Source organism: Phoenix dactylifera, chromosome 8 (assembly GCF_009389715.1).
Source record: "Phoenix dactylifera cultivar Barhee BC4 chromosome 8, palm_55x_up_171113_PBpolish2nd_filt_p, whole genome shotgun sequence".
Lineage (NCBI taxonomy): Eukaryota > Viridiplantae > Streptophyta > Magnoliopsida > Arecales > Arecaceae > Phoenix > Phoenix dactylifera.
The window spans coordinates 15,358,440-15,481,730 of record NC_052399.1 but is presented as its reverse complement, the minus strand read 5'-3'; the positions used below and the strand labels follow the sequence as shown (position 1 = coordinate 15,481,730).

Sequence of the window (123,291 nt, the reverse complement as noted above, 5' to 3'; positions counted from 1 at the left end):
TGATCGGCTAGTTTCCGTACCCTTCTCATAATTAAAAATTTTATAAAACAGATAAAAAGCTCGTCGTGCAAACATTCTAAAATAAGTATAATTTGGAAAGAAAAAAATTAAAATTAAGATTATATCGGCTCGAATATTTTATCGGGTATTCATACCGGTCTCGGCATTTAAATAGATCGGATAAAATTCATTCCATTCCAATCCAATATCCGGTGGACCAGCAAACCCTACCCCTCGGTCCCGGCTGATTTCTAGAAGGGAAACACTTTGGGAGTTGGGAAGTTTGCAAGGGATAAAGCACTTAATATCTTTGCGTGGGGAAGTCGGTGTTAGAAGCCAATGAGATTCGTAGAAGCACTTAAAGCACTAAATGCCTTTCTGATTTGGAGATAAATTAGGCCGGAAAAGAAAAAATTTTCCAAGGACATGTGATTATGATAAGCTGATCTGACCTTATGTAGTAGTCATTTTGTTGATGATTGAATGATAAGATGGCAAAAATATTATGCATTACATTGCAGGGCCGGCCCGAGCCTTAGGCGACCGAGGTCGCCTAAGGCCCCCGGGAGGTGGAGAGAGAGAGAGGGAGAGAGGGAGGGAGGGAGGGAAGTTTTTTGGGTCTGACCGTGACCAAAAGGAAGCAAAAGCCCCATATAAAATGGGAATAGGAGCTGGCTACGAGTCTTCCCCCTTGATGGAAGGGAGGTGGAGAGTTTCCTAGCCTGCAGAGGGGAAATTTAGGAAGTTGGGGACGGTAGTTTTGTTTTGGATGGAGAGAGAGAGAGAGAGAGAGAGGGGGGGGGGGGGTCATCCCTTCTCTTATTTGGTTTTGGTCTTGGTTTTCCTTCCCTCACATTACTCCTGATCCAGCTGGGCCATCAGGAAGAAAGAGGGATTGGAAATGGACTTCTTGAAGGGTGGAGATTCTTTTAATTTTCTCCTCTCGGTTTCTTCTCCCCTCTTGGGTGGTAGAGAGAGGAGGGAGGGGGTTGAATGGCTGCTGTGCTGTGACGTTGCAGTTGCTGCTTGGGTACTCACTTGAAGGGAAGATGGTGGGATGGGACTTTTATTAATTAGATGGAGTTAATTTCTTATAATACCCCTACTTTCTCTTATAGAGACGCTCCTTCTAGACAAATTCTTTCCTATACCTCGACCATGAAGTGACGTAATAAACAATATTGCCAAGCATTATCTCAGTTATTTAATCAGTTTTATGGTCCTTCTTTTAGAATAATTACTTTTCTGCACTTCCATTCAAAAATAATATTAAATTAAAAAAAATTTTGCCTACCTTTATTAGATTCATGTATCTTTATTGAAATAGTGTACTTGATAGCTATCCATTTTCATATCATTTTTTAAATATTTTATATTTATTAAAAATTATTATTAAAAAAAGCCTCATTTATTGGATTTGTTTTAGGCCCCCAAATGTATTGAGCCGCCACTGTTACATTGCGAGGAAAAAAACATAGGATAATTTATGTTCTTCAGTCGAGCCAATTGGATTGCACGCAACAAATAGGGTGAAATATACATAATATGTATCACACCGAAGATCGTGGTTACATCTTTTGCAGGATATTTATTTATTTATTTATTTTGCACGTATCCATTGTTGGATCATCCACCGTATAAAGCTCAAAGTACTTTAAACTTTAGTATTTATGTGCCTACATAGATCTCAAAGCGACCGGATGATGATCCGATGGTAAAGACATACGAAAAAAGGAAAATCTTTCTATACAGACAACATTGTGCCGACAATAACAATTGATTCCATGCTTTTCTTATATACTGCACCATCATCTCAACCGTCCATAAATTGCACTAATTATATAGCTTCATTTGCTCCACATGCCATGCATCCTGCACACATCCTCGTTGTACCAGAAGTTCAAGAACCCAAAAGACCAATACCATGCATCTTTCAAAATTAATTCCCTATGTAATGTTATATTTTTTTGTTATTGCACTGTTTAGTTCCATGGACCTTTGATGTTGCATTTAAGCATCAGAGAAGCATCTACCACGCTCTAAAACATCTCTAGAAGATATGGATCTCATGATAATTTATAAGGTAATGTTTGGCTATTCCTACATGATCGATTGAAAATTCTATAAGATTCATGAATGTAGCCTTCAATTTAAACATTGTTTTGAATCAACTATATATATATATATATATATCTGCATCTCAAAAACTAGAATTTAGATCGAGTTTGGACAGGTTGTTAGAAAATATAAGTTCAATAGACCAATAGGCCCAATTTCTATAGAATTTTCAGTTCAATTCTATAGAAATATTCAAACAAGCCCTACATAGGAGGGATACGGATCACTTGAGCTTAGTCCCAAACAATGTAAGATCATTCTAGCCAACAGTACATAAATGTATAACAAGCATTCGGAGAGAATCAGAGGGAAGCGAGGCACCAATTGAAATGTACAGAGCGTTATGGCCACCCAAGAAGTATGGAAAAGAGTTAGAGGGAACCGTCACCTTCAAAAGGTCCAAGAATCGAGCCTTGTTGCCTTTTCTCCATGTCTGCTCATATTTGCTTTGTCATTCATGACCATCACAGACTATTTAGCGACGTCTATGTGCTACTAATCATGTCAAAAAACTCATGTTGGCTTGACTCCTCCCACTATATATATGCTGAGGGGTGGAGTCTTTAAGGATCCCCAATGGAGTGGAAAGCAAGACAAAACGATGCATCTCTAAAATTCAAATTGTAATAGTTAAAAATATAACACTTGATTGTTATGAACTTTGTTGGAAGTGTATCCTTAAAAGTAATGCTATATATATATATATATATATATATATATATATATACATACACCCTAAGGTGTCCAGGTACAAACCGAGTTAGGTGTCCCTGTACATGGCTGGTTGGCGGTTTAAAAGGGGCTTCCTGTTGGTTCACCAAAACCCGCTCGGGCTACACAGTGGGGGTAACCACTATTCTACCTTAATACCAACACCTAGCAAAATTGACGTGGCCAGGAAGACCTATTATTCTGCCTTGCAATCATCTCAACGTCTAGTTCGTTGCATGCTGAACTCATCAATTCACCATTACAACTTTCCCCCAGGAGTTATCATACCTTTACAACTCTCACCCTTCGTTCTTCATTGCACATGAATGTACCATCTCTTTTTTTTCTTTTTTTTTTTTGACAAGAGGGGAGGTAGAACGACCCATAACTTTGTTGATAAAGCGGCTGTGTACAGATTACGATAAGGCATTGTTTACGTAGTGCATGTGTTGGGTCGGAGAAAGAGGATAGACAAAGCTGAAGGAAACCTATGAGGCTATGACACTACATGAGACTAGTGAGCTCATGAAGGGAACAAAAGATATGGTTTTTAGTCCTAAACTAACAAGAAGAAGAGAGAGAAACTTGCAAAATAAATAGATGCATGGTGATCATACAGATATTTGCTGGGAATTCTAGCCACGCTAGTTATTGTCCAATAGCAGGACTAGAGGGTAATTGAATTAAAGCGTCTTGTTGGTTCATCATCACAAGCAATATATTATACGAAACAAACAAGCGAAGTAAAGCGTGGGTTGGCCGCTACGTACCCATCAAAAAAAAAAAAGAAAGCCTGGGTTGGCCCCTTCACCCTTGTTGTCTTCGATTTTATATGTTGGCATGCTCTATCTTGCCGTTCTCTTTTATTTGGGGAGATGAAAAATATAATTTTATGAGAGCATTTGGTGGTTTAAAGAAGAAAATGTGACCATAAGAGCTGTCCATATCTACGCAAATACATGCATGCATGCGTGCATGTATATATATAAAGTATAAAAGATTACTTTAAGACTACTTATGATGTATCGTAAGCTAACCTGCCAGGCCTTCTTTTGCCTTCCATCGAGAGGCCTCTATACAAGCGGATTCAGAATTCTTTTGAGAGAATGTTTTATTGAGAAGAAATATTACAAGAGAGAAGTAGAAGAGTCCTGCACTAGTCAGCTATGTTATGGTAAGAGAAGGATGTTAAGAACAAATAATTGTACTAAGAAAAGATGGAGGAGGAGGTAGTGGTGGTGGTCTTGGAATATTCTCTGATCTTCGCCCACTTCAGCTGGTTGGTTTTAGGGATAGAAGAGGCTAATTAGTTTGTTATTACGAACTTAAATCGGCTCAATCAAGTACCTTGGTCATTAGAATATAAACGTCTAAAATCATGAGACGGTTGGATGAGTCATTTAACCCAAAATTCATGCATCCTAGCTAGGACCCAAATAAGATCTCCTTGCTTTAAGCCGTGTCAAGTCAATGGACCCAACAATTCCGATAGCTGTAGAGCTCTATAATTTGTGATCATATGGACCCGTGGAGGAAGAAAAGACAGACTAAGGGTGCCATAATATATATTTTTGGTAAATCAGTCCATATTATCTTTCATTTACATAAAAAAATTTTGTAAAATTTTCTATTTGTACAAATTAATCATTTAGCTAGTTTTCATTAATTAAATCCTGGTTAAGGTTGACTAGGATTACATAAAGATGAAAATGTTTATCTTGAGAGTAAATAAGGCTCAAAATTCGGTCACATCTCGCTCACTTCGCCCTTTTCTAGCTCAAGACTTGGCTGCTAGGGATGAAAAGCATGGGTTAAAAGATTGTTTTTGTCTTAGGCTGAAAGCAAAAATACCTAGAATATATGAAATTACCACTATGGATGTAAAAATAATAAGGATTTTTTGCATGAATACCCTTCTAAATATCGGATTTTGCGTGAATACCCTTTCAAAATTGATATTTTCATGTATACCCTCATAAAATATTTGTTTTGCTATTATACTCTTTTTTATTCTTATTTTTGCATAGGTACCCATGCCATCTAATACCGTTAAAAAATTAACGGTTTTAAATTAAAATGACTAAAATATCCTTAATGGATAGGCGTGCAAATAGAAATTTTTATAAGGATATACAAGTAAATGAAAACTTTACCATGCTTTTGGATAAGAATTTGGGCAAATCTAATTAATCCTATCATAATTATGGGTTGCTGGGCGACCCATGACTCGAAAGATTTGCAATTTCCCTTCAGTGTTCCCTCTCTCCCTTCAAAAGTTAAAAGAAACAAAAACCAAAAAATAAAAGGAAAAAAAAAAAAAAAGAGCCAGCTACCGAGACACCAAAGGTATCAACAGTGTAATAGATCGAGGGAGAATACTGACGGGCGGAGGTTCCTTTGGATTCTGTGAACCTATGGTTGTTGCTATCCTTCCACACTTGAACCCCACTCCCCTTAGGGCTTTTCCTCCTCATTGACTGGCATTTCCCATCCCTTTAGAGAATAATAAGGCCATGGGAGCAAGCTAACAAGCTCCTAAGAAACCCATATCTCCTTCCTGTCTGCCTTGAAAACCCGCCATAAATTCACTTAAAAACGACCAATAATACCACCACCCACACACAAGAAAAAGAAGAGACTCTCTTGCTTGTTATCACAAAGCAAACTCATTTCTCTGAGCTTTTGCTGGATTTTCGGTGGCGTTGTGCAGCCTTTATCCTGATATTGTTTCTCTTTTTCTGTCTCCATTACCACCAACTCAGCGCTGTTAAAGCAACCTACTTAGCATCACTTCTGGTCCTTAGACAAGCCACCTTCTTTCCAACTCAAACCAGCAGTCCTCTCTCTCTCTCTCTCTCTCTCTCTCTCTCTCTCTCTCTCTCTCTCTCTCTTCTGGGCCCAAGAGATTCTGAAGCAGAGCACAGCTGTGTGGAGCTCCTGGCTTCTTTTCTTCTTCCGGCACAAAAACAACTGTGTGGAACGCCCGCGATCGGGGTCCCGATACGCGGGGGGCGAGGGGGAAGCCGGGCACCGGGGGGGGGGGGGGGGGGGGGTGTGCTGAAACCGGGATGGGGAGGGGAGGGGAGGGAAGAGGAAGGCACGGGGGTTGGGTGTGTGGGGTGGGGTTGTGGGGAGGGAAGAAAGAGGAGAGAAAAGTGTAAGGATAATAACGTTATTTCAAATTTTTATTTTATTTTTAATTAATATAAATATAATTTTTTAATACGGTTAGAATAATCATTATATTAGAAATATTTGTACAATAATAGAATTTTACGAGGGTATACATGTAAATATCAGTTTTAAAAGGATATTCACGTAAAATTCGATATTTAGAAGGGTATCCATGCAAAAAATTTAAATAATAAACTACGAAATTTCAGAAATTAAAATATCAATATAGGAAGAGAGACCGACAAATAAATTAAAAAAAAAATCATGGACTTTTTTTTTGACCATAGAAAGGAGTACCCTGTATTAGAATTACTTGAGCAAAATCAAACCCATAGCACAGTTTTGGATGCCATAATGTCCACTGTTGCTTTCTTACATATCTAACTTGCATAAGGGGATTCATATGCGACCCCAAGAGAGAGTTGGGCTTGGTGCCAAACCAGCATGGGCCCATATCATCTGAGAGAGTTGGGCTTGGTGCCAAACCAGCATGGGCCCATATCATCTTCGTTTTTTTATTTTTTTTATTTGATAAGTCGGAGGGATCATACATGTCTAGTATAAATACATCCCATAAGATCAGAAAGCAAAAGAGAATTTAGAGAAGGTATAGTTTCATAATCGCGTCAAAGAATGCCATCCGAATGCCGAGCAATAAAAGAGGCAATTCAGTCTGCTGCTCTATTCGCCTCCCTATAGACATGAAAAGCTTGAAATGTACTACAATCCCTAGTCAGCCTGACGACGTCCTGTAGCAGAGGGTGCCCACACAGCATCCTACAATAACCCCGGATCCATTGAATCACCATAGTAGAGTCACTTTTAATATGATGTGATACGCTCTCAGGGAGCGCCTGACATAGGTAAGACCCTCCCAGGCTGCCCTCAACTCCACACCAGGAATAGTGACATCAAAAATATGGCTACCCCCAGCAACAAGTAATCTAAAGTCCGGACATCTGATCATAAATCCAGCTCCAACTCTGCTACCGTCCTCAGATATGCTGCCATCTAAATTTACCTTGAGAAAGCTCGGGGGTGGGAGCTCCCATCGGATGAATACCGTTTGGGTTGCTGCAAGATCTGAATAGGAGTCCTAGATGTCCCTCGCAATCATGGCATCTCCAACAGAAGACAACTGAGAGAAGTCGGCCACCTGAAGTAAGGCTCTATCGACCACTAGCCTTGGGTGTTACCTTCTATTCTCAAAGATCCGAGCATTCCTGTCCAGCTAGATGTGGTAGGCAAGGTAAGCAATCCTCACCCCCTACAGTCCTAAAACAAAAGTTCTCATAGTTCCTTCTAAGTAATTTAGAAAGATAGTGCCAACAACAGTGGATTGCTAGAACCTCCAATCAGCACCAGCCAGCATCATATCATCTTCTTTTTTAAGAAAACCCAAACCAAGCCTAATAAAAACTAGGATCCGTTACCAGCATGGACGGTCGGGTGGAACTAAGGCTGCAAATGGGTCGAGTTGACCCGTGATCCGACCCGTTTAGACCCGACCCTACCCGTTTTAGAGGACTTGTTAGGCCGGGTTAGGTCCTAAAATTAAACCTGTTCCATTTTTCAGGCCGAGTTTGGATTTACTGAATTCAGACCCGACTCGATCCGACCCGACTCATTTGAAATTTGAATAATTTTGGATTTTCAATTCTACGACCCGCCCTAACCTGATTCGATCCAAATCTATAAAATTATTTGGGCCGCTGGTCGCAGATTTCAATGTTGCTAGATCCATCTAGTGAATATGCTGTGGGAGGCTACAGTATTCCGCAAGGAACAATGTTGCTAGTGAAGGCGTACTATATCGATAGAGACGCCAAGACGTGGGAGGAGCCCACGAAATTCAAGCTAAAAAGATTTGAGAATGGGAAAGGGGAAGGGAAGTGGATGATCCCATTTGGAATGGAGAGGAGGAGGTGCCCAAGAGAAGGGCTTGCAATAAGAGAAGTTGGGCTAGCACTTGGGATATTGATCCACTGCTTTGAGTGGAAGAGAGTTGGCAAAGAAAAGATGGACATTGGTGAAGGCTCCAGATTGCTCGTGCCCAAGGCCGTCCCGTTGGAGGTCATGTACTCTCCACGCCAAGCTATGATCAACGTTCTTACATGACTTTGAACCACTTGGTTATCATTTATCTATTTTGATTTCTGAATCTCTAAGAAATAAAGCTAGATTTTTGTAAATTGTAGATCAAGCTACATGTACTTTGCTTATAGCATGAAAAATTAGATATTCGGTGTATATAAAAGGAAGATCCGATTCGAACCGGATCTGAATTTTTTGGATTGAGTTCAAGTTATACATGGACCAAACTTGATCCAAATAATCCATTGAGTCAAAAATTATAATAGTAAATCCGATCTGATCCAATTCAATCTTATATTGAATTGAGTTTGGATCTAAAATTAAAATTTAAATAAATAGCTGAATTGGATCGAGATTATTTATGATCTAATCCAACCTAACGCATTCCAACCCCTAGTCCTGTCCCGCATTTCATTTTTTCGAAGCCTCTGCGGGCTGCGTGCATCCACCCGACCTGTCCGGAAATCCGTTTTCCAAAATTTCTCGCGTACCGCATACAATTACAAGTTTTTATGATTCCAATTGCAAACGCTTTTAGTTTACGAGGGGAAAGCGAAGCACCGCCCTTCGCTTCTCTTCCTGTTCTCTCCTTTGAAGTCGGCTAGTAGCCCTCTTGGTCTCGGTACTAATCGTACCCCTCACTCGCCGCCGATCTGGCTTCATAGTTTTCAGCTATTTCCTTCTTTATTTATTTCTTTCTTTCTTTATTTCTCTCCGGTGATGGTCTCTTTGTTGGTGCTCTGTTGATAGCCTTCTTATGTTCTTGGGCCGCAAGAGAAGGGAGAAGAGGGATTGCCTACTTTCTTGTGGTGGTTGTGGTGGTTGTGGTGGTGGTTTTACCGCTGAATGATACAAGGTAGTGCTTTCTTTTTCTCTTTTTTCATGTCAGTTCTATTTTGATGCGATAAAATTCAAGTTTTTTTTTTCTTGTTGAATTTTTGATTAATGTTGTCATTAAAAAAGAATCACTTAGTGTGCTTCTAATAGACCAACTAGATGAGGAAAATCGATGCAGTTGTTCATAAGAAGAAAACCCATAAGATTAAATTGCAGAAGGAATAACGGAAAAGATATAGAACAAAAAAATAGTGCAACATTGCTCTTGTTGAAAAGATGACGAATTAGAAGGGGAAAAAATATGGAACAAAACTTTTGACAGGCTTTTGGTTCATGAATCGTGAAGGAGGAATTCGACTAATACTATTTATCATGTCCCATTAATTAGTTCTGTGTAGAAGAAAAGTTAATAAAAAAAAATTTGAAGTCCATGTAAATGAAACAAGCAACAATTATTTTTTTAAAAAAAAGAAGAAATAAAGGAAGATTTTTGTGTGTGTGTGTGTGTTTAAGAAACATGTACCTTACTAGCTACCATTCTCATAAAATGCATGATAAGGGTTGATGTTATTGACTTCACTATCCATCCTGCTATTGAAAAGTTCCCTAAGACAGCCTCGTGCAAGAGTAGATTTTCACTTGGAACAAATTGTGTCCATGGAAGTCACTTTAATGGAATGCAATATCGCTGGTCTGTCTCAAGGGATTATGTAAGTGAGGTTGCTCCAGCAAACTTCTATGAGCCTCACATGTCTTCATCTTTAAATGGACCAGTAGAAGTCAGATCTAGTGCCATCAGATTTCAGCCTGTGCCTCCTTTTTCATACCATTATAACTATTTCCTTCAAAGAAATCAAATGGATCAGTCCCTTCAACCTTCAAGAAATGCTTTCATGGAGCTGTTTGGAAATTATGTTGGTGATGGGGGATATTGTAATCAGAATTACACTGATGCAACAACTTATATGCACGGTAAACAACAGATATTTGAGGAAAGATTGTTATATTCTAGATTTCCTGAAAGCTTTTTTCTGCTCAACTTACTTAAAGCAGCTAATGTTGACCTACCATATAGGAAGTAACTTTTTAAAAGAAAATTCCATGATCCATTTTGTAGCAATGATTATTTTGTAACATTGAGCTTTTGCTCCCTCATATAGATTCTCAAGTTACAGCCGCAACTTATTAGAGCCCATACAAAGAAAGAAAAGAAAAAAGAAAGGAAATCCTCACGATTTGCTAGTCTCCTATTTATAATTTCAGCTATGCTTTTATTATTGTGAAAGATGGACTGCTGATTGAAAGGTCTTTGGCTTCTATCAGGGACATGCCTAAATTCAGGGCCTCAAGAAGTTGCAGATATGGGCATACAAGGATGTCAGGGCAACTCATCCAACAGATGTACTGCATTTAATATGCATCATCCATCCTTTTCTAATACTTATCAAAATTATTCACCTGTGCAAAACTTGCGAGTCGGTGTTTACAGCCATGACACTCAAATACCTGCACCACCTTACTGGCATCCACTCGACAATTTGCATACAAACTATTTATATCCTCTGAGTGATGATCAAAGATCAGTTTTCAGATTTGTAGGGCTCATGCCATCCACATCCGGACTGATGTACATTCCTCCGATCTTTGAGGCAGTTCCAGGAATTAGCTATGATCCTAGAAATCCCCCATTCGATGTAAATTATTTTTTAATCTCTCTCTCTCTCTCTCTCATGCTAAAAATAGCACACATGAAACTATTGACCTACATATTTTGGGTTCTTTCCTTAGTTTATAGGCACCAAACTTAGAAAAGTGAGTCATTGAAATGGTCCTCTAGTTATTCCTATATGGTGGAATGCTGTTCTATAAATAAATTAGTATTTCCATGTCTGCTCAAAATTATAAAAATTTTGAATTTTAATATTATCACAATTGAATGGTCCTTTTTCTAGGGGATTTTTTCCCTGAATTCTTTGCAATGTTAAAAATATATTGGAGTTTTATCAAGTTGTGCTGAAAATCTGGATCTTCCTGACTTATGTGACACCATTTTTTACTTATATAACTCTGTTTACTTAAAATTTGTGGTTTTCTCATTATTCTATGTCTTCTCCTATTGACTGTTGTGTAACTTCCCTTTTCTGCCTCGGTAACTTCCTTGATCTGTTCCTGTTGGAATAGGATGGGAAGGAGTACTTTGCTAAATGTCTAGCTGAAAGTCACATCTAGTTGATTGGGATCACAGGAATTATTAGAAGATAATATGCATTAATGAATAAACCTGTTTGGAGAAGAATGGAAATATTTATTTCTTATTAAAATTAGATCTTTTTGAGTGCCTAATTAGAAATTGGATTGACATATAAAAATGTGAAGAGTCACACTGTCGTGGAGGAGGCTAACCAAGTAGTAAACTAGATAATTGTCAGCATCAAAGTATGGGCTAGGGGGAGTTAGTAATTTTTGAATCAAGCCCACTTTAATTTGCAAAGGACGGTATCAAGATGGTGAACCTTATTATTTTATGCATTCCATATTGATATTTTTATGACGTGAAAGAGAACAAGATATTTGTCTCTAGTAGCAGAAGGGGGTTGTGGTGCTTTTTTTGTTTGTTTGTGCATGAGAAGAGAAGGGGGGGGGGCGGAGGTGAGGATGGTGCAGGTGTTAAAGCTAGACATTTAAACCCAGCAAGAAGCATAATTCAAAGTGTTACATGGTTGTATTTTTCTAAATTTGAGTCACAAGGATTTAGGTGCAGGGTGGAAGTGACTCTAACATCAAAATTCTAGAATAAGGTACAATATCTTGGTACCAAAGCTCATATTGGTGCCACCTTGTTACTATATCGGTATGCCTGGTACGGGGGCTGGTTCGGCATACTAAGTATCAGTACGTCCCCTGTACCGTATACCGATATTGAATCGGTACAGTACGGTTTATCATGTACTGCTTGGTTCGGTATGCTCCGTATTGTGCAGTTTGGTATAGCACGGCATGCCTTGCTCTAGAAACTCTAGATTAGGCCTGATTCTGACGTTCGTGAGCGTGACCCAGACCTTCGTGATCCATATACGCCATAAGCAAATCCATATACTTGAACTGCAGAAGAACAAATGGTAACCAGAACTTAATGAGTAGATGCAGTGGATGTATTTTTGTTATATAATATGTGTGGCGACTGTATGTTTGCGACCTATTATCTTTTGCTCTTCTGCACATGCATATACATATCAATTAGCTGACAATGCTATAAGCTTTGAACAATCAATTTCATTATTGTGAATTAAGAAATTATCTTTTAGCATCTGCTTTTTCTTTTCATGCATGGTAACGTATTTTATTATTTTCCCAACAATATATCTAGCCTTTTTGATTTGTATAATGGTAGTTGATAACTTCTCTGCATGCAGGACGCTGCTGAGCTCATGGAGACTGCACAGTTCAATGGTTTTGAGGATGATCTTGACCAGTACAGTGACATGAGAAGGGATATAGATGACATGTCATATGAGGTAATGATATATTCATACGATATTACGGCTCATTTCTTTATTCATTTATTTTTTTGGATAAAACCATTGAAGAAATGCTGGGGTTTTTTGTTGTCTTTATTGCTCTTTTCATGTTATAGCCATTTACTTTCACAGTGCATGCTCTTGTTCTGTTAAGATTTTCAGCAGATTTCTTACAGTCATCCACATAATTGACAATTCCCAGAGGGGAACATTAATATTAACCCTTTTGGCCTCTGAATTTTGAGATTCTAGCAATTTAGGACATCAGAAAATTTTAGCTTTTGGTGGTTTTGAGAATCTGTAATCAAAGTTATCTACTTTGACCACCACAGGAACTTATGGACCTAGAAGAAAATATTGGAGATGTCAAAAGTGGTTTGTCAGAAGAATTATAGGACAAGTATGCATGTCCAGCAATCAACATCCTCATCATTGGGTTCACCGTCCCAATCAGAGAATGGAATTTGCATTGTCTGCCAGGTATTGTTTCTTAAAGATTTGTAGTGGGACTGCTTTGATCAGCTTAAGTTCCTCTTGTTTGGTGATATAAATGCCAATTTTTCTCTAACCTATCTTAAAGGAGGCTGATGGAAGAGGTTTGCTTCTCACCTCTTTGACCGGTATTAAGCCTTTTTGTATGCATGGGGACCAGCAGCCCAGGTCTGACAATACGGCTAATTTCTGGTGAGCACCCAGATGCTGGTCTGCAAGCGGGCCTCTGTGAACTCAACAATGGCCAATATCACCATAATGTCCTGTTCTGGTTTTCGACAAGGGTTCTGGTGGTCAAGCATTCATTCAAGTCTTCTATTCCCTCTCTTCCTCTCATTAACTCTCACCCAGATTTCTAATCTATGGAAGTTCTAAGCAGCATGATTTCAGCACCTCAACATATCCCTGATGTTGATTGTTCTTTTTATTTATTAAGGCCAAATGATACTCATTGATGCCTTCAATGCTTAATTTGAATGAGAATATTTTCTGAGATGCTTAATGTCTGTCATTGTTTTATGATTGCAGTTTATGTAATTCTTTTCATGGTTTCCCTTTGGTGTTTGATCTTATGATGATTCATGTGTTTTGAGGCTGATTTGTAGGTAGGATTCCTATTTCTGTTTCTTCTTCCCTCCTTCCATCATGGATTTATCTGAATGCTGCACTGAATTTTTCTCTGTCTGAACTTATGGTCAGACCATGAATCAATCTGACCTAGAACCAGAGAATTTGTACTGAGGTGGATTCGTTTGTTCTTGTTTGATTCTGTTTGCTTGTGAAATTTATGGCTTTAAACTTCTGTGGCTCCACTACGGATGCAGGACCCAGAAACAGATATCGATGAAATGAGAAATGGTGACAAAAAAAAATCTCAAATGAGACAACAGATCTTCGGGGAATAATATGTGGATTTCTCAGTTAAATCAACGTCATTTCCCATCTCTGTTCTTCTTAGCCAGCGACGGATTTCCTCAAAGCAAGTATTTTTAATGTCTCTCTTAAGAATGTAGGGCTTGAGCCGAAGTCCAGTGTGCCATCAAAAATATTCAATGACAAGTGCATTGTTGCAAACAAAAATCCCCACTGCAAAAATCAGCCGTATCGGCGAATCGAGACCAGGGCTGTCAAGCTGGAGGCCGTCATCATGGACTTAAAGGGTAGGGTTCTTTTGATGCCCCCAGAATAGAGCAGCCAAAATCTGAGACTGCAATCTATCTGCGTAATTTTTATGATAAATGATACCATGAACTACACGTATTTCTTCATAATTTGGGAAATTAATCCGGAACGATCAATTAACAACACTCAGATCATCCCAGAGATGAAGATTGGAAAGTAAATAAAAAGAACTAGCCTATCACAACCAAAAAAAAGGAGATGTTTCTATTGGATGCACTGTAATTCCATAAAAAAGAGAGAGAATATAACAGAATGCTGTGGCTATGAATTAAAACAACACATCAAAGCTCAAAAAAGAAAAAAAAAATAAAAAGAAAGGTTTGCATCAATTGGAAGATGATGACAACCACCCCGAATTTAAACTTGTAATCTGAATATCTATAAAACCTAAGAGATGTTCACACTCATGTCATAAAAAATGCGAACCTTCTTAAGAGGAAATGCACTTTGAAAAGCATCTTGCCAAAAGCTTCTTCATACGTACATGCAAGGCAGCTTGTTATACTTTCAAGGCAGCTAAGGATCCTAAAGATGAGGTGCCTTACTTCAGGGAGCTAAGTCGAGCAACAACCGGCTTTCTTGACAGCTGATACATCATCCTTGGTGCCTACATTGATAGTCTGACCCTTGGGCAAAGTTGTGGGATCATTGCCAATATCAAGAGCCTTCCTGCTGACCACATGATAGATCTGAGTGAGAACTTCAGTGAAGGCGATTTCTACATTCGTTGATTCCAGAGCGGATGTCTCCATGAAGAAGGTGTTCTCCCTCTCCGCAAAGGCCTTGGCATCCTCTGTGGAGACAGCCCTTAGGTGGCGCAAGTCAGCCTTGTTTCCTATGAGCATGATCACAATGTTGGCATCTGTGTGATCTCTGAGCTCCTTCAGCCACCTCTCCACATTCTCAAATGTGACATGGCGACTGACATCATAAACAAGAAGTGCACCAACGGCTCCTCTGTAGTATGCACTTGTGATTGCGCGATATCTTTTTAAAGAAACAGGAGAAGCAGAACATGTCAGTTTGCATGAATGTCAAAAGCTAATTCTACATGGCATTTCAAATGATAGAGTAAGGCAGAGAGAGCCCAACTAGCATCCATCTATGTTAAAGAGGGACAACGACCAAAACAAAGTAATGTGTCAACTTTATTATAATCCAAACAAACTGAACCAGCTGCAGCATATTTTGGAAAAGGCTCATTAAAAGATCAAACTGTACAGAGAATCCATGTGAGGGGAAAAAACATTAAGTGGTGTAACTAACCGAGGTCTGACAAAGCTGCTGATACTTTGAGGATGATATCTAGTGACCTAGGTGCAAAATGGTGCAGGAAGACATCTACATTTGGTCAGGGAAAAGAGACAAGCAGGCGCCTCTTGGCAGCAAATAAGCTTGCATCACCTCCCACATGACATGGCTTGGTCATCCAGGATTGCAATGTGGTAGTTACATTCAGAATCAGAGCATCAGCGAAATGTTGTGGCAGTTATTAGCTTATAAAACTATTCTAAATCTAATCAATTAATGTCCATTACTAATCCATGACAGATGGACTGGGGCTTCTTCTTAGTAATCAATATAGAGGACCTAAAGCAGCTCTAGTCCTAGAAAAAACATCAGACATCTAACTTTTTTCCTCATTGTGGCCATACACTGGTTGCTTTCCCAAAGCATTACGAAGAAAGATGCAAACGTTAACTTGACGATATGCAGATCAAACATTCACAAGAAATTAACAGTAGACATGTAATAGGGACCACTTTGGGTGCTCCTCTGACATACATGACAGTAGAGAGCTTCAGCCCAATGTTTCTGTCATGTCACTAAATTGTGAACTTTTTTATACTGGCATCACAATTTAGCATCAGTAGGCAGATGCATCACATAATACACACACACACACACATATGATCTTTGTATGCAGATCTAACTGTTGATTCTAAACTTATCTCCTGTAGATGAATTCTACTTGCTTTGATTGTTAAACAAATTTATATTTGTGATTCTACTACATGAATCCACTGTCAATTTCAGGTGCAAAGTTCAGAAACTGTCGAGTATTGGCACAATGATTTTGTCGAATATTGGCACAACGAATTTCAATAATCTCAAACATGACAAAAGTTTGTTGCCATCCTCACTGCTTGGAACATAATGTAAGGTCAAGCACTTCCAGATTAAATAGTTGTCCTGTTATCTGATATCACAATTACTTTTATATTAAGATTTTTGCTTCCAATCCAATGTATCAATCCCTGGACCCAATTTGAAAGTGATATTTCCAAAATGGTCCTGATTCTGGTATAGATTTTTTCTTATCTATCTATCTATTTATTTATTTAGGTTTCCATCAGCTAACCTTTTTGCTAGCTTCCGCTGAGTATTTTTTTACACCAAACTTTCATATACTTCATTCTACTCAGAAAATGAATTGGTCTTCAAGTTTCTCCTATATATAAAATGTACAATCATAAAAATAAGCCTTATCTTTTATCAATCTATATCCAATTTTCTTTTCTAATTCACCATAATCAGGCAATGGTCACAGCCACGAGGCTAACACAGCAGAGATGGGTATATCCAAATACTTAAGATCATATAATATTAAGTGCACACTTTAAACCTGAGAGAGACCGCAGAAGAGTGATGCTAAAAGCTTCTTGAGTGCATTCATCTTACAATGAAAATCAAGGGGATTATTTAACGAAATATGCAGTTGTACATGCTCCCATACAACAGAAATGAGCTGAATGTTCTAACAATTACCAACATCAATGTATCTAAAGCTATCAACTATAATGATTTTCTACTTGTTTGAATCTTATATATCTCCTCTTGCCAAATTAATGAAACCCACATGCATTCGAATTGGATTCTCGCCTCTGTGTCATGCAAAGTTGATTCTACACTAGAAAGAATGAAGCATCTGTTCTACCTTGATTTGACATTCTGCTTCGTTCTTAAACGATGCAAAACAACCTAGAGGATGAAGCTCCAAAATCCATTAGAAGCAAATGGGTAGGAAACATGGATCCGAATAAATGTCTTATGAGACATAAGTAACATGAAAATAAAGTATGATCAACAACATCCTATTACTTGTACCAGAAAGGTACTCAAGTTGAAGCATCGTAGTTAAAATCTTTGGATAAAATTGATGCGGGAGGTCAGTTTTCTAACAAGGGATTGTAGCAGAATTTACCATCGATTCAAATGGGTTTTTTGGAGTTGTTTATATATATATATATATATATATATATATATATATATATATGATTTATTTCAAGGCTTCATTTGGAATAAATTGATCTTATACGGAGAGAAGAATGAAAACTATGGGATTGGTTATAATGTGGCTTTGGCTATTGCCAGTAAGAGATAGCTATCTAAGTTACTTACGGACACTTCCGTCACCAAGGCATTGCATGAAAATTGGATCTAGAACCATGAAATAGCAAATAATTACACCAAGATATCTTTGTCTCATTCAAAGAGAATTACATCCATCATGCTTGTCAATAAATGCCACCAATGTTCTAAAACTAAAGTCTCAATTATATATATATAAAACAATGGCAGTTAAGATAGAGGCACAGAAAATTGCCGACCAGATCTCGGCAACGAACGGAAATACTCGGTCAGGGAGGGAACAACAAAAAAGGAACAAAATTTTAGGCATTCGATCAATAAAGCAAGGCCCAGCCGATCCGGATCAAAAATATAAACGAAACATTATGAGATAAAGATCAAGAGAGAAGAGAGATAGGGAACGAAGAGGGACCTTTCTTGGCCGGCGGTGTCCCAAATCTGGGCCTTGACGACCTTGTCGTCGACGTGGATGCTGCGGGTGGCGAACTCGACGCCGATGGTGGACTTGGACTCGAGGCTGAACTCGTTGCGCGTGAACCGCGACAGCAAATTCGACTTGCCCACCCCCGAGTCCCCGATCAGCACCACCTTGAACAGATAATCATAGTCGTCGTCCGCCCTGTACGACATCTCTCTCCCTCTTATCCCTCTCTATCTCCTCCCTTCCTGCTTTCCTTCTGGTCACCAGATCCAACCTCCTCCCTGCTCTCTCTCTCTCTCTCTCTCTCTCTCTCTCTCTCTCTCTCTCTCTCTCTTTCTCTCTCTTCGAGCAGTGTATTGGTTTCTGCCGCGTCTCAGCAGATACGAGGATTGGCTATTCGGGTAGCTTTCCACTTTGAGAGATGATGATGATAAGAGGAGAGCGAGAATGGTGGAGTCTCTCTCTGCGTTTGTTCTAATTTTAAGATTTTAAGAGTGGGGTGGACGATTCCAATCCAAGCTTGAGGAAGCGGAGGGGAATTCCAAGACGGCAATCCTCGGTAGAAGGGGTCCTACCGATCTCTGGTCATGCACGCGAGGGGTCCGAAAAGAAGCGTTGGCTTGCGCTGTTCCGACGGAGCTTTTGGTCCTTTTTAGGCCAATGGATGGTCCATGTAGGCGACTGGAAAATTTCCGGTCAGAGTGTTCCGTGCGACAGTTTAAAAAGTCTCGTAGAATAATAGCATATTATTTTAGATTTCGGAGGACAACGTTGGAACAACAAAAAAAATTCTTTATTTATTTATTTATTTTTTTTTCAACAATCTGATGAATATAAATGCAGCCAATAAAATTAGAAAATAAAAAGCTACAAAAGAGCTCGATACAGAGTCTATCTAAATAAAATCTCTAGAGTGATAAATAGTAAAAAGACAATCCAATCAGTAGCATAGTTTATCCTTCTATAAATTATAGGAGTCATATTTTTCCAGTAACGAGTGAATATCATGAAGCATCGGCTTTTCCTCAGCAGCGCTCTCCTCACTCAGACCCACTCAATCACAGAAGGAGAAGGTTTTTACTCGCACCTTCACGGCCACCATTGTGCGGGTGATGTGGTGGTCGTGGTTTTTTTTTTTAAATCAAGTTGCCACGTAAGCAGTCCATTACCTTCGCCATGGAATTGGTCGATATGACTTTTTTTTTTCTCGGCTTTGAATTATCTGAGCTTTTCCGAGCCGCGTGACAGCTTACGTGAAGAGATTGGCATGCGTCGCGATGACCGCGTCACTTTTAATTTTGTATATATTTAATGCGGTCGATCCTGTGATTCTAATGAACGACCATGAAGAGAGGTGCGCTTCCTTGAAGCCGGCAATTGCATTGCAGGTGTTTGAGGGAGAGAGTCAAAAGGAAAGGGAAAAAAAGTAGTTGAATGGCAGTTATTCCATTCAGTTGAAAATGTAAATTAATTCATGCACTCGCGAATTATGGTTGGAGGGAGGAGTGTGGTTAAAAAGATGAGAATAGATTAAGAGAACTCACAATGTAAATCAAACTCTTTTTGTTTTGCTGAGGTAGGTTGATCTGGTCTAGTGCAGCTCAACTAGAACCCAGTCGTTCATCCTACGAGTTTAGTAGGGCTATCTTTCTTTTTTAGTCTAGTTCAGTTAGCTCAAAGTTCAATGGTAAATCAACCAAAACCCAATCATTCATCTTATAGTTGAGTAGAGCCATGTTTCTTTTCTGTTCTAGTTTAATTACCTCAAAGTTTAATGGGTATATAACCAGAACCTAGTCATTCGTCCAATGAGTTGAGTAGAAGCATCTTTTTTTTTTCTTTTTTATGTTCTAGTTCAGTTAGGTCAAAGTTCAATAGGTGAATCAACAAAAATATGAGCTGAAATCACTAGTGTAATGAAATCATGCAACTGGACTGGGATAGAGGCCAACTTTACCTAACCATGAATTTTGTAGACAAAAATATATGAATTCAGATAAAACGAGTACCCTTGAAAAACAGGCTTTATCCTCCCTTTGGATCAATAATCATTTTATAACAATAGCGTAACATATTGTTATTGTATATAGTATCTAGCAAAAAACAAAAAACAAAAGGATTGTAGATAACAAGTATATGTACACATGAATTATTTGCTTGTTCATAAATCACTGTCGGTGAACCATTCCCATGAAAGATTTCATAGGGAGAACAATTACGTCACAAAAGAAAATGGGACTCAAATTACATTATAAGAAGCAGCTTAGAGATCTCGACGCGCAGTGCATTCACTAAAAGTAATCATAAATGAAAACAAGAAGGCTAATACTTTGATATATAGTTACAACTGTTTTTTGAAATGATCAACAATAATCGATTATAACAAAACTCATGACACTTATAAAATAAAACAAGACCTTTGCTTTCTACTCTTTTTCTTCGGCTTTGGTGGACATAAGACCAACTTAATTGCAACATCAAACACAGCTTTCACATTCTGCACAATAAAAAAATATAGAAAATTACAATATTCATCATAACTAATATGATAGTTTGTAAAAGGTACGATACGCTAATAAAACATTAAAAGAATATTTTGAAAGTATTCTACCATAAATACTTCAAAAGATTTTACCATAATTTATTAAAATGAGAACATTTCCAACAAATGGTTGGAAACTGAAGTACATTTAAGTGCTACAGGTAGCAATCTAATATATTTATTATAATATGAAATAAACAAATAATTTAACAAAAATAGTGAGGTTTCAGCTTCCCTTTTATTATGTATAAATTCTATATCCATCAGAAACTTACAAACATATTCGAGACAAAAAAAAAAATAGTAATAATAGAAATTTTCAGTATCAACTTTAGAACTACGATTTTTCTTCTAAGTTTACAGTTTTAGTTTAAACTATAACCTGATTGTACCTGTTGAGTCTTGGAACTACATTCTATATAAACAGCTGCACCTATTAACTTTTTCAGCTCTTCTCCCTGATCCAATCAGAAGAAATAACTTGTGAAATATTCACAGAGCATGATAAAAGAGCTCGATTATAATATTTGTTGTTCTTGCCAAATAGACTTGCCTGCGAGGCTGTAATTGGTGTGGCACCAGGGTGATCAATGAGAAATTGCTTGTCGTCACGTAAATCTATGCCATAATATAAACCACTAATATTAGTTTCTGGAATGTAATAATATTGCTGGTAAATACCCATTTAGGGAAAAAATGTTTATCAAGAGAGAATAATATGTTTGCATAATCCAAGAATGAAATTCTTTAAAGAAAAAGAGAGAGAGAGAGAGAGAGAGAGAGAAGTAGTTTAATCATGTATATACTCTGATTGCCATAATATAATATGTTGGATGAGTAAATCGCAACAAATACTTTATTTTTTTACTCCATAGCCGGATGTATTTGAATTGTAGTGTGATTTTTTATGGACAAAATATTTTTTTAATGATATCTAATTTGATCTGTAGTAATCTGTGATATATCTGTTTAAGCTTGAAGAGATGCATATATAGGTGAATCTATCGATCTACTTACCAAGTTTAGTTCCCACTAGCACGATTGGTACATTGGGAGCATAATGCCTTAGCTCTGGGATCCACTGTAAAATTAACAAAGAAACAAGAAGAATTGAAAGTAAACCTGCATCCCTGGAGATCCAACAATGCTGGAAGAGAAGAGGACGACATGCGAAATGTAGAAGTGTATAACCTTTTTGTAAATATTCTCGTAGCTTGCCTTACTAATGAGAGAGAAAGCTAACAAGAACACATCAGCACCTCTGTAACTGAGAGGTCTTAGCCTATTGTAGTCCTCCTGCCCTGCAATTGTAAAATTAATTTTAACAAACTGTAGAGATGATCTTATTGTTATTTTAGCATATCTTTCTACATGAGGTTAGCTATCAATGTTTCCACCTCATTGTTTTTTGTTAATTTAACGATAAACAAGATAGAGTTTCTAATAAACACATCCACTCCACCTCACCTCATCAACATAAATCAATCCATTGGCGACCACTGTCATCATCCATTTTATACGTTTTTTAGTGAACCCCACAAAACTTTTTCATAAAAAAAGTGAGCCCCCGTACTAAGCAAATACCATAATCTAGTATGAGCTACTGAATTGTTAGCCGTTGTCATCGTCAGAGGAAAAATAAAGCTGATAGGAAATTTGAATCCAGGCAAATATTACTGATGCCACTGAACATAGATTCAGTTCTAACCCGGCCACCATGCAAAAATCTCGCTCAGGCTTTTCATTAGAGGGATGAAAAAAAGTTTTAGGCTGACCTGCAGTGTCCCAAAGCCCGAGGTTCACCGTGCTCCCATCCACCACCACGTTCGCGCTGAAGTTGTCGAATACAGTGGGAACATAATCCTATCAGTGGCAAATGAGAAACAAGAGAAATTGAGTTACCATGGACCTTGCCGCACTAGCCGTTGAGCTATCGAGACCTTTGGCCTTAAAGAGAGTTTTCGGTGTTACCGTCGGGAAGGTATTGCTGGTATAGGAGATAAGCATGCATGTCTTCCCGACAGCCCCGTCGCCGACGGTCACGCACTTGATGAACCTTGCCGTGCTCATCTTCGAGACTCCCTCTCTTTCTCTTCCTCTCCTTCTCTTGGTACTGCTTGTATAGATGCTTTAAGGATACTACTCAAAGCATGAAGTAGAAAGGGGAAGGCAGTAGAAAAGGAAAAGAGAGCCAAGAGGTTATGGTGGGGATTTTGGTGGCTAAGTGTGGTGGGGATGTTTGAATTTTTTGAATGGGAATAGAGGGGGGAATGAGAGTAAAGATGAGGAAAGGTCTCTTTAATGAGGTGAATGTAGCCCCACAAGCATTTGGGTGCACACCTCACACTCTTGAGCTAGGGGGATGAGCAATGATGGTCGGCACTATATGATCTGATGTTCTTTTATTTTGCGTTGCTTTGAGTGCAAGACCACAGCCAGAATCCACCAATCAGCCCCCATTTGAGTGTTGGTTGGTTAAGTGTGGGAGAAGGGAGAGAAGGGAATGATGGGATCGATCTGGGGAAGGAGGGAAGCCTTTGCTTAATTAATTACCTACCAAATCACTATGATGGTGAGGCCATCATTGTGCCACCATCCTCTAGCTAATTTCATAGAAACGTGGGAAAGGGAGAGAACAATGGGATAGAAGAAACTTTACCTAGATTTTATTTGAGTAACTAAATTGCGTATTCTATGGAAGATATGCTGCTGTGAGAGCCCTTTGATGGCTGATGTTCAAACTTGGCACGGCCTAAATTGTCGAAACTGGCTATCTAATGTTAACAGTAGGATCGGAATGTTTCCTTGGTGGACTAGGTAGGTGGCTTCATTTGATGAGTGTCCAAGTAAGAGGAAGGCATGCTCATACATGGTTAGCTGATAGCCTGAAAAAGTTTGATTTCAACTTTTGCTTTTCTCAAAAGAAGAAGAAGAAGTGTATAATTAGTACTAAATGAATATATACCTTTGTATAAAACTTGTAAGCGAAACCTATGTCACTTTACACAAAAATCTAAAATTTGATTTCAATTTTTGCTTTTCTCAAAAGAAGGAGAAGAATAATATAATTAGTACTAAATGAATATATATCTTTGTATAAAACTTGTAAGCAAAACCTATGTCACTTTACACAAAAACCTAAAGTTTGATTTTAACTTTTGCTTTTCTCAAAAGAAGAAGGAGAAGAGTAGTATAATTAGTACTAAATGAATATATACCTTTGCATAAAACTTGTAAGCGAAACCTATGTCACTTTACACAAAAACCTACTCCCAGCCACCAAGACACCTTTCTGTACTCGTACAATATTTCGGGCAAGACCCTTGCATAGATACTAATGTGTTACTCTTTTCATATTTGATAAATTTTGTTGAAATGAATTCTATTTCATACTAATTTGCAATTTGCTCATAATCTTAGGATTAGGTAATTATAGCACATAATTATCTATTGATTGGATATGAGGATTTTGGCATGTTTTAGTATAGTTTTCACATACCCATCCAATAGGTCGATACAGATGTATTGCACACATGAGAGAGTGAGAGAGAGAACGTTCATATCCATGATATTGTGAACAACAACATGTCAATGCAGCAAGGTGATAGTAAAAGCAATTACTATGTGGCTACAAAGAAGAATTATAGCATGGTTAGACACAAGTGCAATGCTAGGTAGAATGCCAGAAACGAAAGAGAATTAGGTTTGCTATCGCAGAAGTTTCCATGCAATGTTCAATTTCAAGTGTTCAAAATATATATATTTTGCTTGTTTGGTATTCCGATGTTGCTCTCCGCATTATTTAGGACGATAGAAGGTGTGATAGATGGTGAACATGGTTGATATGATTGAAAAAAGAGGATGGCAAAATATATGGCTCGCCAGAAAATTTGGACAGATTATTTAAAGTCAATACATAAGAGGACATCCAGCTTAAAACTCTATACAAAGAAAGGGTGCAGGTGCAGAAGTATGTTAAGCCTTTTTGATGGTGCCACACATGTAACAATTAGTGCTAGTTAGACCTCCTAACCGAACATGAAAGCAAAAGAATAATCTTTAAGTGTCCGGCTTAGCACCTACTTTAAGGGAGATCTATGTGCATTAGGTGACAAGTCCCCTCTTGTAAGTAAAAGCTTTTGGATGCTAAGCATGTTTTTTTTTCTTAATTTTTTTATGCATTTTATCCTACTTTAGCAATCTCCTTGCACAATGTGGTCCTACCTAACTTGGTCAGCAAGCACCATATAAATTAGCTAGATTGCATTTAGGCGGCACGATGATGTTGCATGATTCAAATCAATGAGTTACACTTGGCTCTATAACGAACGGAACATCACCATACCGAGTAGCACAAATGAATCACAATTGGACAAGTACAACAGCATCACAGTGGCTAAGTCATGCATGGGGTTATATGATTCAATACTCTTAAGAACCAGTTGATTGCAAGGATGGTAGTCATTTGTTTGTGCAAGATTTCTTCTTAACTTTATATCCTATCTTGTCCCATCATAAGAAGAAAGACCTCCCTGTTCCTAAGAAGAAGAAAGAAAACAACATGATCAAAGTAGCTCTCATTTTCCCTGTTCAGTGACATGAAATTAAACAGGTCCCATTTAGGCTCCCAGCCATCTTTGTCGCAGGTCAAAAAATTTAGAATCTATATGGGCATCTAAGTGATAATTAGGAGAAAAACAAAAAGTTGATGCTTGTATATTTGCGAGACATGCTTTCTTTTGAGACCATTTTATATGCATCTAGAATAAATGATCATAGGACTACAAAAACAAAACATATTAGCACACCACAGAAAGATTAAATTACTCCTTTTCTTCATGAACTGTATCACATTATTTTACAACTTATCACCAATGATACAATTAAGGTGGTGTCGTTCTCGGTTGTAGGCTGCCGTTGCTCGTGAAGAAATTATTAGGTGGATCAGGTCCACTGTTGATCTAGAGCGAAATGAATCTACCTAATAATTTCACCCTAAGGTGAAATGAATCCATTTAGGATGATTTCACCCTGTTCCACCTAATAATTTGCCTTGCTCGTGTGCTCAATCTTGTTTCTTTGTCCGACCAGCACTTGCTTATATGTATATGAAGGTAAAGTGGGATAGTTTCGGTCATTAGGGCGTTGCTGTCGATGGGTTGGGCTAGTTGGCCAGCCTGGCTGGGTCTAGATCTTTGTTGGGCTTGGTCAAGAAATAGTAGGTCACGGGCTCAATCTTTGTTGGGCTTGGTCTAAAAGTAGTAGGTCACGGGCTCGGATCGAAAAGAAATATGGCCCGCTTATTGCATGGACCAGTCTAAGCTTATTTGGACACCATCTCAAGCTCTGCCGCTGAATCCAATTTGTTTTATTTATATTCGAAGCGTCCGGAGTTCAATATCATTTGGACTCTGGAAGAAGTGCGGTGTTTCAACCTCGCAATTAGAGTCCAACATGTATACCGGTATGATTCATTGGTTAAAAAAATTATACGATTACCCTATATACTTGTAGGACTCCTTTTTGGAGAGGCCTATGCTTAGGCATCCACATATATACATTAGGAATCTTTTTAACATTTCAACAGAAAATTTTCAGAATTATTCTTCAAACTTAACATAATTTATTGATAAAAGTTTTATTCGATATCAAAGGCAATAAGAGAAGCATCATGTTGCACCCATAAACCATGATTTTTTTTTCCCTTCTATTAATGTTTTTTTTGGTCAACTTGGCAAATAGGACCGTTGAAAAATAGAAAAGATATATAATCCAAACAAACAAATAAACAGAAAAAAGAAGATAGTTCAATGCACTAGACTTTCATCGTTGGAGCATCTAGAGATGGTGAGCTTGTTTTCCTCTTATTGTTTTTAAAGATTTGGCTATTTAATTACTTTGAAGAAAGCAAGCGTAATTTAATGGAATCTTGACACGCGATCCATCCCATCTAGTTCTTCGTAGAGGAACTGGAGTCAGTAATGCCTGTAATATTTTCTATTTTTTGGTAGAAAATATCTTAAATGCAGTGCCGAAATCACTTCAGGCGGGACCACGCAACCAATCGCTTCGTTAGTAATTAATAAACGTTAGGAATTACTCCAACAATCGCCTTCCACACGAAGCCAGATTGCAAGAACTAGATCTTGTCTCTATCGACCCAATCAAGTTCTCCAGATTAAAAAGATAAAGTAAACACAACCGTTAGAAATCTAGGATTCTTGTTGCGTCCTACCAAATCGAGCAGTCCTGCCGCCTGCAGGAACTAATGTCGACCGTCCAAAAACTCTATTATAGTAATTGTACCATAATTCTGCATGGTAGGAGGAGGCGCAATCCATCTCAGAATCTGTTTCTAGATCCCCGTCTTGTGAAATCTTCCTGTGAGCTACCTACAAAACCCTAAAACCAAATCCTCTTTGCTTCGCTTCTATCCCCCACCTTGCCTTCTTTCCGTGCCTCCCCTCTAAACAAATAAAAACCGTCATATTTTTCTTCCCCTTGCCCTTCCCCCAGTCCTAACCTCACACGAACTCCCCACTCTTTTTCTCTTACCGAAGACCACCTTTGCGTGCAACCAAGCCCTGGAATAGAGCATAGAGCAGCAGAATAATTCCCCTGGATTTAGTCTTCCAGGATGCAGAGAAACGTCCCCCATCCTCTCCAACCCCTGCCTCCTCCTGTGGGGCCAGCGCCGGCCCCGGCACCGGCCCCTGTCGCTGGTGCCGGCGCAGGGCAGGGCGGCCACCAGGCATGCGCGTCGTGCAAGCACCAGAGGAAGAAGTGTTCCGAGAGCTGCGAGCTGGCCCCCTACTTCCCGGCCGATAGGACGAGGGAGTTCGGCCAGGTGCATAAGGTTTACGGCGTCAGCAACCTCACCAAGATGTTGAAGGCCAATGACAGCATCCCCGAACGGGAGCGCTGCGCCGATACCTTGATGTGGGAGGCTGACTGGAGAAGTATCGACCCTGCTAATGGCTGCTACAACGAGGTCATAAGACTCAAGGAGGAGAACGCCATGCTCCGCCGCGTCATCCGAGAGTGCGGCCACTGCAGTCGTCAGCCCCTGCCGCAGCCTTACCGTTCGCCTGTTCCGCAGCCGGGTCGGTTTTGGGCGAACGGCAATAATCACAACAACAACGGTGGTGCTAACTTAATCCGTCGAGGCATCAATAACAACGGCGGCGACGTCGGCGGAGCCATGCACCTCGCTGAAGTGGTACCTCAGCATATGGTCAACTACCCTCTTATTAACAATGGGAATTTGATCAACGGATACCATAATCCCCATCCTCCTATCTATATGCACCAACCCGGAGGACAGGGAAACAATGGTCACGGTGCATTATATCATTAGATGAACGCAGGAAGATAGGATATGTAAGAGGTAATTCGCTGCCTATTTAACTTGGTAATTTTTTTTCTAAAGATTGAATTGTTGTTCGTCTCATGAATTGGCTTCTTCTTTTAATTTCTGTTTTTCGTTTTTTTTTTTTTCATACTCAACCGTAGATGGTAAAGGAGATGGAATAACTAGGAGGGGTTAGCAGAGAGGTCTCTTGCTAGGAGAGGAGTTCCAGCACATTCAGGAGTTGCAGCATATGTATTAGTTTTCTTCGTACTAATAATTATTATTATTTACTTTAGGTTCATTACTGCTCCTTTACTGTAATTATGAGCATTAGTTTGTTGTCATATTGGACATTGACATAGTGTTATAATTAAACTCATCTTATTAGTGAGCATTAATTTGAGACAGAATTTTGTTTTGCCATGTTATCTATGCTCAAAGTTGGAAGACTCCGTTATTAGCACAGATGGAAATCAAAGCTCAGAAGCTTAAAGAGGTATAAATTGTTTCTAATACAATATGCTGAGGTGTTCCAAAGTTATGTTCGAGTTATTTTCTTTTCCTTGTGAATCTTGGAACAATTTACCTACTCAAAGGACTTCATCGCATTAGTTTATATACCATGTAATGTGCTATATAATGTGAGGATGTAGATTATTGTTGCCTTCCTCAAGGATTCTGATTGCATACCCTGAATATTTTTGAAATAATTGTGCTTCTTTCTCACTGAAAACATTCTTGATAATAGTTTATTGGCTCGTGGGAGCATGCACTTACGGTAAATTAATATTAAAAATGTTCTAGTTGCAGTAACTGGACTCGCAAGAAATCCACACTTACATGCAACCATACATGCACAAGCAAATATGTCACCTGTTGATCTTAATCCTATATATTTATGTTTTTTACTCATCTTCGTCAACTTCTTAAATCTCGTAAGTGCAGACTTCAGCAAACTGTAAGAGCTTTCAGAATTTGTTTGCCGTAAACTATAATATCCATTTTAATTAGGAATATTACCTCAAACTTGGGAGATATTTGTTGCGCTGCAAGCCGTAAAAACCTTTTTGCTACAAGATCAGAAGCGACACAAGCAAACATGATAATTTTATGAATCTATAAAATCCCTATATAACATGTTCATCCAAAAGAGAATTCCTCTTTTTTGGGAAGAGGAAGAAGAGAACTACGTACCCTCACTTCATAGAAGAGAACCGCATTGCGGGCGTGAAATTAGATACTTAAAATTCCCGTTACACAGTTATTGACAACTTCAATGAATAGATGGCTTGGTGGGGCCCCGAGCTGGAAGTAATAAGCAGGACCTTTTGAGTGTAACCACGGGAACATGCAAAACCCATCTGAATGCTCTCCATATGGGTGAGTAAACAATACGTTATACCATTCATAGTTGATTTGTTCCGAGGTGCAAATTTTTAATCATGCAGGACAAGTTCAGGTATGGATAATTAATGATGCCGCCGCACATATTTCAACATATTTCGTTCTCTACATCTGTAGGATAATAACTGCGGTTTTCTATTTGGATGCACCAGCACCGTTATCCAAGAATTTAAAGTTTGAGCTGCGTGAGAGAGTGTGAGAGGTGAGGATGAAAAAGAGTACTTACCATGGAATGTCACATGCCATCTTCAACTAAATGATTCATGATATAAGATTATTTGCAAACTTAAGCATGCACAGCTTGTTGCTGCTGCCAGTGCAACTTAGTTTGATGATACGCGCTTGATCCTCATTTCAGAGCCTAGAAAACACAGTATTATCTGATCCACATACATAGATATGCTGCTTGTAATCTAAGTGGCAGCAAAAGCAAGCAGGAGAACGAGAAAAGCAGCAGCAGCAGCAATAGCATCAGCAGTACAATATTCTACACCACTACAACACAACTATAGGATGTCTTCAGCTCCAACCCTCCTTGGCAAGAATACCTAGTGCTGCATCTGCAATAACCTGATACGCTCTTTCAGTGAGATGAACAGCATCCCAATACAAGTACCTGCTCGGATTACTACACGTGCTTAGACCTTGGCATGCCTCCCCCACCTCTACCACTCCTGAACCGCAGCACCCCTTCGATGTCTCTACCAATCCTACAATCTCAAGGAAATGAAGCACTTATGAGAGTCTCCAGACCAGCATAAGAATTTAGATATGCAGCCATTACTTACCATACTTCGTGGGGTTCTCTGTGGCCTCACTTAAAATTCCATAAATATCGAGATAAGTAGCTTTCACTCCTAATATCTCCTTTAGAGCATGCAGTTGTGCTACTACCTTTGAGTTGAATGATATGGCCGCATCATTGTAGCTACTAACACAATTTTTAGTGTTCGTAAGTGTTTTGACAAGTGGGAGACAACCCATTGGAGGAAGACCGACCACCAAAAACTTTGTTCCACCAAGTCTATGCATTTCCTGAATTTTCAGAGAAAGTTAGTAAAGGATATGGAGAGCAAGAAATAAAGTATGTGATTAAAATAGTTGGGATGAATACCTTGATATACTTTGACATGAGTGTGATTAAGAAGTCCTCATACTGTGGCACCGTGAATTGCCCTGACCGATTGGATAGCAAAAAGTAATTTTGGATGAAATCGTTGCCGCCGGCACTCACTACAAAGAGGGCATTCTTCACAGTCTGCTCGGCTTTCGCAGGTCCAACCTTCCTTCTGAGATGGATCTTATAATGCATTAGATATTCCAACTGCTTGGAAAATGGAAGCACATTCTGCAACCCAAGCGAGAAAAATTGCAAGAGAAATTAACCTTAGGACGCTATGCTTAGCTGTAGAATAAAAGCTCAAATGGTTATAGTCAGTTGGTGCAGCAATTCTTTAGACCACACAAAAGGCTAATTTCTTGTTCTTTTCATCTTATGCAGGAGCAATAATTTATTGGAGCCTAAACCCTTTCGTTCTGGATATATCGCACTGCAACCTGATTTTAGTTATATGTGCATGAATGCTAAATAATTTAATTAAAATCTTATAATTCTAAAAGGCATGAAGTTAATTAGTTTATATTTCTTAAAAATTTTATTAAATTGGATTGGATTTTTCCTCAAAGTCCATTAATGTTAGAAAACCCTTTTTTTTCCGAGAGAGAAGTCTAGTATGTTTCAAATCTTTTAAAAGAAATCCATTAGAGTTGTTATAGAAATACTTTAAATTTTAATAGTAATTTTGTAGGGTTATTCTTGAAATTTAAAAACTAAGAAATTAAGGCACTTTTATATAGTTTAAGGATAAGTGCATATATGTAGTAAGGAAAGAGTTTTGCAGGTTAGTACCATTGGATGGTTATATTAGGAATAATTGAATAAATATGATACTTTTTTTGAAAATAAATACCTAAATGGAGAAGTTAACACTGGAGAAGCTTTTAAATTATCTCTATCAAATCAAGTTACGACTTTAAGCTAAGATTGTTTTACTCTCTTTTATTTTGGAAATATGGTGGAGATGCCACCATTTAGGATCTCTGCGGAGGGATACTAACTATCTAAACAAAATTTGAATGACAAAGTAAAAGGTGCATGTTCAAGCCAACTAAATAATTTTGGATGAGATTTATGTACTAGTGTAGATGGAGCGACTCTAAATGGAGGAGTGGGATTAGCCCATCTTTTGTATGAAAGATGATTAATGTCTTTTGCTTGCACGACCATCCAATCATACTTGGAAGAAAATTTGAGATGCATGATTGAGTGTGAGCTTGTATGATCATGCAAAATCTTGTGTAACAAAATATAATCGGGCAACGTACAAGATGGTCTTCCATGCAGAAGAGCTACTCCCATCCTCTTTGTAAAAATCGCTTGAAGTGGCTTTCAACATTCACTCAACTTTGTTACGTGGCGCACTTCATGAGATCAATTCAAAAAGAGCGATAAATTTTGAGTGAAATTTTCGGGTTGTTATATCATTTTGAAAACCTTTAAATATTTCTTTTAAGAAGATAAAATATTTAGAGAAATAGCTTCAAACTATTGAAGGTACTACAATCCAGAAAATGGATTAGAGAAATAGCTTCAAAATATTTTATAGGACATTTCACCATAAAGATCTTTATTGCAAAAAGTAGATCCTGGCATTGAACCTATGTGTTTAAAAATATATACAAGTAATAAAATCATCTCGAGTTTCTCATTGCTGGCTTTTCTCAAAAAAAAATCTCATTACTAATTTACTACCTAGCTCTTGTGTTTTCATGACTTGGTTTAGTATATCCATGTCATATCCGACCGATTTCGCTAGTCAAGGATTCAATCTCATATCTAGTTGTAGTAAGATTGATCAAACATTTTCCCAAGCTATAATTACTTTCACGTTCCTCAGCTTCAGCTGGGTTCTCATGTTTCCTTCATTTTCGGTGAATGGGAACAGGGTGACTCTCTCTCTCTCTCTCTCTCAATCTCAATCTCTCTATCAAAAAAAAAGGAAAAGTAATATATATTATCATATAAAATGTAGAAAGAAAGAGTTTTTGTGGGGCACCGTACTGCAGTTGTAGCGGTAAACTCATCATATCCGGAAGAAGCTGATGCAAAACTAACTCCATATTGAAGCTGTTCTAGACTGAGATTTGGGTCCAAAAAAGCTGGAATGCTCTTTGAAATGCCGAATGCCTCAGCTGCAACATTGCAAATCCACTAGTTGTCATTGCAGAGACCAAGTACAGAGTGAGCTTAAATCCTATAATGGAAGAACATCAAGCAATTACACTTATATATGTTTTTCTTGATTGGCTGGAGAGGAAGGGAGTTTGCCTGCTTGTTCACAGAGTAAAATGAAGCTCTCGGAAGGAGCTGATGGGAATGTAGAGGCTGGTTTTCATTTACGTTCTTCTGGCTGCTTTCATGCTGTGCCCAATGTTTTGTTCCCTTCCTTCCATGATGTTCTTTCCGGGTTGCCATGAGGAGCCATTGCGGCTTAAGAAAAATTTGACCAACTGGTGAATTGTCGGCTACACTGTAATGTCCACAATTGAGAAGGCATGGCGGCCTCCACCACCAGATGTCAAAGAGTTTTCCTTACGGCCACAAAATTTGGCACCCCACATTTTGATCTTGGATCCATATTTTGTATCATAGCTGAGAGCTATAATCTGAAGGGCCACCACATCATCCAATCATAGAGGTGGACGGCTATCAGATAGAGCACAGTGTATGGCATATAAAGCATTTGTTTGTGTGATTGAATAATGCGGCGGTCATCCAGAGCTGTATCGCTCTCCACAGGACAAATCATGCATCGTAGAGGATCCAAACTCATGTTTTTGTTAGAGTACATGTTGAGTTCCTGCTAACTAATACTTGATGTAGGCCGTGAAATTAAGGAACTGTTATTTGTGGACTTTTTGTCCTACATGGTTAAGCCACACCTAACTATCAGCGATCCGGTGATAGGATGGTGGGAAGTAGATCAACATCAATGAGGGGCCTTGTGAGTTGTGACAGCTATTGTGAGGTGGTCCTAAGAGTTAGATTGGTTTATTAATTGCTACATGTTTCGCTCTATCCGTCTTGCACATAGTTAGTTAGCACATTAATTTGTGCACAAAATTAGCATTGCCATGTCCCACACTCTAACTTCCAGAATAAATGCTGTCATGATGCATTACGAGGACCGTCGTGATTGCGTCCCATGCATCGGTTACATCTCATGCATGAGTAGTCCCCCCCCCCCCCTCTTCTTTAAGGTTTTTAAACAGCAAGTTTCCACCATGAAGCAAAACATTGACGTTGAATCCAAACCCAAGCATATAAAGGTCTTGGTCTTTTCTTTGCTTCTTTTTTTTTTTCCTATTGTTCAGTTGGATTTTTCATTTTAATATAAGAGGTCATTACAAAAAATCATAGAATCCACAATATTATTTTAATTATATTTTTAAAAAATAGCAGGAAATAACATTTTGTCCAGCATTTATAATAAATTTCTGAATATTAGTCTATATATAGCCCGTCTTTATTGCAGCACAATATTTTTTTTAGTAGTATTTTTTGGGAAATAAAAATTTATGTTGCATTCATAATAAATTGCTTGTATTAGTTTTTGTAGCTCATCGTTGTCATAGAATATGCAATATTATTTTAATATTTTTAAATAGAGAGAAATAACACTTCACTAAATACTTATCATAAATAATCAAGTACTAATACTGAAGCCTATATTTATTTTTCTCACTAATAAGTTAGAATATTATAAAATAAAATAAAAATACTGGTTTAAAGTATACATTAATTAATTGTGTGTTCAATTCTAATCCCAAATAAGGATGTGCGGGATCGATTAATTATGGCTATGGGATCTCAACTATGGCTATGGATCTCAATCATTAATCCAACAATATTTTATATTGAAGATATGTTAAAAATTATAAAGTATATATTAAAAATTTATATATTAACATTACTTTCAAATTGTAGCATAAATATATATATATATATATATATATATTAACAAACTTGTTAGAAGATATTTCTACAAATATAAGAATTTCTTGATGTTAATTATTGATATTCGTAAATATTGTAAACAAAATGGTAATGGTGCATGAGGAGAGGGGGAGGGCTGGAAGCTTATAAATATATATATATATATAACTAGAAGTTAATTACCAATGAAGTCAGTGGCGAGCCTGCCGTCGCAGAACCGCCCTGTGGGTTGGCCATGGAAGAAGTCCTTGCCATACGGCGGAAAGTTGGCCTTGGAGTCCGTCGGCAGCCTGTTGTTGTTTCCAGGATCCACAGTTGAGTCTCCGAACACCAGAATGCACGTCGTGTTCCACCGCCTCCTCGGTGGTTGCGGCCCCGCTGCCATTGCACTCATCTGCAATGCCACCAGCAGCAGCACAGCCACGATGGCTCCCGACCTCGTCATCATCTCTTACTCCGTCTTCGACCAAAAAAGAAAAAGCTACCCCATGGCTGGCCTTTATAAGAAAGAACCCAGGCTGGATATGGAGCCCTGCCCGTGCTACTTAATGCTTGCACTACCAAACGGCTGTCGTGGGCCTCGCTGCCGGTATAGACCGATGACAACTGGGATGGGACGAAATACTGTTTCGAGTAGTTGGGGTGTAGTTAATTCTTCCGTAGGTGTATATAGTATGGAAGAATCGCGAATGCTGCAATGAGTGCCGCTGAAGTAGAGAAAATGGATGCATGCACCATGAAAACTATGGGCTGTGGTACCACCAAGATGGTAGCACAGTTAAAATAAGGCTTTGTTTCCAACAAAATAATCTAGGTTTGAAATATGCGGACGTCGATTAAATGTAAAGATCGGATGCCTCCCGCCTGATTTACCCGTTGGAAGTGCTATTAGTCCTCTCGTACTGAGGTGGTGCTAGGATGGCGTACTCACATGCGGATTCACACATGCTGGTAAGAAGGGCATGAAAAATTTTCTACCGACATCAAACATTTTCTGGTAAAAGTGGGGCCCAGTGGGGGCTGCTACGCAGGTGGTGTTAATTCCTCCCTCCTTTTTTTGACCCTCCCCCCCCCCCCCAAAAAAAAAGAAAAATATTGATCTCCTTTCGCGACATACATAGCTCTCAAAGCAGTCCAAACTCCTTTATCCGGCTGTCTGCACAGTTTTGAAAAACTATTGTGCGATCCAATAATAGATTCGTGCGAAGGAAGATTAATCCTTCCTAACTCGTCTTTATTTGCATGAATCAATTATTCAATCATGCAATAGCTACTTCGAGAGCTACATGGATGGATGAATAGGAAGGTTCAGAATGCTTTGAGACCTGCACAAGGGTGAGCTAATAGTTGATACAGCCCCAATCCAAAAACTATTAAGATGATTACGTGCTGGTGGTAGCATTTCTTTTTGAGTGAAAGAAGGAGACTTTTCTTGCCCTTTTTGAGGAAGAAGCACTTGAATGGAGTAAGGTGGATGTATAAGCCAGCTTCTTTGGCAAATATTGTGCAAGTATTTCTAGAAGCAGTAGGGGAGACCGGCAGCGGGCTTCCAAGTTCTATCCAGTAAAACATGGGATTGGATATTTTGGCCACGAAGTAGGATCTGACACCTCGGTGACTGGATTGGCTTGAAACAGTGGGAGCTTTATTTGGGTAGGACCTGGCTAAAATGTTTCATACTCTTTTCAGTTGAGAGCTCAACATTCCGACATGATCGATGATCAACTACTTGAGTTTGAACTCTAGGGCTAGGCGGCTCAAACTCAACAACCATGAATAGTGACCGAGCTGGTAAACCTAACTAATATAATCTAAACCTAAAAATATTGTTTTTAATACTGACAATTGAGTTCTATTAAGATAAGTCAGATAGATCAATTTTTATGATCAGCGTGATCGGACAATGACTCAACCCATTCATCAATGGCATTATGTTTTCCTCACATATCCAGCTACTACTTTTTTTCCTCGAGTTCCGGATACCATGAATCAATCGAAAGTTATTTATTCCATTCCTACCTCACCCTAGTTTTATTAGAGCCTCAGTACCTGCTCAAAAAGAGGGCCGAGTTGAGAGCAGGGGCGGAGTTAAGGGCAGCCTGGACAAGATTGAGATATGTGCGATGCGCGCTGCAGGCTAGAGATGTTCTTCTGGAGGACGACTCTGCGACAGTCATTGGATGGCTTTTACAAAATTCAGGTGGGGTCAGCGACTACCACTTGTTGGTGAGAGACGTCCAAGCCATGGTGGGGGACGAGATGATTATTCAGCCGAGACATGTGTTCAGAGAGATAAATGCGGTTGCGGATTAGGTGGCGTTCTTTGTCGCCAATCATTCAGAAAACCTTCTATAGGTGGGAAAGGTGGAGTTACCTAGTGCCCTCCGCAATGTTTTGTTTTTTGATTTTTCTGGCTGTATTCATACATGTTATGTACGATCCTTCGTTTTAGCAAGCAAAAAAAAAAAAAAAAAGGCTGAAGCCACTTAGAATCAAACCCCTGCACTCTGGTCTCTGATCTAAGCAGCAAGTGAACCTACCAAGTAAGTAAGCATTCAGTAGTAGATGTATGATATTTCACCATGGACATCTTCTCACTTCTCCCCTTTTTTTTGTTTTTGGTGTTCAGTATGCATGCCTACATTACTTGGGAGGGAAACAAATAAACCCTAGTTTCTCTGAGGTGGAAAATTTGTTAGTATCCTCGTATATTCTTATTACACATTAATTAGATAAGCTAGTTTCTTATCTTCTACATTTGGAAATAAGAGTTTTGTTGCCCAGACCCAACAGGCTGCAACCCTTCTTCCTCAAAAGGCTCCCTGCTACCTCTAGGGTAGTGGCGGCGGGAGGCTGTCAGTTATTTGACTGCATGGTTCCTGGAGCGGAACTGAGAGCTGCCTGGGCGGATCTTCGACACGCTCAGCGTGTGCTCTCAGCTAGATCAGTCATCTTGGAGGGAGACTCGGCTACGGTCATTAGTTGGATCCAGGGGGGTTAGAGGGCCGGTGCTGTCGACCATCACTTGATCCGCGATATCGGGTTGATGATGAGGGACGGAGGGGTGGTCCAGGCGAAGCATGTGTTTAGAGAAGCCAACGGGGCTACGGATTGGGTGGCCATGTATGTGGCTAACCATGCCAGTAGTACCCTAAGGGCAGGGGACAGGAAGCTGCCCTGGGAGCTCCGAGATGTTTTGTTTTCCGACTTTATTGGATGCATCCGCATACGCGTTGTATAGATCACCCGGTTTAGCAAAAAAAAAAAAAAAGGGCTCCCTGCTCAAATACGTTAAACTTTTTTCTCCTCTGAGGCTGTATTCAATTTTAATGATAAGAAATCCTTTTCGGAACTTTTCCAACAGGATACCTCTCTTGGAAAGCCCAAGGCCTCCCCACTATCATATTTAGACTTTTTTTTACATAAATATTCTCTTAAATAATAAATTTTATATAAATATATTTTAAAAATTAATATATATATATTCGTAAAAATTTATGTTGCTATTTTATTTTTTTTATTTTATATATACATTCATATTATTTAATGCCGTTCAAAAAATTAATTATTTTAAATTAGAATAACTAAAATAAATAGACATGCAAAAAAAATTTTTATAAGATGATTGCGATGAAAAAAATTATTTTAAAATTATATTTTATTTTTAATTAAAATAAATTTAATTTATTAATAGTGCTGGAAGATCAGTGGACATTTGTGTAAAAACAGTGTTTAATAGAATACAGAAATAAATATAAATTTTAAGTAGAATACAGAAATAAATATAAATTTTAAGTAAATATTCATGTAAATTTAAATTTTTTTAAAAATATTCGTATAAAAAAATCTATTATATATATATCTCATAATATATATATATATATATATATATATATATATATATATATATATAGGGGTACACCGCTGCTTCATGCTTTCTTACGGGGTTAATATCCCTCTTCCATGGCTTCTTGATATTCTTGCTCTCGTTCGAAACCTCCACTTGCTCCCCCTTGAAAACTGCAATGGAGAACCCTAGAATAACTAACGGAGGTTTCGAAGAGAACACCATGGCCATACTCGACTCCTCCGGCATCAAAGAGGCCCGCGATATTCACGACGATCGTAATCCCTCTCCTCCTTTTCCATCTCTCATTCTTTTTTCTTGCCTGGTGACCTTTCTTTCCCCTTCTTCTCAGGGCTCTCGTTCTTGGAAGCCGTCCGATTCGCTTCTCTTGCCTCCGAGTCCCCTTTTGCTCCTTCTTGGTATCATCTCCTTCGTCCCCCTTCTCATCCCTCTCCTGTTAACTGAAAACCCTTGGATTTTAGGGGGGAATCCCATGTTTCTATTATGTCAAGAATCTTTATCAGCTTCTTTTTGTTTTTCTTCCTCCTGTTTTTCCCCTTCCGAGAAGGAGAATGTTTGATGCGATATTTCAGATTCTCAGAGACAGCAAATCTTTGGAACTGGCCATGGTCAGCTACCAGCTTCTAAACGAGTTAGACCAGGTGTTTCTTGTTTTTTTTTTAAATTTTATTTTTGATTGCAACGATGCTCAGGTGATGACGCTAAAATCTTTGTCGTTATTTTGTATAGCGTTACCCAAGAGTCTATTTTACGTGTTCAGATAAGCCCAAATCAACTTCTGGTAGAGCCGGTGAGCTTGTTGTGGTTAAAGAGGTATCAAATTGTCGTCTTTCGTTGTTATCTATTTTTCCTTAGGAAAAGTAACCAGATTGTCGTACGAGGAGTTTCTTTGAGATGTTTTATGTTTTTTCTTTTCTTTTCTTTTTTCTTTTTGTTTTGAAGATCAGTGTTTTCGATTTCTTGTAGCGATCATTTGCTGATGATCTGAGTTTGCGTTTGCAGGCATGGTCCCCGTTTATTGTTGGCCCGGAAGCTAGCCATGCCGAGGCGGTGGCTGCTGGTAAAAGTTTAGATTACTTGTTCGACTCTTCGGTGAGTTGAGTCCCATGAAGTATAAGTCTGTGATTGCAATACCTATGGGTCAAGGTCACGGTACTATCTTTTGTTATGTTTCTGGATATATTTGTGGGTCAGTGCTGTTTCATGTTGCTATGGGTTGTCAATCATCTGGATATTTGATGTCAGCTTAATAGCTTCTTTCAATCTTTTTTCCATAAATACTGCTCAGAGATGAAGTCAGTCAGTGAACTATGACAAAACTGATTTCCTTCTTTATGTTCCAGTAGATTGGTCTCTTCTCCTAGAGAGGGGTAGCTGGATAAGATAGGGCTTATCTGGAACAATGGATTGTTAATGAATTGTTGCTCAAGAACTTTGTTTGTAAGAAAAATTAAAAGAAACACTATTTATTTCTTTCCATTTCCTGCTAACTTGCTTTTCTATGGCAAGTTGATCACAGCATTCATCGAAGTGGTTAAATGATTATAAGTTGTGCTGGTAAGCCAATTCCAATGCAATGATTTCAGCACCAATACCACTTATGGGCACTCAAGCTTGGATAGGCTTACCCATTGGGAGAATGGAACATATTCTAAGTTCAGTAGTGGGTTTCAGGTATTAATGTAAGTGCATGAGGAATCAAAGTTCTCAAAAAGGATCAGATTAACTTCCTGTAAAATAGGTAGAGAAATAATATGCTGGATTGATTATGAAGCAAGTTGTGCAACCTTAGTAAAAGATTCAGGGTACTGACTGCATGGTTGTTTGGATGCTAGTCATCCAGGAAATATTAGCAGCCAGCAATAGACCAATGAGCTGGCACAGTATGAGTGTTTTATGGGCACATAAGATGAATGCAACAAAACTGAAACGTAGACAAGGACATTGTTGTGAAATAGCAACAAAGAAATGATAGGCCTAGGACATTAGTGGATGTTTCAAGGTTGCAGTAGATGAAGATAGTATCAAATGATTGGATAAGCATGATCATGTGTCTCATAGATGTAAAAGACATCTAAAATGAGAACATGCAATGGTGTATAAGAGTCCAAAGGATCTGAATTGAAAAAATTGGAGGTTTTAGGAAAACATGAAAATGCTTGCTGTAATTGTGGATAATACTCTTATGATGAATGAGAAAGAATGATTTAAGTTTGGAAGCAAATATGTTGAAGGTTTGTCGACAAGTGCTGAGTTGTAGGGGCTTAGAGCTATGCTATAGTCACCAAAATTAGAAAGTAGTCATTCTAATACAATATGTATAAGAGTCCAGGATTGTTGCCTGCTGTATGTCTTTTTCTTGCTCCTACTGACACTGGTATCTTGTTACAATAGGATCAGTGTTGTGGACAAAGCAATTACAGGTTGCTCGGGTGGGGCAATTGTCTACTTCGTTGCTTTGGCGCGCTACTCTTCTTTTCTTTTTCCAGGCAGCCTCGAAGAGGGCGGCTTTGCTCGTGCACGAAGGGTGGGAGAGGGGAAGAGTGGAGCTCCAACTAGAGTGCCTAGCCGCAAACTAAGCTTTGGTTCTATTCCAGCCAAGCAACCAAAGTCAGGGAACCCTGGTGGGAAGAGCGTCAAGGGAAGAAGTGGGGTAGAGGAATTGGTCTACTCATCAAGCTCATGAGTTGAAGACTGCAGATTCTCCCCGCCTAACCATGTCAAATACTTTTTGGGGTCTTACTCATAAATTAGGGTTATTCCAGATAATAGAATAATCAAAGCATCATTTAATTCCCCTTTCCTATCTCTCATCTTACCATTACAATTCATCCTCTTAAAGGCTAATAACAGGATTTAGAGAGGGAATGAGAATGAGTAAGACAATTAACTTAGTAATTATGAGTTTATATATGCCTAAAAGAGTGAGAGTGAGAGTGGAAGCAGTCTAAATCTTTGAATCATATTTAATGAACAGAGCTACTTATCCGCTTTTTGCTGAAAGAAATTGATGACTTCTGCTGCTATTATCTTTGTGTACATAATTTTATCAGTGAAAGTTTTAGGCGCATCATCAACTTGAAGTTTGATCAAGCCCCTTTACTACTTTTGCTGTGCACCGATTTACTGTAACCTGAGGAAGATGCATTGACAAATGCAACCAATTTTTTATCTATTCCACAAAAGCAACATTTTTTAATCTATTGTACTTGCATTGTTCTACTTTGTCTGTAGATCTTCTGGTTGCATCTTTCAAGCTCTTCTCTTTTGGGGTGCATGTATCATATGTTGGTAACTTTGATCAATAGCACCTAGGAAGCATAGTTTCTGTAATCATCAAAAGTTGGAATTGTTCTTACCTTTTTCTCAGAGAGGCCTTTATTTTATCTTTCCAGGACTTCTAGGTGATATTTAGTCTTATATGATTGATATATAAAATAGTAAATTTTTCCATTCTAACAATGGGTCTTTTTTCCCCTTATTTCCAGAGATTTTCTGCCCTGGTAGAAGACATGGCTCTAGCAGTCAATAAAACCGATTTTCAATTGGCAATGAAGGCAAGTATACATGCATTCTAATGATTTCTAGAAAACTGCATGAATTTAGCACAATAAGATTTTGCTCTGGTAGAGGTCATGGCTTCGGAGTCCACATAGGTCTTTGTTTTCCAAGCCTTTCGCCTTATGTACAGAGAAATGTGGCTCTGAGATGTTTCTTCTACAAATTTGTTCTAAATTTATAATAATTTATATTTTACAAAATTGAAGCAACTGTATCAGATTTGAGTTATAAAGTTTGTGATTATTTTTGGAACTTTTTTTTTCTCAAGTCATTGCCTTTTAGAATGCTTTTAATTTTATTTATATTTGCAAACAGTCTTTAACACTTAAGTGTTTTAGTTCTGTGAGTTTTGCTATAAATGATGGCTGGAATGCAGTTAACATTGGGAAAATGTTTATATGATGTTTGTGATGCATCATAGAATAATTAAATGTTTGTGGTATTACACATTGATCTCAAATATTGAAAAATGTCTTGCATTTCCTTAAACTGCAAGTCATTATCCTAAACACTATGAGTTCCCATCTACCTCATCTTTCTCTTGAGTTCACTTCGACACACCATTGAATTTGCATGATAGATATCTGCCCCTTGCAGACTTCCGCCTTATTGCCGCATCAGCACAATGGACTTTGGGATGTGCCTAAAACTTATAATAGAAGAAAGATCTAGGAAAAGGTTTTCCAAGGAAAAAAATGTTAATTAATAGATATGATGAAATGATAAGATCCTTGCTCCAAAACGCAGTGGATATGCTGTTTTCTGTTATTTAGATGTTATATGGATTGTTATTTTGTAACTGTATTCGAACTAATATATTTTTTTTCATGTTTTAGTCTGTAGAGTATATGCTGTTGTTCCAATATCTTGTCAATGTTCTTGAGGCAGATTTCTTACCTCGTCAGACTTTGTACAAAGGTAATAGACTTCCAGATGGTATTTGTGTTGTTCCCTTTTTTCCCATGTTCTATTTTGTTCTCTTGTATTCATTTCCTTTTTAATTTTACTGCAGAGACATCAAAATGGGTCCTTTTCAGGGAGTCTATACTAAATATGCTTCTGGTATATTCTAGTGTTTCAGAAGTCATCAGAAAATTATGAAACTATCCATCTTAACTATTTATATTAAGTGCTATGTGGTCTGTTGTGTTTTATCTCTTTTGCATAAATTATCCTGGAGTAGTTTCTAGCAATATCAGTGAAATGGATTTATTTAAATTTGTATGTATCTTGCAGGGATCACGAAAATTAAACTTCAAAACTTTAGTAAGGGATTGCATGTCCATTATGTATAGGCGATGCCATCATCATATTGCAAAGAATGTTCAAGATCTGAGATTTGTGAAAGATTCTTGTGATAAAGAAGCTCATATTTCCAATGTTTCTCTAGCAATTGCATTATCTGAACTAGAAAAAGGAACATGTGTTGCTGTGCAAAAACTTATGACGCTGGTGGGAATTGCTGTGCTTACATTTGAGACTTAATTTGGAGCTTCTGTTTAGAGACTGAACCTTTTATATCATTTTTAGATTATGGAGCTAGATTTAATAAGGAAAGAAGCAGATCTTCAAGGACTTACTACTAGAGTTGATGGCTTCAGGTGGCATAATTTCCCCCTTTCATGCTGGTGGCATTTTTGATTGTTCTATATCTAGTCTGTTGCAAATTTGATGTTTTGACCTTCGGATTTAGGGTTCCTATGTTGGAGATCATTTTGGATGAACTAACCTACAATAAAGACTATATATCCCCCTTTCTTATGGTAAGTCCAAGACCATTAACATCTCCTTTTTGCATCTTGCCTCCTATTCTTTGTCCTCAATTTACTATTGTTTGCCGATGCTTTACCTCTTAAGTTGCAATCTTCTTTGTAAGGGAGGGACTGGTTGCTTGTTATGGTTAACATTCTTATTTTTTTTTTTTGTTTTGGTGAAAAGTTAACATTCTTATTGGGAACATATTTATTTTTCCGCATCTATTAAATATTGTAATGGCTAACATGATTGTCCCTGTTTATGGGACAGCGGATGTTGGTTTTTGCTTATTGCATTAGCTTGAAATGCTTTTTGTTATGCTCAGGCCAACAAATAGGCAAGGGTTGGAATCAATGAAAAATTTCTTTAGAGACTAGTTATGGTTTTTTCTCTTTCTCTCTCACTATTCATATTGTTCTTGAGTGCTTAGTTATGCTTGTTGAAACAACAGATATGTCATTTGTGTGCTCTTCATGCTGTGGTCTATGGGGTCTTCCATGCCTTGCACTTGACCTCACCTTCTTCCTATTCATGAGAGATAAGGAGACACATAGTCGATGACTCAAACACAAAGAAAGGGTCATCTGATGTTCAAAGTTGTATATTATATTTGATAATTTTTGACTGTTCTCTTGGCTTAAGGTTCTGCGTCCACATGTGATCGCTATTCTTCTTTTTTAAAGCATCTGGATTATATATTTTTTTGCCTGAATGAAGCAGATCCTTCTCACTTCACTAGTTCGCGTGGCAGAAATTCATCAGTTGTGTGCTTAATTGTATTGAGAGGCTGCTTCATGTACATTTCGATTTGTAACCCCTAGAGATACCACTCATAATAATGCTAATGCAAACAAGCCAAATGAAAGCCATGTCAAAGAAGGCTATGCTGTCAAGAACCTTAGAGACTAGAGAAAAGGCGTGATGCAAATAAACCAGATGTGGGGTTCAAAAGACCATAGGGGCTGGCTCAAGGGCAAAAGCAGATAAGGCTACTAACAAGTAAAATTGGCTTATAAATAGTTAAGCAATTTACAAGTCAAAAGCATAATAGCCAAACAAATCATATGATCACCAGTGTTGTGTAACCTCAAAATGGGGATATTATTTGAGGAAGGTGTTTCCACTTTCCAAACCCACGAAACAACTGGTGGCCCACAAGAACTGGAAAAAGAGCCAAAATATGTCAAAAAAAGAATTGGTCTGGGTTTTGGTACTGGAAGATTGGTACAAAATTAGCTAAGAAGTCTCTTAGAGAACTAAAAGATAATGAACAAAAATAATGTGCTCTTTGCATCGTAACCAACAAAGTAGTAAATTAAAGACCTCAAGCAAGGATATGACTGTAGAAGATTCTAAATACTAAATAAGCATGATCTGTATTTAGTGCTAAATTTTGTAAATAACCATCAATCAGATTTATCAAATCAAGGAACTGATCACAAAATTTGTCATGTGATCTCAAAGCTTAACCAGCCTTTGCAGCAGGACTTGGAAATGAAGAGAAGCTAAAGTAAATACGACAAGCCCTATTTTAACCCTTTGGTGGCTTGATGATACAAATATGTAGAATAACTCCTGTCCTGTACTATCAACAGAAGCAATGTTCTGTGCTTTGAGATTGTGAAGGCCAGTTCACTGATCAGAAGCTATGGGTGAGGAGTCCTCAACAGAACATAAACAATATGTGTTTCTTTGTTCAATCTCAATGAACCGATAGGTAACCAAGTGGTCCATAACCTATAGTTTTCATTGTCGTCTGATGACACACACATCGACAGGAAAACAAGATTCTTTTCTTGAATGTTGCACTAGTGTCATGTGATGAATCTTTAAAATGTTAAAATTTAACGAAAATGATGCTTCGAACCATGAAACTCAGAGAGTGTGCATTACATCTGTTAAGGGCATGAAATCTTTGCGCAGGCATGATACAATTTCTTTACAGTGATGACTTAGTTGTCATGGTAGACTTTTGGACAAGGGCTTCCTTAGTATAATGATGGTAATAGCATTCACTTCATCAAAAAGCAGTTTTGGTCCTTGACTTTATTGAAGGATGTATGATAACATCTTTTATATGGAAAAAATCTGTTTATATCCAAATTTTGTTACATATCACTGGGTTTGCTATTAATTTAAGGGATTGGTATGTAGATTGTCTATACCTCTTATGCTCGTATGTGTTTTTTTTTTTCCTCGTGTTTTGTAGGTTTAACTTATTCCTTACATGTAAAATCAGACGAATCGTATTGATTTTAATTGCATATATTTCTCTTTTGTGCATTGACACCAACAGTGTTTTCACAAAATCTGCTGTCTTGATTTTTTATTTTTTCCTTCCTTTTTTTCTTAGTTTTGTATTTGTACTGTTGGTACACAGGTTTTCTCTGAACCTAAATGGAAGTTGGAAATAATTTTGCAGTACTTTTCAAAGTATACTACAAAGGTATGCCAACTCAATCACCTGAGTTAATATAAATAGACTGATGAGAGCCATAAGATCTTAAATGATTGCTCATGCACTATTCTGCATCTTTTTTTAAAGTGGCACTACACATGGACATGCATGCACATATTCAGTGTGTGCACATGCCTGCCTGCCCCCCTGCACACACATATGCATATCTCAAGCCTGTGTGCTGAGTTCTACTAACTTTTTTTTATTGTCATGCCATTATGGAGGTGTTAGTTTTGTTCTTATAACACTAAACTGTCTTAAATTGCTATGGTTCTTTCATCATTGCTGAGTTCAGTCAATAGAATTCGTATAATGGAACTATCATTGTTTAATAATTGAATACATCCATGGTTTGCCATACTAGCTGTACTGCCCTGTATCGGGTTTCCTGCCACATTCCGGGTGTACTACCCATACTAGATGTACCGTACCATACCGTGGTAGATTGATGCTCAGTACAGGCGGAGTGTAGGCACCATGAACCAACTTGTATTGACATTGTACTAGAATGATAACAGTATGGGTATCAAAACTAGTACTACAAACCTTGAATGCATCTCTAGTAGGATACTGCAAACTATTGTAGGCCTTCCTTCATCCATGGCCTTTTGAGCCTTGTCATATACATTCCATTTTAGTCTGAGGACCTGTATGAATGTGTGTTTAATCCAACATCGGCTATGCTCTAGGTAGATCATGGATACTTATATAAGGCCAAGGAACGTAAATAATATCTTTCAGATAGCCTTTTTAGATGAGGTCTTGTATTATATTTAGTTCATCAAACACTTATTAGGAGTGTACCGGCAAAAAGTGGAGTGCATTTACCAAAGGGATTGCGCACGCCAGTGCTTCCTCTAATGTATGGAGCACCTGTAGTAGTATATATCTTTCTCCATCCAAATGTGGACCCCCATACTTCAGGAGGCATAAATTAGCAAGATAATCAAGTTTTGCTGACATTATGTCATTTCTGTTATATCATCTATTACAATTAAATATCCATTAGGATTTCAGTCATAGTTAATACGGAAAGTTTAATTTTACTGCAACCCCAATTCCATCTCTATTAGGACGGTGCCAAATGTTTAACTGTTTACCTATATGTCTTTAATGTAGATAATGCCCGAGGAATCAACTCTATTAGTTAGATTCCTACGGATGTCAGAGATGCAATATTTGCAGAATCTGATTACAGATACTGATTTTCTCAGAGTAAATAGGATACCTGGATATAAATGTTAAAGAAATTCTGGAGATCTGAAATCAATCTTAGATCATACATTAGTGTTGTTTCGATCTTTATGATGACTTTACTGCACTAAATTGGTAATGGAGAAGATTCTGAAGGCGCATATGGGCAAGCTGGCAAAAGGAACAAGTAATGGACGATACAGATCAACCATTTGAATGGATGGTCAAATTTTGCTCGTTTTAAATCATTTAGCTGAAGACCCATCTTTTAAAACTTCAGCCAGGGGTCTTGTAGTAGATTTGATCAGGAGTGTGCTGAATGTTGTTAAGGTTATATCGGTGGCATGAGCGGTGATGCATGCCATTAGGTCTGCTTTACTGATATCTTTTGAATATGATGATTCTTATTACGATAACAAAAACAAAAATTGCCACTTATTATTAACAAACTAGTGCTTCCTTGAGTGGATAAGGTATGCTGAGACATTGCCTTTTTTCTGTTCATTTATTCCAACCATGAATTATTTTTTTTTCTAATTTATGACCTTGTTATGACAATTCAGTTGCTTTTAGCTGTAATGCCTGATAGCAGAAACTCATTGAAGCATTGTTTCCTCTACTTCTGTCTGTCACTTTAGTCTTCTGTTCGTACTCGAAGGTCAAATGAAACGTCATATGATGCAACACTGGAGTCTGTTCTGAGTTTCTTTTCGACTGCCACAAGTACAAAAAACATTGTCAAGAAAATTTCTTCAGAGGTGGCTAAACTTCTCTTGGCACATGCTTTTCAGGTAGTGGCACTATTAACTTCATTAGGAACAATTTATATTACCTTTTGCTTATAAGTTTATTTTGTATAGGCATGTTGCATTCAGAGGAGCTGCACTTTCATCTCTTCATATCTTTTTTCATGCTGCCTTTTAGACAACTTATGAATTGTTGACAATGGAAAGAAAATTTGGACCTGATTCATGAAGAGATATAAATTAGACATCGGGCTTGAAGCTTTTGTTCTTTTTCTTAATGTTTATGATTTTTGCATTTTTCAATTAGTTTTTGTATTAAGTACTATTTATTCTAATGGACTTCTACTAGACATTATTGTTCTTTTACCTTAGTGGACTATGAACATGGAGTGCAAGTGATGTATCAAGATATAGGGGCTGCACAACAAGAAGCTTCCTCCTTTTTCCCTTTTTAAACCAATGTGCAGGAGATATGTGCAAATGTGTCCATGGATTCACTGATTCGTACTCCAGGCTGCTTGGTGCTGATGTGTCCATATATATATATATATATATGCTCTAAATCTCATGTAATGGCGTTAATTTCTAGTTTCATGGTTTTTGGAAGGCTAAGAAACTGGATGCCAGTTAGTGCTCAAATGTTATGGCTAAGAACTGGATTACGGTTAAGACTTTTTTAAAAAGATTGTTTAACTCCTCACTGGTTCAAGTGACTATTGCTGGACCTAACATGCAAAATTAGAGTACCAGATATATTGGTAACTTGGTATTTTTTGGGTTTTCCATGTGCATTTCATAAATGTAGACGTAGATTGATAGGCAACATAACACCAGGAAATATAACCTCACCGATATTATCTTTACCCACCATTCACTTAAATCTTCAGCTTGACTACTTCACAGAGTAGCATGCGATACAATGCTTCTCCTTTCCCTTTGAGTAACTTTCTTTGGTTGTTACGTCCCAAATTTGACATTATGGGTGGATGGGGGTTAGTGTGAGTTTGCATACAGTTGATATCTCCCAATGCTTCATCAGTTTCCTTATCTATAGTAATCTTTTATTCCCTCCTAATGCATTTTTCTTTCATAATTTTGGTTCTTGCAAGTCTTTTTCATGAGTCATATTACAACTTTTAGAAATATGTTTTATCTTATCGCCTTTTGTCAATGCTTTTGTTTGTTGGATGCTAGGAAGCGCTAGGCTCCCATCTTTTGCATCCATGCATTTGTGATTTGCTCTTCCCTGCTGCTTTTTATTTCCACTTCTAGATAGTATGGGCCAATGAAATAACATAATTGACAATTTGACATCAAAACTTGGTCACAAGTTTGGCAATGAGGAACAATGAGGCTATAGGAGACGGTTCGGAGTTCAGGAGAAGCTGAAAAAAATTGTCAAGAATTCAGAAAGGAATTTGGATGACTAGAATTTGAGAAAAAATAATGAAAATAATGAAGGTATGATAACTGAAATATCTGTATTCACATTCCAACAAGCATGGGAGATGTAAATACAAGGACACAAAAACCAAAGGAGAGGAAGAAAACCAGCAAAAAGATAGAGCATGAAGTTGTAAATAGTGAAAGGTTTCTTGCACTAGTTGTGAATCTGTGAATAAATTGTGTAATATATCTCTAAGTAACTTGTATACAGAATAATTTGGAGAATTATTGATAGAGAAGATAATTGAGAATAATTTGGGAATTCTTTCAACATATAGAGAATATTGTTATTATGTATTGACGAGGGAGTGAAGAGGTGTGCAATGACCAAGATAAATTGGGAGAAACTAAATGAGTGGGAATGTTTAAGGTTTTAGGAAGGATTGCGAGTAAGATGATGGTCCTTGACAAAATGGTGAAATTGACTGGCAGGGGTAGAGTTTTGGATCCTATTTCTATACTTTGCTGACAAGGTGTTGGCATGATACAGGGTGTGTATGATTCTGTCATTCACAGAACCATGTATCTTTGTTATCATCTTAGGTTTATCCTTGTGTCTTTGTACTGGATTACATTCACTTGCATCACTTTGGTATGCTGACTATAGGCCAAATAGTATAGCTATAAGAACGTAGTCTGGTTCCCTCCTCTAAACTTGTGCATAGCTGGTCCCAAAAGCTTGTGTAAATCTATTCCTGGCTCTTATTCTCTTTTCTTTGTGCACTCACTTTTAGTGTATATGCATGCCAAATTTACAAATCATATGTCATAATTAGACAAGGTTTCATTCTATGATAGAAGGAATGCTAGAAATGATGGTAAGCCTCTGTTTTTCTTTCTTCTTTACAAAAATTGTACCATGTATCGTCTCATAGAACTTAACCAAATTGTGGAATAAAAGATAATTACCCCATTAGATGTCCTCTAGATCCTTGTGGAGCCATCTTAATGGCATAGAAACCATGAGGAGGGCCTCCATATGGTTTTGATATGAGTATCATATCCTTGATGGCGATCCTTCGCAGGTTGAGAAGGTTTTCTTGGCTAGGTTATTTTATTTGCCGGTTTTTACATAGGACTGTTAGATACATCCTATGCATCTGATTATTAGCATGTTATATGTACCTAAGTTATATCTATGGACAATTTTAGACCCTCATAACCAACATATAGCAACAGTTATGCACAAAGCTATTCCGCAATGATCACCCCAAGCCTCTTGCAAGTGCTTGGTACCGCTGCAGGCTTTGGTGGTCAATGTTTATGAACATGTTGCATAGTGCGTGGAGCATATGAGCCAGAATTCAGTAATAATAGAAACAATATCAATATATGAGTTTCCTGCAGCACCAGCAATACCTGTGAACACCTACGGTATTTTGTTCTTATGCAGATAATATTATGTATGCTCTTACTTCCTAGGATGCATGACTCCATTGCTTACCAAAGTTTGGTCCTTCTGAGAGCTTTTAATTTTTTGAGAAAACTTAATTGACTTTATATAATGTTATGTATCCTCATACATTCTAGAATGCATGATTCCATTGCTTACCAAAGTTTGGTTCTTTCGAAGAGCTTTTATTTTTTTGAGCAAACTTAATTAACTTAATGTGCCGTTTCCAAATTGGAATTGCAATTTTTTTTGGAGATATGGTATTGATGACGGACTTAGAAATGCACAGCAATTTGTAAAATTAATTAATTTCACAATCAAATAGCAGAATCATGTAGCGTTTTTTTTTTTTTTTTTTTTTTTTGAGGAAAAGGGAGGACACCCACCTGCATTATAATTATCCAAGTCTAGATTTTTGGGATGAGAACTACCCAAGAATCAAACCCAAGACCTTTGGTTGCTAAGTTGAGGGATGTGACCACTAGGGCAAGCCCTCGCAGAATCATGTACTTTTAGGTGATATTTTCACCCTTCAATTTGCAAATCTGGGATGGCATCTAACAAGTACTTGGATCGAATCTTTAATGATATTGAAAATTAATATTATTCTTTAAAGTTGTTGTGGCATGTTTTTAATGGTACCTAGTTCTTAATGCTCTACCTATATAACCACTATATCTTTTCAGGCCTGTCTCTCCCTACAACATTGTTCAAGACATAATGCTTACTCGACTGAAAGGATTGGAGGCACTCTTAGCCAGATAAGCAACAAGCTAGTTTCTGCTTTCCAAAGTCTCAGAAAATATGATGAGTAAGTCTATCATTCTGGTACTTTTTTAATTTAAATGAGTCTTCATATATATATTTATATAATTTAGATCTATTTGACCATCTGGCTTCACACTATAATGACCTACCAAATAGGTCAGTTTCTTCCCTCCTAAAAAAAGTTATATTGCTATATGTTAAACCTTCAGTGGGAGTAAAGAAATGGTTTTCAAATCTCAGGACAAAACATGATCTTTATGCTGGTAAATTTACTTTTGCAATTGGGGCAATGATCTACTGATTTATTTAAACTCAGCCAAAAATTAGCATGAATTGGAAGATGATTAGTTCTAACCAGATAATGAGTTTTCATGTGCCTATTTAAATTGCAGTATGCAGCTTGATGGCATCAAGGAAGTGAAAATTCCATCTGAATTTTTTTTGTCCTTGTTTAATGCTATACTTGCTTTACTCCTAGGTTTATTGTGCCAAAAGTGAGGATACCTTTCCAAGTGTCTCAACATTCTATTTTCAATGCATATTTTCTTGTTCTAATATTCACATGTCCTTTAACATATAGCTACCAACATAAATCCTTATTTGCTGATAATAAGTCAACATTTTATTGATCTATGATATATGATAGTCGTCTGTTTCTCCTGCAGTAATTTTTAGACAGACTGCTTTTATGAACTTATAAACATACAACCACATTAATCATGTTGCATTTGTTGAGTTACATCCTAAAAGTAGCTCGCCATGTAGAAATGCCTTGTTGATGCTTATTGCCTCTGCAGGTCATTAAAATGCTTACCAGTACCTAACTACTGCTACAGTGTTGATGATTTGTTCAATTTATGACTTGCTGATTAGCTGAAATTTAGTTGACTGCTCCAGTCATTTGGGAAAAAAAATCTGTAGTGATTGGGTAATGCATCCTGTGTTGAAACTTTCTGAGGTTTCAAACATGCATATTTTTTTGGATTGTGTTAAAGCACAGTTCTCATAAATCCTTTATAAAAGGACTAAAGTGGAGTGGTTTTTGGAAATAGCTATTTTGATGATTTTCTTTTTTTACCACTATGATTCAGAAACCTGATCATCTAAAATGAACCCTCTCCGTTGTTTTCTATAAGGCTTGTTGAGGCTTCACTTGAAGTCCATGAAAAGCATAGCATGACCAAGCATCCAAAATGCTGCATATCCATGTCATGCATCTGTTATACAAACTGTATCTTCTGTCTTTGTGATTGTTTCTCCTCTGTTCACTGAATATGACAGCCCTTTCTAGATAAAGTGAAAAGGTATGAACTGAAGTAGTTGTAGTGAAAGAGTTCTTTGAAATTAGGATAGAATGGATGCAAAATCCTTATTTTCATGCAGTAAGTGATAGATGGTTTTTGAGACTCACTACTTTTATGAAATCTTCTCTCATTGAACTACTTTCATTTGTCTAGACTGAAAGCTGCATGAGTTGCTGTATTTCAGATACTGCTGCAGGTGGCATGTTTTTAGCAGTGGGACTTCATTTACTAGTTTAAGCAAACTTATGGATAATTGGTCTTGAAATCTTAAACAAGTTCATTGTGTGAAATGTTGCTGATAAGCATGCTTGTGAATAGACACGGCATATGCTTATGCTTACTCTTGAATCACATCAGATGTGACTACATATTAAGGTTTTCTATGCCAAATGAAGTACATTATTTTCTCCCAGCTGGCATGTCCTTCTTATAGAGCCTTGAGTGGTTCCCTTGTAGGTACTTGTTTCTGATAATGAATACCCCTTTAGGCATGTCTTGTTTATGTAATGCTGCATCTGGATCTTGGCTTCCATTCTATGATTTACATAAAATCCTAATTGACATAATAAAACAAGAGATTATAAAAGTAAATTAGTGTTATTTGTTACATGAGACGATATAATCATAGTTGTTGAGAAATTCAACTAATCAAGAAACATTGTTATCATCTCATGATCTGAACTGGTGTTCTTTGGTCCTTGGAGAATGTGTTATAAAGGTGCCAACACGTGATCATCCTCAATAGTAGCCCAGTATATGCATGTCAGTTATACGATGATGATGTGGTTGCTATGCTGCGAAGCACAGCACAACATGATATTTTTTATAAACCAGTCATCTAATTACACTTCACACCCTTTCCCTTAAAGCTGAAATAATTTAATAGAGGTTTGAAGTGGAAGGAGGAAAGTCAAAAATGAATCAACAAGCTTTACTTTAGCTGATATGTGAGCCAAGGATAGCAGCCAAGTCAGTTATGTTGATTCCAATTAAAGCGTTTTTCAATACTTAATCTATTAATTGAACTTGTTCACCTCATTTGATCCTTATACCTATGATTACATAAAAGTTCGGTATACTGGGAGAAGTCCTGCAAATGGTTCCAACTTTTTGCATGGACGCCGCTCTACTGTAATAGTATGTTACATTGGTCCTTAGGAAGATGACAAGAATACAAATTTTGCTTCTTAATTGGATTATAGTGTTTGATCAAATATCAAAGAATCTTCTGCAAGGAAAAAAAGTTTTGAAAAAAACTTTCTTATTGTTATCATAAATATGAGATTTCTTTTGATCAATCACCAAAACAATATTTTTACTATCTAATAAATCATCCCAACTCAAACTAAGAAAAGACTGCCTTCTTGGGTAGCAGATTTCATATATTCAACAACAATCACAATCACCAGTTAGCCACTAATCAAGAAACTTGTAGCCTGCCCATCAAAATATCGGTGACCTATACTAGTGCACAGTGTCCTTCCGTCAGGGCATACAGTGAGACATGAGAAAAGTGACTCGAAATGAGGTTCAAATGAAGATATATTTGTAGTCAGCTTGTGAAGTAATAAAACCAAGTGCGAGTGCAAAGACTCTATTACAACTACTAAGGCATGACCACTACACATTTTGTTGTCACAAAAATCAGTTGCTCCAACTCAACCTAGTTCCAAAAAATTCTAGGAGAAGAAAGTAGAGATGTATGATTCACCAGTCATTACCAAGATCATTCAGCTGGGTGCGAAACAAGATTTTTTGTGGATGTTTGCTATTTTATCCAATTCCAATCAATCTCATCCATGAAATCTGACCAAGACTTGGGTTGCTGTGGGGTTAATTTACTTGGAGGGATGGGGAAACTACCTTTTCTATATATTTACTTTTTTTTCTTTTTTACTATGTGATAAACTTTTAGCAGTTGAGGTCAGACCACTCATTCACTTTGGATGTACTTCTATTTATAATTAAATTGGCAATTGAAGCAACTCATAATATCAATTTTGCCTTATGGGCAGGAGTTATATATATAGACTATTTGACTAGTTATTAGAAGACTTATATGAAGCTCTAAGTTATGTCATCTGTGCAGAGATCTGGAAATGACGGCTTTTGAAAAGGAAGCTCTGTTTGCTGCTGCAACAATTTTGTCACATAGATCCTAATGTTTAGGTGTTATTGGAAGTGTTCTTTTTGTCAAAGTGGCAGCGAGACCTCGCCCAATTGAACTTCTTCTGAGCTGTGCAATGTTTGTTACTGAAAGTAATGAAGCTTTTCTGAATTGACCGGGTGGAGCTTATAGAGTTTAGCCTATGGTTCATTTTGATGTAGTGGTTGATGCCATCTTTGATTCCAGACCCTGCAGATTCTTGTGTGGCCCTGCAGATTCTTGTGTGGCTGTAGCCCACTGTAGTTGCTGTCCAATTACCTGGCAAAAGCCTATTTTTCTTTTCGGCTTTCAGTTGTATGGGTTGTATGCGCTAGGTTGGCAATTATGAAGCAACTTAGTTGGGATGATTGTTGTGGATTGTGTAGCCAGCAAATTGTTGTGCATTGCTGCTAGGGTGAATATTTATTCAGATTGTGGGACTAGCCTCAGGGTACCCCCATTTAGAAAAGTAAAATTTTGTCAGAGAAGCAGAAGAGCCAATTGGAAAAGGGGGAATACCAATGAACAGGCATCCAAGGGAAAATCAGAATGATTTTAATTCAAAACCCAAGCAATCTACCATACATACCAGGCTGTCGAAGATCTTATTATTAAATTTACTCGTGGTGGGGAGTTTTTATTAACATGTGCTTGAAATCACATTGGAAGTTTTGCTGCAGAACCTGCAAAATGACCAAACAAAACCTTGAAATCTTTTGGTTTATGTTGATTTACAAATGGTGCAGCGAGATTTGGGTTGAGGTTGGTTCACGGTTGAGCACTTCAGTCAATTTGAACGTTCGTTAGCCCGAGATACAACAGAGACTTGTAAAGCCAACACATTAAAACAATAAATTATCTTGGCCTGCGTGCGTGGGATCTGGTATGTTTGGTTATGCTGGGAAAGACTTCCTGAAGGTGATTGTTGTCACCAGCAGGGCTGCTGCAGGAGCAGCAAATGTGCGTCCCGGATGCCAGTTTTGCCTTTGTAGACGGATGCATCGTACAGGGAAATTGGGTAGCTCAGGTGAGCATCATCGTACAGGGAAATTGGGTAGCTCAGATAATCAATAAACGTTGTCAATGATGATCTGAAAAGTCGGTCCATTATACAGGGCGGATCAGGTGGAATGCTGATGGCGAGCATTTATTGCACTTGAAGATTTCCACTTTAAGACTTATAGTTGTACCTTTTTAAGTGAAAAATGCGAAACATAAATATCTCTCAGGGCACGTTTGATTCGCGAAAAAAGAAAGAAAAAAAAGTATGGTCAACAAGAAAGTAATGGAATGTCTCTTGTTTGATTGAAGTTTTCAAAGGAGAGAGGCGGAAAAGTTATATTCCTATGAGAATATGATTACCACATTTCATGCGAAAGTCTTTTCCATAAGAAACATGGAAAAATTACTTTCCATGAGGTGGCGGGAATCACTATATTTTTATTTTTTTTTCAAAAAGATCCTTCAGCATTAAAGAAGCATTAAAGAGGCATTAAAGACCTAATTTTTATTAAAAGTATAATAGGAATTATACATAATTTTTTCAAAAAAGTGGATGGTCAACCAAACATAAGCACTTTGTAAATTTGTTACTTTTCCATTATCAACCAAACATGCCAAAAGTACTTTTCTAGGTATCATCTTCCTAAAAATCTACTTTGCAGAAATCATATTGCTAGAAGGAAAAATGCTTCCCGCGAACCAAAAGAGCCCATAGAAGAACGAGCTGCCAGCGAGAGCTTCAATAAGCAAGTTCCAATGACAGCCGTGTAATTTTTTTTGTTTTTACGGGATTTTTGCCGCTGCAGCTCTACTCTTTTTATGTTTTTAGGCTCGAGGCTTGATCTCTCGCCTTAGCAAACGCACGAAAGGAAAGGAGAGCAAAACAAAGCAAGTAATACGTGCCAAGTTATCAATCTGCTAAAGTCGGCATGGAATCCCATCTTTACCAGAATTTGGTGGGTTAAGGGTTTACCTGGAGTAGGGCTACCCCCTGTGGCTCCTCCAGGCCCTTCTATTTAGTCTTTTTTTAATGAAAAAAAGGAGAAGCAAAGAAAAGTAGGCACTTCTGAGTCGTCTTAAAAAGCTGAACTGTTTCTTTGACAGCGTGCAGGTTCCAAATACAGCAATGACATAAAAAGTTTCCCCCTTAACCGCTATAAGCTTTCAGTCATGAGTTTAACTAAAATACAATCAGACTATCACTGTTGGTGAATCATTGCCACAGACTTTATAAAGACCAATATTCACTTTTATCCAGCACCTCTACCTTGAAAATTGGAAATAGATATCTTTCATCCATAATATGTTTTAAATTCATGATCTGCATAAATTGGGATTGCTGCTCATATACTGCAAGCTCGCCAATTTTGAATAGACATCCTTTGCACCTACAAACAATAATCAAAAGACAAATTAATTAATTAGCCCAGACAAAGTGAGCGGATTGTGACTTATTTTTATATTCTTTTTTTTCCCAAAAAGCAGCAATGGGGCAACTGCATATGGATATGGTAGTATTCCAGTAGGTCATTTTACAAAATGACTGATCTTACATTTTTAGTCCTTTATGGCTTGCCATCTTCAGCCACCTCGCAAGTACCACTCCTAACAGATCCATCAACTTAAGTCAGATGCGGTTCAGATATCTTCAAGTTGCAATATTAGTTGAAGTTAAAAATCAATGAAAGCCTCCCTTAAATCAGTAAACTGTGAATTCCATGTTTAATTTCCTACTTACCAAAAATAAACTCACCTTGATTGTGATGAATCAAATTGCATTGTGACAGGGCCATCATTCACCAAGTTAACCTGCATATTCGAGCAGATTTTAGAGCTTGTAGAACAAGTGAACGTGACAGTATCCATCATACCAAAAATAGTGTACTTCAAACCACCTTCATCATTGCTCCGAAAATGCCATCTGTCATGATTAATAACTCATCATCAGAAATATAACTGTAGCAGGAAAATCATTTAAAGGTAAACATGGATGTGCTAAATAAATTGTTTTTCCGATATCACAAAGACAGAATAGAACAGTCTCAAGAGATTCAACAAAAAGGTGCCAAGAAATTTATAGCAGGCAATTTTAACTATTAAGGAAGATCTGTTTACATGAAATACTGGACCAAGAAATAGAGATATTTATGTTGATGACAGCAGCAAATCATCTGGTTGTGACAGCATTGATTATATTCACTTTTCATCCATATTTAAGGGAAAGTAGAAGAATATATGTGAGCAGATAACAACTGAAGTCAAGCCAGCCTTTAGTACAAATATACTAGAGTTGGTTCTTCAAAACTTGTGACACAATGTTTGATCCATATCCAGGGAAAATTAGAAGAATATGTGTGAGCTTATGAACAACTGAAGTCAGGTAACCCTTTAGTAAAAATACACTAGAGTTGCTTCTTCAAAACTTGTGATATGATGAAGATTTTTCAAATAATTAAATAACCACTTTAATGCAATGAATATGCACATAAGGAGAATGTATATCATTATCATATGAGGTCATTGCAAGGCTCAGGTTATTTCAACCACATGAGTAGATAATGGTCAACACATGCAAAATATTGCCATACTTATGAATAATATAAAGCACAATCAGCACTATTTTTTTTTTTTTTAAAACGATCAGATAAACAGGTTAAAATTGTTAATGTATTGCAAGCAAACATAAGATTCTTTACCTTTGACTGCATCTGCAGCGTATGATTTGCGAAACTTTTCAACTAATGATGCATAAAAAAGTTTTGCCTTCTGAGGTGGCATAGCCACATGAAAATCTGGCTTGTTACCCTTTAAGATGCCATATAAGGTGAACTGACTCACTGAAAGATAAGAAGAAGAGATGAAGGGAACACATTGAATAATTACCATTACATACATGAAAGAATATATCCAACAAGACATTCATTAGCTTAGGAATATGCTCTGCGAGTATACCTAATAGAACTCCAAAACTCTGCTGCATAACCTGCCAATATGATAAAATTAACCTTAAGGCAATTACGTGTAAAGCCTGCATGCTCAGCTTGGCTTGATAAAAGTTCTGTGCAGTCTCCAACACATATAGGATAGGTATTTGATTCATCTACTTACACTTTGATCCCATGCTTTTCCACTCCTCTCATTCGGGAATAGCCTCATATTCAAGACCTTCCTACAGCTGTGGTTGCACATAAAAGGATACTCACAGGTTAACTATAGTTACTGTCTATCTAAAAAAATATTACAAGTTTAACCAGAAAAAAAATGTATTATTATGATTAAATTAATCTGCATACCAATGCTATGGCAAAAGATAAACATCACTGTAAAATTACAGTAGGGCCATATCCACTAAAAATTATAAATTTAAGGACTTTCGAAGAAGAAATTAAAAAATTAATTATGCATTAAAGAGTCAATACAAAAAATCATATTGTTGTGGGATGGGGTTCCCAGTTTAGTCCCACATCGGCTAATCAGCGGAAAGGTCTGTGCCTTAAATGGGGGGCTCAATAACCTCTCCCCACCGAGGGCTCCTCTACGGAGGGACAAAACCGTGAGGGACGCCTAAGCCCCCTGTACGAGCTCCGCGCCTGCAGGTGGGTGCGCACCCCGTGCGAGCTCCGCGCCCACGGGGCCCAAAGCGGACAATACCATATCGCTCTGCCGAGCTGAGCTGCTCCAGCACTCTCTCGTTCAGGCGAGGGCCCTTTTGTAAGACAAAACCGTGAGGGTAGGGGTAGTACCTCCGCGGACCCCCGCGCCGTTAGGGCTCGGGACCGTCATTGGGCAAAGACCCTGGGCGACCTCCCGGAGACCCGAAGCGGCAATCCCAGAGCGGACAATACCTCGGGAGGGACGCAGATGCTTTCCCTGCTCGGCTGGTGTGTGGGCTGCTGCCGGGGTGAAACCCCGCAACACATATACAAGCATGAAAACGGAAATTCCACAATATTAAATTTGCAACTTAAAAAAATGCAAGAAATCAATCTCCAAAAGTTCTCAAAGCACAAATGATGAACAAGAAACTAATAAGAAAATGCCTTTCAAATGGAATTTTAGCCTATAACAACCTCATAAAAAGGAACAACCAAAGTCAAATAAAGATGCAACAGCCCATAGCTATGCCTTATTCTTTATCCCATGCTAGAAGGTTGGTGTGTGCTTCTATATGTAGGAACAAGAAGAAGGAAGAAGAATTTAACAGCTTTATTTTATTTTTATATAGAACAAGGGGAGAGGGCATTGTTTATGAAACTACATGAAGAATATAGCTATTTCAAAAGAAAAAGATATTGATAAGATTATCTAACTTTGTAAAGAGTTCTGATTAGGCACATGTAACTGCTTTTGCTGGAAAGAAATGAACAAATGCTAGGATCATGAAAAGAGGTGACTTTAATAGTCCTGGAAAGAGTACAGGACAAGAAAACAAACATGGATGAAGGTTTGGAGATTGTACTTCGGAGAGAGATATGAGTCACCACGAGTCTCTAAAAGGATAGAACCAAATTTCACTAGACCCATACACCAAACTTATCTGAAAGTGTGTACAGGAGCGTGAAAGCATAGATTTCAGAATTTGAAGTAAAGAAGCAGCCAGAAAGCAATGGCAGGTTGAGTTTCCATAAAGGTAGCAAGCATGGCATCTTTAGTAACAAATTTTAGCTATTAAGTTATAAGGTGTCTGCAATTTGATAGGTAGCAGATACGTGTTAGTCAACAGCAAATGCCCAAATAATAACTGCCTTTCACCTATTTAATAGCTTTAGCATGTAAGTAGCTTCTATGGTTCGCACAAACTAATTTGCTTTGTAAGAAAAATTACATCATTGGAACTTGGTGAAGGTCATGGAATGGATAGAAGGGAATGCTTGATCTAGTGAAAAATATAAGCTGAAAATTATGGAGGTTTTGGCAGAATTACTAGCAAGAATACAAGGCCTTTGTTCTTCTTCTTTATTTTTTATTTTTTTTTAAAAGAGAGGGTTCTCCCCTCCCAACTATTTGTGACTTGGAATGATGGTGGGGATGATTCATTTTGGATCCCTTACAGGTCCTTTTGTGAATTCAAAATTTCTTGCTTTCTACTGAAACATGAAGAAACCAGGCTTTTAGGCATGGGATGGGATGCGAAGGATCGACGTTGAAATCAGAAGGATGTTGGTAGTTTTGGAAGTTGCATGCATGAGGTGAATGCTCACATGGAGGTGAATCGTTAATGAAGTGCTCTACATAGCGAAAATAAAGTTTATCTATTAGAGGTGCTGGAATTGGAGTTCCATGAAAAGAAGGACCATAAGGCTGTTGTTGTAGGTGTACAGCAGCCATTGCAATTTCTGCAGCTAGATGAATCCAATGTTCTTTATTAAATTTCAAGCAACGTACATGCATGTTCATCTTTCTCTGACTTCTAATCAAATCAACTAATTAACATTCTAGTTCAGATGGTGCACTGAACAAATTCTTTACTTTAAGTCTCTAATACATTTTTGAAATTCTTCAAATATAAAAGTTACCTAAATCTTGAGATTCAAGACAAAAGGCCAACATAAACATAAACATATATAAAAGCCGTATGGTTTTATTACTCTTTTCTTGCTATTGATCTCCTTTTTTTTTCTTCCAGATGTCATCCTATCGCCATCACCTCTATCCTGCATTACACATAGACAGAGCTACCATAACATACCACACCATCAGAAGTTCCCCTTCACCATATCCTCTGTAAGCATTGTTCTTAAACTTCTTTCTGCATAAACATTTCTATCTCTAATCTACCCGGTTCTAAAACACATTCAACCTAACATCCTCACCTTTAATACTCTCATTTTATGCAAAACACCAACACTTCATCCAAATGCTTTCCATCTACTTGATGCATTTTTATGATGTAATATGTAATTCGAACTTTGCAATTCATTTCCAATTTCCATGGAAAGTGCATGCAGAGAGATTGCTTCTCTCTAAGCCCTCCATTAGGGCATAATTAACCTCTTCCGCACTTACTAATTCACTCGTCAGAAGCATCGATGCGGGACTAAACACGAGCTCTCTTCACTCAATCAAACTATTTGGGCTGCAAAGATTGGTTGCTAGTGAAATTAAAAAGGGAAGAAAGACTAGAGCAAGGAAAGTAAAAGGGACGGAGAGCTTGCACATGTAATCGGCATCGGAGTCGGTGTCGGATTCGTGGATGCCGACGAGGACGAGGAGGCCCGGCCCGATCTCCGACACGACGCGCCCCTCCACCTGCTCGTTACATTGCGTCGAGATTTCTGGTCAAGACCTCCAATCCAAGAGTCGAGAGAGGTTCAAATAAGTGCTTACCTCGACGCTGGCGGAGAGGACTCGCTGCACCACAGCCCTCATCTCCGCCGCTGCCTCCTCCTCCTCCTCCTCCAACCCCCAGCGATGGTCGCAGATACCGGCGGCAGATTCACCCTGACGCCCCGAGCTAAAAGCCTTTCCTGGCCGTCCGTCAGCTGAACAATCACGTGGGGTGATCTTTAGAATATTTTATATTTTACATTTTTTTTCAAAAATATCATAGTCGATTTTGATGTAAATATATTTATATTCTAAGCATTTATCTTAATTTATAATAAAATAATTATATGTATAAATAATAATATTAAAAATAATATATAATATATAAATTTATATTATATTATAGGTTAATCGGAGCAGAGCAGGTAAAGTCTAGATTTTTTGTTGAAATCCGGCGGAAATTTTGAAATCAAACTCGGGCCGAACTAGAGGCAAATAGGGCTATAGCCTATAGATTGTGTGATATTTTATATGGCCAAGTCACTCCAGAGATACTCTGTAGATGGGAGAGAAGAGCCGTGTTGAGTGTTTGGAACTTTTTATTTTTTAATTTTATAGGATGTATTTTACCAATATATATAAATTATTAATTAAAAAAAAGAAGGGAAAGAAAGAAAAAGAAAAACTCGAGCCCAACTTGCCAATAATCAGCTCGTTTGCCGGTCCTAAACTGAAGTATTCAGACTGGAGCATTTTTACGTATATAACCCCGACAAAATAAGAAACTATAATCCCAGCCTGGAGATTCTCGTATTGGGTCAAATTTCATGGATGGGTTCGGTTGGGCCTGGTAGCCCAAACCCAGGCCGAACAAACAACTCCCTGTTCTGCCACCGAGCTGCGTTTTCTTCTTAAAGCATCGAACCCTCCATCCGTTCGACGTTTTGCCACCATGCGGAGCCTTCTGACGGGAGTCCTAAGGCGTTCCAAGTCTTGGATCACACGATCTTCTCTCCGCCATCCTCCTCCTCCCCAGTTTTCTTCTTCTTTTTCTTCTTCTCGCAAACCCTACTACCGCGGTGGTGGCTTCTTCTCCCACGAGACCTTAACCCAGGAGGCTATTCCAGGCGATTTCCTGAAATGGGCAACGGTGGGCTTCCATCGAGGGTCGAGATTCGCCACCGGTTACGCCCCTCTTCAGGCCAAGCCCTTGGACTCCATCATCGACATCGAAAGGGCCAAAACTCGCTCGCCCGAGGACCTCATTTCCATCTGGGATGATGTAATTCCTATAAATCCCCCTTTCGTTCTATTTTAATTCTATGGATGATGTTGTTGTCCCTTCCGTTAGGATTATGGAAATTTAACGATTTTTTTTATTGGGAAATCTAAAATCAAGGCTTGAAATTGATCAGCATTTCGAGTACCATCTATTTGGTAATTTGTAGATGTGCCCTTTATGCTCGAACATGTTTACTAAGTGTGCTAGATTGCATCTAAAAGGAATTATAGTCAATTCGGTTCGACTTTAATACTCACAGGCATGGAGGCCACTGCACATAGGTGACTCCTTGCCTCTGAAAAAATCTTGTGTTGAGCTAATTCAAAGCAATGTCTTTTTTTTTTTCAATCCACTTATACTTTTCCCATGAATTTTCCTTGATGGTTTTTTGCAATTGAAAGGTCTGATCTGTTAGTGATGTCTCTCTATGGGCTTTGGCTCCATCACTTTCGTTGAATCAACTACAAATTTCTTTGTTAAACCTTTATTTGAAGGATTTGCAAGATTTCTATTTCATCTCGCATGCTTATATTCTGCTAAAACTCATCTGAATTTATACAGATTATATGCTTCCCTTTGTCATTATGTTTTGAACTCTTTACCTTAGTGATGTCAGTGAAATTTTTATAATGAGTCGGTACCTTAAATCTGTTAATATCATTTAAGCCATCCAAGCTTAGTCACAGGGAGAATTAAAGCTAAAGACTTGGCTTCCCTTGTGAATTAAGAAGTCCATATAGGCTTCCAAAATATTTCGCATCCTCCTAGGGTGAAATTGATCATCCAACTAGCAGCATTATATCCTTTTGAGATAATAAGCATACCATTCCATGCAGTTCATATCAATATTTCGTGATTAATTGAGTAATCTTTTGAGTTCTTGGTCTATAGAAGCTTGTTAACTGTGCCTATGTAACCTTCATGTGATGTAAGTTATGTCATGTCGAGTCTAGTTTAAGGTAGTCTTGGGATACAGCATCACATATATTCTTTCTCTAGATGGAAATTACTACAGACAGGATACTCCCATGTGTATATATATAATAAGCAAAACTTAATAATCTTGGATATTTTCTTGTTTATAACTATACATTTTAATAGAGTTCACATAGCTTTTACTTGTTTAAATTTCATACAACATTCTAATGAGTTGCGAAATTCCATCATAGGGATTCTTGTAACAAATTCTAGTTAGACTTTTATAACTAAGGCTGTGGAAGGACTGATTTTTTCCTTTTTTTTTTTGAAACTCCAGTATCATTTGGGAAGAGGTCATGTAGGTGCATCCATGAAAGCTAAGTTGTACCATTTAATGGAGCAAAGATCAATTACTTGGTAATTGTCTTATTTTGTTTTCTACAATGTATGCAAACAGATATGCTGTACTTATTCCTCCACATTCCTTTTTCGCAGCCGGCATTTCGTTATTCCTTTGTGGAGGGGGAGTGGCTATACCAATATGTTCGTTCAAGGTCTTATTTTTGAACCTTTTTAATGCCTTTCGTTATGCTGTATAAAAGTTCTATTGTAAGTTTTATCAACTCACCATTCAAAGAAACCATCTTGTCCTATGCCTTCTGTTCTTTTATCTCTGCATGTAGCCTACTTTTTTTTGTCATGACTGAAATACATGCTCTGATGAGATAATGTCTTAGCACGAGAGGTGAGTAATAGAATTTAAATGGAGAAGAAAAACCTTTGACAGAATCTTTGGGCATTTAATTTTGTAGGAAATTTCAAAAAGGACAGTGGGTTTAAAAATAAAGTAGTAAAAAAGAAGGGGACATCCCAGTGCATAACTTGCTGAGTGTCCACATCGGAAGTTGGGAGTAGTCATGAATCATGTCTTGATTGCGTCATCTAACATTGTGAGGCTGTGCAACGGGGGGTAAAAAGGTTTGGAGGTGTGAAAAATCTAAAAATGGCCAGAAGCCAAGCACCCGTAAGTCAAAGAAAAGCAATCCGATGCACATGGACCCATTTAGTGAGAGTGAAAGAGAACTTCAGTATAGAGGAGCAATATATCAAGTGGAAAATTGAAGCCATACAAGAACAATCTGTTTACCACTTGGAGTGGAAGTGTAATGCAAGGGTACATGAACCAAAAAGAGGGATTCGTGTTTCTGAATTATGGTCATATAGATTGGTTTAGATTATATTTTTCTTGATGTTTGAATCATGGTAAAGTATATTTACATTTGGTTGTTTCATTATGATTGTCTTATCAACATGCATATAATTGGTTGGTGATGCTCCTGATCATTGTGTATGGTTCTTTATATTCTTAGCTTGAATGTCAAACATCCGATTGTAAATATGCTTCTAACATATGATTGTAAATGTGCTTTTAACATTATTAAGCCTGTTAGATAAGATTATTCTTCATTAAAACTTATTATTTGTATGAATTTATTGAAAAGTGGTTTTATTTCTATTTATGTAATTGATTTCAATACCTCTGCTTCCTAAGTTCATTAAAGAAATAGAATAGATACAAGCAAGAGAATTTGATTGATGTTATCTTCAGGCAGTACAACTAGCACTTGGAAGAGTATGAGAAGAAAAAATGGCAAGTTGCCTAGCTTTTGATATTTGTGAATTGTGATTGGTTGATTACATTCTAAAAATGGATGGTTGACCAAACACTTGATCCAGATGCATTAAATGAAGAGCACCTGATTCTAATCGTTTTAATGAGAGATGAACCATCTTCAGGGCATCTCAGTATGGAAACTTGCTAGGTGAAGAAATTTACCATTGATTAGCATGACTGCAAAAAAGAAATGGGGAGCAAACAAGGTCTTTCGTTTCCTTTGGGAACTCTACGACTTGGTCCGAAGGAAAGGGTTTGGGGACGCCCTTGAGTACGTGGGAAGTGCCAGAGTGAGCTCAGCGGTCAGCCCCTGGAGAATAGGTCAAGGTGTGATGAAGTAGAAATAAATTTTGAAGAAATAATAAACAATGTGTTTTTTGTTGAAGAAATGACTGATGACAATACTGAAAAGCATTATGCTTTTTTCCCTTTATATTCATGTTTTCTTCTGTTTTTAAATTGATGTTCGATAAGATGTGACTTTCTTTTCTTTAAAGTCATTTGTTTGCGTAATGAAATGGTCCATCAAGCTGTTCAATCTTCTTTAACAACTTCATGTTCAGAATACTAACAGTCCTGATTGCCCTGAAAACCTGTGTCTCCATGAATGGGTTAAAGCATCGAATGTGGGACAGGCATACAAAGTCTTCCCAAGTTATAGAAATTTAAAAATACAAAAATTGTTTCTTATCTGCTAAGTTACAAAGGCCACAAAGCTGCCTTTCCTGTTCATGTCATAATAATGATATGGATGTCTATAACTTGCCAATTTTATCAAAATATTCTTCTGCTTCTTCCAATTGTATTTTATTACTCCGCTTCATTCTATTGTTGCCCAAAATATCAAATACATTGTTTCAATAAATAAGAGTAGAACCAATCATTTTCAGGTTACAATTATGATAAAGTGTTAGAGGAACCATCTTATGACATAGTCATTGATGCATATCTTGTGGAGGCTATAACATAAAACAATGATTATCTAGAAAAACTTGCTCAGTGTGTAGCTTCAGTGGGAAAAAAGTTTTATTTTTCAGGACACATCTACCAGAATGTTTAACTTATTGTGCATTTGTGCTTGTACTGTGATTTTCCAGTGCAGATGCCACACATCCTCTTCACTAGCCTTGAGGATTATAAGGCAAGAGGAACACAAGCAAGTCCTTATTTCACTGTCACCCATTACACGGAGTTTGCAGAAAGCAAAGACGTGGTGCTAATTCGTGGGGATGTCGTGTTTACCAGCAAGCTCAGTGACTCAGAGGCAAGATGGCTTTTGGAGACTGCTCAATCTTTCTATCTAAATGATGTGCGGTACAAGCTTGTCGAGCGGTTCAACAAAGAGACCCACGAGTTTGAGTTCAAGGATGTTCTTCAGACACTTGAAATGCCCACACTGTGATTCCTACTTGACCCATTCTGTTTCCTGAAAGTTCTCCTTTTTCTTCATAGCAAAGAAGTTATTAATGGAGACCAAATCGTTAAGGAAATGATAATTTCGTTTTCTTGCAATCGTCCATTTTTGTCTTTGACATCTGTGCCGTGGCTGAAAATGGAGTGTGGTGTTGAAGTTTGTTATGTTGTTTGAAAGAGGTAATTAGCTTCATTTTTGCCTATTTTAGTTTTAGATTTTGCATCATTATAAGAAGGGATTAAGGTTAATTATTCTTTATTGTGTTTTTATGCGATCACAATTAGCATTCAAATTTGGTCTTATAGTTGTCTGTGCGGATTGAATTTTTTCTTTATTAAAAATGCAAAGAACTTTAAAAGTAACTGAAATATTTTTTTCATCCTTCTGCTGGAGGAACTGGTCCGGCTAAGAGGAATATTTTCCCATGCCGGACACCGTTGGAGCTGAGGTATAGTGACAGTTTCCTAGCATGTTTTGCTTTGAACCTGAATTTCTTTGGCATCATTTTTTAGCATAATTTTTCTTTGGCTGAAGTGCAGTGAAAACTTCGGTTGAGTAATGTTGGTGAGGATTGGATTGCTGGACCAGCAACTCGTATGGTCGGTTCCTTTCTTTTTATTATTATTACTTAAAGACAGATGAAGGGTGGGAGATCTACCAAGTACCAACACTATAATTTACCTGGGTCCAGATGTATTGTGTGATAGATTCTTGAAGGTTTCTTCTAGGTTTTTGATATGTGCAGTATACACGACAGATATATTGAACCATAGATGACTGAATTCTCTGAGTCGCGGTAAACTCCCAGAATCTAGGTGCCATTTCTCCAAAAGCAGCACACTTCCAGATCCTAGGCGCGGGAAGTAGGTCAATAATATGAGTAATTGCGGGACTAGTATACTATTCGTGATTAAAGACTGGTCGAGTATGGCTACGGAGGAAATAAAGAAGAATGGATCATCTGTTTGATTTTTTCAATTTGAAATTTCCTGCTTCGTTTCGGTATTCGGCTCTTTTCTTTTATAGTCCTTTCCCTTCCTTTTTTTTTTTCCACTTCTTTTGGTTTTTGTACTTCTAATCTTTTCTCAGAAACGTGCAGTGAGGACAAATCCAGTTCTTCGAAGAAAGACACAAGCCTACACGACTTATATTTAAAATGTATCAGCTTTCGACGTTGCACATGGGTGCGCTCGAAGCTATATAAATATTAATATTAATATAAATATTAATATTAATAATAAAAAGTTTAGCTCCGTTATTTTTAAAATTTATTATTTAATATATAATATGAATTTGACTATTAAAACTTTTAACTTATTATAATTTATTATATTATTATGTTACATTTCACAAAAATAAAACAGATATCATTCTTGCGTGTTGCATAGGCTATATACTTGTTCACATAATTTGTGTGCCTGAACACGAAATATTGGTTGCTGTGATATTATTATTTTATGACAAATATTATATAATAGAAACAATAGTTGTTATTTAATATTTTTATTATTTATCTAAAAATAATATTTAATTTAAATATCTGTAGAAGCTAGTAAGATTTTTTTTATTCAGTATCAATAACTATACTTATTTTCTATTACTTTTCATATTCTCCGGCCAGACGGAGTAAGAGGCGTGGGACCTTATTTCTGTTATTTAACCGGAATAAATTACAAATGATACCAAGGGAAAGATAACAGAGAGACAACGGCGTTATTAAAACCACCTGCCTGACGAAGTTCATCACTGCGTATCCTTATCGGCTTATTCTCCCACCATCCGTAGAGACTCTTTCCAACCGCCAATGGGCTCACGAGTCGCGACTACCTTACGAGCTACGGCTCTCCAAGAGAGTACAAAGCCATAAAAAATTAGAAAGGAGACGTTGTGGTCTCCACCACAGCGACCCACCACTTCCCTCTTCCTCCTCCACCTCCTCCTTTGTCCTTCGGTCACCGGACCTTGAAGCCCCTCCTTCCTCTCACTGATCCCGGCCATGGAGAAACCGGCGGGCGACGACTCCGGCTTGTGGGCGGAGTACCAGTCCGGGTTCGGCAACCACTTCTCGTCGGAGGCGCTGCCGGGGGCGCTGCCAACGGAGCAGAACAACCCCCTCCTCTGCCCCTATGGCCTCTACGCGGAGCAGATCTCTGGCACTGCCTTCACCGCCCCTCGCAAGCAAAACCAGAGGAGGTACCCTTGCAACCCGCGCCCGACCTCTGAATCAGCTACTGCTTCGAATTCCTTCTAATTTTAATTCCTATGATTTCTTTATCGGAGAATTTTTTTTTTCTTGGTCGATGATCGGTGTGAAAGTACCCATTAGTCCGTCTCAGTTGGTCAGAATAAAATTGTTTTCTATTTCTTCTTCTTGTTTTTTTTTTTTTTGCTAAAATTCTATTTCTTCTTCTACAGTCAAAGTTAGAATGGGTGCTTTGCGTTCTTGATGATTTTAAATTTTTTAATGGTATAGATAAGCTTTCTCGTGTTAAGATGCCCTGTTTAAATGGTTCATTAACTAGATATCAGCTTGGTTGGAATTCTATTTCTTGTTTCCACTTTAGATTTCCTGGTTGATCCCACTGAATTTAGGAACACTGAGTGTTCGATGGATTTTTTAACGAAAGAAAAAGAGTTTTATATAGTTGTTTGAAGATTTTTATGGATCGGTGTTTTTTCTTCCAACATCTTTTAGACATGCTATTTCTATTGCCATAGTGTTTTTCTCTTTTGGATAACTTTTTACAGGGCTTTTCTTCCTATTTAATGATATGAGTACTTGTTTTTTTTTTTTATAGAAGAACTGTTTCTAAAATTGTTCTGTCCGCTGTTTGAATGGAAAATATATACATATAAACATGCACACACCTATTTAGGCACACAGTGCTTACACGCGCACAGATGAATCTGTTTATCAAAATCTTAGGGATTTATTCTGCAATAATATATCTTGTGAGATTGTTCTTTTGGATAAGTGTTTCTGGATGCTGATGTGTTAATTTCCTTGTCCTTTTACAGCTGGTTATATCGTATAAAGCCATCTGTTACTCATGAACCATTCCACCCGCGCGTTCCTGGCCATAAACACCTTGTCAGTGAGTTCAACCAGTTAACAAGCTCTGCTACACCTACTCAATTGCGCTGGAAGCCTGCAGATGTTCCTGATGCTCCAACTGATTTCATTGATGGCTTGTATACCATCTGTGGAGCAGGGAGCTCTTTCCTTCGTCATGGATATGCCATTCACATGTAACAGAGTCTTTCAATAGTTATGATTTAAGTGGCAAATTTTTTTAGGTTACTATTTAAATATCCTAGAACAACCTTTACTGGCATATGCTACATCAAGCATATAATTTCCTTGAGATGTCTGTTAATGAAGATAATGGAGCAGAATAACACTTTGGGTTTGTGGGATATTCATTTTTATGCTTCTTGTAGTGTTACCTGAACTTTTAAAATTTTTGATTTTTCGACGTGTCTACGCACTTGGATGCCTAGACTCTTCAGGACACTTATTGACAGTCTAGGCACTTGGATGCCTGGACTCTTCAGGACACTTATTGACACTTAATATTAAGAAATCAAGATATCATCATAGTCACATATCAACTTTTAGCAGTTCTGCTTGCAAGCTTCATCTCTAAAATAAAGCTAGCAACAAGTCAATCAATTCTATTGAATTACCAAGCAATTAGTCTAAAAAATTATACACCATATACATAAATATATATGTTTATAAACACATCTTACAATATGGACAAGTCGTAGTGTCCAGTTTTATGTAGGTCCCTGTCTCCAACTCTTTGGGCATTTGGACACTTGACCCCTATGTCATGTGTCCTGTCTAGGTGACATTGTTTTTCTGGGATAGTCCACTATTTATTCACTCCTCTTTAGTATTCATAATCTCTCAATGCAGATTTGTAGTTTGAATGTTACCGTGGGTTGTGGGGAGATCTATTTGACAAGCTGCTGATATAGTGTATAAATTAGCATTGTTCTCAGATATTAATTTTTTTCTGGTGGTGCACTCTTCTTGTCCTTCACAGACAAACTTGGAGAGCTACAAATGAATTCTGTTTCTACTTTCTAGAATAACTTTTATAAGCGCCTCAATTTTGCACTGCACTTGGAAGGTAAAGATCTTTGCAAAATCATTATAGTTCAGATCCTTTGCGTTGGTATTCGAAGAACTACAAAAAAGCTAAAATATCCCAAGCCTAATAGGTTCTTGGGCTTGATTCCTAGAGAGCCCTCCTCTCCCGCAAAAAGAGCCTGATCCCTATGCTCTGCAGGAAAATCATCTGACTCCAAACTTTAGCATGAGCTTATAATACCGGGATTTCTAGTTACAATGGAGTGGTTCTCTTGAACTAGTTTCTGAGGAAGAAAAGAACAGAAGCAAAAACCTAGGATTTTAGCCATCTAATTTTGTGTAAGGGCCAGGGAACCTCTGTCCAACCTCAGCGAACCCATAATTTGTTTGATCTTGAGCTCCTGTATGGATAAAAAAAGTTAAAACCCTGATTGATGGAGTTATATCACTGTATTTGGTAATGTTATTTGTTTGTAGAAACCTTCAGTGCTTAACCACAAGATACAGATGCATTGTCAGGTATCAGTCAACATGTTCATGGTTTAACATTGTGTTCCATATTAACAAAAATATCGGATTGGTTCTGCTTATTTAAGTGTCCTGCTATTTTAGTTTTTTGAAATGTTGATATTCAGGAAAAAGGCTTTGTGCCGTCAAAGTGGGGTCTGGATATCTGCAATTAGAAAGGAGAACTCTTGCTGATATGTATATGCAAAAATAGGATTTTATATTTGTCATCGAGCTAGATATTGTACATTAAATTATGTTCTTTTTTTTTCACTTGTTCATAACCTTCGATATTCTTTGGAAAATCATACCTTAAACAATTGAATTACCAGCATGCATTATGCGTCTAGATACTGGATATTATTTACTAGTTCAGTTTGTATTTTGCTTGTAAGATTATTGGAGAAGCACAAGAATATCCTATATATGATATTTAGTGCCTTTGATTTAGACATTCGGATGATCATTGTGTACATGTAGGTATGCTGCTAACAAATCTATGGAAGGTTGCGCCTTTTGCAATGCTGATGGCGATTTTTTAATAGTCCCCCAGAAAGGAAGTAAGTGTTCTCTGACCACTGTGATCTTTGGTCGTTCCTGTATGACTTCTTGGATCTTCTGCTTTTGTATCATCTCATGTTCATGAGTAGGCATTGCTGCTGGTGCCTCAGATATTGTAAGAATGTCTGTTCTTATATTTTGGTTTGTGTTCTTATAATCGGAACTTATGAGTAGTGAATTTATCAGGAGACAAAATCTGTGTGTAAACACCAGCAGGAAATGATAACCAAACTACTTCTGCTCTTATTTCTCGAACACCATAGAAACAGAAATACCTATTAACTGAAACATGAAACTAATCCAGAATCCATAGTGGCATTGCAAGCAGATCATATTGAAACTCAAATGTGAGAAATGAAAAGCATTATTTGGCTAACAGTGATCCTGCATCTAGGTTCATGTATGCCTACTGCTGCTAAGACACTTCACCTGTCTAGAATATCTCACATCTTCTGCATATAATGCACCTATGTATTGATGTTGGAAGCTGCCTTCTGTGCATCTACATGAACATGTTTATGATACGAAATAAATCATCTTTGTAACTAAAGACTACAGCCGTAGTCTTCAATGCTGCTCTTTGTTGTGTCCTACCTTTAGTTTTGATATTAATTGACTCTTATCACCAGTTTATGTTTCCCACACTTGGATTTGTGTAATGTTTCAGTAAAATATCAATTACATCAACATTCTTTAATTTCCTCCAGTACCACAAGTTATGGGATGACATCTATCTTTCTGGAGACAGTTTTCCTTTTTTCCCCACTTCCTTTTTTAGTAAATCTATGTAGATTCTATGCATATGGAACCATTATCATCTCATCTATAGAGTCCTGGTAACTATTACACGTATCAGCACATATTTAGGAACTCAAATGGGATTGACCCTGGAGTCTGATCTTCCCAAGTGCATCATCTCATCTAATTTGGTTATGCCGATCACTTCCATTTAATCTCTATTAACTTTTCTCTATCTGTTCCTTGGAAAATGGAAACAACTTTTTTAGTAAATCGGTTCCTTAGTCCAGAATATTCAGATCGTCAAATTTAAGTAAAATAATAAACAATGGTGTTAGCCTTTTGCAGTTACATCCTTGGACAAATTTTAGTGTTCTTCAAGGGCCAAGAATTCAAAACACTGAAACATATAACTTAGAAATCAAATGTACTTAATATTTCATCTATATTTGTGCACTCGATAGCTTTGTGAAAGTCTTCAGAACTAACTCCCTTTTGGTTTCTGATAATAAGACTCACCAGTTTCTTTGCTTCTATATTTGTGCGCACGATAGCTCTGTGAAAGTCTTCAGAACTAACTCCCTTTTGGTCTCTGATAATGAGACTCTCACCAGTTTCCTTAAGCATCTAACAACATGATGAATTCTAATTTCTGCATGTACATATTTCCATGTAAGCAGTCACCTTATGCTTCCTTGGACAAGATGACTTGCTATTATGTTATGTTCCTGATTGGCAATGTGCTGGAGGATTTCTGGATTTTATTAGTCAGAAATCTACTTCGAAGAAACCCAATAGCGACCTCCCTCAATCTTTTAACATTTCAAATCTTCTGTAGGGTAAGAAGCCATGCCTGTCTTCTTTGTTGATCAAGTCAAGAAACTCATGAAAATATTCAATTTCTATTCTCTTTAGTGGATTGCATTTCTTGTGCTACCAGTAATGACCAAGTCATGGTAAAGGGTTATTGACTTCCCAAAACTTATATAGTTTTCTAAGCTCAAAATCTAGTATATCTTACCATCATTCATAATGACATCTTGAAACCATGAATTGCTTGTTTATTATCTATATGAAAAATGCCGACTTTTGCACTGTTATTTCACATTCCAACTCAAAGTTTACTTCAGATGTGTATCAAACTGGCTGCAGCATAGCAAAATCATAAAAATTGCAGCTACACCTGTTTTGTCTGTTCAAGATGAAAAGCTTGCCAGATTATCGTGCAACTATTCTTACTGATCCAAATGATTAACTAGATCCCAAATTTATATCTTTGTTTTTATACCATTTTCTTGTTTCTCACACCATGTTTTCTTCTTACCAAGCCCAGGATTATTGATCACAACTGAATGTGGAAAACTGCAAGTATCTCCTGGTGAAATGGTTGTTCTCCCGCAAGGATTTCGTTTTGCCATTAACTTGCCTGATGGCCCCTCACGCGGTTATGTTGCTGAAGTTTTTGGCACCCATTTTCAACTTCCTGAGCTTGGCCCAATAGGTAAAGCTTTGATGTCTATCAGAGTGCAAGTGATATTCGAGACATTTTGATCCATCTCATGTGGCATCTTACATGCCAACAAGCCTGTGATTGATTCCTGAATGTTCTTTAGGTGCTAATGGTCTGGCTTCTCCAAGGGATTTTCTTGCTCCCACAGCTTGGTTTGAAGAAAGTTTCCATCCAGGGTACACAATCGTGCAGAAGTTTGGTGGTCAACTGTTCGCTGCAAAACAAAATTTTTCTCCATTTAATGTGGTTGCTTGGCATGGAAATTATGTACCATATAAGGTAACTTCTTCTTTTTAGCATGCTGACTGATAATATATTTTATGATTTTCTCTCAAAAAGATCAAAATCAGGAGTAATTTCTTCATTCTAGGTGGTGAGTTGGTCCCTTTCTGTTATTTTTACATCAAATTCATATATGTTGAAGTGAATTTAGAAGATGACGAAAAGTGGTGAATCAATTCAGTTCAGTTTCTTCTTCGGCAATATCTTCGAAGAATGGTGAATTCTAGAAGTATCACGAACTAATGGAATGGATAGGACGCAATAAATATCATCATCAATAAATTAAACATATGTAGGCCATTATGATTCGGAGGGGGTTATGGAAACACTCTTCAAGAACCAATCTAGCTTTTACCTATAATTATTGACCATTTGGGCTATTTACATGCTGTGTGATTTATGAAAGATAAAAGGAGCAGCAAAAAGATCAAGAGATGATTACAACTATGCTGGGAAAAAGTATTTGATGATATATCATAATATGTAGCTGAGATTTAAGTTCTAATTTTGATTTAGAATGGATGACCAAGACATATTGAATTATGTTTTTTATTGTGTTATATTAGAAATGTTATCTGAAAACTTGGGGAACGTTTGAAGATGTTCTCAATATATCTTAAATGACAAAAATTATAAATCTACAATCTGAATCATATTATTAAATTATTTTCGACAGAAATAAGGCTTTATGAATTTGAATGATACATGATAAGTAAGGTCCAAATGTGAAGTATTTGAATTTTTTAGAGATGAGGATGATGGAGGTTAACATGTTGTGAAACTGCATGTACAATTTTAAAAATAGGCTCAGCAGAGGGAGGTCTAGCACTGCACTCCTGGAGTACGGAGTGGCAGAAATTCAGCTAGACTGGTTGCTGTGAGCAGAAACTGCAAGTGGCCTCAACTAGAGTAGTTTGATTTAGTTTGGCATAGGGTCAAATAAGATAAAGGGGAATCTCAAGAAAACTTTGATGAATATTGCAAGAAAGCATTGGAAGAGGCATTTTTTGACAGGGGAGGTAGTGTCAATAGGATTGAATGGCTTCGAAGGAAGCTGCTGTCAAAATAATACGATACGTTCTCAAAATAAAATGGGCTTGCTTTTTATGCATTCATGCCTGTGGACACATTAACTTGCCAAGACATGTACTTCAATATCTATTTTGAATCTTTGATGTTTGTTGCATTGATATTACATTTATTACAACAAACTTAGATCATTCGTCTGTAGTTTTTTTCCCTCACAGTTCTCTCATTAGTGACACCTGCTGCTGCTTTTTCAGTATGACCTGATTAAATTTTGCCCATATAATACTGTTTTAGTCGATCATGGAGATCCTTCAATAAACACAGGTAGCTTGACTCCAGGCAATGTTTTTACGCCTCATTTTACGTGACTGAATATTAACAGAGTATCATATTTGGTTTATACTGTTTTCTCAATAACCTTTATTGATATCCTGCTTTGCAGTACTGACAGCCCCATCCGATAAGCTTGGTGTTGCATTGCTTGATTTTGTGATTTTCCCACCTCGATGGTTGGTTGCTGAGCATACCTTTCGCCCTCCTTATTACCATCGCAATTGTATGAGTGAATTCATGGGTTTAATCTACGGGACATATGAGGTATTGCTTTGTAACTCTGTAATATCCATTGATGAAATGAAATTTTATTCTTTATAAAGAAGTTACAGTTGCTAAGCTTGGCCTCATTATAGGCTAAAGCTGATGGATTTCTTCCCGGAGGTGCTAGCCTACATAGCTGCATGACACCACATGGACCTGATACTAAAACATACGAGGTGATGTCTGCTTGTGGAAAAAAATAACTTCCAGGCTTTTCATTTCCTGTTCTGGCTTTCCACTGTCTTCTTGATTTACGTGACAGGCAACCATTGCTCGTGCTGAGGATGCCGAGCCATGTAGAATAAGTGGTACCATGGCCTTCATGTTTGAGTCTTCCCTTGTCCCTCGCATCTGCCCGTGGGCTCTTGAGTCTCCAAATGTCGATGCTGACTACTACCAGTGCTGGATTGGACTGAAGTCGCACTTTTCATGCAACGGGAGACCAGAAGTAAATGGAAGTTTCACTCCGAGTAGTGCAAGCTGTGACTAATGGAAGTTCTGCTTGGTGATAAATGTGGTGTGGTGCATGATCATGGAAGCTATGATTGACGCGCTCCTGTTACTGAATTATTCAAGGAGCTATGCTGTACATGTCACAGCAACATAATATCCATGGAAAATAAAGATGTAAAATAAAAAGATATAATGCACACTGAAAGTATGAAGTATTGCATATTGAATGAAGCCCCACATAATTCTGACAACCGAGGAACTTATATCTAAACTAGTTTTGATTCAACATCCATGAACTTATCCGGTCAACTTTTATGCAATAAATCCAATTTGTCTACTCAACCTTTCAAGGTCTTTATTGCTGACGTGGTCAGAATATGCTATTATTGATATTAAGTTCTTTTAGTTTGTGTTTGGTTATAGCAATTTAGGTTTTAGGAAGAAAAAAATAGGGAGAGATACATATTCCTGCTATTGCACTTGTCAACCCAAGTCTTTTAACATCTAAACAATGGCCCTATAAAGTAAATTACTGATAATGCAATGATATGTCCAATTCCTCTTGCAAATTTCAGTATGTCTAGCAGTCAAGATTGGTGTGATGCACCAGAGGAGCGGCGAGTGACTGCTTTGATTGGACCATTCTTCGCATGCTATTTTAGTATTTGTTGCTTGCTACATCAACAATAGAGAGTAGCCCAAAATTTCTTTTTGGAGAGTTGAGATCTTTCACTCATCTTAATTGTCTATCTCATTTATTTTTTTCATAGAAACTACGATATAAGAGTAGCAATTTACTTGACTTGAATAGATTTTAATGGGGCAAATTTTATCCTAATGCTTAATTATTTAATTAATTATTTTTTAGTTTAAAAAAAATGATTTTTTAAAAAATAATATTTTTATTTGTTATATTTTTATTGTTATAAATTTGGTTTGTCATGCTTTATATTTTTAGTTTTTATTTTATATAATATTAGAATTTTTTATTTATTCGATTTGTATAAAAAATTAATTTTTAAAGTTAATCTGATCTAATCTATTCAATATATTATAACTGGATAAGATTTGAGATATGAATTAGAATTGATACTAATAATGAGGACTCCACTCTTAGGAAGAAGAAAAAAAAAAGAAAAAAAAAAAAGGACTCCACTGAAGTGCTCTGCCCTAGCGGTATCCACGAGAGCGGTCCGGACACCACCCCACCGCCTTAAATATCCGAGCCTAGTGATATGCGACCCTCTTCACCCGAATCTCATTGCGCGGATCGCAGCACCGCCTCTCCCCCGTCCCTGAAACCCCTCTTAAAAATTAAAATACCACCCAAAGTGCCAAAAGAAAAAGGGCCCGTTGTTCCGGCCACCCCTGTTCCTCTCGTTCCCAAACTCTTCACCCCTATCCCCGTTCTCTCTCTTTTTATCCCCCTCTCATCCTTCATCGTTCCGTTCTCCAAGCCAGTGGAATACCCTTCACTCCCTCTTCTCTTGCGTACTGTTCTTGCTGGCCGCCATGGCATACGAATCCGATGCCGTCGTCGACGACGCCGCCGAGGTTGAGAAGCTGTACGAGCTCGGGGAGCGGCTGAACGAGGCCAACGACAAGTCCCAGGTGCCTTCGTCTTCCTCTCTCCTTCGATTCTTGCGGCTAATCCTCTTTTCTTGCTCCGCTTCTTTGATTTCTTCTGACTCTAGGGTTTTGATTGGGGGATTGGGGTTTTGGGTGATAGCACGCGAGCGACTACGAGGGCATCATAATGGCGGTACAAGGGAAGAGCATGAAGGCGAAGCAGCTGGCAGCGCAGCTCATTCCGAGGTTCTTCAAGTTCTTCCCAAACCTTGCGCTCAAGGCCATGACCGCCCAGTTCGATTTGGTCGAGGAGGAAGAGCTTGCGGTTGGTTCTGATTCTTTGGCTTCTTGATTTCTAGGGTTATGCGTATTTCTACAATTCATTTTTTTTTTCAATATACAGCTTTATTGAAAGGTTTCAAAGTTTTAAATATTCTTGTAGACTGAAAGAAAAACTAGGTGTGCTAAAGAATTCAATCTGTAATGATGTGGAAACTTTTTCCAGAGGTTGATACATGCTTTCTGAGAAATGCAGTCTTGCTTCATGTTCCTAATGTGGCTTTTGAGATTGCAAAATAGGAAAAAAAGGAGTAGAAATTGCATTAGATTTAGTTTGCGGTCTCGATTTCCTATTTTAAAAAGAACTGTTCGTCACTGAAATCAGAGCTGGCCTTCTTTTACAGGTATCGCCTAAAAGGTGCACTGTATATAGTAATGTCTAGTGCGTGGGAGCCTTTATTTTGCATTCTCTTTAGAGCTATATTTTCGTTTCATGAACTCTGATGCACAGGGGATCAAAAGCCTTCAAGCTTATTGTTATCTATTCTTGAACAAAAATAACATGAGGTGGCCACCAGAGAAGAAAATATGGGGCGGGCATCTTATTTTGCCGCATGTTGATCTTAAGGAAGAAACTCAAAAATCAAGGACTTCTACTAATAAAGCTGCCAGTCAAAAAAAAAAAAAGAAACTGAAGAAAGAAAAGAAATTGTGCACGACATTCACTTTCTTCTTCATCAAGCCTCTCCATCCATTCTTTTCCTCATCAAGCCATCTTTTCTGTCTATGAGATTTTCCTTCTCTTTTTCAAGTTCTTTTCTTCTCCTCTAAATCTCTGTCTTTTTTAGAATTTTTGCATTTAAGAGTTCATGAAATCTAAGGAATGGTATGTATATAATTTTTTATGCCAGATAAAGTTAGAAAATTATGTACTATGTATAGGTACTAATGAACATCATGTTTTGGATATTATTTATCAATTTATCTAGAGATATGTATTGGTTTGTTGGATGACTAATTTGCTTGGTATGTATCATCTAGTCTTGTAGTATGTACTGAAAAATGCATATTTTGAAAACTGTGTATCAATTTACTTATAGGTGTGTGTTTGATTACTATTGGATGTGTATTAAAGAAGCTTATAGCATTTATGAGGAAGTTGATGAGTATGTATCACCTAGCCATGTAGTGTGTATTGGCGAATATAATATTTTGGAAACTGTATATCAATTTGTTTGGATGTGTATATTGGGTTGCTAGATAACTAATTGTTAAGTGTGCGTCACCTGGCCGTTTATTGTATAATGGTGAATATAGTATTATGGTAACTATTTATTGATTTATCTAGATGTATGTATTAGTTTGTTAGATGACTATTTTGCTTGGTGTGTATCATCTGATTATGTAGTGTCTACCGATAAAAGCATGTTCTGAAAACAAGAAAGAAAGAGGATGATGCGAGTGATTTTTTTTTTTTTTTTTTTTTAAATCATGGGACTGACGACTCCATTAGTAGGAGAAATTCTTGATTATTGAGTTTTTTCTTTAAGATGGGCACCAGGGGAAATATGACAAAATAGGAAGTTTGCTCTATATTTCCTTCTTTGGTGCCTGTCCCATATGATTTTTGTTCTCTACTCTTAATGGCTCGACATAAAAAAGCATTCATTGCTGCAATGATTAGAGGAAAAAAAAGGTACATTGGCAACATCAACCAAACGACAAATATACTCCCATGCACAAAAAAATATTCAATGCAATATCTGGGGTATATTTGTCATTTGCTAGTAGGGGCAACTCACTAAGTTACTCTGGCAGTAGCATTATAATTGTGCAATATATATAATTGTATATGCATATATGCAAGAATTGAGGAAGATAAAATCGTGAAATGTTTTATGCTCAGCTTTTGGTTGAACTAAGGATTTCTTATCTTCAAAGTCACTAATATGTACCCGCAGATGTGCATTTGCATGTGGACAAGTATATATGGACTCAAATGCTGCTACAAATTGGCAGACAATAATAAAATCTCGGAAGTAAATTGACATAGTATGCAAGTTCCTACTTCCCTAAAGTGTAACTATGGTCATAACCATCAAGGCTATTCCTGTATATTTGTCAGCATTATGAATCCTATTTGCCAATTATTCTTTTTACAAGCTATCTCTAACATTACTAGAAGATATTTTATATCTACTCACACAACTTACATTATGTCAACTTAGGTCTTCCATTAGCTGGTAAGACATTCATATAACTTAACAATATAAGCTCTTCTTGTATTTACGCACTGTAAATTCTTGCTGTGATCTTTATTTGGACTCATAAGTTCTTGGCCTCCTCATGATACTTTTTCTGACAATTGTTTGTCCAAATTAACAATTGGTATGAACCAATCAGTGGTAATGTTAACTCCTTGTTACCTGTGCGAAGAATTTTACTTCATTCTCTTCTACTTGGCATACATCGCCTACAGCACGTCTTTATATCTTAGCATAGGCATACCATCTATTTACTTTTATTATTGACTAAGTGTATGCAGAGCATGAGTAACTGGAAGCTCATGGCTAATTATTTTAATCATTGAATTGTCTTACAGCTGTGTTTCTAATTGAAATATTTTTTAAGGGTTTTGTCATCCCATTTCCCTGTGTGCTTTCCCTGGTTTCATTAAAATTAGTTGTTATTCATCTATTTACAGATTAGAGTGCAAGCTATTCGTGGGCTCCCTCTTCTTTGCAAAGATACACCAGAACATGTTTCTAAAATTGTAGATGTTCTTGGACAACTATTAACAGTTGGTACTTCCCCCTCCCCTCATTTCTGTAGCTTTAAACCATTGTCATTTTGTGGTTATGTGGTTCTTTTTATGCCCTAGAGGAAAACGTGGAGCGTGATGCAGTGCATAAAGCCATCATGTCCCTTTTAAGGCAGGATGCAAAAGGTAATCTGCTTATCGTAATAACAACCAAACTGATAACCATGAGTGATTAGCTTTATTCGGCTATTTGGGTCTAGTGATTCTACATAACTTTATTTACTTTGCCTAGCTTAACCTATGCTGCTTTTCTATTATAATACTGTCCTTATGAAAGCATCTTCTCATATAATATGTAGATCTACTTCCATGAGAATATTTGTATTTTTAGATCACACTCATTAATAAAATTCTTTGCCTTTTATTGTACATTTCTTTCAAACATCTTAGATAGGCCTTCAATTTTTCTTGCGGGGAAAGAAGTTAAAGCTAGCCACATTGTTGCAAACATAGTATTAAATTCACAAGTAGGTTTGCCACATTGTTGCAAGCATAACATTAAATTAACAAGTAGGTTTGGTTTTATAGAATGTTATCATTGAGTATCATATTTGATTAAGATCCAATTGATAACATGATTATTTCATAATAAGAATAGTAAAAGACATGCAAAGATGAAAGGAGCTTATAAAATTAGGAAATAAATCATGACCTTCCTTACATATTTGATGTCAGCTTTCAACCCCAAGGTAAACTGGTGGATTGGTGCTATATTCGTTGTTTAATGAGAAATTGATGAAATATATTTTAGAAAAAGGTCAAAATAACAGATCTTAGAATTAAGTTTGATGGCAAGGAGAAGCATGACAAAGTAGATACTCCCCGCCATATCAAAGAGAGATTATTGTATTTTCACTGGTAAATAGCTATGTTGGTTAAACTAGTATTAGGCATGAGAGAGGGATTAAGTGTAGGGCTGCTAATGGGCTCGGTCCAGCATGTGGCCCATCAATCGAGGTCAAACTTGGGCTCTGCCCAGGCCAGAAAAGGCTTCAGGATAAGGCCAGGCTCAATGTTGCAAGCCAAACTGATTTCAGGCTGAGTTTGGACAAGCCTTAGCTATGCCCAGGCCTGGTCCATAACCTACTCCATCAGCCAAAACAGGGCATCCATGGTTTGATCCGATATAACATATTTATATTATTATCTAATAAGTAAATAATACATATTGGAGAGTCATTTTGGGTTTTCTATCTTGAGTGGATGATCCACATTAAATAAAGAAAAATATCATCTTTTCGCTATCCTCTCTTCCACTCCCGTCTCTTCTTATTATCTCATCACTCTCTGGTTGCTTGTCATTGTCATAGCTCTTTAGCCATCTCTGCTGTGGGATTGACAGTTGAAGGTTGGCCATCCACTATAGCCATTGGAGCTCCAGCCCACATATGCTGCTGCTGTAAAATTGTCAATCGCTCTCATGAGAGCCCCTACTAGCCCACGCCACTATAGCTCCACCATCTATCATTTTTGTTGCCTCTAGATGCCTATGTCATCACGCTAGCCCTCTTACACCTCTTCCAACTCACTGCTGTTGGAGCCCTCTATTCGTCCAATGTTGTCTTCAGCCCCTGGCCCCTCCTTGCCTCAGATGGCACCATCTGACCTCTCCTGTGCTGCCTCGCTGCAGTTGGACTTTTTCTTTGGGTTGCAAATGAACAATCATGAACAGCTCGTGTTCGATGGTGGTGGCTCGTTCAAGCTTGATTCTGCTGGAAAAAGAGCTAAGCTTGAACATATTTTATAGCTCATTCATAAACAACCTGAGCTTGAGCATCTGAAGTTTGCAAAATTGAATGGAAGATTGTCTCAGATTGATAAGAAGTCCATTCATTCTTGGTTAAAAATTAAAATGATAGATAAATGAAGCTTGAAAGTATTGTGTCAAGCCCAATGCTAGAGTTGAGCTTGATTACCATTTCCTTTAGCAAGCCAAGCCTGAGGAGCCTCCTACTCAGCTCAGCTTGTTTGCAGCCCTATTTTTCTCTTCCTATGATGCTATTGCCTCATGTGCTCTCATCTCATTCCACTGTCGCTGGAAACTCCACCTCTCATCCTCCCTATTGTTGTGATTGCTAGAGCATTGCCATTTTGTCATCCTTCAAGGTTGTTAACTTATGCTTTCTGTTCCATGCCCTAGAGTCACTTCAGTCTCTGGGCCAACTCGGAGCTGGGCCTAGGCCTATCAAGATTGGGCCAAGGTTGGGGATAGGCCCAATTTTTGTAATAAAAGTCAAGCCAAGGCTGGGCCTAGGCAACTTGTAAAACTCTAGGTGGGGCTTGGGCTTGAGAATGGCTGGCCTATGCTTGACTCGCTGCTAGCCCTAATTAGGTGCAAGAATGATCAAGCAGAGATTTGCAAGATGAAGGGCATAAAATGACCTATCAATTATTTGAATAGAATGTTATTAGATGATCAAAATAATAAAATTTCAATATGGTTATTGGATTTCAAGGAGATGCAAGATATAGGGATCCAAAAATGACATTTTGGATATAATATTTATTAAACTGATTTGATATTGATGAAATTATGATAGCGATAAAAGATATTTGATTCAGCATATGGTGGAAATGTTAGGTGGGTGCATGAACTGGAATGAGGCTGGACAATAACACTATTGCCAGGAATTCCTGACAACTGATGCCCATATATCCACGTTTTTTAGGTCTTAGTAGGATTTTAGTTGTAGCAACTAAAACAGAGTCTGAGCTTGTTGTTGCAATTTAAACAATAACTGTATGCTCACAGTTGTGTGAGTAGAAATTTCGGTGATTCCATGCAAATATTTTCCTTTTGGTTTAGACCATGGTTTCCAGTGCTTCCCTGTTGGTCCATGCTGGTCAATATGTACCTTGCTGGGCCAGTTCCAGCACCTAGCACTGGTTGGCATGGTACCCATTCAGTCCTGAAAATGGGCCTTTTCGAAAAAAATTTCGCTTTCATTATGGAGTTGCACCTGCGCTTGACATGGCACTGCTTATTGCTAGTTGAGACAAATATTAGAGCATTTTAAAATTGAATTGCGTCAAGCTGGATTTTTTTTTAAAAAAAATTCACTTTTCTCCTCATATCTTATTGATAATTTTTTATTTTGTGCAGCTTCATTGACAGCTTTGTTTAAGCATGTTGAGCTAGGCATGGAATTAGTCCGTGAAAAAGTTATTTGTTTCCTTCGGGACAAGGTAAATGTGTGTCAACCTGCATGTCTGCTTTGGGAAAATAATTTGTAGTGTCTGAGTCATAATTCTAAATATGTTCAAATCAGGTGCTTCCTTTCAAAGCTGAGCTTTTTAAGCCTCAAGTGGAAATGGAAAGACATGTCACTGATTTGGTGAAGAAAGTAAGTTTCCTCCATTAGAGTTGTGATTCTATTTTGACTTATATGTTGGAATTCTTCTTGGATAATTATAGTGTTTCATGCCAAGTTCATCATTGGCCAAAAGTGTTCTAACAAAGAAGTTGTTGTATCTCAGAGTTTACAAGATGTAACTGGTGCTGAATTTAAATCATTTATGGATTTCCTGGGGAGTTTTAGCATATTTGAGGATGGTGCTCCTCCAGAGCATATTCAAGAACTGCTTGAGATTATTGAAGGCCAGGCCGACCTTGATGCACAATTTAATGTAAGTAATTGTGATGATTGAATAATGGAAAAGATGAGATGTTGTTGATAATGGAGTTGTCAACATATGGTATCCTGATCAATCAATCTCACCAACTACCATAAACCTTTCTTTTTCTCAGAAACACAAGTCATATTATCCTGCCATGAGATGTGTTCGAAAAAGTTTTGCTATATAATGTGTCGTCTATTGGGATAAATACATTTGTCACAAATGACCTTCGCCTTGTACTACGTTTCCAGCAAGGATGACAATACTTATTTCTGCCTTTGATTCTTCTACGTAAGACCATTCTGTGATTAGGTATAAAAGCATGGCCTGTCCTAAGGATCGTCTGGCTGTCCTCTCTTCTTTTTTTGTGGGCTAGATGTTCTTTTTGTCTGTCTGTTATACTCTCCTTTTTTCTCTCTCTTCTCTCAGGTCTCCTCTTTTTCTTTTGTTTCTTATAGCATTCCTTTTATATTTTTTTTTTCAATTTTCTTAATGAAAAGCTAGTGGGTGTTCCCTCTTTTGCTTCTCAAAAAATGTTCAATTCCTTTGTCTTAAAAAAAGGAACAAGAATACATTTTCATCCCTGAAATTTGCTATTAGCTCATTGTTTGCCCCTTAACTAATTATTACTTATATTACAGTAAAAACCTATTTACTTTATAAGGACAATCTGATGGCTTGGTAGAGTTACTCTTCTGAAGTGGGCTGCTGTTCTCTTAAATTTTCTGTCAAGTCATAGTCCTCTCCAGCTAAGGAAAATAGGTAGTTCTTAGTACCGAGGATATCAATACTGGACATATTGGTCCATATTGGGTGTATTGACTCTTACTAGTTGGGAAACGATACTTGGTATGCCCCCTGTACAGGGTGTTAGTGCCAAGAACCGAACTATATTGACAATATACCAGCTAGGTACAGGTATGGGTACCAAACTGTACTAAAAATTTTGCTTAGTACAATGTTGGAATAACTGTAAATTGCTCAATTATGTTTGAGTTCAAGGCTGAATCGAAGTCAACAGCAAATCTTGGAATTCAACCATATGCATTAATGGTACTTGGATTACACACTAGTTGCTTTGCTACATTAAGACTTGTGCTCTGACAATGATAAAAAGGAAAAAGATCTGGATGTTTCTGTTTACATTGCTCAATGAAGTGTCAATTATACTGTGCATTTTATGGTAGTTTGTAGAAGAATATGCTTCTTTTTTGTCTTAAAGAGAAAAAATCATGTACTTGAAAGGCCTTGAAGGTTAAATATGATGCCTTTGATTAGGAGATAGGAAAAAATCATTGAGGATTTTAATGAGGATTAATATGAAATGATTATTCAATGGAAAGGGTTTATCAGATACCTAATTGATAAATTTGTTTAGGTGGATGAATGGAATTGGTATAGCATCTTTTGGAATGTCAGAGGTGAAATGGTTTTGAAAATTGGAAGCCTCTTGTTAGTCGTACATTTAGGTATATGATATTGATGGGGGCTGTGGGATGAATCCATATCTTCCCCAAGTATGTTTCAATTGCATATATTTTGAAGAGGATCAGCCATGTGCCTGGTATTCTTAGTTGTTCCTGTAAGCCAAGTGAAGAATATAGGCATTGATATTGTGCTCACTTGTGGAACTATATAACATTGTGGCCTCAATTACAATGGGATCTACACCAAAGCCAGCAGCAAAGGAATCTTCATTGACACAATAATGGCCAGGGACTGCAATGTGGAACTGCAAAGACATGACAACAAGTTTGATTAACTATGTCACACTACAGCTAAGAAAACTATTAAGAGCTTGAAGTGCTGAGTGATCTTTGGGGCAATTTCGAAGTCTGTGATTTTCAAGGGTAAGATTGTCTACTGCTGTTGGCTCTTGTAAAAGGAATCTGAAAACCCATTCTTCTTCAAAGTTTGAAAAAATGAGCAGGATACTCTACTCACTTAAAGAAGAGGTAATTCTTGACCTGATTGATGCATTTAAATTCAAGACAACATTGAGCGACACTATGCTTGAGCATCTGCTAATATGATTTTGGGTGTGATCGGTGGCAACAAACAAATCGTGATGTTTCTGATCGCGAATAACAAAATTTATGGCAGATTTTGCATTCTCCACCTTCTAATGATGCACAACAGGCATGTCTATGGGGACACACGTCCTGGATCGCTGCCAAGATCCAAGAGAACTTTACATGTGTCTCCATTGCTTCTGGCATGTTCTTGAATCCGATACACAGCCTAGACAAGTTGTGGACTAGCAGCCTTGAAAGAAGTCCTAAAATTTTTTCTTGAATAAAGGTCTGACTGTTTCTTTGCATAACTAGAGTTGTTGAAAAAGGTGGAAGAATGTTTTATTAGTGTTGGGATTGATTGGGGCTGCACTTATTGAATCACTTGCAATAAGTTCATAATTGTGGAAGAGAACTGGTTAAAAGAGATGAGATTGAGTCCCCTTTTTTGGTAAATTTCATTCGTTTGTAGTTGAGAAGGTGTTTTTAAGCAAATGGAGGAACCTTATAAGCTTTAACAACAAGCATGTGATTGCAAAACCAAATCTATTGGTTGCAGATCTTCAGGTTGGTAACAAGATGTGCTATAGTTGGTTTTTGACTAGGGACTGTGGAGCAGAGATGCCGAGTCACTTTGCAGACCAAGGCTGCACTAGCTCTCACTACACATTACTTAAAAACATTTAGCTGTCAAAAAAAATGTGAATGAAGTCAAACAGAATGTGCTAACCCAGATGGAGTATCCATTTCATATGATTCTAGTTGGCTTTTAGAATACATTTTATTTAATAAGCCTTCGTCTCATAATATTAGTAACCTATTATGATTTCCAACTTCTAAAAAAGTGAAGACAGAAATTTTGAAGTTCATGGAGTTAAAAAGCAAGAGGCTTCTCTCCCCATTCTTGCAATCATCTGTCAAAAACTACTTGGAGTAGTAGTATATAAACATCCTCAATGGCTAGACATAATGTTTTTTTTCACTGACGTGCTATATACAGCTTTATGAGGACCTGTAAAGCTGATCCCTATTAGGTGGCACAGGATCTGGTGATTTTGGATTATGTAAAATAGAGTACTTTTATTTGCATGGGTTGCTTTTCCTTCCTTTATTCATCTATTTTACCGTTTCTTTCCCCCATTTCCTGTTTTCACGTTTTTATAATTTTAAAATCTGAATAAAACTTATAGTATGCAATTCTATTCATGATCGACTTCACTCTTAGCCCCCTAGATTTATGACTGAGTGCTGATCCTGACATTATTGGTTCTGATAATTCCTGCCTCCAAGAATGTAATCATTCCTCTTTCTTTGAAAATCCTTTGATCAAATTGCCTCTTTGATCTCTAGTAATTCTGCAATATAGTAGTCGTTTCAGTGACATCAGGATTTATATTGCTGTTCGGTTGCCAATGCTTGTTTTGCTCAAGAACAACTGCTTATTCTGCAGACTGCAAGGACTGTTGAAGCCCAGCCTTCTTCATAACATTCCTTTAGCTATTATCATTTTTGCCAATTATGTTGTAGCTGATTTAATTAATCATCCTCATAGGTGAAATAAAATAATCATGAATGGTTTCAGTTCTCTTCCCCAAGTGATCAAAGATTTCTTGGCTACCAGATGTAGCATATTCACCTAAAAGAGCTAATACATGGTTTGCTGTACCAGACCGTACCACATGGTACACGGCATTATGTACTGTACCAATAGGTTCCGAGACGATATGCCCCGCTGTACCGAGTGTTGGTATCAAGGTATGTGCACTTGGTACCAGGTGTACCAGTTGGGTACTGGTAAAGGGTCTAGTATTGAGTCTGTAAACCTTGGCTAATATAGCACCATTAAGATATGGTTTTGTCATGACTTGATAAAAAGGTTTGCAGTACCTGTATGTACCGCCCAAATCGAACATACCGTATTACACCAGTACCAAATTGATACTTGGTATGAAGGATGTATCGGGTGTTGATACGCTGAGCCGGCTCCATACCATTCATACCAACACTGTACCAACATGGAACTAGTACAGGGTCCAATACCTAGATTGTGAATCTTACTTTATAATATATTTTGTGTACATGTTGACGCATGTTGGGATATTGCAAGAAATCTGCAATTGTTTTCAGAATACTTAAATGCTAATGTTTTATATGTGCCTACCATATAATGTTTATCATGACAGTTTCATGGGCTCCTACCAAAACCGAAATATCATGCTTGCTGGACTAGTCCTGAATTATGATCATTTTCAAACCTGTGTTTGCAAGTATATAGCTTTTGTGGCATCAGAATGTGCAAGTGTGTTAAACTTTAGTTTCTTCTGTACAGCACCTCTTTTTTGTCTTTGATGCTCACTTAAAAGATGTCTTTTCCTCTTGCCATTTGCATTAGGCTTGTTTTTGTTGACTTTTACTTTGGCACTGCTTGGGTTCAGGTTGTTTATGCAACACCTGATTTGTGCAATTCCTAGTTCTGTTAGAGAAGAGTGTGAATGGTATCAGTTAAATCTTTATTTTCAAAATATTTAAGGAGTTTGTGGGTTCTACTTAAGCCCAAATCCTGAATCATTATCTCTTACAAGGATGTACCGCATGTATTATTGCAGGTATCAGATATTGATCACATCGATAGATTGATTTCATGCATGTATATGGCTCTTCCTTTCTTCATGGTATGTGAGACAGGCTATCTTTTGTTAGTATGGCTAAGAAAATAATCTGCTGCTATGGTTCCTGACCTGTCTAAACTTTGATTGCTTTTTTTCCAGAGAGGTGCATCAAGTAGCAAGTTTCTCAACTATTTCAACAAACATATATTACCTGTCTTTGATAAGGTAATATATGGACTCTTCTATGTTCACAGATAATGAGAGTTATGTTGCACAGATATGTTCTAGTTATGCTCTTCAAGTCATACATACTCCACTTTTCAGATACTACTTAACTCCCACAGATTATTATTTATAAGTTTATCTGAGTCAATTAGTAAGGATAGAATTCTAATGATGAATCTGGCATCTGGCAAATTATTATTATTCTTGTAACTAAAGCCAATCGAATTAATAATTGTCAGAGGTTTGAGAATGTAGTTTTTTTCTCCCATGGGGTGAGTGGGATCTTAATGTAGAACTCTTGTGTTATGCTGCTAAAATAAGCATTTGTATTGTACAAATCAAGTCCTTTTCTTGATCTTTTTGATCATCAAGGCCCTGTTTGGGGGAGCTGTTAGTAGTAGAGCTTTTGGAAGTAGAGCTGTTGGAAGTAGAGCATTTATAAAATGCTGTTTGCTGTTTGGTAACTACATTTCTAAAGTGCTGTGGCACTTTAACATGTGTTTGGTAAACAAACTGAGAAAGTACTTTTGTGTGACAAAATGACCATAAAGAACATTACTAGTATTATATAATAGAGCATAATAAAATATAATATGTATTAATACATAAATATATGATATAGTATAATATTAATGTAATGTAATATAATATTATTATAATATAGTACTATAACATTATGTATTATAAAATAATAATTTAATATAATATTAAATTATTTAACATAACATATCAATGTATTATGATATAATATAATATAATATTATATTTATAGTATAATACAATAATAAATATATAAAATATTATAATTATTAGTGTAAATTAATTTTTCATCATTCTAATGACCATTTATCTCTCTAACAAATAGAGAGAAAGGAAGAAGAAGATTGAGAGGGAAAGGGAGAAAGGAAGAGGCGGGATAAGGGTTTTGGGGGGAAAAAGTGATTTAAATGGGGGCATTATGGTCCAAAAAACAGCTTCCCGACAAAGCTGAAAACAGAATTTTCGGAAAGCTCCAAATTGGAGCTTCTCCCCAAAAGCTATTTTCAGCTTTCCGCAAAAGCTGAAACAGCTTTCCGAAAATTTTACCAAACACCATTTTTTTATCTAAAAGTACTTTTGGAGGGTCAGAAAGTACTTTTTGGTCCTTCAAAAGCTCCCCCAAACAGGGCCCAAGTCCCAGCACCTTTCTTCAAACTCTCATTGGACCAAGAACTGGGACTGGAAGATAAACCTAACCTGAGAACTAAATACTTCATGGAAAGAGAAACTTTGCCTTGCAACTCAATAGTCAATTTGTGATAACCTTATCTCCAGTAATACAAAAAGATTTCTTAATTATTGTAGCATAAGCTCCTACAAAATCTCGGGAATGAAAAAATTGCCCACAAATTGCATGTTATATGGGGGATCTGTTTACTTGAAAACTCATTTTTGGTCTTCTCTCCATAGCATCTGATGCAAATTATCATCCTTTTGAGAAGTAGAATGAGAAAACAGTAATAGGAAGTTAGCTCACCTATACCAATTCTTGTAAGTTCTTCCAATTTTTTTAATAAAATCCTGTGAAAGGTTAATGAGCAAATCTGCATCTTTAATGCTGGCTCTGGTTATGCATTCATGGTCATGCTGCTACTGTAATGAGATGTAATTTGGGGCTGTGGACTGCTTTTGTATGGTATGATGAACATACAGAAACACTTATATATATCTAGGTATTTACATCTGTATGTGTTATTTTTTGTTTAATTAGAAGTCGATATCAATTTGGCCTATATTTTCCACGAGTAGTGCTAGTTGTTGTTTAATTTTTTTTACTCATTTTTCAAATGTAGTCTTTATTCCATCTAATATATCATCATCATCATCATCATCATTATCATTCTTGTCAGTTTCCTGAAGAGAGGAAACTAGATTTGCTGAAGACTCTTGCTGGAAGTTCACCTTATGCAGCAGCACAGGATTCACGGCAGCTTCTTCCATCTATTGTCGAATTGCTGAAGGTACATGTTTTGCACCGCATGATCCAGCAAATTAAATTTTCTTCTGCTATCTATTTTGTGCTCTTTCCTTTATAAGGATTTCTTGGACTGTGTTTTTGTTGATTGCACAGTTTCCTATTTTTCTGGTATTTTATGCTTTTCAATCAAACCATTTTTTTTGGGTCCTTCACAAATTAGGTTTTTTTTTGACTTGACTATTATCATTTATTTTGTTGTTTGCTGAAGCATTACATTTGTGAGCAATATCTATCATTTGATGCCATTCATCTGTCACTATTCAGTTTGTCAGACATCTGCTGTGATTGCTCTATTCATGATAATAATTTCTAATTTTATATTTATTTTTGAATTTCTACAGAAATACATGCCTCGTAGAAAGACGGAAGAATCTACACTTAGTTATGCTGAGTGTTTGTTGTACACATTTCACCACTTAGCTCACAAGGTTATTTATCTTCACTGTTGTTTTAATTGTTATACCCACATGTAGATCCTTGTATTTTTATTGAGATGTATGTGACACAGACTCCAAACTCCACAAATAGTCTTTGTGGTTACAAGATTGTGACTGGCCAGCCATCAGACAGGCTTGGGGAGGATTTTTCAGATAACTATAAAGATTTCACCGAGAGGTAATCACATCTTTTACTTTTATTCTATTTGCGCAACTGCTCATTGAGCCTATGCTGTCAATATCTTTGACTTATATATTTACTTTTAGTCGATCCTGTCTTGACGTTAGTGCTAACAGGAAAAGCTTGTACACACTTCAAGCAGTTTAATTTTATTTTTAGGCATTCAGCAGTGCTTCTCCCATGTTTTTCTTTTTCTTTCTTTTTTTTGTTGGTGTTTCGCGCGCGAGGGGGTAGGTGTGTTGTTGGTTGATTTCTGCTAATATTACTGGTGACTATTAATATGCTTACCGCTCATGATGCATATTTACGTTGATATAAGTACGAATTTCCCGCAATAAACTTTGCTGTCATTTCTATTTTCTGAATATGCACATTGGAAAGATGAGCACTTCCATCATTCCTTATTGTTCTCCTTTTTTATGCATGTAATTACTCTTGGTTATTCCTTTACTAAAATTATGTCCATCATCAGCATAAAAAACTGTTAAACTCGCAAATGTCCTCTTTTATTGCTTTTTTTTTTTGTTGGGGGGGGGGGGGGGGAGTTGGGGTGAGTGCGAAAGAATTGCGGTGGGAAGTGGATAGTGAAGATAGGGTGGCATTGGGGACAAACTAGGATAAAATTGTTGTAGAGTCAATGGAATTATACAGATGGAGAGTGATTTGCATCCTACAACTTAGCCTGAGGACGTTTTTTTATTCAAAACAATCACTTTGAAGATATTTGATTCTTTGGAGAGATGTTGGGTTCTAAGGTCAACTTAGTAGAAAGCAGGGTCGGCGGAACCGTCCCAAATCGTGTGGTTCCGGCAACGAAAACGAAACCCATTGTCGAAGGGGGAGAAGAAGGAAAGAGAGAAAAAGAGAGAGCGAGCAGGGGAGGGAGGGAGGGAGAGGGAGAGTTGTCGGAGGCCGGCGCTCGGGCAGGAGACCGTGGCCGGGTCTCCTGTTTTGAACGAAACAGAGGTTCGGCCGCTAAAAAATTTCACGATTTATCGGCAGACGAAATTACGAAATTTGCCGACTTTACTTAAAAATCGCAAAACTTTTTAGCGGTTGGGCTTCTGTTTTGAACGAAACAAGGGACTTAGCCGCGGCTTCCGCCTCCTGCATGGGCGCCAGCCTCCAACAGGCCTCTGTCCCTCTCTCTCCTTTCTCTCTCTCTTTTTCTTTCTCCCATTCGTCCTCTCCCCCGCCTCCTTTATTGTGTCGGTATAGGCCTGGCACGGCATAGCATAGGCTCGTACCGTCCCGTGCCACTGGGCAACCGGTCTGATGCCTGGTACCGGCACAGCAGATCATAGTAGAACATGTAGGTTACTTTTCCTTGAGCTTGATTAATCAATATCACTTTAGTTCTATGATTTTTTTTTAATAATTTTCACTAGGATATGCCTGAGCTTCATCTTTCTTATGATTTCCCTATTGCTTTTTCTATGATGGTTGGAATGAAGTTAGTAGTTGGAGCTGGAAACTACTTCTAGTAGGGAAAGCTTTTCTTTTCCTTTTTCCTCTTTAGACCAAGTTTTTTGGGGTGTCTATAATTACCATATAGAAATAAAAAGTTACATAGTGAATATTTTAACAATGTCTTGTCGTGTTGACTAAAAGATCAATTGTCTTTGATGATTTGTCCACTTGGAAATTTGAATATTATTCAGAAAAGGAAGACAGATGAGATTTCTCTTTCATTGCACATTATAATTCTCAAATCTCTCCCCCTCCCCCCTCCTCCTCCTCTTTGTGTGTGTGACATGCATGCATGCACGTGCTTGTTCGCTCTTGCAAACAAGCATGTGTGACATGACATGACATTTGCACATTTAGATGCTCTTACTGTACTATCAAGGGTATTAACAACCCATAGGAATCAATAGAAAAGGCAAATCCTGATGAACACCAGATCCGGCTCTTTTATTGATACAGTGAATATATCCGCTGGACTCTGTTTTTCTTTGACAAATAAGCTAGGAGTCGTTGGCATTTTCCTACAAATATTCGTAAACCTCTTTGCAATAAGAAAAACTCTTTTATGCATCAATCTAGGATGTAAAAAACACCGTCTGTGATGCATGTTGACTGTTGGTAACCAAGCTAGAAACATTTACAGCAGACCTATCAAAGAAGCATGAACACACCCACAAACATGAGTTAACATCATATACTAAATCAGACAAAAATAGCAAGGGAAAGAAGCTTAAAAGGTATTGGGGAAGTTTGGGGGTGGAAAATAAAAAATTGAACTCAAATAATTAAGAAATTTGATTTTCTGTTCAGTATCAGCGTTATTGATTTTGTTGTGCTTGATTGTTTTTCTTGCCTTAAAACTTTTTTCCAAAACGAGTTGCCTTAGTAGTGTATCTTTAGAAAAGGGTCTCCTGCTAAAAAGGCATATATCCTTATTTTGTGTATCCCCCATTTGATTTTCATATATGATGGTATTTTTCACTTTGCAAAAAAAAAAGGTCGACTTCCTCTTGACTTGCTTTAAATTAAGTTAGGTTAAACTAGCTGTTAATTTATAGAAGTGCTCGTTGCAATCCCTGTGAAACCAAAATGTCCCATTGCTAATTAAAAGCATAAAATTGAGGCCTATCTAGCTTTTCCATGGAAACTTAAAATATTCTTTTCCCAGAGCAACATTTTCTTGAGATCTAGGTTCAGTAACTTGATGAGATACTTCTACTTGAAGGAGAAAATTTTGATTTACAGAGCAGACCCCCACTGCCCCGTTCAGCCAGTTTATATGAGGACTGTCATGCAATCTATTAGACTGATGTACAAGCAAACGCAATCTTTTACTTGCGTAATGCTTTCATAAAATTATTGTAGTGAAATTTTCTTTGTTGACAGCCTTGATGGTGGTGATGATGTGATGCAGGTTGAGCTCAATCGAGGAAATTGCGAGGGCGGCTATGAAAAAGCTAACTCAGCAGATGGCAGAACATAACAAGGCAATGTCTGCAGTTAAGACAGAGGAGGAAAAGGCTAAGATCGTGAGTCTTCTTGATGGTCGACAATTGAATTATCTAGCTGAGCCTTCATGCCAGCTTATCTGATACGATTATGAAACTTCTGCAGAAGATGGAGCAGCGGAAAACAACCAGTGGATTGCGGATCTGCAATAATATTTTGGCAATGACGCAGGTATTGTAAATGTTCATTTACATCATCACGTAGAGGTGCTGCCTTTGTATCAATTCGACTGATGCCAGTTATGTTAATTTCAGCCATTGCATGCAAAAGCCCCTTCATTTATTGGAGATAATAAAATCAGTTTATCATGGAAGGAACCAGAGAAACCATCACCAGCTTCATCAACTGCAGCAGGGTAAGATAAGAGTTCTCCATCTGTTGAGCGACTCTTGTTATGTTTTTATTCGAACCTCAAATTTGTGTTGCTTTTGCAGGGTTAAGCGAAACGCAGCATCTATTAATGGTTCAAGCACGAAAACAACAGCCAACAAGAAGGGGCGAGCTGCTCGAGTCATGCAAAGCCAGCTTGTGAACAGAGCTTTGGAAGGCTTGTCTCGGGGTGGGAGAAACAATGGAAGAGGAAGGGGTTGGGGAGGCCGAGGAAGGGGAAGGGGTTACCGTTTGTTCAGATGAACACAGTAGCTGTGAAGGAGGACGGTGCCTAGTTTTCCTTCTTGAACTTCAGATCAGGCAAAGGGGGATTCCTTGTTGCTTCTTTTGCTCATCTGATTGGAGCAGACTGAAAAAATTGATCCAGTCCACACGGGGCTGGGCATATCTAAAATGACCGACCGTACCAAGGCTTTGTATTGGAGAGAGGCTGAAGGAAATTCATAATCTTTCTTGTGGTTCTTTGGAGGCTCCAATCTTATTGTGTGCGTTAATTTTCTGACCATTTGTTGGTCAGCTTCATCTTGTTGGACATCTCACACAGGTTTAGCGGTTGAATATTCATAAGATTCCCTAGTTCTTTTCACCATGGTATGTTGTCAAGTGTGGAATGTAAATACTATTATTGCTAAATTTCATGAAAATTAATTAGAAAATATTTGTGATATGGATATGAAAGATATGAATGTGCTGATCTATTTGAGGACATGATCTGTAGACAGTGAGATGTCCAGGAAAATTCAGGAGCAGAGCATGTTGTTTAGCTTTCAGGAGATTTAGTTGCGCTGATGAAATATTGGGCACTCTCAATCATCATGGACAAATATTTGTGAGATACATGCCAAAGTTTGTAATCCATAAAGTAATGACGAATTTGCCTATGGATATTGAAGTGAGAGGACTTAGTCTGGAGTCATTTAACAACTATGATGTTGCTAGAAGTCCTCTCTGATAATTCATATGGTAGATGACCTTGAGATGCCAATGATGATCTGAATTATTGGTATGAGATGCAGGATGTTGTTTGTAGATTTTGACTTGAAGGTTGGATGAAGGTTCAACCTCTGAGCATTGCGATTAACTGGATTAACTAGCATCGGTACTCTCTTGAGCTGGTTATTGCCACAAATATCAAGATTATATTTGACTTTATCTGGTAAGATCAATATTTCAATTAATGTCAACAAGATTAGCAACTTTGAAAGGGGTATTATCTTACGAGGTAATGCTCGTGAGCAGTCTGACGAGTAAAACGAGGCAAATATATCAAAAAAAGTAGGCCAAAGAATGAGTAGTCTCTTGGTCTCTCCCTAATTGGTGGTCTCTCCCTATTTGACCTTGCGCGTCTTGAAGTTATGACCCTTTTTTTCTACCTCATAAATAAATGTTGTCAGCATGCTCATACTACTTGCATACAGATTAATCCTTTAATTAGTTCTTAACCTCGTGAACAAACGCACAACATATATCACCTATAATTACGAGGACATGAATAAAAATAGGAATTCAGAAGTGGTAAATGATGATACGAACCTCCTAGTTTAATTGTTGTCACATGGTGAGGTGATCATGAATAAAATCCACCATCGTTGCCCACCGAGGTCATCTTTCAGTTAGTGATTTTGTTTCTCCATGCTAAGGATTCGCTATTTGTCCATGAACTGAATTCTGTACCGGTCATTTTTACTTGTATATTTGATACTTCAATGCAATTGATGAGTACAGGATTGCTTATGATACTAGATGCATAAAAACTTAAATAAAACTCACAAAATTGAAGTCATCAAATATTCACATTTTTTAAATCAAAAGCATCTACCATTGTTTGCTCAATAAAAACCAAAGGGTTGTTTCTTTGCATGTGATTCAATTGCATACAATTCAAACTTAGACTGTTGTTGGAATTGCAGCTGCAAACACTGTTTCTATTTAGTCCACAATTGAAAGCTGCAAATGCAATTACAGCTATTTTTTTTGCATGATGCTAAAAAGATATGATAACCTTACAAACAATGTAATAAGATTACCCCTTAAAATAACAATATTTATTTTTTATCATAATATAATAATTATCATATTATTTTTGTATTTATAATGGATAAGTAATATTATTATTGAATTGTTATTAGTTATAATAACAATAATTACTATAGTAATTGTGTCATTATAAAAAAATAAATATTATAATATTTTTTTATATTATAATTATAAATTTATATTTTGTTGGTATATTAAAATGATTAATATAATATATTAAAATCATGTACTACCGAAATTCGGTTGATGTAGACTCTAGTAAAGAGACACCTTTAAGGGCTATTACTACTTCAAATCCTGGAGTTGGAGCTGCGCGTAGTTTTAATTTACAGAATTTTGACTCATTTCCTATATTTCAAATGCAGCCTACAATTATAATTGCTCCAAATAGTTGGTCGACGCCTGCAATTTAACTATAGTATTTGCAACTACAACCTATCTAGTTGTAGACAAACAAACAGCCCTTAACATATTCAGATGTACTAAATTGGCGCTTCACCACCACTTGTCTAATTGAAAAAAAGAAGAAATTTTGCAACATAAAATAATTAATTTTGTCCATTCAAACGTTAGGATACTACAACATTTTGGATTTACTCATCTTTTCAAAGCCTATCGTACAACATATCAACGTTAGTTTCAAACTTCTCGCTCTGTCTGCATTCATATTAGCAATAACAACAAAAAAACAATCAGATAAGTCGGGCAAGATTGTCACACGCACCTGTTACAGTAACAAAAGTTCTTTTAGTACCAGCTACTACAACAACAATCCTGGCCAACAAACATTTATATGACCACGCTCGGTTTTTGAGACAGTAGGATTTTCACCCACAAATTCCCATAACAACCACTGACAGCAACAATAGCTTAAGACCTAACCAACAAACTCCTGATGCCAGTCTCACTAAACTGCACCATGGTTCCCCGTATATGTACAAAAACGAATGGCTCGTTAACCCTGCTCTGAGCCCACCACAGAATTTACAGTGCCCGCCTGAACATTTTTTCCAAGATTTGTAAATTGCATGTCATCCTTTTCAGCTTCAGGACTTTGATGACTACTTCCTTCTTTCGCATTTGTAGGTTCTTTATCATGTTCTGAAAGTGGGAAACCCCCGACTACAAGTGGATCATCGTTCAACAAATCATTTGGTGACTTAGATCCCTCAGAAACATCTTCCTTATCAGCCTCCGATGGTTGTTCCTCTTTAAACTTGTTGGAACCTTTCTTGCTCAGTACACTCTTCAAACTGTGAGCAGACTTTCCAGCCTGTTTTACAATGTTCTTAGCCATTCCCTTCAAGTGGCCCTTGCTTGGGCTCTCCATCTCACCCTTATCAAGCTCTCCACTGCTTCCAGAACAATTATCATCGACGACAAAATTAACTGATGTCCGCTTCTCACCAAGCGGCTGGATGTTGGGCCGTGGAGCTGGAGCAGCATCCTCTGCATGCCCTCTGGGGCTCTCTTTCCTTGGACTTTTATGAAATACAGAGCCTATTTTTTGCAGGCCCTTCTTTATTGTTCTGAGTTGATGAAATTTATTCCCATCCACCTTTTCATCATTATTGCTGCTGACACTGCAATGAGACCCAGATGCTGATGAGTCTCTGGTGTTGGTGCACTCATTGTCCTCTCGATGGAGTTGTGTTTCGGGGTACCGTACACGTCCTTTTCTGGGCTCCCACGTTTGGGAAACATCACTGCCAGGGTGATGTACCCATATGCCAGTCTTCTCTTGCCCTTCAATGTTGATAGGCTCATACTCATCGGACATCTTCCGATAATCTTCTAAAGACTCATCAGTATTCTGGTTTTTAGCCACACAATCAGATTCAGGTGTTGCAGTTTCCTTCATCTGGGGTACCTCATCATCACAAACATCCTTATTCGCCTGTTAAAAATTATGTTTCCGGCTGAGGCCATCAACTTTGCTTTCAGAAGGGTGTGTGTGTATGAACGACTACAATAAACGCACCTTATCGAGCTCATCTTCAAGTACAGTTATTCCTAAGTGCAGCCTTCCCATTTTAATGTTCTGCAGGGACACCCACTTATCATGTCTTTGTCCACCCCTTAACTTGCTGATGTCTACTGAACAATCTCTGCAATCCATATAAGTCATAAATAACCAAGGTTGCAATACACACGCAAATTAGACAAGAAAATAACATTATACAAACACGTTCGAGCATGCTTAACACTAAAGCATAAAAAAACAATCATGACGGTGTATTCCGCCGCATAGCAGGAATTTGAGGGTGAAGAAATCCCTCATCATTGATGCAATATAACTCGTCTTCAAGGATCATGCAAGAAGCTTAAGTTAAGTGGAGTTGATTAGGTGAACAGGGACTGGTATGACATCTGATGAAAAACTTAAACACTATGTTTACCATGTTGAGACATTCGCTAAAACTTATACTGCCACATCATAAAACATTAGGCTCAAAACTATCAAACCAAGTCAAAAATTAACTTCAGGAAGGAGGAGCTTTGCTCATCTTCTGGTCGATATTAGTAGGTTGCATGAGGTACATACACATGCAGTCTGTATATGTAATGATCCATAAGCTTCCTCGGATTCTATTTTTCAGATAGAAGTAAAAGAGCTCTGCATTAATCTGCTCATATGTATGGTCAGTTCCAGTTAGCGGTGTTAAATGATCTGAACAGCTCAAGATCTGCTCAGAAAAAAGCTCGGTTTAGGCTTTGTTTGAAGCTAAACAAACAATGCTTCAACTAGCAATCTAGGCTCGAAATCAGTTTCAAGCTGAGCCAAACCAGGCTTAATCAAGCTCAGCTCGATTAGGCTCAAAAATACACACATAATTAGATCCAGTGATTCACAGTATTAGATTAATTTCAAGCAGCTTGAATGTTTATTTATTTTAGAACCCATTAAATATTAATTCAGATTTGTATGAATCTTTAATTCAAGCTTGAACTGAGCTTGGTTCAAGCTTGACTTGATCTCCAGCTGATCAATTAGGCTTGTGTATGGCTGGGTTTGAAATCAAGCTCGAATCGAGCTTGAAATAATGGTAAACAAATCAAGCTTGAGTTCAACTTTCAAGCTTGAAATTAATTTCAAAGCCAGCTTGATCAGACCTAGGCTCAATCAAGCTTGGCTCTAATACACCCCTAGTTCTAGTGCTCATTTAAAAAGGCAAAATCAATATAATGTAATCTGTCATTTTTCTTATTCTTCCAGAACATGATTTTGCACTCTAGAATCTCTCTCTGTCTATGTATGTTAAGATAGGAATGAGGAACAAACCCAAGCACGTCATCAAAAATATGATCCTTATCACGAACTTGGAGAGCAAGCAAATTTGGTGCTTCCCATGAACTAATGGGCACCCTAAATTCCTCATGCCACTTTGGAGCCAATGTTTTCCTTTGAATCTTCGTCTGGAATCTGTAAGGACCAAGCTGTCCTTTCACATATGGGTCGGAAAGACCTGCATAATAGCTTGGGTCAATTATAGAAGACCACTTCCTACACTTGCACAAGACAAAGGTGGCTGTTTGACATGGTGCAAACAAACTAAATAAAGCCTACCATTCAAATCTGATGGTTTCATATCAGCTCCTTCCAAAATCTCCACTTTCACATACGCAATAGGAGGTCTTTCATCTATGGTGAACCAACCTTCTGAAATATTAAAAGCATCATGTGTATCAGAAACAAATTTAAATGTGAACAACTAACATAAGATAAAACACACACAGAAAATTAGCTACAATAGCAGATGTACAGTTCATAATGACATGCATTCCAAGGCTCTTGCCACTTCAGCATGCATAAAAAAAACTTTTGTTGGTCCAGAAAAGCTGTTGAGAAAGATGGCTGACAAACAGTATTGGTAAACAACCCTCCACAATTAGAAGAAAAAAAAAAAAGACCATAAAATAGAAAAAAAAAATAGAAGCATTAGGTACTTAAATTATGACATTTTTGCCATTACAAAAGCAGCTATTTTCATACCCTTTCTACCAGCAAGATCTCATCTAGAATGACTAAACTTGAGAGGTACATCAGTTAATGTTCAGTCAGACTTATTCTTTCCTATGCATGATATGAGCCAGATTACTCAAATAACAAATTACATGCTTTTAACAACAACGACCAACCAAGATGTCCAAATGTATGTCATTAAGATGAACATATAGAGAGGTGGAAGATGAGCACAATAATTCAAGCTTTATGAGGTTCTCTTATTGTAGGGCCATGCTATGGACATGCATAAGAGCAAATACACCCAGAAACAAGTACAAATTACCAGAGAGATGATGAAGTTATCTTTCCCACAAAACAGCAGCATGAGACCACCAAAAAGGAAAGATCTGTTTTTGCTTTACCATCTTTAATGTGCAGATTACCCTGTCTGATGCCAACAATCACAAGTGGAAATCATTTGATCCACCATGTGATAACCTTGGGCACTGTAACTTAAACAAGTGAAAACAACAGGGAGCCCCAAACCATCTCTAGGAAAGGATATGTACTTCTCTCACAATACCTTTCTGTGAACCTAATAGCCACAAAGCATGTAAGATTCCACAAATATCCTGACTTAACCCAAAATTAAGTCTTAGAAGTACGTTGGTGAGTTTGATGTCATCAATCCAAATATATCCATCTATGTAGCAAAATTACCGAGCCATTGCAGCCACAAGTCCACATTCTTTATGCTACCAAAGTTCTGAAACTAAATAGCTAAGCTCAAGTTTAGCTCCTCCATATGTATCAGAGTAATGGATTTTATCAGCAAGATTTTCTTAAGTTCTTCAGCACTTGCACCTTGACATCTTGAATAACTTCAAAGAGTCGCTGGTATTGAACATCAAAATAATTGGTTCTTTTAAGCTACTTCCTTGCTAGCATATGATAATGTCGTATACTCAGCCTTGGAATTGACAAATGCTGATGTTGGGTGAAGCAACGATCAGAGTGTTATTTGTGCAATCAATATTTAAACGATTGTTGTCCACAAGGCCAGTTCTAGAAGGCACCTAGAGATCAAATCTAACAAAAATAATGTATTAAAAAGAAACAAATCTAAAGATAGTTATAATCCAAAAAGAAAAAGAAAAAAATAAAAAAGAACCACAACTTAAGCAGTAAATCAATGGGTATTACAAATTGGCAACTTCCAATACTACTTTGTAAGTCGAACCCATCCTCCATACTCAAACATGATGCAAAACATTAAGCACGTGTCTGGGGGCCAAGGTGGTCATGTAGAATATTGTACAGCCAAGGTGGTCATCTTGTAGAATATTGTGCAGTGTACCACATCTTCCTCATACACAGATTGACAAGTTGTATAATACAAGGATAACTCTTATTCTATTGCACTTGCCTATATATCTATATACTGGCCAATACTAGTGTTTCTCTTTTTGACATGCATAATGAAGGCCAATAGGTAGTGACATGGCCTTCTACCCTGCTTTCCTACTCTAGACCCATGCTCAGTCATCATGAAAAACCTTATTTCTATCTAAGATGATCCTGGAGCTCTTTCCAATTTCTTTTTTTTCTTTTTCTTTTTTCCTTAATATCATATTAAAGCCGAATACAATTTTGATGTAGTAATTTGGCAAAAAAATCGTTCTATATCATTTCAAAGGCTAGACCATTAGTTCTCTTTTGCTTTTAAATTATTTGATTTATGCTGTTCTTGCTTCTAAGTTTCTATAGAATCTTGGAAATCTAAGAAATTGTGTCATTAGAGACTAGGTCAAAGGAACTCTACAGATAATGGCTTCAAGGTTGTTAAGGAAGGCCACCAAATGATTCAATTGAAAATGCAATTCATCAATTATGATTAGTTGACGAGTCCAGGAAGTTTCTAAACATATCTAACTGAAGTAATATGACTTTCACTTGAGGATGTCTAATAATTATCCTGCAAATGATTTGCTATCTATCTTTAAGTATCTTCGATAGCCTGCAAATGATTAGCTATCTAAACATGACCATTGTTAGATATCTAGCATGCATACCCCAAAAATGGTTTCCACCCAACCATAGTATGTCATACCGTACCGAACTAGACAATATGGGATGTACCATACTGTACGGATTCAGTTTCGGTATATGGTATGGGGGGGCATACCAACACTTGGTACGTTGAACCAGCCTCTATACTGGGCATATACCGACACAATAATAGGATAGCACTAGTACGGAGCCTGGTCCCAAAACGACGTACCTTGCACCAACCTCTTATGGCCATTCACTATGGACATAGATGGTGGTCTATGTCCATCAAAATCTAGTATATGAAGTAATACCAGGAGTGACATACATATATGTATATAACATGCAAATTATGCTCCTCCATTAGTTTTTATCATGAATTGGGAGCTCATTTGTGTTGTTTATGTGTAGATATAGATGTGTGATATTGATATATATAATGACTTATCTCAAATTATGTAGTGCACGTATAACTGATATAAAATATCAAGGATGATAGATCATGCTAGATCTCTTTAACTTAATCAAAACCATATTTATTTGCTTAAAACATGTTTACAAGCTTATGCATAGCAGTTAAAATTGCCTAACTTGATTTGGGAAAAAAGAAAACTTCGACAAACTTTGGCGTATATCTATGTCAATGCATCCCAAGTGTGGCATAGATGGAGTGTGAAAAAATACATACAATTTATCATCCCCTAGCTTGAAAATGCATGATATTTTAATCCTTAACTTAAAGGCTTGATGCACTAACCTAACCATTCCTTCATGAAATTCGTATCCCAACATTAAGGTACCTCTATCAAAAGTCATGGAAAAACAACTACAAACATAACTTGCATGTACTGCTAGCATTTACTTAGGTGATGAAGAGTCGCTTGCAGTCTCAAGAATCAAAAGACCGATTTATAAGCCAACACTCAATGCATTTTTTTCTGATTTACCATGATTCGTATAAACAGACCAAAGGAATGTGAAGTAGATAATAAAGGCGTGTAATTGACAAAACCAAGCCATTAATAACATTAAAATAAAAACTTGAGTTGTCATCCTTTTTCTTATCTCGGAATTGAGTTTTCTTTTGGAGACATATTAAGACATTAACAATATTTTCACCACCTCTTTCGAGCTCATGCCAGATGCAGCAACTTTTTCAATAGATCACCTTCATGGAAAGTAGAGATGTGTCACTTTTTCAGCCATGACAAATCTCACTTCCAGAAATTTGATATGCTAGTCCAAGATGCTTCACTTCAAAAGATCTTCTATAATGGGCCATGATCTCTTGGTCTTATTCTTTTTATTACAAGCCAAAGCTCAATAAAATATTTAAAACATGGATAACCCATTAACTGTAAAAACAAAATGTACCCATTGTCCATCACAATCCAATATGATAACTAGGAGGATTATAAGTCACTAGTCAATGCCAGAACAAAGATCAATGTATAAACACCCAAAAGAATATATAAATTTTATATAACCATCTCAGTCCCTTTTAAAAAATATCCTTGTAGAATATCTAATCACGAGATGGTTGTCCCATCAAGATTTTTTCTTTGCAGTTAGATTTTGTTATGATGAAATAAGCATTACAACATTTGACAATAAAGGACATATAAATAGGGTGGTTCTTCAATCCATACTAAGCAGCCAGTAACTTGAGCAGCATATCTTGCAAGAGCATGAACCACCAAGTTATCATTTCATTTAATATGAGAGAGAAATTTCATAAAATCAAAGCACAAACTTTTGAAATATTCTACAATTACTCCCACATTAGACAAATCTAAAGTCACCAAAGATATAGCTCTGCACATCTTCAGAAATTCTCTTCTAAACATATATGATGGAGGTCTAAATTTTCGGACAACAGAACCTTCTAGAAAAGCCAATGCTTCTGCATGATCCACCAATGCAATATTCCAAAATTTATAGGACATGGCAGCAATTAAGTTCCCCTTGTTGTTTCTAACAACCACACCAGCACCAGCATCATAGATCCAAACAAGAGTTTTAAGTTCTCCAGCAAAAAAAACCCACCTCAATTATCAGAAATTGTTAAGACCTGATATACATTGTTGACCCTTTTCCTAACAGCTTAACCTTTTGATTTTTGGTGGTTAGTTAACATGGTATGAAAGCCAGATTATGGATTTAAATCCCCATTCAGGCCAATTTTTCTTCATACCACCTGTTTATTATCTTGAGTGTTTTTTCCTCTTGACTCATAGCTTTTTGTTATTTGAATTGTTTGACTCATTATGAGTCTCTCTTGACTTGTTCATGCTTTCATGTGCGTGACCAGGACCGCATGTTAGGGGGATCGTTAAGGCCTAATATACATTGTTGATCCCTTCCCTGATAGCTTAACCTTTTTCCATGTAGTGGTTAGTTAACAGAAATATTTCTACCACTAAAGCAAACTAGAGACTAAAAACGAATTAGAAGAACAAATCTATGAACCAAATTTAGACGACATCCATGACGTCGATGATGACCAAGAAGAACGTACCGACACTTTAGGATGCATCCGAACCACAACTCCATCGGTTGTGACCGAATCAACTCGGTCTGCTATGAATGTAGTACGGTGTGCTCTCGCCCAACCCACGGAATAGGCTGACTGGAGGCGTACTTCGATCTTCCACACTTATCTTAAGTGCGGAGACAAGAACTGTAAAGTAATCATTGATAGCGGGAGCTGCATTAATGCAATATCATCAAATATTGTCTCTCGTTTGGGTTTGACTCCGGTTCCTCAGACCCAACCTTACAAGGTCTCCTGGATCGATACGTCTTCTATCCAAATCAAAGAACGGTGTCTCGTCCCAATTCAAATTCTTTCGTATAAAGACACCATCTGGTGTGATGTAATTTCGATGGACGTAGGTCACCTAATATTGGAAAGACCTTGGTTCATCTTTGGTCGTTCTAATTCTTGTTTCTTTATATTTGAGGGCAAGAGAATTAAACTTAATCCCCTACGGTCTAGGACACTTGACGAGGGCAAGAAGACAAGTGAGACAAAGGGCAAGAAACTCCATATGCTGAGTCCGTCCAAATTTGAACAGGAAATCTCTAGTGATTCTATGGTGTACGCTTTACTTGTCTTCGAAAACCAACTGAGTCCGCCAAACGAGCTTACCATCAGAGGGTCAGCTCATCCTTGAGGAGTTTTCTGAAATTTTCCCTGAGGACCTCCTGGATCACCTGCCGCCCTTGCATGACATACAGCACGCTATTGATCTAGTTCCGAGAGCTACCCTACCTAACCTACCCCACTATCAAATGAATCCTTCTGAGCATGCTGAGCTGCAACAGTAAATTAACGAGCTCATCCGAAAGGGGTTCATTCGTGAAAGTTTAAATCCGTGTGCCGTACCTGCACTCCTAACTCCAAAGAAAGATGGTATGTGGAGGATGTGTCGACAGTCGGGCCATCAACCGAATCATGGTCAAGTACCGTTTTTCCATCCCTCGGCTCGATGATATGTTGGATATGATGGCAGCCGCCACTATCTTCTCCAAAATTGATTTAAAAAGTGGGTAGCATCAAATCCGGATCCGTCCAGGTGATGAATGGAAAACGACTTTTAAAACAAAAGCTGGCCCGTACGAGTGGTTGGTCATGCCTTTTGGCCTCTCGAATGCTCCTACTACTTTTATGCGAGTGATGACACAAGTACTACGACCTTTCATAGGCAAATTTTTAGTCGTGTACTTTGATGACATCCTCATCTACAGCCAATCAAAGGAGCAACACTTCGATCATTTACGACTGGTATGTACAGCCTTACGGAATGCCAAACTATATGCTAACCTTAAGAAGTGTTCGTTCTTTACTTCGTATGTCAACTTCTTAGGTTACATTGTCTCCTCAGAAGGTTTGTCCGCTGACCCTGATAAAGTCACTGCGATAGTCGAGTGGCCTGAACCTAAAATCCTCACTGAGGTTCGCAGTTTTCATGGGCTGGCTACTTTTTATCGTCGTTTCATTAAGGGGTTTACCACACTTATGTCCCCAATCATTGATTGCCTAAAAAGGGGCGACTTCCATTGGACTAGCGCTGCTGCTAACGCATTCCATGATGTCAAGAAGCTGATGACGGAGGCGCCAGTTATGCGTTTGCTTGACTTCAGTAAGGCGTTTGAAGTGGAGTGTGATGCATCTGGCCTTGGTATTGGTGGGGTGCTCAGTTAAGAACGCCATCCCATAGCATACTTTAGTGAGAAGTTAAACGAGGCTAAGCAAAAATACTCTACCTATGATAAGAAATTTTATGCTGTAGTTCAGGCTCTCCGGTATTGGCGCCACTACCTGCTACCCAATGAATTCGTACTTTACTCCGATCATGAAGCTCTTCGCTACCTTGACTCCCAAAAAAAGTTGAATTCTAGACATGCCAAATGGGTTGAGTTCCTTCAGGAATACACTTTTGTCCTTAAATACACATCGAGAGCCTCCAACACTGCTGCTGATGCACTGAGCCGGCGAGTGGCCCTACTCTTGACCATGTTCGTACATGTTACAGGCTTCGACAGACTCAGGGATGACTACTCCTCTTGCCCCGATTTTGGAGAACTCTACAAAACCATTGTTGATGGACGTGAACCCTCAATTGATGGATTTTATCTTCAGGAAGGTTATTTGTATAAGGCAGCGAAGCTCTGTATCCCACGGACATCAGTAAGAGATTTTTTGGTGTGGTAAGTACATGCCGGTGGCCTTTCCGGACACTTCGGGCGAGATAAGACCATCGAAGAGGTAGAACGTCAATTCTTCTGGCCTAGCCTAAAACGGGACGTTGCTAAAATCACTGGCCAATGTTGAATGTGCCAACTAGCCAAACACCGGAAACAAAACATTGGTCTCTATACTCCCTTACCAGTACCTGATCGTCCTTGGCATGACATTAGCGTGGACTTTGTGCTTGGTCTTCCCTGTACCGTCCGAAAACATGATTCTATTCTTGTCATAGTGGACCGTTTCTCCAAAATGGCCCACTTCATTCCGTGTTCCAAAACCTCGGATGCTTCCAAAATGGCCAAACTCTTCTTTGATGAGATTGTTAAACTTTATGGCCTTCCCCACACCGTGTCTGACCGGGATGTACATTTCATGAGTTACTTTTGGAAAACTTTGTGGCACTCGATTGGTACGAAACTTAAAATTTTCTACTGCTTACCATCCACAAACTGACGGCCAAACAGAAGTGGTAAACCGAAGTCTGGATAATCTTTTACGGTGCCTTGTGGGTGAGCATACTCGTAACTGGGATTCAGTTCTTCCTGTCGCACAGTTTGCATACAATAATTCGGTCAATCGGTCCATAGGCATGAGTCCATTTGAGGTCAATCTTTAGATCTTTTACCCATATCACCCCATGTTAGGATTTCTGAGTCTGCACACGCATTTGCACAACATATTCATGAGTTACATCAGAAAATCCAAAAGCGCATCCATGCTAGTAATGCTCAATATAAACTACAAACTGATTCTCATAGACGGGACGAAATATTCCAACCTGGGGACTATGTTATGGTACGTATTCGGCCGGAGCGGTTTCCGCATTGGACCGTTAAGAAACTGCAGGCGCGTAGCGCGGGGCCATTTCGGGTATTGCACCGAGTGGGCACGAATGCCTATGTTATTGACCTTCCGTCTGATTTTGGTATCAGCTCTACTTTTAATATTGAAGATTTGGTTGCTTACAAGGGTCCACCATCCATTCCAGATGACCCTTTTGTTGAGACCTTTCTTGAGCCTACTACTTTCCATATCCCTGATTCCATACCATCTCCACTTCTTTTGCCTCTCCCACTAGCACAGAAAGAACTTATTGATGTTATTTTAGATGAGCAAACCATTTTATCCAGTGCTGGTAGCATTCAGCGTTTTTTAGTTCGTTGGCGTGGCTGCCTAGAGTCTGATTCGACGTGGATCACACAAGAGGAGCTTCAGCGTATTGATCCAGACCTTTTGGAGTATTACCAGAGCTGCACTGCACCGCGTTCGTCGAGGTCGACTTCTTCCGACCCGAGGGAAGTTGGTGCGGACACCAATACCGGACCACCTGTGACGCGAGTCTACGGTCGTCGCAGGAGGAGGGCCCAGCCACTCTCGTTATGGCTGGACTGATTTGATATTAGTTTATTTTATGTTGATTGGGTTTCTGTACATATTGTTATGTTATGTTAGGATTTTATTGGGATTAGTTTATTTAGAGGGACCTTTGTATTTTGTACCCTATATATGGGTCTATGCATTTGTTGACTGATTAACGAGGATGAATGTTTAAAAAAAATTGCTTCCCCTCTTCTTCCCTTCACTGTTCTTCTTCATCCTCTTTCCTCCTCCTCCACTCTTCTCTTTCTTCCTCTCCAGTCCTCTCTCGTAGAGGTACTGCATCATAAAGGAAATAACTACTAGAGATTTCAATTCATGGATATTATACAAGACTGACAAAATCGCAAACTTTCAAGAGATTTGGGGACTAAACTTTATTTTTGGGATGAAGTAAAAAGGATCAATATGAGATTGCCAGATCTGCAACACAGCTCTAACACTAGAAGGATGATGGAAGAAGAAATCATTCGGACTCATTGTTTTTGAATGCAGCTACATAGACTGTCTAGTCATCCACTAAGGTTTAGGCAGCCCCTTAGCCACCCTACATAGGATCCCACCACTTAGGCTACCCATAGACGCAAGCTAGACATCTACCTAAACACCCACAATAATTCTGTCTCTTTTTATAGCAACAAATATAAACTTGCACTCTTCAACTAAACATTACACACCATCTTTCCCACATTTGAAAATCCCTTGGAATCCCATCCTTCAAACTTACAACTGACATTCTCAAGCACACGTATACTCCAATCATTAAAAAGCCTCCACTTCCAACCAGCCATCATGAAAACCCTCCAAGCTTCCAAATTACATTTTTGGACAGAAGGAGAGCTCACCAAATTAGCTCCACATAATTTAAATCAATACCTTTAGTTCATAACTATTGCAATGGTAAGTTACAACAGTCTGATTTAATTTATGGTATAAAAATTACTTGAGTCCATTTAGAATCAAACTGAGATTTAAGGCATAGATCATGATTAAAAGATGAGTATCAGTTTATATGACCTATGGTCATTTTGCTGCCTGAGGTCCATAAATAGTGCTCTACCTTGATGCATCATAAGAATGTCCAAAAAATGTTATATTGTTGGTTTCTTATCATTTTACACCAATTAATGGTGTTGATCCTTAAATTTAATAGATCACGTGCATTTCCAACTCATGATACTTAGGCTCCAATCCACCTAAAACTCTCTCTCTCTCTCTCTCTCTCTCTGGGTGTACACGCACGAAATAAGGTGCCTGATAGAAAAGGACACAAAAGAATCAAATTTCTCTAATGGCCAAATTCAGCATTTCTCCTGATTTGAAGAACTCAATTTGCCAGATGAAGTAAATATAAAAATGGTAATTATAGAGTTGATGCAAGTTATATATTTCTCACTAATTTTTAAAAAGAGAAATCATAGTGTTGCAGGCAAAACTCAAGGAAAACAAACTTTGATATCATTTACCTGCAGGTGCTGAAGCAAATTTCTCCACATCAATAACCAGCATATTAGGCTGAAAAAGAGTCAAGTTAGTTATCTCAAAAAAAAAAAAAAATTGTAAATTTGGATCAATTGTTTTTGCAAGACCAAAAGCATAGACGAAACCAAGGGTCAGGGAGACAAAGTATAACTAATATGTGTTTTCTTCCAGATCACATGGTATATTAGGAATTAGTTTCATATCCAGAGTATGAACAAACCTAGCTATTTAAAAAGGGGAAAAAAACTAGGTTAGGACCAGCTATGAAGAAAGCATAGCTTAGACCAAAAGCATAAGCTAGGGGTCAGGGGAAACAGAATATCACCAACAGATATTCCTCTTAAAACTGAGATTGTATGTGGAATATTTCCATGGCAAGCAAGCTGGGTGATGCCAACTAAATCTTGACTGTTGAGGACATGTATCAATTATAACCAACTTCACAAATTCTCCCTCAAATCTGAAAATTATTAAAAGAAAATCTCAACATATTCGAGACTTGATAACTTCACCGCGAAGTTCATAATATACATGTTATCATTTATTGAATGGGCTCAACCATTAACTAACATGAAGAATCATATCCCACTTAAACAAAACTTTATTAACTAGATTTATAAGATCAAACTGATATTGTAATGCTAAAATACATCAAAAGTTAATACTTATCCAATAGTATGGGTTATCCCAGTTTTATTTTTAAGCACCGAGAGCTAACCTCAACTAATGTCTGACCAAATGCAACATCCAACATCTTATCCTGCAAAGTCAAGCAAATAGAGAAATTGAGAAAAAGTTGGCTGGCTTCTAAAGTTGAAGAAAACAGATTGATGCTTCTACAATTATATAAATTCTTACAAGCCATCCTGAAATTCCTGGAAGTTCCGTAACATCTAGGCCATGTCCAAATATTGGTTTTACCGTCATCTGAAAATATGGAGGCTCAACAAAGCATACTCTAACGCGTCCAATGAATGGCCAACTTCGAAGAAACTTCATGCCCACCAGGACCTAGATGAAGAGTTATTTCAGAATAAAGAATCTACAAGAATATCAGTTGTTGACCATTCTTTATGAAATTTTAATATCGTAAAAATCCTAAGAGCAAAGAGAGGTGACTGTTTATTTCATCCTTATAATTTTTCCCTCCAATTTCATCTATGACATTTCATCAATAAATAATTGGAAGGTCTTACAAAACATATGTAGAAACATAAACGTTATAATTTACAAATTACATGTGAAATCAACAAAGACAACAAATTATCCTATTGAAGTTTCATACTGGTTCAAGCTCCAAGAAAATTCTTCCTATCAGATATGTACGTGGACATTAGTATTACATGGATGGATGTCTACCTAGCAAGTCCACATGGCACACTTGCACGTATTGAACAGCTATACATTTGCAGAGACATGCATGCATGTGCAGAGTTCAAAAGCCTAAAAAGGTGACTCGAAAGTCAGCTGAGTTGAGTCAACTTGAAGACTTGATAATAAATTATAAATTAAAATGCTATAGTATAGGTATAGACTACTGTTTTCAGTAGCATTATGATACATGTACATAACAGTTAAGAAAGGAAACACATTAAGGTTTAAATAATAGAGTATAACCCACAAGAAAGCAAAATCCCGAACTATCTATTTTAAGATTTTCTAAAGCGAAAAGGCGGAAAATCCATCACCCATTTCATTAATTAATGGAATGGAAAGAAAGGCCAATTGGCCCAAGAAGGCTTAGGTGAACCTAAACCCTTGAGGCAAAAATACAAGGATGATTACATGACTTGCCTCATCCCGGATGGATTCCCGCGCCTTCGTTGAGACCCCACAATAATGATACAGAGACATATCAAAACAACATCGATCTTCACCACCCCATATCATACAACATACTTGGCTTAAAAAAAAGGAGGTGGGGACCAGAAAACAGGGGAGCTTGTCAGCACTATATACTAGAGTTGTATGTGCTGCTAGAGCATTGAAACTCCAAGATCTAAACACTAGGCAGATTTCAAACCATGAGAACACAAAGTTAACAGAGGAGAAGGGGAGAATAGCATGGAAGAGGGAAATACATGGTAACTTACTTAGAATGAATTGAGCTTGGATTGATGGCAAAGAGTTAAGGCTTAGGGTTTCAATCTATGGGGTGGTTGGTTGTTGGGATGGTTGGTGTCGAGAAAGTGCGATGTCAAGCGGCTCTAGCAAGTGGCAGAGGCCCTAAAGTGATCAGCCGCATGGTGTTACCATTAAGGGGCAGGATGCTGAGCAGAGGAAGCTCCCAAGACAATGGGAAGTCAAAAAGTTTTTCGAATGGAGCATTGAATAGAAAGCTTCAACCCCATGCCTCTTCAGTTTCTCAAAGATATAATAGCCCCATATAATATATCTTACACTTGTATAACATTAAATGAAATGTGGACTTTAAAAGCAACTAGTTGAATTGTTGGTATACCTATCATCCGAGACTCGGTTGAGTCAAACAAGTTGAACCAAGTAATGAGTAACTTGTCAAGTCAACCGAGTCAAAGCGACCCAGAAACCAAGTCTTACACAAGCCGACTCTTCTGCCAAGGAAACTTAAAAAACTACCAAGTCAAGTTGACTAGGCTGAGTTTCAAGTCAACTCCACTTAGTAGATTTTCAAGTCAACTTGGCAAGTTTTTGAACCATGAGCATATGTAGGCATGCAAGCATGCACACACATATGATTTTGGAAAGTATGTGGTCAGTCACCACAACTTCAACTCTGAGTCACTGATATCTGAATCACAAATTTGAACTTCTGAGTCACTGATATCTGAATCACAAATTTGAACTTCTATGACTTCTATGGATGTGTCTATGTACTAATGTCTAAGAAAAGTTCTTAATAATCCATTTTAGACAAAAAGGATAAGCTCCTAATAAATTTCAGTGCAACAGATTATTTGTTTACCTTTCCCTCGACATGCATGCCTGTCACATGCATGTTTGCTGTTATGCCTAACCCTACCCTTTTCCTCAGCTGCACTGCAAGTATTGCACTCATATCGTCTGCAGATAAAAAATTCATTCCCAACTCTAGAACCTGCAATGACTCATCATAACTTAGGTGGTTACAAAAGAATAAACTGAAGCATTATTTAATAGCACACCAGAAGATAGGCTTCATTAATACAAACCAAATGGTCATCATCTGCTGTATCACGAAGAACCCTAATATCTGTAAACATAGGTGGGGTCCTGCCCAAGTAAAGGTGCTCAACAGCTGCTTTCTGCTGCAAATATTAAAGTATATGGATAAATTAGTTTCCATATGGACCAAAAAAAAAGAAATTAATATTGTAAAAAAAAAAAGATAGACCAATATGAGATTCAGCAGGAAAAATGTTATACAAAAGCCATTTAGTTAGCATGCCAGGGCAACTATTATTTTAGCATAAAAAGAATGAACTATTTTGCATACCTGTACTTCTAAAGAAAAATTGCTAACCATGTTTATTTCAAAAATTTCAGGTATTCACAGTAATGAGCAGTAGCAATGGTTACCTCAAAATGACAATGGTTTACATATAATAGGAAACTATGGCCAAAACTGGTACTGTGGCAATATAATAAGTTGCTACATAAATGAAATTTCTGATGACTTATAAATGTTCCAAAATCAACAAAAGAAAACGCCATACTACTGTCCAAGGCTTGAACTTGTCCAAAAACCATGGTATAACTGGCAAGAGAAATTGTTGCGATGCAATCTGCTCCATGCATATAGGCCAAATCTTTTCAACTGCATGATTTAACCACCGTACTGATTCTGTGTCGGAAAGGAGCTGACATATAAATCAAGTTAAACATAAGCCACAGCCATGCAACTTGGATATCAACATACAAAAGATATAGAGAAACAATTTATCTATGTACTACTGTCCCTATAAAAAATTAAGAACAACATGAACATAAAGTATCATTCATCGAAACAATGCAAACAAATGAAATATCAACAATGGGTGATACATGACATACCCTTTGCTGGTTAGCATATTTTCTTTCCTCAAATTGTATTCGCCTCCGCAATCTCAATGAATATCGTTCATTCACCTATAATGAAAGAATAAAGAGTTAAACTAAAATGAGTAAGCACTAGTTAGCCACCAAAATGCCTTGATCATGCACATTCAAACACACCATTCTATCAAAGTATATCAAATAAACAAACCAAAAAGTTGAGATGTCAATAAAAAAATTGAGACAATCAAGATATAAACAATTGCTTTTACCGGAAACAAGCTCATTACCAATGAAGAAGAAAATCATTACAATAAAGAAGAGAAGGGGAAAAAATGAATATAAACTAACCTAAATGATAAAATGACCAAAACATTGGTGACTCAACGTTAAATGCAGACAATGGGTATTCTTTCTTTTTCTTTTGAGTATCCAATTCTTCATTTCAGTTTTTTTCCTTCATTTCATCTTTTTACATTTTAAAGACGTACGAAAAACTAGTCAAACAAAAGAAAGCCAAACTAGTAGTTATGTTCTCTATTACAAGCTTACCGAAAAAACAGTAAACTCATATTCACAAACTTAATAATCAGAAGAACTTTGATATGGTCTAATGAGTAAGAGGTCAAATTTAAGCTTGTCCTTGAAAGATGAAACCCTTAATGATATTTGACATATACAAGCACATCCAAGACTTTCTCTATTTAAACTGATAAGACATTTGACTCAAAGTTCTCCAGCACTGCCTTTTCAGTAGTCTATTAACAAGCAATACAAATATTAGCATAAATCAAATACCGAAATACATGAGTAGAACAGTTGCAAAGCCACTTAACAACCTAAATTAAGAAAGAACTGGTGTTTATGTGTTTAAATAATAGTAAATAACCAGTGCCATCATATCGAGCTCAATAGCCTATAACAGATAATGAAGACACTTTCCTATATGTTTATTGTTTAAATCTGAAACAAAAAAAGATAAAGAAAAGAAAGTTGTATGAAAAAATGATGCTTATTCATCAGATTTATGATAGATCATCAACAAAATCTTAGATAAACATAACTAAATTTCCTTGCTCATGGAGAATGTCTGATACATCCCATGTCCATCTAATCACTTCAAATGAAAGCATTTTGCCATCATTTCAGATAAATCTAGATTTACGCTGCCCTATTCTTTTCCCAGCTGGATCTGTTTTCTTTTAGTCATCTTCAAGCCAACAATTTCTCCACACATTGTTGCATATCAAACAAATGGTGGACTTCTTGATAAAGGAAAACATGTCTGAAGCATCTAATACACATTTAAAGTTTTATGTTTGCTTTCAGTATCTCACAACACTCAACCAAAGGTGAAAAAAAAAAAAACTATGCAAACCTGTAAGAATCATCCATGCTCAAAGGTCTTTATGTATTAAATTTTCTTAAAATATCCACAATTTATATTGTAAATTCTATGAGCCTTTTTGGGAGGGGGGGTTTTGTATTTAAAAAATTTGAAGTTCATGAATTTTTAGGTCGTGTGCAGAGCTTCACCTAATGTCACTATATGTTTTTTCCAATTCCTTTCTGAATTTTGTTTTCCATGTAATTTTCTCTTCCCTTTTCCTACTTATGACAGGAAATCGAGTATCTATCCTATTGACGCCTCCTACATATCTTTATTATACATCCTAAATCATAAAATTTGTTCTTTAAAAATAAGATTCACTGTTTCGGTACCGGACCCTATACCAGTGCCACAATAGTACTATATCGGTACAGTATGGTATGGAGTCTTTTCGACATACCAAATGCCGGTACGCCTTCCGTACCAGATACCGGTACCGAACAAGTATAGTATGGTATACTCCATACCGCCTGGTTCAGGACAGTACGACGAACTATGTTTAAAACTATCCTTAATTGATGGAATACCTATACCAACTACAATGTACTAATTCCTCATTAATCCTTTGTAGTTCTACCACATGGCTACCTTTGCATTTCTCATATTTGTTGTACTCATCTTGCATCCAAAAACTCTTTTTGAGCAGCAATGGAAATACACAACATTGTGCGCTTTAGTCATTTTCCCTGAAACTACTTTGCATGCCGGGATCATATAACACCTAAAGCACCTCCCTACTAACAAAGTCAGCTCCAGTCCTAAAATATATGTCTCCACCAATATCTCCATCCTTTTGTACAATAGGTCCAAGATGACAGCCATATACTCTTTGCTTGCATCATTTACTCATCTTTATTACTGCAAAAGCTGCTTCCAGATATAATATGCCTCTAGTCAACTAATTCTAAGACTCAAAATCCTCTCAGCTTTGCTCATAATTGCAAATTAGAATAAATCATATCCTTATGCAATATCAATATATCATCTACAAGTAAAATGTACCATCATGCTACCTCTCATAAAAATTAACCATTAGCCCATCTTTAATATGGAAATATATGGCTTTATTTTTGTCCCTTGGTAATGTTCCTTGTGCGAAATTACTCTGGACAATTTTCAGTACCCATCGCATGTGTCCTTAACAATTTCAAGTGTTCAACATACCCCTTCTCTGCATTTTTCTTTCTTAATGTCCACTTTTTTTTCTTTCTTAATGTCCATCAAAGCACCTGATATTGAATGCTATCACCTGCTTTATCCAATTAAAAAAGATCATGGGTAAATGCTTCTCTTTTGACAATGGATCTGTGATTCGCCCAAGGGAAATGCCAATATTACTTACCTTCCTAACATAAATTCAAACTGGTCTTTAAACTTGTTGCAAACTTTGAACCACATCTCAATTATATGTTGCCCACTTGGACTGGATCACTAGTATCCCAGAAGACAACACCGCTTTGCTAATAACCTCTGGTAATGTCTAAATAAATTATTGACCAATTGCCATACGAGAAAATTCATTCATGAGGTATGAAAGTAAGTCAAACAGGTTACATAATTTTAGAATTATTAATCTGACACGATTATCATGTAACCTCCAACTCGCCTAATTCATCGATGAAAAGTCGAGGGAGAACCTTAAAAGATCTCCTCTTACAGTTGCAATAAAAGCATAAAAACTTTCATCTTTCAAAATCCATAGCACAAAGTTAAGGGAATTGAAAAAGATTCAGCGTATGGAATGACAGAATGAAAACTTACCACATAAAGATAGAGCAGCGCTGTAAAGAAAACTACAGGGTGGGCCCATCCCAAAGAGACGCACACCCAGAGCAACACGAGCACTAGGGTGATGTGATGAACGATCGAAACCTCAGTTATATCCATTCTCCTCGATAGAAACCTCCACTAGGGTAATAATTTCTTGCTCCACTTCATAAATATATACAAACGATCGAAATCCAATATGAGTTCCACAAGAACAGAAGGCCAACCAAGAAACCTAGACGAATTTAATCACCAAATCTTGAATATGAATCGATTTCAATTTCGAACAAAAATCATCAAATCTCTTCATAAGAGTGAATAACCCTAGAAAAATCATGGTACCGACCACGTCTAGCCAAGGGCATGTCAAATTCGGTAGAACTGGGAACTCTCAGCCGTTACCAAATCTGGAAAGGACAAAAAAATGAAAGATGGGAAAGGAAATTTACTTGACTTTGTGGAAAGACGAGAGAAATCGAACATACCAACACGGAAACAGAGGAAGGAGCCGGGAATCTGGAAGAGGGATCAGACTACCCAGGGGATCTCGGAGGTCGCCGCGGAGACCGGGGGGGGGATATATAAAGAGAACCAAAGACACGTCGAATGGGACGCGGGGCGGTTTGACTAACTGGTCTCTGAAACGTATCCGATCGCGTAGTGGGCCAGCTTACGTGTCGGCAAGATAAGGACACAGGGAAGAAGCGTAAGGTTTGGATTAACCTCTGAAGTTAGATCACTATTACGAATATTTTAAGCATGAATTACCCGATGGAAAAGGATTAGAGAAGCGAAATCTTTGAATTAGACGAAAGTTTTGATAGCTGAGGCACGGAGTTCAACGTGGCACGCCGTTTCGGTCGGCATTGTGAGCGAACCGAAACCAGGACGATGGGCTGTACTTGGAGGAACTTCGCCATCGGTGGTGTCACTGTTTATGAGGTTCGTAAAAAGGCTGAAAGGAGAGTCACTGTTTGTGAGGTTCGTAAAAAGGCTGAAAGGAGATAGCTGGGACCCTTCCACCGTACCCTTACACGACTCCGCGCATCAAGAATCTTCGTGCAATGGATGTGCTTGGGGTCACGGGCTGAACTGGAACTTGAGGTGTCCGTATTATGGCTGGCGGCAGCCGAGTTCCCGACCCGGCAAGAAAAACAACCTCGCTTAAGAGTGCAAATGGATCGGATCGGATCATAAGTGACTCCGACTTAATGCAGTTTCTTGTACGGGTCCTAATTTGGGACTCATACCAGATCCAATAGAAGATCGAATCGGATTAGGTCGGGCCCATGGCTGTAATTTTTGATCCCATGGGTCATTTGGGTCAGATCGGGCCGGGTCCATATATAACCTAAACCTGATCCAAAAAATTCAGATCAGGATCGGATCCATGTCGAGTCCATCGAGAGAACGACGAGCATCATCGACGGCAGCAACGGCTTTGGCGGCAACAGGGCCGAGGAGGAGGACGGCGAGGACGATGATGAAGAGAGAGGCGATGTTGTAGGCGAGGAGGAGGAGGAAGGCCCATATGAAGGTGACCATGAGGCAACGCCAGACCTTGGGGACAATGGAGAGGACCTTGAGGAAGGAGAGCTTCTTGGCAGTAAAGATGGAGGCGACAGAGTAGATGACGACGGAGGTGGAAAGGAGGGAGAGGACAAGGAGGGCAAGAAGGTAGGCGGCCTTGAAGAGAAGGAAGGCGGATCATTTGGACGAGAGGAGAGAGAGGGTGGCGAATTCAGAGGGGGAGACTGAGGGGCATCATCGAGAGCATCCTCGCTGCGGTTGATCTTGGAGAAGAGGAGGTGGGAGATGTAGATGTCAGCAAGGTAGAGGATGGAGAGGGGGAGAGCGAGGGTGAGGGTGATTTGGGAGAAGAGACGTCATCATTGATGGAAAAATTTAAATGCGCACGTGGCTCGAGACTTAGCCGCGTGCGCATTTGAAATTGAAAACGCCTGTTGGGCATTTTGATGGGAATAAAAACGAAAGTTTGCGAAATCATCGCGGGCGCGTCCACAGAAGGCGTGGACGCATCCGTTAAAAGACTAAATTGCCCCTGCTTAAAACCCCTATAAATACCCCTTGATTTCATCCTATTCGGGATACGAAAAAAATAAAAAAAAATACTGAAAAAATTCTGGAAAAAAATTCTCCTCTTAGCCACTTGTGATTTTTATTTTTGCTCTTTTATATTTTATTTTATTTCTTTTATTTTGTTCTTCGCTGGATCTGCAAGTCCGATCGAGCTCGTTTTGACTTCTTCCGAGACGTACGGAAGAAGTTGTAGGTTTGTCGTATCTCAGAGAAGAATTGTCGGGAGACCCGTACGTGGGAGCAAACACTTCTTTGGGACAGCATCTACGCACTTCGACCTGCCTTCAATCAGGCTATTTTCTCTAACTTATATTTTAATTTAATATTAGTAGATCGGTAGGATTTGCAATTTTGTTATTTAATTTTATTAAATGAATAGATTTATTTTGTGCTAGAATAGATTTCTTTTGTGTTAAAATAGAATTATTTTGATGTCGAATAATATATATATATATATATATATTATTTTCTATAAAGATTTTCCATTAATTGTAATTTTAGATTCATTTGTATATTTAGGTGATATATTGCTAACAATCCAAAGAAGTGTTTGTTTATTTTTTTGTTAGTAATATATAATTCAGTAAATCATTCTAAAAAAATAATAATTTGTTTAACCTTCAAGAAGTTTATCATACCTCCATTTGGACGTCTCAAGGAGTAATTTACAGATCCTATTCAAACAAAAAATTTAGAAATTGGTTAATATATAATAATTAATTAGTTGAATTGACTTATTAGATCTCAATCAATTATTCTAATAAAGTAATAAATCAATTCTAATTTATATAATTCATTGAATTGATATTTTAGATCTCAATTACAATAATTGATTTGCTACACAAAATTAGTAATCTGTTATTCTAATAAGGTAACATATCAATTCTAATTTATATAATTCACTGAATTGATATTTTAGATCTCAATTACAATATTTGATTTGCTGGTACAAAATTAGAAATCAATGATTCTAATAAGGCAATAAATCATATAATTTATTGAATTGACGTATTAGATCTCAATTGCAATAATTGTTTTACTAGCACTAAATTAGTAATCAATTATTACTAATTCGAAAAAAAAATTTAAACGGAAAATTCGAAAATTGGTTAATCCATAATAACAAATTTAAGTTTGCACGTAGGTTTTTCTAAAAATTGAATTTGTGTGATTTCTAGTGACTATATCCACTAACTAATAGTGTCAAAGAAAAGCTTATCAAAAAGGCATACGTGCCTAAGAAAGGCTGGTACTTAAGTAAGCCTAGTGCAGCACCACCGATCTGGAGCTGATCTAGTTATTAGTTTTTGAATATATCAATTAGACATCCAAAGTTCAATATAAATATTAGTGCAATCTATTGACATAAATTTTTTGCCTTCAATCAGGTTTTTGTCCTTTCTCTATAACCTTGAACCTATGGTCTCAAACACTAGTGACCACCTTAGTGCCAAACTTGAAAAATTTGATGGCCATAACTTTAGGAGATGGCAAAATCAAATGCGGTTCTGGCTTACCACATTAGGGTTGATCTTAGCCATACGTGAGAGCACCACTGAAGTTGATAACGAGTCCAACCCAACTACTTCACGATATGCTACTCGTCAAAATGCAAACCAAAATTCATCCTCCTCCCACACTGAACCTCCTGCCTCCACCAGCGCATCCTCTAGGACACCTGATGAAATAGACTATCATTGCATCCATAGAATCTTAGGTGCCCTTTCTGAGAGGCTGTATAATATCTATTATACAGCCAAGAGTGCCAAAGAACTCTGGGACACCTTAGATAACAAATATGGTCTTGATGATGCTAGGGTAAAGAGGTTCAAGGCCTCCGACTTCAATAACTTTAGGATGGTGGACTCAAAGCCTATGAGTGACCAATTTTATGATTTTGAAATTCTGATCCACCAGCTTAGGGCTAATGGAACCAATTTGGATGAATCATTCCAAATAGCATGTCTGATAGATAAACTACTTACTTCCTGGTCTAATTTTGGTAAGACTCTAAGCCA

General features: G+C 37.6%; 11 protein-coding genes across 23 annotated transcripts; 6 read left to right on the top strand and 5 right to left on the bottom strand.

Moving 5' to 3' along the window:
• Window positions 1–8,491: 8,491 nt before the first annotated feature.
• Window positions 8,492–13,437, top strand: LOC103703384. 4 transcript variants are annotated; one of them, XR_005512848.1, is made up of 6 exons: window positions 8,492–8,719; window positions 8,848–8,953; window positions 10,258–10,335; window positions 12,348–12,449; window positions 12,785–12,932; window positions 13,033–13,437. XR_005512848.1 is itself a non-coding variant. In XM_039129028.1 (5 exons), the coding sequence occupies exons 2-5, from the start codon at window positions 8,944–8,946 to the stop codon at window positions 12,845–12,847; spliced, it is 546 nt and encodes a 181-aa protein (XP_038984956.1). In that variant the 5' UTR covers window positions 8,492–8,719; window positions 8,848–8,943; the 3' UTR covers window positions 12,848–13,437. The 4 variants fall into 4 exon arrangements, 1 of the variants encoding a protein (XP_038984956.1); XR_005512847.1 differs by having other exon boundaries at window positions 10,258–10,628; XR_005512849.1 differs by lacking the exon at window positions 10,258–10,335.
• Window positions 13,438–14,304: 867 nt separating this feature from the next.
• Window positions 14,305–18,538, bottom strand: LOC103703429 (ras-related protein RABA1f-like). Its single transcript, XM_039129027.1, has 2 exons — window positions 17,911–18,538; window positions 14,305–15,113 (listed from the first exon to the last, which is right to left on the bottom strand). Exons 1-2 carry the CDS (start codon window positions 18,126–18,128, stop codon window positions 14,681–14,683), a joined length of 651 nt encoding a protein of 216 aa, XP_038984955.1. The 5' UTR covers window positions 18,129–18,538; the 3' UTR covers window positions 14,305–14,680.
• A 1,520-nt stretch (window positions 18,539–20,058) lies between these two features.
• LOC103703382 (rac-like GTP-binding protein 7) lies at window positions 20,059–22,751 on the bottom strand. 2 transcript variants are annotated; one of them, XM_008786224.3, is made up of 7 exons: window positions 22,433–22,748; window positions 22,237–22,324; window positions 21,653–21,762; window positions 21,479–21,542; window positions 21,015–21,079; window positions 20,854–20,919; window positions 20,059–20,416 (listed from the first exon to the last, which is right to left on the bottom strand). In XM_008786224.3, exons 1-7 carry the CDS (start codon window positions 22,529–22,531, stop codon window positions 20,318–20,320), a joined length of 591 nt encoding a protein of 196 aa, XP_008784446.1. In that variant the 5' UTR covers window positions 22,532–22,748; the 3' UTR covers window positions 20,059–20,317. The 2 variants fall into 2 exon arrangements, with proteins under 2 accessions (XP_008784446.1, XP_038984954.1); XM_039129026.1 differs by having other exon boundaries at window positions 20,140–20,416; window positions 20,844–20,919; window positions 22,433–22,751.
• A 4,347-nt stretch (window positions 22,752–27,098) lies between these two features.
• On the top strand, window positions 27,099–27,818 carry LOC103703427 (LOB domain-containing protein 2-like). Its single transcript, XM_008786266.2, has one exon. The coding sequence runs from the start codon at window positions 27,099–27,101 to the stop codon at window positions 27,816–27,818; it is 720 nt and encodes a 239-aa protein (XP_008784488.1).
• Window positions 27,819–29,463: 1,645 nt separating this feature from the next.
• On the bottom strand, window positions 29,464–34,763 carry LOC103703381 (GDSL esterase/lipase At5g45950). The gene is made up of 5 exons (XM_008786223.3): window positions 34,456–34,763; window positions 32,338–32,468; window positions 30,331–30,564; window positions 30,005–30,251; window positions 29,464–29,926 (listed from the first exon to the last, which is right to left on the bottom strand). The coding sequence occupies exons 1-5, from the start codon at window positions 34,718–34,720 to the stop codon at window positions 29,736–29,738; spliced, it is 1,068 nt and encodes a 355-aa protein (XP_008784445.2). The 5' UTR covers window positions 34,721–34,763; the 3' UTR covers window positions 29,464–29,735.
• A 3,439-nt stretch (window positions 34,764–38,202) lies between these two features.
• On the top strand, window positions 38,203–55,341 carry LOC103703380 (negative regulator of systemic acquired resistance SNI1). Of its 2 annotated transcripts, none has more exons than XM_008786220.3 (15): window positions 38,203–38,397; window positions 38,472–38,538; window positions 38,688–38,781; window positions 38,870–38,953; window positions 39,143–39,232; window positions 41,629–41,697; window positions 42,538–42,619; window positions 42,714–42,763; window positions 42,938–43,153; window positions 43,232–43,302; window positions 43,395–43,464; window positions 45,837–45,902; window positions 47,747–47,899; window positions 51,380–51,504; window positions 54,855–55,341. In XM_008786220.3, the coding sequence occupies exons 1-15, from the start codon at window positions 38,298–38,300 to the stop codon at window positions 54,925–54,927; spliced, it is 1,410 nt and encodes a 469-aa protein (XP_008784442.2). In that variant the 5' UTR covers window positions 38,203–38,297; the 3' UTR covers window positions 54,928–55,341. The 2 variants fall into 2 exon arrangements, with proteins under 2 accessions (XP_008784442.2, XP_038984953.1); XM_039129025.1 differs by lacking the exon at window positions 54,855–55,341 and adding an exon at window positions 52,919–54,427.
• A 1,629-nt stretch (window positions 55,342–56,970) lies between these two features.
• LOC103703379 (D-aminoacyl-tRNA deacylase) lies at window positions 56,971–62,409 on the bottom strand. Of its 3 annotated transcripts, none has more exons than XR_603440.4 (9): window positions 62,241–62,409; window positions 62,071–62,162; window positions 59,022–59,088; window positions 58,866–58,896; window positions 58,610–58,750; window positions 57,785–57,834; window positions 57,667–57,722; window positions 57,467–57,518; window positions 56,971–57,301 (listed from the first exon to the last, which is right to left on the bottom strand). XR_603440.4 is itself a non-coding variant. In XM_008786218.4 (9 exons), the coding sequence occupies exons 1-8, from the start codon at window positions 62,280–62,282 to the stop codon at window positions 57,479–57,481; spliced, it is 495 nt and encodes a 164-aa protein (XP_008784440.2). In that variant the 5' UTR covers window positions 62,283–62,409; the 3' UTR covers window positions 56,971–57,301; window positions 57,467–57,478. The 3 variants fall into 3 exon arrangements, 1 of the variants encoding a protein (XP_008784440.2); XR_603438.4 differs by having other exon boundaries at window positions 57,467–57,559; window positions 57,809–57,834; XM_008786218.4 differs by having other exon boundaries at window positions 57,809–57,834.
• Window positions 62,410–63,009: 600 nt separating this feature from the next.
• Window positions 63,010–67,584, top strand: LOC103703378. Its single transcript, XM_008786217.4, has 4 exons — window positions 63,010–63,462; window positions 64,718–64,797; window positions 64,876–64,934; window positions 67,153–67,584. The coding sequence occupies exons 1-4, from the start codon at window positions 63,133–63,135 to the stop codon at window positions 67,455–67,457; spliced, it is 774 nt and encodes a 257-aa protein (XP_008784439.2). The 5' UTR covers window positions 63,010–63,132; the 3' UTR covers window positions 67,458–67,584.
• A 1,552-nt stretch (window positions 67,585–69,136) lies between these two features.
• Window positions 69,137–77,582, top strand: LOC103703377 (homogentisate 1,2-dioxygenase). Of its 2 annotated transcripts, none has more exons than XM_039129024.1 (9): window positions 69,137–69,662; window positions 70,488–70,718; window positions 72,556–72,635; window positions 74,708–74,875; window positions 74,988–75,163; window positions 76,450–76,534; window positions 76,638–76,792; window positions 76,885–76,968; window positions 77,055–77,582. In XM_039129024.1, exons 1-9 carry the CDS (start codon window positions 69,466–69,468, stop codon window positions 77,280–77,282), a joined length of 1,404 nt encoding a protein of 467 aa, XP_038984952.1. In that variant the 5' UTR covers window positions 69,137–69,465; the 3' UTR covers window positions 77,283–77,582. The 2 variants fall into 2 exon arrangements, with proteins under 2 accessions (XP_038984952.1, XP_008784438.2); XM_008786216.4 differs by having other exon boundaries at window positions 69,148–69,662; window positions 76,450–76,519.
• A 912-nt stretch (window positions 77,583–78,494) lies between these two features.
• Window positions 78,495–97,050, top strand: LOC103703376 (apoptosis inhibitor 5-like protein API5). The gene is made up of 16 exons (XM_008786214.4): window positions 78,495–78,856; window positions 78,975–79,139; window positions 81,798–81,897; window positions 81,975–82,040; window positions 85,018–85,100; window positions 85,184–85,258; window positions 85,392–85,541; window positions 90,151–90,216; window positions 90,313–90,378; window positions 92,268–92,378; window positions 92,737–92,823; window positions 92,904–93,010; window positions 95,895–96,009; window positions 96,095–96,160; window positions 96,244–96,344; window positions 96,424–97,050. Exons 1-16 carry the CDS (start codon window positions 78,758–78,760, stop codon window positions 96,620–96,622), a joined length of 1,656 nt encoding a protein of 551 aa, XP_008784436.1. The 5' UTR covers window positions 78,495–78,757; the 3' UTR covers window positions 96,623–97,050.
• A 1,999-nt stretch (window positions 97,051–99,049) lies between these two features.
• LOC103703375 (C2 domain-containing protein At1g53590-like) lies at window positions 99,050–119,763 on the bottom strand. Of its 5 annotated transcripts, none has more exons than XM_008786212.4 (14): window positions 119,659–119,763; window positions 119,520–119,580; window positions 119,168–119,408; window positions 116,035–116,109; window positions 115,698–115,841; window positions 115,194–115,289; window positions 114,968–115,099; window positions 112,882–113,034; window positions 112,742–112,783; window positions 112,008–112,056; window positions 101,985–102,077; window positions 101,700–101,883; window positions 100,398–100,524; window positions 99,050–100,313 (listed from the first exon to the last, which is right to left on the bottom strand). In XM_008786212.4, exons 3-14 carry the CDS (start codon window positions 119,291–119,293, stop codon window positions 99,372–99,374), a joined length of 2,163 nt encoding a protein of 720 aa, XP_008784434.2. In that variant the 5' UTR covers window positions 119,294–119,408; window positions 119,520–119,580; window positions 119,659–119,763; the 3' UTR covers window positions 99,050–99,371. The 5 variants fall into 5 exon arrangements, with proteins under 5 accessions (XP_008784434.2, XP_038984951.1, XP_008784435.2 ...); XM_039129023.1 differs by having other exon boundaries at window positions 115,194–115,286; XM_008786213.4 differs by having other exon boundaries at window positions 119,168–119,338.
• Window positions 119,764–123,291: the final 3,528 nt, after the last annotated feature.

Excerpts from the sequence above, each read along its gene's own strand:
- LOC103703382 (XM_008786224.3), bottom strand. The coding sequence starts at position 22,531 with ATGAGCACGGCAAGGTTCATCAAGTGCGTGACCGTCGGCGACGGGGCT. Across the intron at positions 21,763-22,236 it reads CGGGCTTTGGGACACTGCAG|GGCAGGAGGACTACAATAGG; the intron begins GTCAGCCTAAAA and ends TTACAATTGCAG. Across the intron at positions 20,417-20,853 it reads GTAGTTCCAAGACTCAACAG|AATGTGAAAGCTGTGTTTGA; the intron begins GTACAATCAGGT and ends TTTATTGTGCAG.
- LOC103703379 (XM_008786218.4), bottom strand. The coding sequence starts at position 62,282 with ATGAGGGCTGTGGTGCAGCGAGTCCTCTCCGCCAGCGTCGAG. Across the intron at positions 57,835-58,609 it reads CGCTGCAGATGCAGTCAAAG|ATGGCATTTTCGGAGCAATG; the intron begins GTAAAGAATCTT and ends TAATCATGACAG. Across the intron at positions 57,723-57,808 it reads TTTTCGGAGCAATGATGAAG|GTTAACTTGGTGAATGATGG; the intron begins GTGGTTTGAAGT and ends TCGAATATGCAG.
- LOC103703427 (XM_008786266.2), top strand. The coding sequence starts at position 27,099 with ATGCAGAGAAACGTCCCCCATCCTCTCCAACCCCTGCCTCCTCCTGTG.
- LOC103703375 (XM_008786212.4), bottom strand. The coding sequence starts at position 119,293 with ATGGATATAACTGAGGTTTCGATCGTTCATCACATCACCCTAGTGCTC. Across the intron at positions 115,842-116,034 it reads AATATGCTAACCAGCAAAGG|CTCCTTTCCGACACAGAATC; the intron begins GTATGTCATGTA and ends TTTATATGTCAG. Across the intron at positions 112,784-112,881 it reads CAGGAATTTCAGGATGGCTT|GATAAGATGTTGGATGTTGC; the intron begins GTAAGAATTTAT and ends TTGACTTTGCAG.
- LOC103703376 (XM_008786214.4), top strand. The coding sequence starts at position 78,758 with ATGGCATACGAATCCGATGCCGTCGTCGACGACGCCGCCGAGGTTGAG. Across the intron at positions 96,010-96,094 it reads AGGAGGAAAAGGCTAAGATC|AAGATGGAGCAGCGGAAAAC; the intron begins GTGAGTCTTCTT and ends AAACTTCTGCAG. Across the intron at positions 96,345-96,423 it reads GCTTCATCAACTGCAGCAGG|GGTTAAGCGAAACGCAGCAT; the intron begins GTAAGATAAGAG and ends TTGCTTTTGCAG.
- LOC103703429 (XM_039129027.1), bottom strand. The coding sequence starts at position 18,128 with ATGTCGTACAGGGCGGACGACGACTATGATTATCTGTTCAAGGTGGTG. Across the intron at positions 15,114-17,910 it reads GACACCGCCGGCCAAGAAAG|ATATCGCGCAATCACAAGTG; the intron begins GTCCCTCTTCGT and ends TTCTTTAAAAAG.
- LOC103703381 (XM_008786223.3), bottom strand. The coding sequence starts at position 34,720 with ATGATGACGAGGTCGGGAGCCATCGTGGCTGTGCTGCTGCTGGTGGCA. Across the intron at positions 30,252-30,330 it reads TCATGTCAAAGTATATCAAG|GAAATGCATAGACTTGGTGG; the intron begins GTATTCATCCCA and ends CTGAAAATTCAG. Across the intron at positions 29,927-30,004 it reads AGAGAACCCCACGAAGTATG|GATTGGTAGAGACATCGAAG; the intron begins GTAAGTAATGGC and ends TTGAGATTGTAG.
- LOC103703384 (XM_039129028.1), top strand. Across the intron at positions 10,629-12,347 it reads CTAGAAATCCCCCATTCGAT|GACGCTGCTGAGCTCATGGA; the intron begins GTAAATTATTTT and ends CTCTGCATGCAG. Across the intron at positions 12,450-12,784 it reads TAGATGACATGTCATATGAG|GAACTTATGGACCTAGAAGA; the intron begins GTAATGATATAT and ends TGACCACCACAG.
- LOC103703378 (XM_008786217.4), top strand. The coding sequence starts at position 63,133 with ATGCGGAGCCTTCTGACGGGAGTCCTAAGGCGTTCCAAGTCTTGGATC. Across the intron at positions 64,798-64,875 it reads GAGCAAAGATCAATTACTTG|CCGGCATTTCGTTATTCCTT; the intron begins GTAATTGTCTTA and ends CCTTTTTCGCAG. Across the intron at positions 64,935-67,152 it reads TACCAATATGTTCGTTCAAG|TGCAGATGCCACACATCCTC; the intron begins GTCTTATTTTTG and ends GTGATTTTCCAG.
- LOC103703380 (XM_008786220.3), top strand. The coding sequence starts at position 38,298 with ATGGAGAACCCTAGAATAACTAACGGAGGTTTCGAAGAGAACACCATG. Across the intron at positions 38,398-38,471 it reads CCGCGATATTCACGACGATC|GGCTCTCGTTCTTGGAAGCC; the intron begins GTAATCCCTCTC and ends CCTTCTTCTCAG. Across the intron at positions 43,154-43,231 it reads TGCAAAAACTTATGACGCTG|ATTATGGAGCTAGATTTAAT; the intron begins GTGGGAATTGCT and ends TATCATTTTTAG.
- LOC103703377 (XM_039129024.1), top strand. The coding sequence starts at position 69,466 with ATGGAGAAACCGGCGGGCGACGACTCCGGCTTGTGGGCGGAGTACCAG. Across the intron at positions 70,719-72,555 it reads CATGGATATGCCATTCACAT|GTATGCTGCTAACAAATCTA; the intron begins GTAACAGAGTCT and ends GTGTACATGTAG. Across the intron at positions 76,969-77,054 it reads CTGATACTAAAACATACGAG|GCAACCATTGCTCGTGCTGA; the intron begins GTGATGTCTGCT and ends TTTACGTGACAG.